Here is a 144179-nt window from a genome sequence, read left to right on the forward strand (position 1 = left end):
GGATTTGTTTATAGAAGATTTAGATGAGGTTGAGGATGGTGTTGTAGAAGCCGAAGGTGAGGGTCAGGATGGAGATGAAGAAACCCTGGCAGGAACAAGACAAGGCGATGGCGGCGATGGCGGCATATCAAGTGCGATTTTCTACAGGTCCATCGCCATCAAAGATCCACAACAAAGAGAGGGTAAGTAAAGTTAAATTAAATTCATTCCCAAAAAATTCAATGAATTACATTTAATGATTTACAGGGGTAGTTTCACGAAATGCATTTAACTAAATTATATTAATTTATTAAATTATTTCTTTTCAGCAATCACAAATTTCGGGAAACTAATAGAAGAGAACATCCAAAGAACAATGAAATGTGATGAGCAGAAATGTGGACTTATAGTGGGAGGTGTTTGCCTCAACCACCAAGTGGAGTTGGCGTTGAAGCAGGCTGCCAAAGTTGTAAGTAAATTAATTAAATGATTAATAGAACCAACTAAATAACTTATACAGTAACTTAAAAAGTTAAATAATAAATTATACAAAAACGTGAAAATTAACAAATATTATATTTTTTTAGAAAGGGAAGGGGTACAACAGAACCATAATTAACCTGGCAAAGCTGGTCAGTAAAATTATGAATAACAAGAAGCTGCGTCGCATTTTGGTAGAGAGTGGACAACGTATGCTTACCAGATACGTGGAGACGAGATGGAGCTCCAGAATGAACATGATAAAGCGGTTCTTAGAGTTGTTTGACAACAAACCACTACTTCAGAAGGTGAAAAAATCCGTGCAGGATCAGAAAGGTAAACCCAAAAAAGTTAATTATAATTTTAACAACAATTTAAAACTAACAAAATTACCAATTTAAATTTCTCTCTGTCCCTTAATTAAACAAAAGAGAAAGGTAACAAATAGAAGTTTATTAAAATTTAAACTAAATAAATTATTTCTTCTCTCGTTCCCTTAATTAAAAATTAGAACTGTATATATCAATAGAATTAATTTTTAATTTTTAATTTTTATTTTAGTCAACAAGAAGTTTGACAATCTGTGGCCAACACCTGACCAGGTTCTTGCCCTCAGAGAAGTCCTGGAAGTGTTGGAGTGTGTGGATACCATGCTGACAATTCCTGCACAAGCCCATGAGGCCACAATCGTCCAGATGTTCACCATGCTGGATACGGTGTTCTTTACCCTACGGACAAGTATGCCTGGCAACTTATTCGCTAGACGTGTATTCAAGTTCCTTCACCTGAGAGTTAACAAGATTGTCCGTACTAATGCAGGATGGCAAGTCTGTCTCTACCTACACCCCCTGTCACGCAGTCATTTGGAAATGATTGCGAGTGGCACACAAAGCTATACGGTGACACAGGATGAAGCAAAAACAATTTTACAACAAGCACCCAAAAATTGTAGGTTGTTGGGTGAACGGCTACACCGAATCTCACTGAGAGCCAACCTAAGTCCTGAAGAAAAGGCAGATGAAGAGGCCGACCTGCGTAGAGCTAATGCGGATGCCGACAATGAGGATTCCGAAGCTGACGAGTACGAATCTCCAGAAACTGCACCTCCCACAGGTAAAGATATACAATATTAATTAAAATAGATAATAATAATAACATTAGTTAAATAATTCAATTATCATTTTTATTAATTATATTTATGTATTACAGGCATGATGACACCCATCCAAAAGATGTTTTGGAACAAACAACAAGAGTTCAAAGAAATTCAGGCTCAAGCAGCAGCCAAGAAGAAAAAGAAAGAACAACGTGACAAACAGAAGGATCCCCTGGACGTCATGAAGAAACACCTGAAAGCTGGGCTGAAGGATTGGAGTAACATAGAAGAATCCAAGTTGCATGCCTTGACATACGGTTACCAACGTGAAGTCGCTAAGATAAAGGAGGAAATTGCGAAAGTCAAAAAATCTAAGTCCAAGGATTTCGATGTTGAAGAACGCCAGAAACTGTACAAACAAGGAGCAATGACCGCAACCCACAGGATGCTTACTGCCAGGTATGAACATGTTGCAGAGAAGATATGTTATCCACCTGGACTTGTCAGTTTGATGACCAACTTCAACAACTTACCTGTTTCTAATGCGAGGTGTGAGAGAATTTTCTCACACCTCAAATTAGTTTACTCATCGAGGCGGTATAACCTAGAGAAAGAAACCATCCACGCCATCATGTTCTTGAAGATGAACAAGCTAGTCCCCAAGAAGTCCCAAGCATTTTGGGATAGGCAGGTAAAAGTTACCAAGAAGACAGCAACCAAGGAACTGGAAAAGTGAAATAATTCTTGTAAATATGTTTATCATATTAATTATGTTGGAAAGAAATAAAGTAGAAGTAAAGTAAAACAAATAATTTAATGAAATAATTTTGTGTTTTTTAAATATCTGTATCATTACCATTATAAAATAAATGTTGTAATAAAACCCAAAAAACTGTTTATTGATATATTTTTTTTTTGGCAGTATTGTTATTTAATTTAACAAGGATGAATAATCAATAAGTAGCGAAGCCAAAAACATTACTCAAATCATACTTGTCTTGTGTCTTTATGCGTGGATGGTCTCTTGCTCGAGGTTCTAGAGTAAATAAGTTGGACATCAAATGAAAGTAAATACTAAATATCCAAAAATAAATTTGAATTTCAATTAAAGGGTGATGGAAAAAAATAAAAAATGCGTACTTGCCGCTTCGCTTATATTATTGTACATTCAAACATCAGTAAACCAAAAATCAGACCAATCGGATAATTAGGTCACATAAAAATTTGTTGTTAAAATGTAAAAAAAATACGGACATTAATGTCAGAACTGAATTATCAGAATGCGAATATATAAGAGTCTAAGCAAAATTGTAAGTAAATTTGTTTAAAAACAGCTTGATAATCAGGTTTAATATGAGCGTACATTTAAAACCGAGTTTCAACGCAAAAAAAACGCGGAGCCGAATCTAGAAATACGGCTGCGGATGTGTGTATATTTGGTAACATATGGTTTTTAAGTTTAATTTAAGGAAATAGACCGTTAAATCATATTATTACTGTAAAAACTCACTTTAACCTAATGTGGAGCCGAGCCGTTCTGAACGACGTAAAAAAATGCACGGAAATTCTTTTCGAACACAGGGATTCAATATTTTTAGGTAAGACTTATCGATAAAACACACCCGATACTTTGTAATTTTGGAACGATATAAAAAAATAAAAAATAAACATAATTAAAAACAAAGTATGGAGCTTGCCGAATTATTCACAGTATAAAATCTGTGCGTTTAAAATTGAAATTACCAAAAGGCAAAATAAGAATAATTAAGTTATAACGAACAGACTTATCACTTTATATTTACAAATTATTACAAAATCCTTACCTTAATATACAGTAAATGATTATGTGTACTGCCTTCCGAAATAGAAAACATAGCCTATTATTTTGACGTGTATGTACTCTTATGACATTCACTCAAAACAATAGACTACAATAATTTTTTTCGGACGACAGTACAGAATTAGATCTTCTTGTGTTGACACTTGACTAAGACTTTGTTTCTTTCTTCTTTTTTTTTATAACTATGCAAATAATATTTATCACTTTATTTTATTGTATTAATATAATTCCATTTGAAGTTTTCACATTGAATATTAATTTTTTATTATTTTTCACTTTTCTTTGTATCTAACTAACGCGTAGTATGACGTGTCAATACACTCTGAAATTCAAATAAGGACTGAAGAACTGTGTGTGTGTGCACGAGGTGCACGAGGTAGAAATGTACATGGGTAATTAGAAACTTCAATATAATTTATTTCGTTATATTTACATTTTTTAAAATAAGATTTTTTAATATGTTTTGACCACGGTAAATAATAAAAATTTGTTGGAGGAATTTTTGTGTATATATTTATCCCTGATATAACAGCATACACCGGAAACGGATGATATCAAATAACAGGGAATCTATAAATATATTGTTACAAATACAATTACAAACTATTATAAGTTAACTTTAATATATTTCATTATCGTTATATACTTTTTTTACGTAATGCAAAATTATCCTTTTTTAATATTAGGAAGAATTTTTATTTTACCCTGTAAAAAAAGCAATGAAAAAAGTAAGACGTCTAAAATGTCGTATTCTTAACAGGTAGACTTTTTGGAGTAAGGAAATTATGTCATCACATTAATTTCATAGAAAGAACCTAAAAGTCTAATATATCTAGTAAATTTTATTTCGGAATTGTTTAACGAACATACTTAATTTAAGATTGCGTGATTTATTTCGAAATAGAAATATAAAACGTAAAAATTTATTATTTTTCAAAATCTTCTATTTATTTACCAAGTACTTCGTATATAAATATTAAGAAATTTGAATATTTAGAAAAATAGAAATAGGGATGTATTTTTGAACGAAGTGAGAGGGGAATTAATATCCTATTTTTGAAATAGAATTCTTGCACACGTATATAAATATTCCCCAATTTCAATATTTTCATATGTCTAAATTCCCTTCCAAATTTACTCGAAATACGATACGTTTAGGGTTTAGAATAGTTAATATTTAAAATATCTAGTAGACACATCATTGACTATACTTATAATAATTATTTTTATTTTAGTATTCGTGGAAAATTATCTGTAATACAGGATTTTTAAGTATAGTTGAGAACCGGTTATAATCAGTTTAGAAGCTATACCGGAAAAAAAAAGTTATTGAACAATTAAACAAAAAATATAATTGATAGTAAAAATATTTGAAACATTAAAACAATGAATAATTTAAATGCAAAGTCATAAAGAATTTATTAACTTATTTACTTAAACTAACGTGGTTGTAATTTATTTGCATTTTTAACTTTTTTTATGAATGGCAGTAAGAAAAAGCTGTCTTAAGCAATCTTCGTTTACCTTTTCAATTTATATTTCTTGTTATTTCTACGCTACTTGTTGACACTCTAGTCCTTGTTTTACTTTAAGGTGCAAGATTAATTTTTAGGCTTCATCAAATAAATAATCTCCACACATTTGTCAAGATTCAATAGCTTCTCAAATTCTTTGTCTACTGTTTCGCTTAGGACTTCTATCTCACAAAAATCATCTGAAAATATTATTATTAGGGGGCTACACCCTTAGATTCTAGGGGATTGCGGCGGATGTCAGGAAAATAGTCTAAAACTACCCAAAAGCATTTTTAATTTATTTCTAATATATTTAGGTTCAGACTAAAAAATCCATGCTTCTTTATAATATAACTAGCGGCTTCGCCCGTAGCCTCTAGGGGTTTTGCCCGAAGAGCTTTAATCAAACCAATTTTTCGTATCTTAGATTTAAAAGAAAAAATTTTTTAAAAAAATTTTTGAGGGGGGCATTTTTTTTTTTTGGGGGGGGGGGGTAGTCGTCCCCACTATTTTAATTTTAGTTTTAAAAAGAAAAAAAATTTTTGGGAAGGGATATTTTTCATTTTTTGGGGGGGTTGGGGGTGTCCCACCCCCCAAGAAAATAGCTTAAAACCATCACAGGACCAGTAGGTATAATCCCTGAAAAGTAGAGCCCAATCGGTTCAGCGGTTACTGAGATCTTAAGCTTCAGACGGACAGACAGACGGACAGACAGACAGACAGACATCGTTCTACTTTGTATTATAGATTGTTGCTGCACCCCTAGCCTCTCGGGGGAAGAAGGGGGATGTTAGAAAATATTCTAAAACCACTCCCAAGACATTTTTTTTCACTGAAAAGTATAACCCATTCAATCCTGCAGTTTTCGAGATATTTAGCTTCAAACAAAAATCTTATCACTTTGTATTATAGGATAGAAATATTTATTAACGTTTAAAAGGTGTATTGTTGTCAAAATAAAATCATTTTCTCTGCAAGAAGAACAGTAAACTAATGTCTAGTAAGAATAAGAAAATATTTAGGATGTCATTATAGCAATTAGGTAAATAAGTTATATTAATATGTAGAGGTTGATGGGCAGACCAACAAATATAAGTTAATTATAGAGTAGCAGGAGATTTTCTAAATGTGTACATTTGTTACCAAACATATTCTTGATAAGATCCTTATGTAGAGCCCGTGGAGGTCCTTGGAATACTGCAAGGTCATACTCAAACCCATGGAGCAGATACCTAGATAGATAGATTTATAAATACATATATCTTATATTATAAAGTAACAAGATGTCTGTCAATATGTTTCTATATAAGTCTGCTAATATCTCCTATAAAGCTGGGCCGATCTTTCATACAATTTTCAGGGAAGTTTTCATTGGTCCAGAAAAGGTTTTATTTGAAGGGGAAGGAGATAAAACATAAAACCACTTGGCTCCAAAAAAGACCTTTATTTTTTTTAAATAATAAACATCTGTGAAGGGTTTGAGCCTTGAGGTACCAAAAAATCCTCCCCTCCCAACAACTTTCTTTTTATAAAAACTATCATAATATATGTTAGAGTTTCTATATAACTATCCCTTATGGCGAAGACCCTTGAAGCTAGGGGCTACCCCTGGAAAAAAAAATCTTACCTGAAATCCTTTCCCTGTACAGCTGACTTCATTATAGAAACATATTTGTCCCTGTCTTCGACATTTATAGCTTCCAGAGCACCTCTAGATAGAAAGATACATAGTTAGATATATAGATTTCATTATAGAGACATATTTATCCATGTATTCTATATTAATAGCTTCCAGAGCTCCTCTAGATAGATAGATACATAGTTAGGTATATAGATTTCATTATAGAGACATATTTATCCATGTATTCTATATTAATATCTCCCAGAGCACCTCTAGATAGATAGATACATAGTCAGGTATATAGATTTCATTATAGAGACATATTTATCCCTGTATTCTATATTAATAGCTTCCAGAGCACCTCTAGATAGATAGATACATAGTTAGATATATAGATTTCATTATAGAGACATATTTATCCATGTATTCTATATTAATAGCTCCCAGAGCACCTCTTGATAGATAGATACATAGTTAGATATATAGATTTCATTATAGAGACATATTTATCCCTGTATTCTATATTAATAGCTTCCAGAGCACCTCTAGATAGATAGATACATAGTTAGGTATATAGATTTCATTATAGAGACATATTTATCCATGTATTCTATATTAATAGCTCCCAGAGCACCTCTTGATAGATAGATACATAGTTAGGTATATAGATTTCATTATAGAGACATATTTATCCCTGTATTCTATATTAATAGCTTCCAGAGCTCCTCTAGATAGATAGATACATAGTTAGGTATATAGATTTCATTATAGAGACATATTTATCCCTGTATTCTATATTAATAGCTCCCAGAGCACCTCTAGATAGAAAGATACATAGTTAGGTATATAGATTTCATTATAGAGACATATTTATCCATGTATTCTATATTAATAGCTCCCAGAGCACCTCTAGATAGATAGATACATATAGTTAGATATATAGATTTCATTATAGAGACATATTTATCCCTTTATTCTATATTAATAGATAGATATTATTTATCCCTGGTAGATGATGGATTTGTAGACAATACCTGTCATAAACAGCATCAATGCTTCCCAGAAGATCACTAGTTATCTTGAAGAAGTCGCAAGCAAAGACGACTAAACGGCCATCTTGGCTAGAGAATTTGAATCCATCAATTTCTTTCACTTCATCCTTTGTTTGAATAACTTGTTTTCAAGGCGAAACCAAAGTCATCTATTATTTGTTCGCTTTAAAAAGTTTAGGTCTCCAGGTTGTTTCATGAATGGTCAATGTGAATTAATAGTGTCCAAACTTTTCATCCAATAATTATAATCTATATCAGGGGTACGGTAGAGGGGTGTAGGGTAGGGGGGTGCAAAAGCTCCCTTTGACATTTAAATTGGGAAGGACTACCTTTCCCTTGTTTCATCCCCTAATGTAATCACACAACCTGTGGTTAAATAAATTTATATACAGTATACATCCAAATAATGATAAACAAAATTACCCCTACTGTAGATAAGTTATTAATTGAAGAGAAAACACTACAGGTTTAGAACCACTCAATAAAAATTTAACAAAAGTTCCCAAAGTTGTTAACCAACGGATAAGAAAACAAGGTTATAAAACTTTGGGTACCACTATAATCTACAGTCGAAATCCCCTCCATCCAACCCTCCCGAAACAGTTGGTATTAATTCTTAAAACAAGATATCAGTTCCTTTTGAAATTGAAGATTATTTTCATTGAAGAATTCTTCGACCACATAAGCGACACCTTCCACTCCAACTATGCTATACCCCTGTACAACAAGTCTTTTTGGATTCTAGATTGAGACAATAAATGTATAGGTATAGGTTTATAACCCAGACAACTACCTGTCCCAAGTAGTGGCAACCTTTTTTGTCTGCTCTTTCGGTAGAGTTACATATAGCTCGTGCTATTCTTTTACTTTAATTTTGTAGAAGAGGAATCGAAAGGGACATAAAAGACATTTTTGTGCTATACATAGTTTGAAAAAGTTAAAGCTGGAGAACTGGAGGATTAGTACCGACAGGAGCATACCTGGCACCTGAAATTGACTCCGCTAGATTTTATCAATATTTATTTTAAAAAGACTTGTTTCCTGGTTATAGAGCCACATAATATCACCAGCCTTTCCACAGAGGGGCAGCAGAATTCTGGCATCTTTCTTTCCAGCGGTCAGCTTATCAAGGTTCTGAACAAGTATGATTTAGCAGGAAACTAAAGGGATAAGACAGTGGACGATAAATCAATGTACATCCCCAATGATGATACACAAAATTACCCCTTCCGTAGATTAAAATTAATGATTAAAACCATGAGAGAGGGGCTTATACTAGTCCCCAAAGTTTTATAAAAACGTTTTCTTATTCGTTGGCTTAACAACTTTGAGGACTTTAGTGAATTTAGTTATTTAAGTTTACAGTTCAAAGTTTGAACTATTAATTTTGAGCTATATAAGGGGTAATTTTATGTATCATCATTTGGGATGTACATACATCAATTTATCGGCCATTCCCTTATCCCTTTAGATCCCTGCATTGAAACGTTTGAACACGCAACTTAATGAATCAACCAATCAAAATTCATTAAAGTCTCCAAAGTTGTTAAGTCAACGAATAAGAAAACGTTTTTATAAAACTTTGGGGACTAGTATAAGCCCCTCTCTCATGGTTTCAATCATTAATTTTAATCTACGGAAGGGGTAATTTTTTTGTATCATCATTGGGGAGGCACAATGTACATTAATTTAGCGTTTACCAGTTAAAAATTAAATTACCTCTACAAGATGTTTTTGTGGTTCATCATTGTGCCACATTGTTTTCTTTTTGTTCCACGCATTCTTCCACCTGTCAATTCTACCTAGACATAGACAATGATAGGGGTAATTTTGTGGTTCATCATTGTGCCACATTGTTTTCTTATTGTCCCAGGCATTCTTCCACCTGTCTATTCTACCTGAACATAGACAATAATAGGGGTAATTTTGTGGTTCATCATTGTGCCACATTGTTTTCTTATTGTACCAGGCATTCTTCCACCGGTCAATTCTACCTAAACATAAGGGATGTAACGGAATAAGACAGTGGCTGATAAATTGATGTACATCCCATTCCCCAATGATGATACATAAAATTACCCCTTCTGTAGCTTAAAATTAGTGGTTGAAACTTTGAACACTCAACTTAATGAAGCAACCAATCAAAATTTACTGTAGTCCCCAAAGTTCTTAAGCCAACGAATAAGAAAATGTTATTATAAAACTTTGGGGACTAGTGTAATAAAAAGCCAATTGTCCCCTCTCTTTCTACCTGAATATACACAATTATAGCAAGGAAGGAGTGGACATGGGGCTGTTTACTAAACTAGTCCCAAATGTTTCATAATAACTCTTTCTTATTCGTTGGATTATCAACTTTAGGAACTTTTATAAAATTATGATTGGTTGGTTCATTAAATTGAGTGTCCAAATGTTTCAACCACTAATTGTAAAGTGTTGAGCTGGTATATAAGTGCTCCTACAATTATAGACAGTTCTAGATTGTATTTCACAAAATTTAATAAAAGTTCCCAACGTTTTTAAGTCAACCAATGAAAGATTAATTTAATAAGATTTTGGGGACCAGTATAATTTAAACTCTCTTCCGGGTATGTGTTACATAAAATGTAATTTTTGTTACCTTCAGACATCTTTAAAATTTCTGAAAAATTTAAGAATTCATTTTAAAATTTTTACTATAAATTTAGTTATTCAATGAAGTATCACTAGTAATGAAAAATTACTGAAATCACATACATATTAAACAAAAAAAAATAACAAATAGAACTAAAAATCATATGTTTATGTTACTATGTGAAATATAAATATTTATTTATTTTGTAGATTTATAAATTTTAGATTGACAGATTTTTTTCCAAAAAGAATAAATATGATTTTTTTATTATTTAAAAAGGAACAATTATGACCATGAAAAGAGCAGTGATAAAAAAACATCTAATAATAAAATGAAATAAAATGTCTAATTAGAACATCAAAATTAATATTGAACCATAACTATTAAAAAGTTTTGATAATGCAATATTTAATTAAAGTTTATGGCAAAACTAATTCAAAACAATTTAGATGTGTAAAATAGGCTAATAAACATAAAAAACATCAATTCACTTAAGTAACTATTTCAGACCAACAGACTTTAACTTTAAAGTAGCCGCGCTACTAACAACGACTTTAAAACACTTTAGTATTGCTTTAATCGTAGTTAAAGCCAAACTAAAATTTTGTACTCTAAAGTTAAACAATTTCTACATAATAAATCAGAAAGTTTGGGGTCAAAATGTACATTTGTGCTTTACTACTGCCTTGTATGTATGTTAAATTTGTAGGGGAAGTTTTTCAAAATTGATTTGAGAGATTTCCATCTGAAGTAGTGTATTTATGTAGAATTATACTAAAGTTTCAAAATTTTTATTCATTTTCATACGGTAGAAGGATAGGATAGAGGGTTTACCTTCCCCCACCCCTTGTTTTTTTTATGTGGAAAAACAACAATATATTCTTGTAGTTTTAGATAAATTCCCCGGCTATCCCCAAAAAATAGCATAAAACCACCGCAGGACCAATGCCTATATTCCCTGAAGAGTAGATTCCATTCGGTTCAGCGGTTACCGAGATCTTAAGCTTTATATGGACAGACATCGTTCTACTTTGTATTATAGAATAACGGTTGCGCACCTAATATAACTAGGGTTTTTATATTGGAAGGCTTAGGAAAGGGTATAAAAATAACCTAATCACACAACATATATAAAATGGTCTAAAACCATCCCAGTATCTATGTGAAGCTTTTCAAAAATGGAGAACTCAATCAGTTTTTCAGTTATCGAAAATTTAAGCTGCAGCCAAATACCTTTCTTCTTTAAATAATAGGATATACATACATACATCTAGCTATACTTTGGTTATCAGAATAATTCTGATCCCTCGATCAATAAGCATGAACATTAGCGGATTTATAAAACTAGCACGGTGAATTCTAGAAATAAAAGAAAGGGATTCCTTTGAAGATTATACATGGATTTATAACAGAACAGTGGAAAGCATTTTTTATTGAATTTCTACTGTTATTTAATTCCCAGTCAAACATGCGTCATCTCTCCAAAAAAATCAAATGACAATTTCAAATTCATAGAAATGATAGGAATCTTTTTTTCATTGAAAATGAAAAATAAATGACCAGCATTTTTTTTTCATTTTTGTAATTTTCCCCCAAATACCAGAAAGATGAAAAGAATGTTTTTTTCATTAAAAATGAAAAGTGAATGACCAGCATTTATTTTTCATTTTTGTAATTTTCCGAAAAATGACCCGGCAATAAATTTTCATGTTTGACTTTTTCCAAATTATGCCAAGAATCTTCATATCATTAAGAGATGAAAAATAAATGCTGGTCATTTACTTTTCATTTTTTTCATGAAAAAAACATTCCTGTCATCTTTTTTTCATCTAAATGACTTTCATTTAATTTTCATGTCATTCTTTTTTTCTATATTACATGGTTAAAAAAAATCCCGCTAGAGGTCTCAAATTTTGATTTTAAAAGTGGGAAAATTTAAGTAAAAATAAATTTAATTAAAATTGAGTAATTATTATGTTATTAGAAAATATAACGGAAATATTTTTGAACATGAAAGGAATTTTTAACATTCATTTAAAAAAAAGAAATCTTATTTGAATTACAATTTCAATTAGTCATATAAACGACATGATTCGGTGTCAACTACAACACATTATTTAGTTTAGTAATATCATTGGCCATCATACTTAGGTACATGTGGCAAGTCCTTGGATGCTGCTTTACATTATATATTATTACCGTAAAAAGATGACCTGGCATGTAAATTTCATTTCTCTACAAACATGACTGTCATTTAAAAGTCAGGTCTCCACAAAAATGATTGTCATTTAAAATTCATTTCTATAATCATCAAAATCGGTGCCATTTTAGAAGGGAGTTGATTCTGAAATATCCCTGATTTTCATTTTTCTGGCATGATGATTTTAAATGAATAGATGTAAGCGAAAAAGATGAAAATTAAATGAATTTTAATGAAAATGTTAGCTGGGTTACAATTTACAAGTTTAGAAAGGGATGATATATTTAAGATCACCGTGAAATATTGGTATTTTCAGCGTTAGCAGATTTTTACATTTTTTGAGCTAGCAGATTTTTTCATTTTTTCAGCTAACAGATTTTTTTACGGGATAAGACAATAGACAATAAATTCATGTACATCTTCAATGATGAGGAAAAATTTTAATTAACCCCTTCTGTAGATTAAGATTATTTGTTGAAAAGTTTGAACTTTGCTAGATTAAACCAACCAATCAAAATCAAATATCACAAAGTTTTAATCAGAAAACGTTCTGATAGGTAAAGTCCAATGGCACTTTCCTCCCATTATAAACCTTTGTAAGCACTATCTCTCATTCGATGGCTTAAAAATTTTGATTACTTTAATTAAATCTTGATTTTGTTGTTTTTTGTTATTGACCTTAAAGCCAATAAATTTAACTACAATTTAGGTAATCCTGTGATAAAAAGTTGTAAGGGTTTTGATTTAAAGCTTAAGATCTCAATAACTTCTGAACCGATTAGATTCTCTATTTTAGGCAAGCTTCATATAGGTCCTGTGATGGTTTTAAGTAAGTTTATTTTTAGATTAAAGTCTTGGGATGGTTTTAAGCATTTTCAGCCCCTCTCTGTCCTTCAGAGTTCCTAGATTCTAGGGGCGTAACCGCTAGTATTATCTATAGTAGTGTATATATAAATGCATCGTCCGATATCTTATCCCAAGATCACTGCGTAAATGTTGGAACACCGTAAATAATTTTTTTCTACAAAATGTTGGTCAAAGAAAAAATTAGCAATACATGTCAATATAATGTCAAAGTGTCTGTCTATCATAATTAATTATTTGTCACCCTCAGGGATACAGGGATTGGACAATGAACAAAAACTTTAATTTAATAAAATATTCAGATGTGTATGATTATCTTTGGAAAATTAGCAGGGAGGGAGAGGACATTGGACTGAAATTCATACCTCTCCCTAAAGATTTATATTTACGTTCTCTGATAGTTTGTTTAAAAACTTTAGGTGTCAAATCTTGATTGGGTAGTACAAACTAGCGGTGTCCAATCTTTTCCAACAGTCATATTAAGTTAAGACTAGCTAAATTGTCCTGTTTGTTGTTTCGTATAAATATCATCTTTATATTGACAGTGATCTTAAGGGATAAGACAATGGACGTCAACTGATGCACGTACCCAATGTTGATAACAAGATTAATCCTCCTTATTAGATTATTATTATTGGTTGAAAAGTTAGGATTCTTTTAGTTTGAAACAAACCAATCAATAAAATTGACCAAAGTTTTAAGCTAACGAATAAGAAATTATTTTTATAAAACTTAGGGTACCAGTCTAATTTACAGTCCAATGTCCCCTCCCTCCCTCCCTGCGCTATTGACCATTGTTATTTGTATGTAATAATATAGCATATCAGTAACCCATTCATCAAATAATCAGGGACAGAGTGACAGTCCGACCGTAACGGATAGCCATAATCGTAAAGTAGCCATGTGGAAATCTTCCTTCCTTTTCTATAACAATTTAGACATTGGACACTTTAGTAGTCCCCAAAGTTTTCTTATTTGCTGGCTGAAAACTTTGGGGACTTTTATTGAATTTTGATTAGTTAGTTAATTAAGTTTATTAAGTGTCCAAACGTTTCAACCACTTATTGTTATCTACAAACCGGTAATTTTGTGTATCATCATTTGAGATGTACATAAATCTATCGACCATCATCTTATCCCTTTATTTGCTGAGATAAAGGGGACTTAAACATTTCAGTCTGCTAAAGAAATGATTGTACACAAAAATGGGAGAAGAAACATTTATCGTCCATGGTCATATCCCTGTATAAAACTATGGGCCATTGATCAAGTAATGTTATAGATAAATGTACATTATTTAATGGATATATTATTACCTAGTTGTTATACCAGATTTTCATGTTCTCTAATAAAGTTAAACACACAGAGGGCTAAAATAATGATTACCCCCTTTACCCAATCCCCTGTTTCCTACTGTATGAACAAACTGACCAATAAATGAGTTCGATTTTAGCAAGCTAAAATGACTCCAATAATTCCCCTGGCACAATATCCACGTATATTCTACATCCATTATTTACATACATCTATAAAAGGTAATAACAATACAGATACATTTAAATTCCCTCGTAACAAGTAAAAGGACGTTACATGGGATGGGCAGAGTTTTTTTTGTTGTTGTTTAAATTGAGATGCCTGGGAACCCTAAAACATATAAATTACCCCCTTTTACTCAAAACAAGATTTTCTATAGCTTCGCGCAAAAATTTCACAATATTTTCCTTTAAGATGAAACTACAATACATACATAGCACTGTAACTTTTACTGGCACCCGAATTTTTTTAACACTTTTTTTCCACAATTTAATCTACCAGAAGGGGTAATTTTATCAATTATCATTGCAGATATACATTAAATTATCGTCCATTTAGGTGTACATAAGTATATCTTAAGTAGGTATACCTATATAATACATAGAATAACTTTTACTTGTAGATGTAGATATGTAAACCTAATCTTTATCAAATTTTATCAATCTAAAAGTCTTAAAGTCCTTATCCATAATTTTTATAATTTTTATCTAGATCTGCAATTTATTTTTTTTTATCATGGAGGAACAACTTTCTTAAAAGCATTGCAGATAGACCGACAGACACAAGATGTTGAGCATCTTCGCAACTAAAATGTAAATATTCCCAGCTAAATGGATTTAGAACATAAGTGGATATCAAGACAAAGAAAAATTGTCTTCAATTTAGCTTGCTATCATGGAACTCATTTGTTGGTCAGTTCATTCATCCAGTAGGAGGAGAGTTGAAACGGTAAAGGTGGTTGAAAGGGAAAATCGTTATTTTAGCCCACTGCGTGTTTCACTTTATTAAAGGACCTGAAAATCTAGTGTAAGATAATAAATACATTATTGTAAAGAATAACCATCCCGAAGGCATTACAGACAGACTAACAGACACAAAATGTTGAGCATCCTCGCTAGTAAAATGTAAATATTCCCAGCCATTAATATCACATTAGCATTTGGATCAATCATATCATGTCAATTATATATTTAACAACAAGAGTAAAGTAAAAGAATAGAGGGGACATGAGCTATGTGTAACTTTGCCCAAAGGGCAAGGCCATGTCCCAATGTTGTATAGGGTCTTTGAAACCAGTCAATAGTGTCAGAAATATGTTCACAGCCAAAAGAATAGAGCCCAATTTGTTATTAGACGAAAATGGTCACCATCACTTGGGACAGGTAGTAGGAATCATCCCAAAGTTTGAAATCGATAGGACAAGTCTAACATCTCTAAATTAACGAAATGAGCTAACCATTACGGACGGACCAACCTGAATTATAGAAAACTTCGTTTTTAACTTGGGCAATCATGTCTATTGTCTGTACAAGTAGCGCAGCAATAACAAACTCACAATGTCAAGTATGATAGAGTTGTCATTAGTACTTGTCTTAAGACATTTCATTTTACCGATAATTATCAAAACAAGGATGACAACATTCATAAAAGCATCCAAAAATTCAGCACTCTATCTTTGAGAACATTCAAATAAGAATTGGCCGATTGGATATCCATTATCCATACATAAAAGAAACAGTATGTCTGAATTTCTGTGTGTCTGTCTGTAGCGAATAATCTAGCTATCCATTAACCGAACGGATTCTCAATAACATTGAAGCTTCTTATAGGTCCAGAAAAAGTGTATACAATTTTGGGGTTGGGTGCTTAACCTAAATCCAAAGAGAAACCACCCTCCTCCCCACTAAAAATAGTGTTGAATAATAAATTATATCCGCCATCTATAAAGACTTTTATATCTTTGGTTATAAATTAGGAGACTAAAGAGATATAGATCAATTTAATAACCGTTGTTCTGTCCCTCCCGTTAGTACCAACAAACACGGATCTAAAGGAATAAGACAATGGCCGATAAATAGATGTGCCCCTCTAAAGAAGATACACAGATTTACCCCTTTTGTAAATTACAATTAGTGGTTGAAACATTTAAATAATCATCAAATAAATCAAACAATCAATATTCTATACAAGTCCCCAAAGTTGCTGGCCAATGAATAAGAAAACGGTATTATAAAACTTGAGGACTAATGTAATTAACAGCCCAATATCCCCTTCCTCCCTGATCAACAAACATATAAACCTAATTATTAATTATTTGTATTATGGTATTTTCCAGGGAGGGAGGTGGCAATGCCCTAAAAATTTTAAAAACCAAACAACTAACTGGCCAAAGTTGTGGGGATCTTTTTCGTCTGCTAGCAAATTGCTTTCTGCTCTTTTGTAGCGACTTGGCTGTGTTAATATTCCCGACTATATTTGGTGATATTCAAAGATCCAATTGAAAGTCTGCACGGGGTCCTACCTAGTGGGTAGAACTACATATAGCTCGTGCCACCTTTATTCTTTCATTTTCATAACATAATCATATTTTATCTAATATTTAGAAATTACCAAAGACAGACTTATACAAATAACTATTGAATCCAATTATATATTTATCTTTTTCATTTTTATCAACCCGATATCTATAACAGCTATTATAGCAAGATTTTACAATATAAATGTCAAAGGAATAATTAATTTATCAATCCATTGTCCTATCCCTTCATCTCTGGGTATTGACCAAATTAGCTCAACATGTTTCAATAATTTTCAGGAATATTCACAAGTTTTGGGAAAATCAAATGAAATGGAATATTATTTTTCGTCCTTTAATCCTGATTTATTCTTAACATATTTCTTTATCCCTGATTAATGATTTATCTATTACTTATCACTGATTACACAATATTGCTTCAATTTTATGTACAATTTGTTTAGACTTACAAATTAATGTTCTGCTTATTAAGTTCTGACACTCTACAGTTGTTATTTTTTCGTTTGACCTTTGTTCTAATTTTAGAGCTTCGCTTTAATGAATGTTATTTCACTTTTCCGTACTTCTTCTTGATAATTGTACACATTCCTACTTTTCTTAATCTTAATTTATTTTGTTTCTTAAGAGGAAAACATATTTTTTTTATATTATATTCAGGAATATATAGATACCACAATGAAAGGTTTCTATTCTCTGTTTTTTCAGGTGTAACATTTAGACCTTTAGTCTATTTACCCTAACCTTTACCTACAAACCGTCAGAGGCGTGTGCATTTGGAATAATAGAGTAGCTAACCTCAAGGATATTACTTTTTTTTAGGAGGGGGGGGGGGGGGCCCGGGGGGTTGCAAAAAGCCCATTTGCGCATTAAAAATATTTTACTTATAAATTTTACATGGGTGAAAACAATCTTACTTGTTTACTTTTAAAAAAACTTTCAGGGTTTAGAAAGAAAAAAAATCTGGGGGGCCAGGGAGGGGTAATCAAACATTTACCTACCCCCACAACCCACTACGCTGCAAATAACAAGAGGTGTAAGATGTAATTATAATCCTAACTCATAATAAATAATAATTATTGATTATTGATTAATTATAACTATACAAATATAGTGCAGTAAAGTTCATGAAAAAGGGGATAAGGAAATATGAGTGGAATTATTTTTTATAAGTTCTAAGAGAACCTTAAATATTATTAAAGATTAGTAAAGTCTAACAATCGGATGAACAGAGTAATTTATAGTATAGATGCTCTTTAATCATGGTTTTCTTCCCTGATAACATGAAATAAGCTATAGAGTATCTTTACAAAAAATCCATACATCTATATATAATTGCAATAAAATACACTTTTCCATCAGACAAAATAGACATTATCAGAAGTTTCACTACAAACAAGGATGACGATATCCATGAAGCGAAGCTCTTGAATCGAAAGGGAGGACAAAACAAAGATGTACATAATTTTTGTTGCAAAAATTGTGAAAATACGGAAATTGTATAAGGACATAATATCCTTTTTGGATTTGATTTAATAGATGCTTCGCTTATTATACTATACCTTGTCTTAGGAAACATTATTATAAAAATCCGATGAATAGGATAATTATATTGTACAAAAGGTTTTTGTCAAAAAAGTTGAAAATCAGAATGTTTTAAATGGACAAACTGACATAGAGTTTTTGCGATTCCTAACTGTTATAAGAAAATATTTCATGTTAAAAACAAGGTAAATATTTAACATTGTATATTCCCCTTATCCATTGAACATGTAATCATAATCAAATAATAAATGTTGTGTTATTATTAACATAAATAAATAGTATGCTTTGCTTTCAAATAATAATGTATAGTGAAGCAGGTGGATGTATGACTATGCATTTATGTGAGGTTGTGTTTTTTTTCGAGTAAGATCTCGGAAACAACTAAATTCTTTTATTTTTTCTTCTATTCAATGATTTAAGGTTTAAGGCTGTTTTGCAGGAAGCTTTGAGGGTAAAATATCTACCCCTCCCCCAATAAAAAAAAACCATAACACATTTGAAGCCTATATATAGAAGCAAAAGGGTAAGCCAATTAAATACATACAGAACTAAGAAATAAGAAAGAGATATAAAATAGACAAAATAAAAAAAAAGATGAATTAGATAGAATATATTGTGAAATTAAGGGGGGGGGGGGGAAGTGGAAAAGGAAAGAATATCGGAAAATGTTTGTTTTTATAACCTTATTCCAAAAATAAATCATCCAGCAACGACGACATTTAAGTCTTATCATAATATTCCATCAAAATAAAGGTTAAAAATCACGCAACCTCGCCAAATACGAAGACTATTACTAAGAGCTTTTGCCCTTCAAAGGCGACACAAATTTTTGAAATAAATATTTAAGATACATTTTTTTGTAGATTATGTTCTTAAGAGAAAGAAGAATTTGAAAGAATTAAAATTTGAATAGAAAATATTTTATAAAAATGTTTAGTCTTGGCTGCAAAGGGTTTTTCCAAACAGCTGATCAGCAACAAAAATAAATACGCAATATACATCTGTCTTTGTTTTCCTTAAAATATTTTATTTTCCTGTTATTTTTTACATTTCCTACATACAAATACTATTGTTACATCTTAGAAATATGAAAATACTAATATTTTTTAATTATATTGTAGGTAACTGTTCTTAAAAGCAATGAATAGAATGTTTTAAAAGGGGAAAACGTATTTTGACAGTTAAAACTTTTTTAGGCGTAGTATTTTTTGTGATTTTAAAAACGTACTTTTCCATATGAAGTAACAGTGTTTTTGTCTGTTAACAATAACATTAGAACCGATAGATTTATCCATTTTTATGTAAATCTTTACTTTTGGTCCATGGCGGGGGGATGGCCGGTTTTCTGCTATTTTTTTGTTAGTAAATCAAAGCTAGCGGAGGATTAATATATATGAATATTATTAGAGTGTTTTAGTAATTATTTTAAACCATTCTGTTCCCCTTGAAAGAATTTTTTTTATACTATATAGGTAAATAATCCTACCCAACTTACTTATTTCAGATAGGCGTGAAAAATGTCCCTTTCAAGATCACGGACGCCCATGAGGGGTGGAGCTCCCCCTTCACCCGCCCCATCAAGAAGGGCAAGGGAGTCTCCTGCCCCTGAGGGCAAAGGAGAAGGGGGCGAGTCGTTTTGGGAGAAGGTTGGCACCTTAGGCAGAAAAAAGAAGGTAACTTTTTTACGACATCTTTTTAAATATAGGTAATCAGCTCTTACATTTGATTACTTAACATCAACGAGACAATAATACACTTATATTCTATGTTGAAATGAAAAATTATCCCTGGTTTCATTAAAATGGGCCTTTCTGCTAAAATGATAAACTTATACACACTATACATCTTTTAACCTTAGGAAGAGAACCTTCAAAGTAAAAACTATTGGAGTTTTGTTTAATTTAGGTTCAAGAAGCTAAAGAGGTTGAATTGGAGGGAAAGTACGCTATTGATTCTCCAGGTATTAAATTATGATTTTCCTTATTTATTCCTACATAATTGCACAAACGCAAGTATTTCTTAAAATAATTAGGTAGGTATATAATACTTTTTTTGGGAACCTATTTTAAGAACATTGGAGGGTTGTAAGTGAAATTTTTTTTTTCGATGTTGATTTAGACGCGCTAGAATTGTCCTATGGATTTCTAAATTTCTATGATGATTCCTCTAACAGTTAGGTACGATTTTGGAAGCGCAAGACTCTAAAATCTTTACCATTAAGTCCGTACGTCAAAAAACAAGTGTTCATGTTTGTTTGATCTACCGTTTGAATTTAGAGCATCGCTTTTATTAATGTTGTTATCCTTGTTTTCATAAAAAATTATTTTGTTTATTACATTAACTTAGGTATGCCTAAATCATCTGAAGTGCCCCCTGAGGAGTACCACCTCGAAGAAAATGAGGAAAGATCTATGATTGAACCCAAGGTTTGTTGCTAATTTTGTTTTTCTTAAAAATATACCTACTGGCTACTTTAATTGGGTCTTCAATTTCTGATCTACGTAACTTTGCTTTCTGTATATTAAAATTATTGTTGGAATAGTGTGTATCTTGTATACTGCTAATTTTTACCACCCAAGCCAAAGTCTTAAACTGGGTACCAGAGCATCATTAAATTTCCAATAACCTTTCCCTATCTGGAATTACCTAATTTGAATAATCTATTTTTATCTATCTATATCTTTAAGGTATTAAATGTATATTTCAGTCGTATGAGAATCCCAAGCTGAAGGATTTGATAAAAATCATCATGGAATGGATCAATGATGAATTGGTCGATGATAGAATCATTATTCAGGAAATCATTTTATATTATTAAAAAATGTACCTGTTTTTATTTCTGAAAATATTAAATCAGTTTTATTTTCCTACGAAATTTTGTTTCAATGTATTTTTCTAAGGTACATATTACAATGTGATGTCTAAAACTGGTGATTTAAAAACATGTGCAACATAAAAAAAACTCCTTTAAAAGACGAACATTTAAAAGTTTTCAATAATCTGGCCTAAAAAATTATAATTCAAGAAAACCGGACATAGAATAAACTCTACCCTAGCGTTTTAAAAGAAGGATCTATAAAAGTCTTCATTGATCTTGCCAAAAAATTACAATCTAAGAAAACCGGACATAAATTAAACTCTACCCTAGCGTTTTTGTTATAACAAACCTTTTGGGGATTCCAGGTCTTGATAGGAACTTTGAATGAAAACACCATTGTTTTCTTAAAGATATCGATAATGAAAGAAAGCATAAAGTAATATATTAATATTATGATTACTCTAAAACAGGATATTGAAGAAGATCTTTACGACGGACAAGTCCTGCAGAAACTTATTGAGAAACTTTCTGGAGAAAAACTTAGCGTTCCAGGGATATATACTCATTTATTAATAGTTGAATCGATACTCAATTATTTTCAAGTTTAACCTTAGGATGCTGGTTTAATATGTGCATTAAAGAGTTACAATTTAAAGATATGGCTATTGTTCTCTACTTAACAGATTATTTTACAATAATCAGAAAGAAAACCTTCTAATATTGCTCAAAAAATCTTTGATGGTCAATCATTCAATCATTCCCACCTATTATAAATACGTCTAACTTAAAAATGAATTTCTGACAGACAAAGAATTTTGTTTGTGTTTAGTGATATGTAATATTATTTTCCCAAAGCAAGCTTTAAGTATCTTAAGAAATTCAACTATTTATGACTGCCATAATATATATGTACCTAGATAAAATGAATAAATAACTAGGAACATAAATTATAATTCTAGCCATTAATGTGTAAGGATTATTCCTACCTGAATTGTTTTACTTTTGGTCCTAGAATTTTACATATGTACGCTGTTTTACTTTTAATCCAATCAAGAGAATGATCATGTAGACTTTATATATCTATTGACATAACTGAGTTGAGTATCTATCTATCTATCTGTGAACAGAGGTTACTCAGTCCGAAGAAGGGCAGCGTAACAAGCTGAGAACTGTGTTGGGTGTGGCCAACAGGATTCTAGGACTTCATCGTGGACAGGCCAGGTAGCAAAATGCAGGGAAGGAGGGGACATTGGGCGTTTTATTACAATAGTTCCTTAAGTTTCATAATAACGGTTTCTTATTCGTTGGCTTATCAACATTGAGGACTTGAATTGTATTTTAATTGGTCATTTCATGAAGTTGAGTGTTCAAACGTTTAAACCACTTTATTGCAATCTTCTGAAGGGTTATTTTTGTTTACCAAAATTGGGGATGTACTTCAATTTATTGGCCATTGTCTTATCCCTTTAGATCCAGGTAGCAAAATATTATTTGAGTAGCGCAGCTACTCTATTACTACGAATTGCCTTCCTTAGCACCTAATTACATTTATGTCAAATTTTTTACAGAGGAAAACAATTTTTTGAGATCTGTAATATGAATTAAAGATCGGAGTTTTATTTATAATATTTCTGTACCTAACAAAGTAGCTAAGTAGCATCCAGACTTCTTAAACTACATTTTATGTGGTATATATATCCTATTTTGTTGATATTTCATTGGAATGTTGATTCCTAGGCTAATTAGGCAAAGGTTATAATCGAAGCATCTACTTTGAGATGATAGATTTTATTAAGTGGAATTTTATTTAACTTTTAAATAATGTTGAATATTGTATGCGTTTAACTATTATCTTTCTGTTGAGCTTTGCTTTTATGGTTATTGCCCTACTTGTTAGTATTAAAATTTGTTTTGTTTTCTAGATGGAGTGTTGAATCTGTTCACACTAAGAATATTGTTTCTATTCTGCATCTACTTGTGGCTTTGGCGAGACATTTTAGGCAAGTATCTATCTATCTTACTATCCATGATATCTATCTATCTATCTATTTTAAGAAGTTTCTATCCTACATCTTCTTGTAAGGTTATTTATACATCGTTTTGAAAGGGTATCAGTTTTCAATTTTCATAAAAACTAATCTTGTTAATAACATTTCAGTGGTGTATATATTGTGCACAAGATTTAATTCTTTTTCCTTTTTTCCCCTCCTACATATTTTATATATCCCCCCCACCCTTTAGCCGGGGACCCCATGTTAGTAGAATATACACCCCTGTAACCTTATTTTCATTAGGGCTCCTATCCGTCTACCTGAGAATGTAGTTGTTGATGTTGTAATAGTCACCAAGAAGGATGGTGTTCTCACCCATAGAGTCATTGCGGAGGAACTTACTAGCACTTACAAGGTATCTATCTATGTTTCTATCTATTTATATATCAGTCTATTTATTTTGATATCTGTCAGAGATTCTGTTTATCTATGTTTTTATTTATCCATCTATCTATCAAACTAAGTCAAATTTCTAACTAGAAGTACTGGGTACTTATAAGTCATTTATTTCCATAGCTATTTTTTTCTATTTAGCTGTCCATCTAACATTCTATTTTAAATTCAAAGTGGTAACTTTAAACTTGAATATAGTGAACTGCACATTTTTTGGAATAATTTCAATTTACCTTTATGGCTGGCTTATTTTCACAAAATCCGCAAGATGACTGATTTAGTCTAATTGTTTGCTATTTATTTTAATACAAAGTTATACATGTTTGATAGTATATTTGTAACTTATGCTTGAAATCAGTTTTCTGTAATGCACTTAATGCAACTATCCGGTACCCTTGCACTTACGAGAAATTATCTATCTAGGTATATGTTTAAATATCAATTTGTTGTCCATCTATTAGGTAGTCTGTCTAATTATTTCCTAATTTTTACATTTTGAATTTTTAAGGACATTGGTATGAGATGTGAACGTGACGCTTTCGACACCCTGTTTGATCATGCGCCCGACAAGCTGCAGGTTGTCAAGAAGAGTCTCATCACCTTTGTCAACAAGCACCTCAACAAGTTGAACTTGGAGGTATATGGTTATTGTCTTGACTATAGTGTTCTCCTTTAATATATGGAGTTGCAGCTAAGGGCTATGTATTCGATGGGGGAAAAATCATCTCAGTTCTTATTTAAAAACTGGTTTTAATCTTAAAATTGTACATTTTAAATCCGCGGAAAGCTGTTTATAATACGATGCGAGAAATAACTATTATCTTTATTTCAGGTAAATGATCTGGAAAGCCAGTTTTCAGACGGGGTGTACCTGTGCCTGCTGGCAGGTCTGCTGGAGGGATACTTCGTCCCCTTGTATGACTTCCATCTCACACCTCAGGTTTTTAGTGAAAAAAATATTATTTCAAATTTCTAATGGGTAGGTAGGTAGGTACCTAGATTATGAGACTTTTAATTATTTTTAAAAAAATGCTAATATTTTCCCATGTTTATTTTCTGCTTGAGTACCTAATAAAAAGGGTTATACAGAACATCGTTCTAGCAGGACGAAATGTTAGAAAGGGTAGGAATTGTGGGATTTAAAGGGATAAGACAATGGCCGAAAACTAGATGTGACATTGTACATCACCCATGGTGGTACACAAAGTTACCCCTTCTGTAGATTACAATTAGTGGCTGCAACGTTTTCATTAAACAACCAATCAAAATACATTAAAAATTCCCAAAGTTGTGAAGCAAATAAATAAGAAAACGTTATTATAAAACTTAAGAAACTATAATATTGTAATAAACAGCCCATTGTCCCCTCTTTCTCTAGTAGTTCATATTTAATCTTTTTTATGAAAAAAACAGAAAGAAATTTTTTTTTTACTAAACCAATTTCTGCAGTCATTTGATGAGAAGGTATCCAATGTACACCTGGCTTTTGAGCTTATGATGGATGCTGGCCTCCCTCAACCAAAGGAAAACATGATTTTTTATTTTATAGATGATTGATACAAATATTTCTATTGACCAAAATATTGCTCTGCAAATTTTTTATGCCTGTCCCTCTTGTGGTTTTTGAGATGTTACACTTTTCTCGTTTACCTTTTTTTAGTAGGTATCAAAGCTACATAGAAAATATCATTTTCTTAGAGCTTGATCTTTAAATCGTTTATAGGTGATTTAAACCGGGGCGATTCATTCAGCGCACCATCAAATTATTAAATACCAATCTTTAAATCGAATTTGCATGGGCGATTTGGATCGGGCAGTGGCGCGGTACCAGCACACCAATGCCACTCACCGAGTGGCATTGCCGGTTCAAATCGGGGTGAATCATATGTAATAAATGGATAGGTATTTTTTTAATTACTTTAATATTTTATTGCAAAACTATCGAGAAAACATTTTTATAGTTATTTTTAAAATAAATTATATATTAATGTTTTATATAAAATACCATACTGACACGGCATTTTATATAAAATACCTTACTGACACGCCTTAAGTAATAAAGTTGTACTGGCGCGGATCAATATTTTAGTGAGTGCGCAAGCGATCTAAAAACACCGCGCCGAAAATCTTTTAAAAATCAATGTTTTATAGGTGCGCTGTGGCTCACCACCAGCGCACCTACGGTTCACCTCTGAATCGCCCCGATTCAGCGCACCATAAAAACGATTTAAAGATCCAGCTCTGGTAATTAAGATAAACAGCGTATTTTTTGTGCGTAGATACTGCTGATCTTAGAGTATATGCTAGGTATATAATTCGCTCAGTCAGTCAGTCTGTCTGTAATGACCAAGAAAACATTAAATAGGGGAAATTTGTTTCCATCTCCTTGAATTTTATTCTTTCTTTTGTTTTTCTGACCTTCGCTACTAATAGATGTTCTTATCATAATTTATTTTAATATTTTAAAAAAATGCTAGGTTCTCATGTTTTCCTTTCTCTTTTTAACGTTTGTTTTTAGCACAACCAAGCCTTTGGTTGCACGGCCTTTGTCAAAAAGTCTAACTATATAGGTATGCAAAAAAGCCAAAAAATTATGCACTTATATGGGCCATGCCATTCTTTTTATGAATTTACCTACTATAACTGTCATGAATGATACATTTAAGGGGGGGGGGGGAAGTTTTGACACATTTGCGTAAACAGTGAGTATAGGCTTAATCTTTGGACTGAGAGGATAGGTTATTAGGGATAAAATCATTCTTATATGATGAATTTTCCAAAGTTTTAAGATTTTTTGGATAGGCCTCCAAGTTCAGGAGCTGTAGGCTTCCAGGTCCTCTCTGTACAGGTAAAAATTTAAAAAAAATTTTTTTTTTGAAGAGTTAGAAGTCAACCTATGAAACAAAATATGCATATTTTTGAATGTTATTCATATTTGAAGAAAAAAATGCATATTTTGTTTCATAAGTTGACTTCTAACTCTTCAAAAAAAAAATTTTTTTTTAATTTTTACCTGTACAGAGAGGACCTGGAGGCCTGCACCTCCTGAACTTGGAGGCCTATTCAAAAAATTTCTAAACTTGGAAAAAATTCATCATATAAGAAAGATTTTATCACTAATAACCTATCCTCTCAGTCCAAAGATAAAGCCTATACTCACTGTTTACGCAAATGTGTCAAAACTTCCCCCCCCCCCCCTTATTGTCTATACTATGACGTGGTTATGTGGAGATTCGAACCAATCACTTACCCAACAACTGTTAAAATCTTAAATTTTAAAAAATCATTTCTAAAGGCGAGACCCGAGGACATTGTGAATTTGGATTTGAAGTCGACCCTAAGAGTCCTCTACAATTTGTTCACCAAATATAAACATCTTAGCTAAACTAACATATTATGAGATACATGGATATTTTTGTTCTAGTTTGTGATGTTTAAGCACAAAACTATGATTAAAGACATTAAAATGTCCTAATATCTAGAATCTAAAGAGATATGGCAACTAATTTTTATCATTTTTATTGATTTACAAATAATAGATTTGTAACTTTGAAAAAAATCACTTTAGGTGTCATAGCTCTCTTCTCTGAATCAATATATCTATGATCTATACCAGTTTTATTGAAAAAACATAACACTTACTATTGCTTTAACAATCCTCTCTATTTAAATTTATTTTATTCGTATAAATTGAAATTAAATTACAACCGTCCACTTAAAATTTAATGCCTTAACTACATTTTAGAGTATTAAAATTGAAATTTACATGTTATTAAATTATTAATTCTAATACTAGTCATAGTTTTTAAAATTTTAAAATACAGTGCCTTCTTTTAATTGTTAAATTTTTATTTTTAATGTTTTGTAACATAATTTTAAGACAAAAGCAACTTTTTAAACAGTGATCTATTCGAATATAAGAAGGAAAACGGATTTTTTTTTATGCTGCTAACGGCCTTTAAAATTACAGAAATAATTGTTCTATTAGGTACATTCAGCAATGTACATAACTAGTTTTTTTAACCTTTAAGAATATTGAAAAATCCTCTCTTCTTATATCCGACTTTAAACCTGACTAACTCTTATGTGCCAAATTGTTTTGAATCTACAAAAAAAAACATAACTGCCTTATGACATAAATTTTATGATCATCATAACTTTTAAAGATCTAACATTTTTAAATATTGTTGTTTATTAATTATTTAACATATTTTAGTTTGTTATTAAAATCTATTTTTACTATTATTAAGTAATATTACTAACCCCACAAAAAATAACAGATTTCAGATTTATAATGGTTTTTTGATAGTTGGATTATATTAATATTAGGTAGTTATCTCAATATTAATACTTTTTAAATCACCTTTATCTCTCCCCCCTTCCCCTCATGCTTATGTTAGGTTCTAGCAGTGTCCCCTGCGGGGCTAAAACTTTCTTTAGGGGCTTTAAAAGTATGAGTCTTAAGGCTAAAAAGTTAAGTTAAAATATTGAGATACTAAAACCGGTTTAGAAAGTAAACAAAAGAAAAATCCAAGATGGCGGATTCTCCGCAAATCAACAGGTCCAGAACAAGCCTTACTGATTCTCCTTCTACAGGTAACCTTGTCACAAAATTAATCATAAACATTTTGATTTACCTAACTTAACCTACAATAACCTATCAAAAGCTACTGTGAAAATACGACGAAACCCGCTATTTCGTTTTCTTTCTATGATCCAAACTTAGGTATATTTTTTGGTATAAGAGTGTGTTCAAAGACACTTATAATTGTTTTATGAATTATGAACCGTAAAGTGTTATTATTAATTTGTCATCATTTTTAGGGCGAACAAGGTCTGGACCGACAGTTGTGAGGCCAACCCAAGTTACGGAGCCTAGTCTTATGGAATCCGTTGCAGGTTGGATCTATAGATACATTTGTGAACTGAATTATTAATTGTCGGAAGATAGAAAATTTTCAAAAAGCGTATCCAACCAGGGTTTTAGGGGATATGCCAATGGAAAATAAATTGATATACATACCCAATGTTGATACACAAAATTACCCCTTCTGTAGTCCAACATTGGAAACAACCAATCAAAATTCAAGAAAATTGAATTTCTTTCCCTTTGGAATATGTCAAATTAAATATACGCTACTTATTAGATGGTTAGTTATAGCAGGAAATGATATAGAGAAAAGAAACTGAAAAATAACATGCTTCCTTTTTAGGTTTCATAAACGAGGTCCAATCCTACAACCAGCCGCACAATGATCCTAAAGCCCAGATTTTGTGGGCCAAATTTGAGGAAACTGACATCAATGACATCTCTATGTTTCCACAATTAGAGGTTAGTAAAATCATGATTCTAAAGGGATAAGACAATCCCCGATCAATAATGTTCACCCCAAATAATAAAACACAAATTTACTCCTTCTAATGATTAGTATAAGTGACGTTTGGACATTGAAATTATTAAACCTACCAATTGTTATAATTTTTTTCTAGGACATGAACGGAAACAGCCTACCCCTGCTTCTGGTGCTCGGCTATTCTCATGGAATTCAGGAAATTTAATTCAAACATTCACTTTCTAATAAAACTAGTGGCTACGCCCTTAGCATTTAGGGGTGTTGTATTCAAAGTGGCAGATAGGGGCCAGACAAATAGCTTAAAACCATTCTAAGACTGAGATTTAAAAATAGAATAGCCTAAAACTCTCACAGGACCAATGTGAAGCTTACCTCAAATAAGTATCCAATCGGTTTAGTAGTTATTTTAACTAAAAACCTTAATCTATAATACAAAGTAGAACGATGTCTGTCCGTCCGTCCCTTAAGATCTCGGTAACCACTGAACCGATCGGATTCTACTCTTCAGGGTATCTACCTATTGGTCCTGTGGTGGTTTTAAGCTATTTTCACCCCCAACCCCCCCAAAAAAACAAAAAAATCCCCCCCCCCTTTTTTTTGTAAGAAATATCCTTGGTCCTTTGTAGAAGATTCCTTTGTGGAATATTTCCTTTGTGGAAGATTTCCTTGGTCCTTCTTATTATTTTTATATTCTTATTAGAGGCTGGGGGCGAAGCCGCTAGTACTAAATAAAATAGGATATTTAAAGTAAAAATATGTAGGTAGGTATACATATCTTCCACAAAAGTATACATATTAAGGTTCCATGACAAACGCAGGAGTCCCAAACGTCGAAGTGGACAAACGCAGGAGTGTTAAAATATTAATTTAATTAAGTATTTCCATGCAGATTAGGTTAGGTTAAGTTATGAATGTACAAATAAGCCCTCCGCAGGGGTTAGGAATTTAAAAACCCATAAGAAGATGGTCTAAAATAGTTTAGGTTAGGTTAAGTGTCCACTCCTGCGTTTGTCCACTCCGACGTTTGGGACTCCAGCGTTTGTCATAGGACCCATATTAATTACAATACTATTTACTTATAAAAGCAACCATTTTCCTATTAACATTAAGAATAAAGCTTTATATTTCAATTTAAATGTAATTCTTTTTACTTACTTTCAGGAACCGTCAAGCTTTAGATTTTGAGTGGGGTAAAATAAGAGGTTTTAAAGTTTGAGAGGAGTAAAACTAAACACCCCTTTGTCCCCACCCGTGGACGTCTATACTTTATTATTTTTCAATTAAAACTAATTATTGTTTATCTCAAGAATGTTTTAATTATTTTTTGGGGGGTCTGTAGGTTTGGTGTATACAAGGATCTAGCGAGGCACAGCTGGTTCTCTCATGGTTTCATGGTCAGGTAAAGATTTATACAATATATGCATGTTACTCAAACGCCAGGTCCAACAACCCAGGATTACAAAGGGGAGCCAAATGTCTCCTTTTCTGTCCAAACACCCAGAGTAAAGTCGTATTAACAACCCTTTGATTGCACACCCTTTGTTAGAGAATTCCTGCATGGTAATGTTTCACGCCTCTTTTGGGCCAAGGCATTCCCTCTACTCTAACTATTAATGTTGAGCACCTGGCATAATAGCAATAGGAACTATTTTTAACGTCTTTAGTTATGACGCGGTGATAGGCCGAGATTCGAACCTATCACCTCACCGACAGTGGCGAGTTAGATATCATGTATAGTTAATAACAGTCTACTGTCCTTCTTAAAATGTTCTAAAGTAGCAACCCTAAGGGATAAGACAAGAGACCCCACATTGATATAAATTTCAAATGACCACTTTTTCTGTAAATAATAGTTCTTGAATGAAAGTTTGAATATCGCTAATTTGTACCAACCAATTAAGTTTTTGACCAAAAAAAGAGAAATTGTGTGGATAAAACATAAAACAAATGTAAAAGAAAACTAAAAATATCAAACATTTGTCTTCTAGGTAAAATGTATGAAGATTCTGCCAAGTCCTGATATTGCCAACACATTTTCTGATCCCTTCAACCCTTCACGTCCGATCATGGCAATCTGCGATAATTCAGGTAAATAAATCTTAGTCAAACTTTTAGATCCCTAAAAGATCCAAGTTCTTGATATTTATGTATTGTATACCTATTAATGGTATTTATTCGTGAACTTTACATATCAAATTGCTCTTGAGATGATTTTGTAAACAAGCTTATTTAAGACCAAAGATAATTGTACAAAAAACAAACGGTCTAGGGGGAACAAATGTACTTAGGGTAGAAACGTACTATTTTACTAAGAGACTAACGTAAACGGGTACAAATGTACTAGAGTGTATCCCTTAAGTAAAAAAAAACAGACTTATATTCTGATAATTTATATGCTGAATATAAATTGGTATTGATACGGGAAGGATCAATAAATCCCTTGTTGTCTATAAAAGTATACTAACTTATAGGTACCTAGTGTTTCCTAAATATTTCAGTATTTTGTACATTATTCCTTCTTTGTATTATAAAATAACTAGCGGCTTCGCCCCTAGCCTCTAGGGGCTTTGCCCCAAGAGATGGTAAAAAAAGTGTAAGGTGAAATTTGTAAAAAAAAATATTCCACAAAGGAAATCTTCCACAAAGGAAATCTTCCACAAAGGAAATCTACAAAGGACCAAGGATATTTCTTACAAAAAAAAAAAAAAAAATTGGGGGGATTTTTTTTGTTTTTGGGGGGGTTGGGGGTGTCCCACCCCCCAAGAAAATAGCTTAAAACTACCACAGGACCAATAGGTACATACCCTGAAGAGTAGAATCCAATCGGTTCAGTAGTTACCGAGATCTTAAGGGACGGACGGACAGACAGACAGACGGACAGACATCAAGCTACTTTGTATTATAGATAGGAGAACTTTTTTTTTTTAAGTATTAGGGTCTAAAATACTTTAATCACTTTAGGTGCTGGAACTGCGTTTATGTCAGTGGCATTTATCTCTCTTGCAACCGGAGAACAGGTTAGATACATTATTAATATTAGTATGGCAGATTTGATGATTTAACCTTAAATGGGCGATCGTGATACTGTATTGCCAGGTATAATAACCAAGGATAACTAAGGGAAGGGTTTTATTTATGTCCTTACACTCAGATAATAATGTCAAGTAACTTCCAACATTAAACCAACCCTTTATCGCACGACCATTTTGCTGTGTTTATGGGCCAAGGCATTGCCTCTACCCTTACAATTTATTGCATGTGTCTGATGATGCAGTACTAGGTCTTATTTCTAATATTTCCATACCTGAACTAGCAATGCAACGGCAAGTCGACATGTTGCCAATTTTGCTAATGATGTTTATTATGATTTTATCTTATTTTGAGTAATAGGTCACGAAGAGTATTTGATTTATTAGAAAAATACCTAGTGATTATATTGATGCTAATGATTTTTGAAAAAAGATAAAGATCTTGATCAATATAAGTACTGTTGTTTACTACATCTCTGGTGTATTTTCTTTTTCTGTAAGTCTCAGTTGAATCTTTTTCATGTAAAGTTGTCAGACAGACTTACACATATTATTGTAAATTAGCTTTGCATATCAAAACTATTTTGTTAATTCTAACCAGTTAAATTATAGCAAAAAAGGGGTTTTAAAATTAATTATGTTGTATGCGTAATATTTATATGTATTAATTGATATCCAGCTAAGTTAAGGAAAGCATTCATTATATAACATTTATTGAATAATAAAGATAAATTATACTTATGTGTATACTAGTAGTGTGAAAATAGATTTTTGCAAATTATAATATTAATAGGTATTTTTATATTCAAATTTTAATATCTCATTAAGAAAAATATTTAGTTCTTGTGGAGCAGAAAATATCAAGTATAGAATCAAATATACTTAGGGCGCTAAGTCCCAACCAGAGTCCCAAGGCAGAACCCAGATCAACCACCAGACTAAATTCATCATATGAATACACATCTGTCTGCTTGTTTATCTTCTCCTTCATCTTCAACTGCACATAAGATTCCTTCTGTCTGTTGTTGACATGCAGCATTTCTTTCAGCCTGATCCCCATTGTTATGCATGGCGGAAGGCATGCCTTGTATATCCCTAAGTCAAATTCCTTGACCAGCTTATAGCTTTCTCCTGTAAGTTCACTTAGTTTTATCTCGTCAGGCGGTATGATGCTCCTATCAGTTTCACAGGTCAAGCCAGGGTAGTGTGGGAACCAAGCTGGTAGACAATCGTACCAGTTCAGCATGTGTTCTTTCATTACATCCTCCATACATTGGCCATAGCTGGAGTTCTTCTTCTCATGATTGGCACAGGTTGAGCCTTCATTGATACTGGAGTCTGTTATCCTGAAATACAATTTTTATTATCAAGAATAATTTTCTTATGAGTATTTTACATATGAATGAAAATTGCTATTTCCAACTAATTTAAATTAATCATTAGGAAATTAAATTGTCAATATATATTTTAACTTGTAGTCAGTTAGTTATAAGTAGAATCAAAACTATTTAACATTCATACTTTTGCAACATTTAACTGAGAATTAAATATTAATTCAATAAGGTTACTTATTTTTCTCACACCTAAATAGTTACATGACAAATTCAGCATTACTCATCAATGCACATTTTTTATTAATTATAACTAATGTAATATTAAACCCATGTTCCCAACATCTTTATGAATTAGAACACAAACAAATGATCACCTGGTCTCTACTTCAAATGTGTATTCCTCAAAATTGCTTTCATCTACTGGACCAAATTCTATTTTTCCATTTTCCATCGCTGACAATCTTAGTTTATTATCAAGGGATGGATCAACTATGATCAGGGTACTCTTCATTGTAGTCTGAATCTTAAACTTTTTAGCATCCTGTCTCACTTTCTTGCAGAATCCATACGGGATTATGTAAACATCTTCTGTGTATGCTGTAATCCAATTTGTATCTTCTTCCCCCATAAAATCAGCACTGTATATTATGTCTTATCCATTATTCAATTGTGTTTAGACATATAATTGTCTGCAACTAAACTAGACTTACTTGAATTAAAGTTAAAGAATAATGGCCATTTTCCTAAATTGAGTGTAATTAACATCAAAAAGGTATTGTTGGAGATCTTCTGCAGTTTTATTTCCAAACATTCCCTTCCATGTGAATTGTGTCTGATACAATACTTAAATGTTGCAATTGAAGTTTGGAAAAAATCTTGTTGGAATAAAAACTATGCACAAACAAGAGCAAGTGATTTAAATCATATTTAACTGAAACCTAGAATGTATATGAAACAAAACACAACGCTGGATGGTTCTTTAAATCACTTGCTCCATGACCCCTTTAGATAGTTAGATATACTAAGTGAGTTGGTTATAGTCTATAGAGCTTATTTTCTAAAATTAAAGAAGTTTTGCATACAGGCAGTAGACTATTAAATTTTTGGGATCAACTGCAGTTCATGGTAAAATATTCCTGGTAATGAATATTTCCAAAAATCTATGAATTTTAAGGGCTCCTAGCTGCCAAATGGCTGAATGTACAGATCATGCCCGCACACTGTTTTAAGCGGCATAAGAAGGCCTTCAAAAAATCTGTAATAGCCAAAAATCATTAATGCATAATTATCTTGCAGTGCAGAGAAATGCGCAAATAAAGACCTTTTTTACGTGCTTTTTCTTCATTGAAGCTTTCCCTGTGCATCATTGGATCTTGGCTATTCCAGATTATTTTAAGGCCTTCTTATGCCACTTAAAATGGTGTTCGGGTATGATCTATACGTTCAGCAGTTTGGCAGCTCGCAGCCTTTAAAATTCATAGAATTTTAGAAATATTCGTTGCCAGGAATATTTTACTGTGAACTGCAGTTGATCCAATTTCTGACTACATTTACATTCTTGCAACAATGAAGCTGTTCCTTATTTATCTGTACATGGCCCATGGTATATCTGGTGTACGACTTGTACCCAAACTGCTCTGCCACTTTATAGTTGAACTGAGTGTCTTGGCAAATGTAAAAGATAGGTAGTTTGATATCTAAAGTAGGATCATGTCAATAACCCTAGTATTTCTTCTAGAACAATCATTAAATTTTGATATTGCTACAGCTACAGCTTGAAGGGAAAAGAATAACATTCTTACACAGAAGAGAAAAATCTAGGGAGATATTTTATTTCCGATGAAGATATAGTTATGAAAAGTTTGTATCTATTGGAGAGAGATTTAATATTTTGAAAAATCTTAGAACAAAAAGTAACTCTTTGAAAAATTGCTTAGAATTCATGAATATTTTTTCACAAATGGGTTTTCTAATATTTCATAAGATGGAATGGGGGGGGGGGGGGTGTAATAAAATTTTCAAAAAGGAAAAAAAATTCTTAATTGGATAATGCCGGAAAAAGTGCTGTTAATCAACATGATCCCTTGTAAAGATGTTGTAGATGATTGTTGAACAACTGGCTTCTGATTATATTTCTTTATTGAATTTTGAATTTGAAATGTAAACACACCCAGTGCAAACAGTTGAAATATAATTCTCAAAAGTTTTTTGCTTTTGCTGGTCATAAACGGCATTTTATGAATGTTACTGGTTGAATAGCGACTTTTGACTAATGGAATTTTTTTTATGTCTATTGAAGAAAGAAATGAATCATAAACAATTTTACCTACAAAACAAAAAAACTGTTGCGTAACAAGGATGACAACAACCATATGTAGTTTATAAGTTACATATTACACAGCCTGTTGGGCTAAGTGAAATGTAGAGATACAGAAAAATCATGATGATACACAAAACTACCCCTTCTGTACATTACGATTAGTAGTTGAAACAATTGGACAATCATTTCAATGAATTAACCAATCAAAATCCAATAAAAGACCCCAAAGTTGTGTTGCCAACGAATAAAAAGTAGTAATAATTAAAGTTTTTGGATTATTGTAATAAAAGCCATGTGTCCCTGCAACAAATTCCTTTTTCCTTATAAAGATATGTGGGAATCTTCACCAAAAAGTTCTGAAAACTAATAATTATATCTGAGGGACAGGTGTTATATATATAGCTTCGCTACAAGAAAATGAAAATATGTCAAAGCGTCCACTTATCCATGTTAGGTAATTTGTTAATTAAGTTGTTATTATTCAGAAAATTATATGTTAACAATAACAAATACGTATCTAGCCCAGGAAAGACGAGGACAATGAGCTGTTTATTACATTAGTCCCCAAAGTTTTAGAAATCGTTTTCATATTTGTTGGTTTAACCTTTGGGGACTTATATTGAAGTTTTATGGTTGGTTCATCAGGTTTAGTGTCTAAACGTTTTATCCACTAATTATAATCTACAGAAGTGGTATTTTAATGTAATTATAGGGGATGTGAATAAATTTATCGGCCATTGTCTTAACTCTTTAGATCCCTGTATCCTGCCTCAACATTTTAATTGCAAAGTCAATTTGGGTGGAAAATATTATTTCATTAATTCATCAGTAGCGCAGCTACTCCACAAGAAGGGTTTGTTCGTCCGTTTGTCTAGCATGGACGTTTAGCATAAATAGGTTTATGTATGAGCTGTTGTTAAAGATGAATATATGTATTTTGTCTGTAGATTTTCCTTACCATAGCCTGCATGTTTAAATGCATTAAATATACTTTTAAATTTACTTTTATATTATCTAAAATGACTACTTGTATTTAATTCATCTATAAAATGATTTCAAAGAAGCTTTATCAAATAACAAAAATAAAATAAAATAAAATGCAAATGTTTTTAGGTAACTACCCTTTTTTTTAATGTTTTTACTTTTTACTCTAAAAGCAAAATCGATATCTGACTATCTATTTTTCTATAGGTAATTTGTTTTTAGTTTATAAAATACAAAATTTTCTATCGTTTTCTATCTATCTAGGTATCCAGTATAAAGTTCAATAATGAAGTAGTGGACATCTTAGCTAACAAAAGAGTTATCTGTGTTGCATTCAAGTAAGTCCTTTTCAAGTGTGGTTTCGAAACCAATTAATATCCGCTGGATTAGAACCGGTTCCAAGTCTCACTGAAAAAAAATGTATTGAATCGTATTATACCTATCCAGTTTTTAACAATTTGTTGATGTGAAAACTTTTTAATTATCAAATCACAAGTAATGAAATCACGAATTTTTCCCTAAGTTTTTTAGTAACGTTTTCTTTTTCATTGGCTTACCAACCTAGGTGACTCTTATTGAATTTAGATTTGTTGGCTCATCTAGTTGAGCGTCCAAACGTTTCAACCACTAATTGCAATCTCCAAAAGGGGTAATTTTGTGTATCATAATTGGGAATTTACATCAATTTATCGGCGGCCACTATCTTATCCCTTTATATCCCTGTTATGATTTACATATATTTAGGGAAAAGGTGGCTGTGTTTTCAGCTTTAAATCTGCGTGAAAGATTCACCCTGACCTCTTGTTATCCTTGTCCTGGTGTCCACAGTAATCCTCTAGCCCTCCACTCCAGGTAAAGTTTCTAGATGTCTAGTTATACATCTATCTTATCTATGAAAGATCACCCTGACATCCTTCTATCCATGTCCTGGTGTACACAGTAATCCTCTGGCCCTGAAAAATGACTTCTATGGGGTCCTAACGATTGACCCGATTAAGAGAGAAAATGAAACATTTTATCATTATTAACGCAATACTTTAGATACGCATATAGATTAGTTTTTTACTGATTTATTGAGCTTGAACAATTAAAACTATGTTCCCGGCACTAAACGAATGCTCATTATCACAGATATATTGACAATCTAAGGTTGTTCTAAATTTTACTACGAAAATCTCTGAAAAAAGATAAACTTATTAAATAAAATATTCTCGTAAAATTATGACAACCATTTAAAATACATTAAAATTAATATTAACGTAAATCACACAAACAATTATATTAACCTCTCACAACCAAAAAACGTGCTAAACTGAATGTTTGCCGACACAGAATAGCATGATGAAATATTTAAACAACAACAAACGCGGCATATCCAAGAAACTGCGCTTCAAATGTCGTCGTTGTTCCAAGAATAAAACAACGAACGCGGCATCACCAATAAACTGCGCTTCAAATGTCGTCGTTGTTCTAAGAATAAATATTGTCTTTAGTTTGAAGCGAAATTATTATAAGTTTTACAACATTCCCGCCAAGGGAAGAGCTTCAAACCAGCTTCTGCAACAATTAGAAGATAGAAACTTCATACATCACTCAAATTGAAACATGAATCTCAACATCTTGAGGTATTAAACCAGGACTTAAGGAGTCCTCAAAATATAAACTGATCAACAAACACATAGAATTAAGGTATGTAACCAGAACTAATGGAGTTCTCATTAGGTGTGCGTTAAAGAAACAAATACAACCCACCTTTAATAATGTCTTCTGGAGGAACTCTTGTGAGATCTTCTTCTTAGAACTTCCTCATTGCTATTCAGCTGATCTCTCAGATCCCTTGGGAACTTATTAGGATTCCTCTGGGATAACACATGTCTAGCATCATTGTGCTGCAATCTCTTTAGACCTCTAGTATAGTCTCTTACAATTCTATTACTAGAGGTAGAACTGGAAGGTGTAGGCTCTGTCTCATTATCCTTCTGTCTCTCCCCAACAGTAACAGACACATCTCTCAAAACTCTTAGCTGCTTCATTTTCCTGAACTCTCTATTATTTAGAGCATCAGGATTATACCTCTTAAAAGTATTCATCCTAGCCTTTCTCTCCAATGCCCATTGCCTATTTCTCTCAGTATTCTTACCAGGCATAGCTTCATACACAGATTGGGCTAAACCCACTCTGTCCTCAGACTCATAAAAAACCTTATCATTCAAGAAATTCATTCTTCTCTTGGGTAGAATCCCCGATACAGAATCCTCAATCCTCTTTAACTGTGCTCTGGTATTATCTTCTCTCTTTGTTAAGACCAGATCCAAAATTCTAACACATGTCTTCTTTTCTCTCAATCTGAGTAGGCAGCCTCTCATGTAATCATATGCTCTGATGTGCTGAACCCAAAATTCACCAGCTTCCTTAGTATCCAGAGTAGACAGTTTAGACAGAAGAGAGTAGATATTAGCCGGATCAAGTCTTCCCCATTCACACAATGCTGGAATGATTTCACGACCATTTTGAGGTCTAGGAGACTTAATCTCATTCTTCAAAGCAATATCCACACTGAACTCATAAACAGAAGTGGAAAACTGGGGGCTTGGCTGAAGATCAATCTGTAGACATGGCTCACCAGAATCATCAATTACATATTCCCTCTTGAACAACAGATCATATCTATTGGCTAGCAAGTCTGGCCTTGGAGTTGGCTGTTCACACATATAGTCAGGCAGGTGGACTCTCTCTAACACAGCAAACTGATTGAAAAATACATGTCTGGCATGATGCAGATATCTTTCACCACCACATTGGGGTACAGGAATATTAGAATACAAATCAGCTAGATTCTCAAGAAGAGGGTTAAATCCAACTTTGATTGATCTCAGCAAATCTGCTCTAGTCTTAGCATTACATATTGCATCAGTGTCATCAATGCAAGTATTAATCAGAGCTTTAGCTACAAAGTAAGAGAACCAACAGTTGAATGAATCCTGAGTCATTCTCAAGGAGTATAAAGTCAAATCAGGATCAGGAAAGAGATTTCTAATCAGGGTGCCCATCAGAACCTGGTAAATTTCAACCATACTTCTAAGCCTTGCTTCTAAGTAATACCAGATAAATAAAGGTTGCTCAGAACCAGCCCATGCCCATCTTTGATCCATGAATTCAATACCAACTGGAAAGGGACTTCCATTGCAGACTACAGACAGCGAGAAAATATCAAAGCTGTCCATTCTGCATCCTGCAGCAACAGCTAGACTTCCCAGGTCAAAGGCCTTGAAATTGATACTAACTCCATAGAAATCTTCAAGAAAAGAGGTTAGTAATTTGACTTGATGATCTGCATTATCCATGTACACAACAGGCCTAGCTTTCAGGAACTCAAGAACTTCATTAGGCATATCACTGAATGTAAAGGTAAATGATTGGCACTTCGGGACATACTGATCATGGGTATCCTCTGGTACCCTGTCCCAGGGAAATTTTATGGTAAGGGTGGTTGTGTAACCATCAGAAAAGGTTATTCCAACAGGTACTTCAACTAATGTTTTGTCATCAGCATTGACTTCAACAGTATAACACTCCTTCCCATCTTTCTTGGCTGACAGAAGATCAAAATAGGCTTGTCTTGGTATTTTCACTGTTTGAATAAAGCATGGAGCATTGAGTGTATGGAAAAATGATCTTGACTGAGCATTGAGTGCATTATTCAGCCTGGACAGTGCAGAGGACAACTCCCTCTTACTGTAATCACCCATCAGGATCAGCATATGAGTCATTTTGTCTGGTACTAGTTGTTTGTTCATAACAGGCTGATTCCATGATCTAGTGTAATATTGATCAGTGTAGAGTGAGGTATTTAGTGGTGAACCTCTAGGTAGGATATCAGAGATGTTCCAGTTATCTTTGATTTTCAGATGTTGCTCATAGATTCTTAAACAGGAGTATGCACTGGACTCCTCATTTTCATCCTTAAAGATGTCAGACTCATCATAGAGTACATTTTCATATTTTTCTGATTTTTCAGAAAACAATTTTCTTTGGTAGGATTCAGTCAGAAAAAGCTCTTCTCCACCTAAATCCTTTGGGTCTCTGCTTTTCAGTCTTTCATCCAAATACTTTCGCTTTGAAATTGGATCTGGTGCAGACATTATAAATCTATTAAACAATCACATAATTATATTTAAAATAGAAATATTTGGTGTGCCGGGAATTAAACATAAAATTAACTATCTATCTTAATGATAAAAACAATAAAATTAATTTTATTTACATAGTATAAAATATTTTTATAAAATTACACATTCAATAAGTGATTAAAAGATAGTAGAGATGAATAAACACAAAAAAAAACATCCAGATTTACTTAACAGTATTGATACTTTGAAAGAATTCTTTAGAATTGAGGTTAAGATCTGTCACAGATGAAATAACACACACATCTCTTGGTGATCTCTCAACAAACCGGATAACACACTTCTTTCCAGAAGTGTTTGGATAGGAAATAAGGACTCCTCTTCCATTTTTGATGATATCTACAACCTTGCCTAACTTCCACTTCTCTAACTTATTATTGATGTTATCAAGAAATCGAAAAACAACAATATCCTCCATCTTCACTTCATCAGTATGGCTCATTTTGATAGGTTTAGGAATGAGATGGTGCATACGATCTAGAAGAAGTTGGTACCAATATGACTGAATAGATTCCAGGCGTTTTAAGAGATGAGTGGGGCATGATGATTCTGTCAGATGCATCGGTCCTTCAATAACTCTATTGTGTGATCTGCCAAGTTTAAATCGGTTTGGTGTGAGTATATCCCACCCAAAGTCAGCTGAATTAGATTGGTCAGCTCTTGCCAGGGGTATATCATCTATCTCTGATGCCATCTTGCTGAAGATTGTTTCCCATTGTATGGGGGTAAGAGCAATATCTGTGTTGATAGCTGATTTATTAAGCATGTCCCTGAGGGTTCTAATTTTTCTTTCAACTCTTCCTCTTTCCATATGGCTTTTAGAAGTGGATGGATAAACTTCTATGCCAAGGGACTCCCGTAATTGATGATTAGCATCACGCAAAGTGAATTCTACTTTATCCAAGCTTGTCAACTGTGTGCCCTGGTCGACAAATAGGCATGAGGGTACTCCATGTCTGCCAGAATGCCTTTCAAGAGCCATTACAACATCTTGGGTTTCTAATCCTTCTAGTACTAGGATACTAGTTGCAGATGACAAGAGACATACTATGACTAAAGCATAAATTTTCACTTCAGGTTGAGACCTTGTAGACCGAGAGTTTCTGAAAGGCTTTGATTTAAAGCCATATACTATGTCACACATAGAGTGGTAGAAAGCAGGTACTATTTGATATCTAGATTGAGGATGGTTACCCATTTCTAATTCAAGCGTTTTCTTCAACAGCATACGGCAGCGAGGGCAATTCCTGCGAACTTCTTGAATAATCCTCCTTGGATTATTGATGGGAAATACATACTTCATTAGCTCATTTAACGTGGCTTCATTTCCAGCATGCTTCCTGGTCTTGTGGTGAATTTCTATCAATAATGAAAAGAACAAGTCAGAATCAGCTGATACAATAGGTAACACACCTTTTATCATATTTCCATCAAAAAATACTTTGAAGTTTAGGTCTTTCTGGATTACCTCGGCATCTGCTGGGATTCTTCCATGAGCGTAGAATATACCATCTTTCTCTTCGTAATCCTGCAATTTAACCTTATTTAGTTTTGACAGCAAGATACAAGTTTCAATACGGAGAAAATGATTAAAAGATTCAATGCTGAGAATCTTAAAGTACTCAGGAGGAACACCATTAGAAGCTGCTATAGCAGAGCACTTTTTACAATCCTGGGACTGATGGAGTCCCCTGCTCTGATGGGCTTTGTGTTTGACTGACCAGATGAAGTCAAGTACTTTAGTCATAATTCTTATTGATTTAGAGAATCCATTCTTAATTACATCAATAGGTGATGTAGAAACCCTGCCGGCTTTAGCAACGAAAGAATGGAAATTGGTATTACATGAACATTCTAGACAATGTTGAACTACATTTGAGATGCCAAAGCATTGCTCTATTAGAATCTGGCCATTATGTTGAGGGCAACCACTACAATGCATTGAGGTAGGAAAAAATTGTAGTGAAGCAGAGGAAACTTGTGCCGAAGGAAGTGGAACTTCAGGAAAGCATTCCTCATTAAGAAGTTGGCTCTGTGTAGCAGAGAGTTGTATGTCCAGGAATGTAGTTTTAGGCATTGATTTCTTTGGCAACTTCATCCATGGATAACCTGATACCCACAAGGAACCACTTGAGAGGTCTGATGGCTTTAAAGAAGATGGTTTTGTAATCATGTCTGCTGGATTCAAAGAACCATCAATATGATATAAAGGTATAGATTCCTTTGTTCCTACAACTGCTTCAATTAACCTTCTGATTTCCATGACTCGATTCAGACAAAAGAGTCTAAGCCTCTTGTTTGTATTGTGGCACCAGGCCATAGCTATAGAACTATCTGTGAAGTAAAGAACTTCAGTGACTAAATCTCCAAGTGATAGCTTGATATCATAGGCAAGAGCTGCAGTGATTCTGATAGCCTCCAGCTCATTGCGAGGCACAGAGTTCTTCATCAATCTGCTCTTAGATGCCATTAGTTGACAGCTGTAATTACCATTTTCTAATTCTACTCCAGCATAAACAGCGCCACCGCCAGCAAATTCAGCTGCATCACTTATACATAGGAGTCTTATAGACTTAGGAGCAGTGTTTGCTGGAAAGAGATATCGGGGAATACTAAGACTGGGAATTTCTAGAAACTCTGCAAACCTATCTCTCCAATACTTTTGTAAATCTTGGGATAGCGGTTTGTCCCAATCCAGGCCTGAGAGAGCCTGACAGTCAAGCTTTAATTGAAGCTTGTATGGCTCCCACCATCCACTGGTGTCCCAAAACTCACAAACTCTTGAAATAACCATTCTTCTAGTAATTTCAGTTGATTCAAGAAGTAGAGATACATCAGCTGGATTTTGGACTGGAAATGGGTTTGGAGATTTAATTCCCCTCTTCTTAATGTTGAAATTTAGCTCTGTGAAACCAGGAGAGAATGTGTCCTGAGACACGTTCCATTTGTAACCTAGGACTTTTAAGGAGTCCTCAAGCTCTGGGTGACCAGATAGAATCACAAATTTTGCAGAAAAGCCACCTGCTTCTAAGACTTTAAGGACTTGATCAATTTGTTCCAGGCATTTTTCTTTTGTATGGTCTCCACCAATCATGTCATCCACATATGTGTCAAGGATGATGACAATGTAAGCCAAAGGATACTGGTCTTTGAGGAGTGTTGCAAGTTTTTCTAAAGCATATGTAGCCTGATTGGCACTACTTGATACTCCATACCATGCTACTAGCATGACATACACATCAGGTGGTTTACTGGGGTCCAAGTCCCCAAATAAGAAAAGTTGATATCTATAAGAGCTTGGTTTTAAGTGGAGCCTATTGTAAAGCTTTGATATATCACTTGTCCAAATAAATTTCTTTGTCCTTGCCCGGTTAAGGATGTCCTGGATTTTCTTCATCTTGTTCTCACCCTTGGCTAGACATTCATTTAATCCTGACATTGAAGGATCAACCACCAGTCGCACTGGTGTGCTGGCTGAATCCTTCAGGACATATCTCCATGGCATATAATGCCTAAATGCACCATTATTTATCAACTCCTGATGTTGTTGGGGGAGATCCTCCAGTTTCTTAAGAAAACCTTTACTAACTAGGTCTTTATGAGCTTCCTTGACCCTTGCTTTGATATCATCAGATGCTTTGCATTGGGACTTGTATACCTTTTCAGCTTGTTTATAATTATCATTACCCCCATGCTTATCAGATAGGAATTGATCTGCAGGCTTGACAAACGGCAGGTCAACATAAACTCTTTTTCATCAAGATTAACAGAGACACTCTCCTCAATCATTTGTTGCTCAATTCTTTCATTCAGCGACATCATTTTAGTACGGTTAGAGACCGAGCATTTACAAAGCTTACACTTTTCACACCGGAAGTTGACTGTGTCGTCTTTATCTTGCTCATCCAAGAATGATCTGAGTTTTCTTAATGGGACCTTGGCCTTAAATGCCGTAACACTGAAACACTGGCAATGAAGGCTAGAGCACAATTCATAATCAGGTAAACATTCATCAAAGACTTCTTGACCCAATTCATTGAAACTCTTACTGTCAACTGGGGTAGGAAAAATGGTTTCCCCTGATAGAGTCGTGTAGCTGTACGACAGTGATGGAGTTTTGAACTCTGATAATGCACACTCAGAATCAACTATATCTGGCTTAAGGGCATACATTAATGATGGATATAAAGAATTACGATACTGGTTAACCACTTCAGAGAAGTAGATATTGAAGTGGTTTACATTGCCATGAAATTTATGATTTGCCTCAGAGAAGGAGGAGTGGGGGCCACCATAGCAGTAATATGAACCAAAAATGTCTTTAAATGGGGCTTTGTACAGACCTATCCCTGACGGAAGACTGAGGACACATTCTGGTTCAAGCTCGGGTGATTTTAACCCAATTAACAATCCAATTCTATCCTTACCAATGTACTGTGGTAGTGGAGTGTTGAGAGGGAGATTAGAATGTTGACGAGCTTCTTCATTAACTGCTGTTAGATCATACCCAGGAATCTTACTAGTTATGGTTTGCATTCCCTGAGCTTCTAGTTCATGATATTTACCAGATGGAGTGGGGCCAAGTATCATTTGATAGGTTCCATACTCTGTCCATATTTTTCCACCAGAAACAACGCCTATAGCACTTGGTTCTGTTCCTGTGACTTTCATCCCTATTTCTTCTGCTAGCTTTCCCTCGACTAGATGCTGGTTAGCACCTCGGTCGTAAAGGCACAAAATAGATTTGCCATTAATATTTAGGAACTGCATGACTCCAATAGAATCATGCTTTACTTCATTAATGATATCCTCAGGACTAGGTTTTTCCTCTTTACCTGTTGAAGTATTAAATACAGGTGTAGGGTCTAGCAGGTTAGGTTTCTTGGAGCGAGATAGATCTTTGCTTTTAGGTTTCAGCCCAGTAAGAACTTGAAAGTGAGATGCCATATTTATTGGGGCTTTCAGATTGTCAACATCAAACCCAGGAATGTATTTCTCAATAGCTTTAAGGATCTCAACATTGGAGGGCTTAGTATGTTGGGGGTTGAAACAAAATAGCACAGAATATGGTGATCTTCTTGGATTTGATTTAGAGGCCTTTTTACACTCTTTACAAATCAATTCAAAGGGAACTTGATCCATATTACTACACCCTTTAGAACTGCAGTTGTCAGATGACTGCAAGCATACTAGGCAATGACGATATGGAAATTTCCTGCGATCTTCAATCCTCTCCTTTGGGCTTCTGAAGAAAAACTCTCTGCATTCATTTAGCTGGTGCTTGTGACCATCAAGTATACAAGGAAACTTTAATTGGGAAACTGGTTTACTGCTAGAAGCTTTATTTTGAAAATTAACAGAACCTGCAAGGGGTTCTCTATCATTATCTGCATCAGAATCAGTAATATTTCTTTCAGATGAAACAGCATGAGCCCTTACTGTCTTTGACCTCTCAACTCGTACTTTATTTAGCTCACTGTTTGGTGGAGCCTCTGTACGTGCTGCAGTATCATGGGACTGGTATGATTGATAAACAGCATTTATCAATAGTTTAAATGCAGTTTTACCGCGAATTCTTACAGTATCTTCATCCATCATCTGCATTTTATCGACAAATTTTGATTTGGCATCATAAGGAACATATGATAGTAATAAATGGAGGAAATCAATTGAGAAAATATATTCCTTTGCCTCATCTGAAGGGATGTCTTCAGAAACAAGAAGTTTGTTGATTCTTTGAAAGGCTGAATTAAGAGTCCTGTAATATTCAAAGCTTGTATTAGGATCATGGTGTGAATTAGGTTTACTTAGTTTGCTGACAGGAAGCAAGATATCTGTAGTCAATGTTTTTAAATCACCATACCTGTGTATAAGGACTCTTTTTATGGATTCATAATCATTTTTGAATTCTGAAACCTCATCCTGAATGCTAGATGATAGGAATTTGTTGTACAGCAGTTCTGCCTTTTCCTCTGAAATGTCAAAATCTTCAGTATAAGCAGCAAAGCGCCTAAAGAATTCAAATACAGTTATTTCTGAATGTTTGGAGAATTTTGGCAGGCTGTCATACAGTTTGCTGGCTTGGGAACGCTGGTGAATACCAAGACTGTGATAAAGGTTTCTTACTTGAGCTGACCAGTCAATTGCCCTTTCAATGGTGACAGTTACCTCCTCGCAAAGCATAATATCATGATTAGAGTTTTTCATATAATAATGAAGTGATCTTTGAATTTCCCTACTCTGTGAGTCAACAGCTGGCAACTGATTCCTGTAAATGTCAGAGAGTGTACATTTTGACATTTTTGCAGGGTCGGGAGATATTAACCTCTTTAATCCAGCAATATTGGATTTTATAAGTTTTCCCTGTAGGTTTAGAGCATTGCTGACATTATCACTATTGTTACTTTGGATTGAGGCATTATCATCATTGCTCATTGGATTAGGTATATCACACATTGCCTTCTTGTTTATAGTAGGTTGAAGACCAGTATTGACTTCAGGAATAAGTTGAGCATTATGATGTGCTGCTAATTGTTGATATGGGTTAGACTTACGCTGAGATTCACTCCAGGATGTAACATGCTGTGAATTAGGATCAATTGGTACTGATGGAGTACCCTTAAGATTAGGGGCATGGCTCACTTCATTAGGAGCTGTTAATTGTTGAAGTGGGTGAGACTTACGCTGGGATTCAACCCAAGATGTAACACGCTGTGAATTATGATTGGATAGTACTGGGGGAGTACCCTTAAGATTGGAGGCATAACTTACTTCATTCGCAATGTATGCAGTCTGCTCTTGGGTTGTTGGAAATGGAATGTTTTTACTATTGCTTTGACGTATATATTCCAATTCAACAGCAGTGTTAGTCTTGAACGTATTAAGCTCCCTGAGCAAAGCCCTTTGAGAGGTATTCAACCTTTCATTTACCTCAGTAATATTTTTTATAGCCAGATCAGTATTTGCACATTTTTGAACCAGTTCATTGGAACTGGTAAGTAGTGAATTAAGTGCATCACTCGATGGAAGTTGCTTCAAAGTATTTTCCAAGGAGATTAGTCTTGCATTCATATCTAGCGTTTCATTGGCTTCAAGTACTGCTACTCTTTCAGCTAGACGAGGTTGGTGAGCTTTCAGTGAATTTAATGCTGGTATGACTGCCTCAAGAGCAGTGAGACGATTAAGAATTTCCATGATTGTAGATGATGATTCTCCAATTTGTTTTATACCACGGGGAGCTATTTGGTCAGAAGAATTTTCAACCAGAGAAGGGAATCCATGGAAGCTGCTTAGGTTGGATTCAGATGTACACTTCAAGCTCCACTTTAGCTTATGCTCATCAAGAAGAGTTGCTAGCTCCGAACATCTTTCTAATACATGATCAAGTTCACGCTCAAGTGCAATCATTCTTACTTTACTCAAGCTGGATGATAACGATATATATTTTGAGTGAAATTTGGATTTCCAATTCTGATCAACGCATGTATTTGTACCATAATGATTTATATGGACTGTGACTGAATCCAGAAATGTGTTTATGTCTGATAAAGAGCAGTCATTATTGATTGGAGGAAGTGAGTCCGGGTTTGAAATCAGTGCAGTACCTGCACTAGCAGCAAAGGGAGTAGAGATGAATGTGGAGGTATCATCATTATTGACCTTTGGGGTGTTATTATCTTCTCCACTAGAATGATTTGGACTGCATAATGGAGTACTGGTACTAATCCCAATGGTAGGTGACAATGCTCGCTTCTTGTCTATAATGGCTGACCGCTGGGATTTCCTGATAGTCAGCAAGGGATTATCTTTCTCACTGCATTCTGTTAATCCAGACTTAGCTGATTGTGAGCGTGTTTGAGCTCCTGTAACAGTTATTGATCTTCCTCTTGATACAGGCACACCCCTCTTAAGAGAACTTGACCTTCCTCGACAGGGGGATGACACATCTTTGGGGGTGATTTGATCTCTAATCCTATCAGTGGAGCTTTCTCTCGAGCCTGGTGGTAAATTCATTTCTATAATTATTTAGCTAGCTCTAGAGGAGAGCCCTGCTTAGAAAATATACTCTAAGATTATATCCTTATTCTTGATAGTATTTATATAAAAAGGAATATGAGGAATTTTATATTATAACTGGCAGCAAAGTCATTTAAAAAAAAAATAATATAACATGACATTGCATGTCTTTGATACCATGTAATTAATTGGCTAGCTCTAGAGGAGAGCCCTGCTCAGAATTATCCAGTAAACTGTATCTTTTTAACAGTATATATGAAAAAGACAAATGTTATGGGTTAAAATACCCATAAACTATGAATTACAGGTTCAGTATCACTATTAAGTTTAAAGGAGATAATAGACATTCTGTGGAGTATTACTCAAGTTTACATGAATTATCACTTTTATTTCTGCAGGATTTTGCATCTAATTAATTCACAGAGTAATTGTCAATAATAATTAGATCTGACAAAAGTGCTTATATCAGCACACACAACAAAGAAAGGTTAAGTGCTGAGACAGAGGTTACTAGGGTGTTATTAATAACTTAAATAGTGACTTTATTTAACTTTCCGCGGGATTTAAATATAATTATATTACAGAAAGTTGACAACAGATTATTCTGCAGAAAGATCACTTTTATTAACAATAATTTCTGTATTATTTCAATTGAATAAACTGCCGAGAATCGCGGCAAATTCGATTAAAATGCGCGGAAAAATTAGACGAAAATTATTGTATTATTTTACTAAAAATCCGCCGGAATCTTAGATTTAACACACAGTAGGATGGTGTATAATTGTACTATAATAATAACTTGGTATTTCCGCGGGAATGTCAACAATAGATTCAATATATTATCACTATATTCACCCTTTAGTCTCGCGCGATTTAGTTTGAGAAAATTGTTGTGTTCTATTACTTAAAATCCGCGGGAAATTTCGTATTAACACAGTAGAATAGTGTGTTATTGTTTTGTGCTAATAACTCAGTATTTCCGCGGAAGATTCACCGACAGATGCAATATCATCACTTAATTTCGCGGGATTTATTTGTTATTAAAAAAAACTAATAAAAAATCGCGGCAGATTGGATTGAAATCCGCGGGAAAATTAGACGAAAATTACAGAGTATTATACTTAAAATCCGCGGGAATTTCATTTGAGAACACAGAATAATAATGTGCAGTTGTTTTGTAACATTAAATTAGTATTTCCGCGGGAAAATCAATGTTAGAAGCGATATATTATCACTATATTCGCCCTTTGGTTTCGCGCGATTTTATTTGATACAAAATTGTTCTACAACACACTTTTTGATATAAAAAAAAGTATAAAATGCTTTTATAAAACTCATTAAAATTTAGAACTGAAAAATGACTTCTATGGGGTCCTAACGATTGACCCGATTAAGAGAGAAAATGAAACATTTTATCATTATTAACGCAATACTTTAGATACGCATATAGATTAGTTTTTTACTGATTTATTGAGCTTGAACAATTAAAACTATGTTCCCGGCACTAAACGAATGCTCATTATCACAGATATATTGACAATCTAAGGTTGTTCTAAATTTTACTACGAAAATCTCTGAAAAAAGATAAACTTATTAAATAAAATATTCTCGTAAAATTATGACAACCATTTAAAATACATTAAAATTAATATTAACGTAAATCACACAAACAATTATATTAACCTCTCACAACCAAAAAACGTGCTAAACTGAATGTTTGCCGACACAGAATAGCATGATGAAATATTTAAACAACAACAAACGCGGCATATCCAAGAAACTGCGCTTCAAATGTCGTCGTTGTTCCAAGAATAAAACAACGAACGCGGCATCACCAATAAACTGCGCTTCAAATGTCGTCGTTGTTCTAAGAATAAATATTGTCTTTAGTTTGAAGCGAAATTATTATAAGTTTTACAACAGGCCCTCCACTCCAGGTAAAGATTCACCCTGACATCCTTGTCCAGGTGTCCACAGTAATCCTTTGGCCCTTCATTCCAGGTACAGTTTCTGGATGCTCAGTTATCTATCTATGTTTCTGCCTGTATTGTTATCTAATTTTCTATCTCGATCTATTTATCTGTATTAAACCTAGGAATATATTTAGGTTTTTTATTTTTAAAATCTGTCCTTTGGTAAAACTAGCAAGATCATGGAAACAAATTGACTGATAAGACGCCAATTTTTTAAGAAGATTGAACCTTTCATCAGCAAGTTTTAGGCTGTTTTTTAGTGTAATTGACACGGGCCTACAGCCCCTCGGGGCCTATAAAACTGGGATTTATTCTTGTGTTTTTTTCTGTGGAAAATTGTCTATAATTACGGTACTCTGCATGATTTTTTAGTATTGCTCAGAAATAGTTCTAATCAAGCGAAAATAAATCGGATTCGAAATCATGCTGTAAAAAAATGTTTTGCGTTTTTTTCATATAAATTCTGTGTAATTATTCACTATCTTTCCATATAATTACAATACGCAAAATAACAAAAACTGTTACTAATGTATATTATCCATGAGAAGCGCAGCAATAGCAAGCTAAAATTAACTTTATCATACTCACTTTTTGTCAATAAATCACTGAATATAATATTTCCTTCTAATAACTAATTCTATATAAATATGTTAAAAATCTGTCAATTAACAAAAAAGTTACAGGCATTTAATGTAACTTGGTCGAATAAACATAGTGAAGGACCAACAGACCTTAGTTCTAGAGTAGCTGCGCTACTAATGAATGACAACCAGAAAAGTTGCCAGTAACCAGTGCTAAGTAGAACTAAGTAGATTTTTTGCCATTATTTGTGTTGTCAGAAATATTTGAATTTTCATAATAATAACTTGATATACCTAGTTAGTATGCAATTATATTCAAGTAAATAATCAAATTTTTCCTTTATTTGTCAGTATTATCTTGTAAATGGCTTAAACGATTATGTCCATTATTATTTTAAGCAAAGCTATATTCCGTACAGGTTTTAGGCTATTTTCAGTGGGTATGTCATAGTTATAGCAGCGTAGCAACACTATAACTATTTTTATTTTAGATGGTTGGCCTATGCAGACAAAACTTTGTGTCCTAACCGCAGGTAAGGTTTTTATTTCAATAACAAAATAAATCCTACATCATTATATGGTAAATTTAAATGTTCTTTAAAATCTCGTAAACAGCTTGACCGAATGTTCCACAATTTTATGGGGTAGTTTTTCATTTGTCTAGGGAAGGTTTTAGGCTATTTATATTTTTTTTAAGTAATGCAATGAAAAGGACTAAATCATAAACTATTTAAGTAGGATCTTATTTTATTAGATAAAACAAAGGCCGATAAATTGATGTGCATTCCAAATGATAATACACAAAATTATTTTTTCTGTAAATTACAATTGGTTGTTGAAACGTTTGGACACTCAACTAAACGAACAAACCAATTAAGATTCTATAAAAGTTCCCAAAGTGGTTAAACCAACGAATAAGAAACGTCAATTTAAAACTTTGTGGACTATTGTTATTAAACAGCCTAAAGTCCCCTCCCCCCATGGATTAAGGTATACAAAAAATTATCTAATTGGTCTAATTTATATATTTATCTAGATCCTGTGGTGGCCTGGAGGGTGATGGTAGCCAACAAAGTATGGCAGCCTGGGGCATTAATGTTGGCAGTAGGCTCGCCAGTGGCGTCGCAAAAGTTTATTCAAACATTTTCTCATCCTCACCAAAATCGCAGATACAAGGTAAGAAGTGTTTAAAGTAAAATAAGGACTTTGTTAATTGTCAAATTTTTGACGTTTTGTGATTTTGATTGACACATAATAAGTTCCAGCACAGGTTTTCCATTCCATGAGTAGAGTTACATATAGCTCGTGTCCTTTCAATTTTACTTTAATTGACAAACCAAGATTTTTTCTCAATTTTCGTAAGACTGAAAGCTTCCACTTAAATCTACGAATAGAGTCTATACCTATGCATTCTATTTTCCCTTTCCACTAACTTCTGTAGACTACAATATCTATATGTTATCAGACTAAGATGTTTTATGTTTAGTGTTTACTCTATAACAGTTTGCTGTTCTTGTTTAGCAAACTAGTGGCTGCGCCCCTACTATCTTGGGGCTCTGTATTCAAAGGAGTAAATAGAAAGGAGAAAATTAGCCTAAAACCACCCCAAAGCGCTGCGCCCCTAGTATCTTAGGGCTCTGTATTCAAAGGAGTAAATAGAAAGCAGAAAATTAGCCTAAAACCATCCCAAAGCTTAAATCCAAAAATGAAATAGCCCAAAAACATCCAGGGACCTATGTGAAGCTTACGAAAAAATAAGACATCAATCATTTATGTAGTTATTGATCATTCAGACTAAAAACCTTACTACTTTATATAATAGTCAGCTTATTATTGCTGCGCTACTTATGAATATATTTTGTTATATTTAAGGTCAACAAGTGGAGGCTGAACGTGGCATAGTGACAATCGTAGATACTGTAACACTCCAGGAAAGTCAAACAAATCATGTCCGCAAGTTGGTAATGGGTTCGAATCTCTGCCCAAATTGTGTTGTATCTAAAGAAATTCAAGATATTAACTATACAAGTAACAAATGAATTGTTTAATGCTGTAGCAGGTTAAAGATTGTCATGTCTTGCTTTACAAACTTAGGACTTGCAGACAAATGCTGTACAACCAAATGGTTGGTAGATATATACCTATTAATATTCAATTTCCAAAGGTGTGCACTGTAACTACAGTATAAATTATAAAGGTTATGACAATGGACGAACAGAATAATCCTATCCGAATTTTGATGTTTGAAATCCTGTCTTTGATAGCTTTTGGGAAGTAGAATGATTTAAGCGTCATTGTTTTATCTTTTTCCGTATTTCATTTTTTGCCCAAGGCTTAAAAAAATGCATTTTCAAATTGAAAAAATTTGGCTTTTTGTTTGAACTTTGACTTTGTAGACAATTTCTGAGGATGACAATGGTGGTACGACAGTTACTTCTGGAGACCTTGCCAGGAAAACATACTTGAAATATTATATTTATGAGCAGCTGCGCTCCTAGCATCTAGGGGCTCTGTATTCAAAGGGGCGAGAAGTAGGTAGAAAAAATGTTGAGCTCCTTAAAATGAGAACTTGATCAGTTCAGTAGTTATTAAATATTGAACTTCAGACAAAAAAAACTTACTTCTTTATATAACAAGATATCATATAATAAGATGATAACTAATAGCTATACCTTAGGTTTTTTTTCGTTAATCTAGACATGTTAGAATTGTCCTATCAATTCTAATCTTTGCATGGTGATTCCCATGATAGTTACTTACGGTTTAGAAAACTTAGCAACTCTATAATCGTTACCAGAATGTCCGTCTTTCGTATCCCTTGGGACATCTAAAACGAAGGTCTTCAAAAAAATTGTCTGTCCATCCGCAATCATTTTTCCAGTGTTGTTGTTATTGGTCTATTAAATTTCATAAGTGAATAAACAGAAACTTTATAACTAAATCTTGCTTAAAATAAAATTAAGTATGGTTGCCACCAGCACCCGAATGGACAGTGTCGTCGCCCATTTCGTGGCCCACAACAAGGCAATTGTAGCCCTGAAGTTTGATCCATCTGGCAGCCTTCTCCTCACAGCAGATAAACCTGGCAACACATTCAATATTTTCAGGTAGGAAACAGGGGTTTTAAAGAATGAGAGAAATGGAAAATAATTTAATGTAAACCCGTAATTAGAATTACGGGAAACAAAATTACCCCTAATACATTAAATATTAGTTAAAATTATTGGAATTAAACTTTGCATGTAAGTTCAGTTTGAAAAAAATAATGAAGATTTAACAACCTGACACAATGATTTTGTACCAACGAAGAATGTGAGAAAATACGATATTTTAAATTTTCAGCTGTTAACCTTCGATACTATTTTAGTAGCCTAGCTACTATATGATTAGGTGTTTCCGTTAGCTCGCTCTTCACTTTAAAATGTTTAATGAATTGATGATTTTTTTTGATTTGTAATTTTACAGAGGTGATTTAACATAAGGTAACTAAACATTATAATTCTTCATCTGAATTCATGCTAACAAATTGTTACTAATAAAGAAGCGTAATTTATTTTGTATTATTTTTCAGAATTGTTGCACATTCCCTTGGATCAAGTTATGCTGCTGTCCACCATCTGTACAGTTTGTACAGGGGAGACACACCCGGGTCCGTGCAGGATATCAGCTTTGCTTCGGATTCAAGGTAAAGAAAAAAGATACCTAAGCTGGATCCTTTAATCATTTTAGTGGTGAACCAGATCGGGGTGAGCCGAATTTCAGCAAATCACAGCGAGGCATTTCATAAAACGCTGTGCTCTCATTGGTGAAAAGTTAACTCACCCCGTTCTGGAACACCACTAAAATGATTTAAAGATCCAGCTCTAGATAATAGCTAATTTTGGCATATAATAAGGCAAAACTCACTCACTTGACTTCTGAAACAGGAAAACTTCATAATGTACACTTCCATGATACATATTCTTATTCTTTTTAATAGACTTGCAATTGACATCAACAACATTCTTGATAATAGTATAATCTTTGACTTTTATGATTAGTGGTTCTATCCTTATCTTGATTACTCTATGGCTTGACTTTGTACAGGACTTTACTTGATTGTTTGATTTGTATATGATGGCTTTGTTGAATCACATCATTACACCTAAATAAAGACATTACTGGTATTACTGATCAGCGTAGTTCATTGGCAAATATATGGATTCTCATTACTTGTCTCAAATATTCATGAAAAAATCAATAGGTACCTAACGAAACATGATCCTAAAAATGTCACTAAGCAAGAAGCATAGGTTTATTATAACGTTATTGAGATTAAACATATATCTATTTAAATTAGTTTCTATTGATACCTATATTCCTATTTCAGATGGGTGACAGTATCAACCCTGCGTGGCACAACCCACATATTCCCAATTTGCCCTTATGGTGGAGCTGTTAGGTGTTTATACAATGCATACAAAAATGGGTTTTCAATGTTTATCAAAATTTCATTTACTAAATAAGTTTTAACTCTTAAGATATTCTATATTTTTAATTTAATAGGTACTAACAGTATATTCTAACAGTTTTTTTATCGCTTTGTAATATTGACAGCTTTCCGCGGATATTAAAATAAAAAAGTTTTGTTAGCCCCGAGAGGCGGAAGGCTACGGCTAACGAAACTGGTATTAAATTTATGATTTTTAGTTTAATATTCATGGAAAATTGTGGTTATGTTGTACGATGCTATACATGATTTTTTAGTATGGCTGTGAACCAGTTCCAATCCATCGGATATTGGTCGGTTTCGAACCTATACTGGAAATTCATTTATTAGACTTAATAGACAAAATTTTGCTTTTTTATTTATAACTCACTTTGACTGTCGGTCTGTCCATCTGTCAGTATTGTATAAAATGATTTTGTAACCAGTGTTCGCACCCACACATCACACCGAGTTGTCAACAAGCTGTCCAGATATCATAGGTCTGCTGGTTTCCAGGTAATATGTTCTTGTGTTATATACCTACTAGTTGCTTAGCCCCCTGCCTATATGGGAAAATAGCCTAAAACCACAGTAAGTCTTGAGACAGTAATGAAGATTATTATGATATAAGTTGGGACGAGATACCTAGTCCTACAGTTGTAGTAGAATATTAAAGCTGTTCAGGATTCCTCTTTTGGATAAAATAGTTAATCTTCTCTGGGCCAATAATAAGCTTCACTGTAATAGAGAACCATATCGGTTCTGCTGTTAGTGAGGTCTCTCAAAACAGACACAAACACACACACTGACAGACATCTTAATATCTTCAATGCAATATAATCGAAAAAGTACAGCGGTAAAGTAAAGAGTAAATTCAAATCCTCACTTTAGCCAAATACTGGCAGATCTGTTTTAAAAAATTTCCCACTGAAATCAAATTGCATCAATAAGACAAAAACTCAACTCACCCGGTCATTATAAAAAGCTTGTTCTGAAAGAAGCAACATATTTGAGATCACCATAATACATCAGTTTATACATCCAATAGTCAAATAAGTGAAATAAGGGCCATTCTGATATATAGGTTTTGTGTGCTTCTATTTGCAGATAAGCTTTGTGAGTCTTTGCAAAGGTTTCGTGACTTATTATATTATCCTTTTATTGTTTGTTTGACTTTCACGAGGCCTTTGATAGTCACTTGATGGTTCTTCTTGGTTATCTAAATCAAGAGAGCATTACTGATTAGCGTTGCTTTGATTTAAATGATATCAATAATTAAGGAAAACCATCCAACACCTTCAAGTGGACGTAGCTCCCCAAATCCGAACCTGGGCACATCTCCAGCAAATAAGAGCTTTGATTTTCCTCCAGGTATAGTTATATCCAAGGAGGGAGTTGACATGGGCTGTTATTTACACTAGTCCCCAATTTTTCTTATTCGTTAGCTTACCAACCTTGGGACTTTTGTTGATTTTTTAATTGATGGTTCACCTAGTTGAGTGTCCAGACGTTTCAAATTGTAATCGACAGAAGGAGTAATTTTGTTTATGATCATTGGAAATGTACATTAATTTATCGGCCATTGTCTTATCACTTTAGATCCTTTAGTTTTATCATTTAATAATAGATTTATCTGACAATTAATATACCTAGAGTTTTTAGACATCCAATTCCTTAATTGACCAATAGGAACACAGCGCAGGAACAATCGGAACATATTATTGGTTAGAAACTGAAAGTGTACACTGTTCATATTTGGGTATGAAATGCAGTTATTTTCTCAATTCATTAAACTCTCTTATTAGTTGGCTAAAAATTTTGAGGACTTTGAGTTGATCAAATTATAAGTGTCTAAACTTTGAAACCAATAATTTCAATGTACTGAAGAGGTAGGTATTTTATTTTAAATGTTTGGTTATGACCTATACGTCAATTTTTATTTGTCTTAACTCTTTAAATCACTTTTTTAATATAATTTTAGGAACAGGAGGCCCATTCAACCTAGCGTATCCTTGCCCCCACCTCCCACCCTATCCCCAGCCAACTCTTATTCAGCCAGTAGCGCAGCTAAGACAGCCTTATCTAGTCACTATTACAAATAGTGTTGCTCTTCCTAGTAACAGGTTAGTGAACATCTATCTATCTATGTCTATCCATCTGTCTATCCGCCTGAAGTTTAAGTTAAAGTTATCTGTAACCGCTGAACTGATTAGGCTCTTCTCTTAATAGAATATGCCTATATGTTATAATCCAAAGTACACTATGTCTGTCGTGGTGTTATAGGCTTTTTTCTTTGATCGTGGGACACAGAGTAAATTTGTAATTTAAGTTTTTGGTAGGTAATACCTCTTATGAAGCCCCTAGAGGCTAGGGGAGAAGCCGCTAATTAATAATAAACTAAAATTATCTATCTGCAACATATCTAATTGTCGTTATTTGATGTCTCAAGAAGGTAGGATTTTATACTGACGAGTAATAATTTTTATCTCTATCTAAATAATAATAATTCTTTTTTTTTAGAAAATCTTCAGCTGCAAAGAAGAATTCACTTCCTGACGAGAATCCAATCAGAGTCGTGGCTGCCTTTGCACCCAGCAGGGCTAGGATGCACCCAACTAGTCTACATAGCACCCAGGGATACAGGTATATATCTAGATATGCTTATTATCTATCTATCTTGCTCCCAACAGGGCTAGGATGCACCCAACTGGTCTACATAGCACCCAGGTATACAGGTTTATATCTAAATTATCTATCTATCTTGCTCCCAGCAGGGCTAGGATGCAACCAACTAGTCTACATAGCACTCTGGGATACAGGTATATATGTCTAGATATACATCTTTATTGTAACTAGCAGGAGAAAGGTACGCCCAAAGTTCTGGGTTCTCTTTAAATGGAAAACTAAATAATTAAGTATAAAGACCCTGAAATTTTATTTGTGCTTTTAACATTATGCTTTTTGTTCAGAACCAGCAAAAGGGCCTTGGATTCTCTATTTGTGATGGCAAATCATGGTCAACTTCTGGAGTATAGTCTGGACCCAACACATGATCAAACTATTCCCAGGTACTTTGATGTATATTGTTGTCATATTTTGGAAAAAGACATCTAGTTTTCACTTCTTCCACTAATTCATAATTTTCTCGATAAAAGTTCAACCTACAAGTTTTTTTTTTTTATAAAAGTACAGGGGATGGGGATAAATAACTTTATTTCCCTATCCCTAGGACCTTCTGCCGACTCCCAATTGGGTCCTTGAAAATCAACCAATAGTGTTGAGAAAATTAAGTAGCAGAAAACAGTTTGCTAGCAGACGAAAAAGGTCCTTGGAAAAGATGGGCAGGTAGTTATTCGTGTATAGATCTGTAAGTTAGATCTTAAGGTTTTTCCAGATTGACAAAAGGACAGACATCCTTATACTTTGTATTATTTACAGATTGAATATTTTATAATTTAGGGAGAAGGTTTGTGAGGGTAGTGCAATCGATTTGAAAGTTTCTGCCTTTGGACAGTGGAATCTTTCCAAGTCTGCTGGAAAAGACAGGTATGGTTATTTATTGCATTGTAGTATATCGCTTTCCGCAGATATTAAAATTTAAAAATACAATATTTAAACCAGTTTTGTTAGTCCCGAGAGGCCGATGGCCAAGGCTCACAACACTATTAATATTTTTAACTTATTTTATTATTCTTAGAAAACTGTACTGTCTAGGTACATGATTCTTGTGTATCAATCACTCGCTGGCAGTTGCATAATAAAATTATATTTGGTGAAAACTTTTAAACACTAGTTAGAGATTTGTAAATCTAAAAAAAAAATAAAGGTCTCCAAAATTTTTGAGATTACAATATAGAGATCCTGTTTATATACCTTTGTATACCAGATTACTGTACAGTCCACAGTCCCTTGCCTTCCTGAATATTATATAAAAGTTTAAACGGGTCGGATAAACGGTTATTGCATGAATTTCAAAAATAAAAAGTTGGTGTTTTCAAAAAACAACCGTCCATCTATAGACTTACTTGGCAAGGAATAAAATAGGAAAACCTACTAAAAAATGGGACAGGTCACCTTTTCACGCGTTTTCTCTTGTCGTGCATTAAATGAGGATTCTCCCTCAACCCACTTCCTTCTTTTCCCCCTTCTTACCCACCCCAGTCCATTTAGTTAAAGCACAATACAATTTTTATGCCAACATTACGCCATAAAAATATGGAAATAATTTGCTCAATCACTACCCCTGAGCCTATGTTATGTTTTCATTAAGTGATATGCCAATGTCAGATATATTAATGTTATCAATCCTTTTCCAAATGATTACAAGTTACCCATGCAGGGTTTTAGAGTATTTGGGCGAAGAAGGATTTAAATTTTACATCCAAATGTCCTATTCTATGAATTCCTGATATTTTTCTTTATCTGTATCCTGGGATTTAAGAATGATAAATTTGTGTCTAGTGGACGTTTTATCACAGTGTTCTAGCATTTCTGCTAAAACACTTATATTATTAATGGTATTATCCTCTTAGAAATATTTTTTTCAATTTTGAAAATTTTTGGGGACTAATGTGATGAACAGCCCATTGCCCCCTTTTTGATAATAACCTATTTTTAATATTAGGAAGGATGAAATTGCTCCACCGTTGCCCTCCAACAACCCCCTGCTGCTCACAAGGGTTCTCGGCAAGGCATCAGAGGTACCTATTACATTATATTTTATCGTATTGTATTAAGACAGCTTTCCGCGGATAGTAAAATGAAAAATTACAGAGATAATAAAAGTGGTAATAATAAGATTTTGATTTTACTATTTGGGGGAAAAAAGTCTTTATTACGATACAATACATGATTTTTCAGAATTGCTTCAGCGGATATTAATCAGTATTTATGAAAGCTAATATTTTTTTATTAACTGTAGGTAAAAATAGTGAATTTCATAGGTACATAGTTTAAAATAATCCTTCTTTATGTCCCTAAGGATAATTTAACAGGGAAAAATAGTTTATTAGCAGCTGAGCTTTAAAATTAAAAGTTTATTATTATTTTATTCTTTATTTGTCTTTAAAATTAAATGATTTATTTTATCAGGATGACTATTGGAGTGGGACTGATGAAGAGGACGAGAGATGGCTGAGCCAGGTAAGGATTTATACTGTGAGAAATTTTCTGGAAGCATGGGAAATTTATTAGGAGCGTGGGAAAATTCTTTGGATCGTGGGAATATTTCAGTTACACTGGGAAGTTAAGCTAATTTTCAGAATTTTATTCTGGCGTAGGAAATATTCAATAAGACTTCCTAGATTATGCTTTGTAGCTACTAGAATCTTCATTTCAGGCATAAATATAATAGGTTAATTCTAACTTGACAAAATTCACTATTTTAAATAATTTTAACAGACTGAAAAACGCCTAAAACACAGTGGGATCTTTTGCCAAAAAACGGGACATTAAGGGTAGACAAAAGTAAACATCAATAAAAAAGCTTGTATTTGACGAAATGATGTAATTTCTTTTGCTTTAACTCAAAAATAACATAAATTTTGCTGCTGTTAACTTCTAATGTGCATTTGGTAAGTACGTCTGGCGGTTTTGGAGGAGCGAAGTTAGGATAGGAATATTTTAACAAAATAAACGTCTATGTAAATATTTCTTCAATGCAAACAATGTTTGTAAACATGAATATAGCGTCAGGCGCACCCAGTTTGAGTCCCGGCATTTTTAGGTAGGTCCAGTATAAGTAAAATAGGACACTAATAAGGTTTTCTAATGTTTTTTTTTACAGATATAAACAACAATAACATAATTTTCAAAACACTTTTGATTTTGTGTTAATACCTTTATTCTAAGTCTAGCTATCTTCATTTAAAGTTTGTATAAGAATATAAACATAATTGCTTATATTATATTCTCTCTCAAACGTATATTTCTCTCTCTCTCTCTCAGACGCATATATAATGTTTTTGCAATATTATAATTAATCCCCGAATTTGAATTTTTGCTGAACCAAAACCAGTTAGAAATACAATTTTTTTCAGAACACATGAAATTTAGCAAATTTAATTGCTAAAATAAAAGTATTTAAAAGTCATCTTTTTTAAGGACTCCTTGTTCCCTTAAATGTCCATTAAAACCGCGAGAACGGCAAAAATCGTTAAAAATCACACCTACGGCGGCAAATAACGGTGAAACGGTTGGCCGGAGGCAAATAATGCATAAGTAAAGAAAGTTCCGCCTCAAAAAACATTGCAGAGATGACTTTGGGCTCTAAAATGACTCCTTCCCCCTCTAACGAGGGAAAATTTCAAATTAACAAGAACGAAATTGTTCAAACCATGCAATGTAAAATGCTCAATTACTCAAAAACGGCCGGGAGGCCCCAGGTTATGAAAACTGTTTTAAACACAATACATGTTGCATATTAATATTATTATTGCAAAACCCGGGGCATCTTGGCCGTTTTTGGGTAAAATGGAGAAAACTGATTTTTTTGGGGTTAAAATCTTAATATTTTTGGTGAAATTTTCTCACAAAATGTCAATTTACATCACCAAAAAAATATTTTTTTTAAAATTTTTCTTTAATTAGACATTGGTACAGGTATCTGAAAAGTACCTCAATCAAAAATTATTTTCATAAGATGAACATAAATGTATTTTTTGTTGCTTTGAAAAAATTGTGTAAAAAAATCTGGAAAATCATCAAAACTGAAAAGAAATTTTTCACTCCCTTTTTTAAAAATGGCACAAATCCGCCAAGAATGAATACTTTTTAAAAATTTCTTTTCTAGCTGTCTACTTACAGCCATTATTAATTCCTAGGATAGATAAAAGTCAATTTTAAATTTTTTGGATGTCCCACTGGATCCCACTGTGATAAAAACTCGTATATAGGATGAAGTGGATTTAGAAAGTATTTGTTTGTGGACAATTGTCTACCTGACCTTTTATTTACAAATCTCTAAGTAAGCAGGGATATTATAGGGATAGGACAATACATGATAAACTATTCTTTAATCCAATTAATAAATATTTTGCCTTTTATAAGTATTAATTGGGGAAAGGTTAGGTTTTATATTATTTTACCCGCCATTGCCCTTTCCCTCCCTTGGAACTAACATAAGCCTCCAGAAGTTTTCTAGCTCAACTTTTGACAAACTCAGCCAAACTTGAAGTGAATTTGAAAAAAAGTTTATGATGGTCTTTCCAAAAATTAAGCAAAATAAAAAGCATTAAGATTGACTTTATTTCCACGGGGCCGTATCTTCTGAAAAATAGCTTGGAACCTGCATGGGACCATCATAATACTCTATTGGAAGTTGTAGACACATTGGTTTCAAAAATCGTTTTGTATAATAAATATGCAAGTGCACTTCACATGATTATACATAGCAGTTTTTCAGTGTGGCTTCTCAGTCATGTATAGCATCGAATTACAGGCAATTTTCTTCGAATATTAAAATAAAAAATCTTATTAATAATACCAGTTCTTTAGCCCGGGCCTTCCGCCCTTCGGGGCTTACAAAACTAGTTTTAATTTTATAAGTTTTCTTTTTAATATCAGCGTAAAGCTGACTATAAGACGATGCGATAAAAAACTTTACTTGTATAGTCTTAGATAATTTTTGGCTGTTTTCTCACAACTCCTAAGTTTATATCTGTACATAAAAGTTGAGAAGTTGAAATACAAAGGATCTCTGACTCCAGTTTGTTTCTATGGTTATTTTATTCCTTGTTGTTACATTACAATTTAAACCCTGTCTTGCCTTGTACTCTACTGTGAAAACACTGATTTTTTAAACTCTGGAAAGTTGCATTAGAAATCCTATTTTAAGATACCACGCTGTGCTTCTTGACAAAGAAAATTAATGACGTCGCCTCACTTTAAATTAAAAGTTCTTTTTTTTTATTTTTATAGGAAAATTATGATTAGTCTATGCAAAGATTCATTACCTTTACTTAGCCTAAAATAATTTGATTAATTTTCATTTTCAATATTGACGAATTGTTTTTTCAGTACTTTGGTAATGTGAAAAATCCTTATAATATTGATATAGTATTTTTACTTTTGTCTACCTGCTTTATTAATTCCTTGAAAAATGAATATAGAATATACGTGGAAATTATGAAAGGAGAAATATATATAGTCAATTAGGTTGATAACATGAACATCATTTATTGGTCAGTTCGTCCATTGATAGCTTTAACTTTCTGTGTCTACGAGACCATAGTGACTTTTGTAGGCTAAACTTACAAAAGCAAAGATCTATCTTGGAAAATCTTTATTCTATCCGCTAGACTAACCACGCACTTTAAGTAAATATAAACTAAAGGGATGTGTATCCTTTTTACTAGAGTACCTTCTCATCAAGGTAGGGGATATACGGCTCTTTATTACACTAGTCCCCAAAGGTTTATAATAACGTTTTCTTTGGGGACTTTTTATTGAATTTTGATTAGTTGGTGCATTACGTCGAGAGTCCAAATTTTTCAACACTAATTTAATATACAGAAGGGGTAATTTTGTGCATCATCATTGGGAAAATACATCAATTTATTGGCTATCGTCTTATCCGTTCATTTATCTGGTTTCGTCTACATTCCCACGAAAAACTTTGTGTTGGTCCTGGGAAGGATTTAGGCTATTTAAGGGTGGGCATATCAACCTCTAATGTTTTAGAATTTTTCTATGTATTTACATTTTTTGGATTTAGATTTAATAATTAACAAATTATTATCTATATGTATTTAATATGTATGAATATGTAATGTATGTATCTATTTCTATGTTATTTACCTACCTACATTTATATTTTAAATGTAAATTATTTTTAAATATTTATTAATCTATCTTTTACTAGGTTGAGATCCTGACTCATATTGGACCAGCTAGAAGACTTTGGATGGGTCCCCAGTTTTCATTTAGACCATTTCAGGTACGAATAGTTCTTGTTTAGATTTTTGTTGCTGCTGCTCTACTTATGGACACAATTGTCCTTGTAATAAATATATACATACTGTGTAGCTAACAGGCGAAATTGATAAAAAAATAACAATTTTGGGTCAGATAAAAAGGTCATCATTACTACAAAATATTGCCCCCAAGTATTGCTCAAAATCACGAAGCATTTAAAAATATTTTTTATCTATCTATGTAAAAACATGGAGAGGAAGATTAGTTGAGAGACCTGGACGTAACTGTTGTCTGCAGACTGTTTATCTATCTATCTCTCCATCTTTTCATTTATCTATCTATCTATCTTTCTATTTAGAAACCTGGAGAGGAGGATGAATTGAGAGACCTGAACGTAACTGTTGTATAAAGACTGTTTATCTATATATCTCTCTATCTCTTCATTTCTTTATCTCTCTATCTTTCTGTTTAGAAACCTGGAGAGGAGGATGAATTGAGAGACCTGGACGTGACTGTTGCCTGCAGACCCAGATCTGATCCTGTTCAAATGCCGGTAAGTTTACCTGTGTTTTACTTAGGGATATTATAATGGATTTTAAAGGGGGGGGGGGGGGTAATGCAACCATCTCGTAATCAATGATTAAATGACACTTAGAATCTGAATTTCGTTACGAAACTTGGCATGAGTAATCCTTGGTAGGTCTATTTTTCCTAAATTGAACAAAAAGTTGTAACGGCTAACAGCTCAGCCGTTTAGCTGTGTTTTTTGGCTATTTTTATGGCAATTCTGTCATAAATTAAGTAGGAATCAACTTTTTGTAACATATATTGCTTTAAATCATGTGAGAAGATACGAAAAACTATTTTTAAATTTCTAGTACCAGCAACTACCGTCTAGAACCGTTTGAAAACGTTTTGGAGCGGCAAATAGTACTATGTGTTGTAGATAGGTTTCGTGACGGATTTGCCCTGAAAATAGCCAAAAAAATAGGTAAACGGCTAAGCCGCCAACCGCTAGCCGTTACTTTTTTTTCAATATAGGGAAAATAGACCTATCAAGGATTACTCATGCCAAATTCGTAACAAAATTCGGATTCTAAGTGCCATTTAATCATAGATTACGAGATGGTTGCATTAACCCCCCCCCCCTTAATCATTTGTTAATATTCTAAAATATTCCCCCATGTTGCTGTTGGAATGGATATAGCATACGTGGATATATTGACAGGGGAAAATTTGTCGTCAATTTATATTGCTAATATAGACTTCATTTTTTGGTCAGTTCGTTCATCCAGTACTTGGGGAGGGGATGGGTTAAAAGGGCGTAGATGGGTGATTATCACTTGATTATCCGGTGCAACATCCAAGTAATTATATATCGATTGCTCAAAAGTTCGTACGTACATATCTCATTTTTAAGTAGCTGCGCTTAACAATAGAAAATGCCTAAAATGGTTAATGCAATGATTATTTTAGTTTCCCCCCATTCTTTAATTCTCCATAAGATAGTGTTCATGTAATATTCATAAAAAATTGAATAAAATAACATTACATTACATTTCAGTGACCTATAGTTATTGAAACCTAATTCGACAGCCCTTTGATAGCACGATCTTTATCTGTAACTTCTTACATTTTTTTAATAATTAGTTAAGCCTGTTTTATTGGCCAAGGTATTCTTACTATCATTGTAAATGCCAAGCATAGTTAGGTGATGTACTGAACATCTTTTATTATTATACGGTTTACCCAGGGAAAAGGGAATGTGATTCTGACAAACAGCTCTAAAGAAAAATTTCCCCACAACCTCCTTTTATTTTTCTCCCCTTCTTTTCCACTTCTTCTAAATTTTGCGGAATTTTGGAATTAATTTCCAGAATAGCAGCCCCTGGGTTTACTAGAACCTTGGAGTGAGGGAATATTGGTCTGCAATGAAATTATACCTTATCTTAACAGTTGGCTTCGAAATTTTAGGTATATTGTTTGAATATTGATGGTTTCAAAGTTATTATTGCTGGGGTGGGGATGCATCCGGATGTAATATTAATTTATGATCCATAGTCTTATCCCTTAATATCTCTGACTAAAGCTCAACACCTATATTACAAACAATTATGCTATTTTTGCAAACAATATACTTTTACCTTATTGGTGCAACACTCTGTTACTTTAGTAAGATGAATTAAGCTTTTTCTTAATTGCGCCATAAATTATGTGCTCTCCTACTTCTGGCAGGTTGGGTGCAATGACGTTTAAATTGATCTACAACCCTTCCTTACCCCAAAAACTAACCAGCTATCAAAGGCAAACTTTACTAAACCAAGAGTTTGGGGGAAGATTAATTAATTCCCCATTGTCCTATCCCTGTATCCTTTGCTCTCTTTATTTTCTCAGAATAATGGAAAATATTTAATGGTATAGAGATGGACGGATTCATTAAACATCTCTTGTACTTGATAATGAACGTTGAATTAATATTCTTCTCGACCCTGGTTAAAAATGTATGCCTTTTAGTTTATAAGTATTGAAGGTTAGAGGGTTGTTGATTACTCCATCCATTTTATATTCTCAAAGAAACAACCAATGTTCTTTGTCACCTTGTTGCAATGATATTTTTCACATTGTAAAAATTGTATTACTATAGAAATAGTTTTCATTAAGGAAGGGGACTTAGGGCAGTTTATTACACAAGTCTCCAAAGTTTTTGATAATGTTTCCTCAACAACTTTGGGTACTTTTATTGAATTTTTAAAGGTTGTTTTATTAAGTTCATTGATTGTCCAAACGTTTCACAATCTGTATTGATTAAATAAGGGACTACTAAGTAGTCTCAATTGACATTGATATATAAACCCTGTGCAAAATAGTTTATAAATATTAGGGATGGCAACAGGGGCGTCCAAGCTTTTTATTTTGGGGGGGGTAAAATTTTTTTAAGGGGAGGGTAATTCGGTTTTGGGGGGGGTAAAATGGCGCACGAAGCGCGCCGCAAATTTTTTTTACCCCCCCCAAAATTTTTACCCCAGGGGTAAAATTTGCTTGGGGGGGTAATTACCCACCCTGAAATCTGTTGGCAGGGGTAAAATTTGTTTACCCCCCACAAAATTTACCCCCAGGGTAAAATTTTTGGGGGGGGTAATTTAAATTTTATCAAAATTTTTTTTTGTTAGAGATTTTCTATTTTGGGGGGGGTAAAATGAAAAAAATGTTGGGGGTGCCTACGGCACCCCCAAATTCGTTTGGGGGGGTGGGGTAATCGCCCCATTACCCCCCCCCCCTTGAACGCCTATGGATGGCAATCCATCTATTTTTTGGACCGGATTCGGATTCGGATTCTTACAAGAATCAGTCTAAAAATAAAACAGAATTTCCGCGGATTCTGGATTCTTATTTTTGACGGATTCAGGATCATGATTCCGAATTCTAGCAATATTTTAAAGACTTAAAAAAATAAGTTAAGGGGTTCAATTTTACCGGGTACTGGGCAGATTCTAAAGCTGCGTTTTCTCATATTTACACAGTAGCTTTTCTTCTATTTCTATACCCTACAGCGGCCAAAATGACTGTTAAAAATTAAAATATATATTCGGACCAAAAAAACCTCAAGATTCTAATTTTAGCCTAACAATTAAGAATTCGAATCCGCTAGGTATTTAAAAACGGATTCCGGATTCGAATTCGGATTCCAAAATTGGCCAAAAATTGGGCGGATTCCGGATCTCGGATTCGGATTTGTATTGCCAACCCTAATAAAAATGAAGTTATATACCAAGTTTTCATTAATTTGAAATAAATGCAAATAAAAATTACATCTAAATCAAATAAAAATATGTTAAATAATTGACGTTTTGTGAATGTTCTTTCTTGGCGGGAAAAATTCTTGGTTGGATGGGGAATTAATGAGAATATATATATGATTATATATGTACATAAGATTTTACTTTAATGATAATCTTACGGTTTGGGTATTAAATTAAATAAGAAAAATAATATGAACACACAATACCAAAGAGGGAAGGGACATGTGACTGTATAATTATACTGGTACCCAAATTTTTACAGACATATTATTCTCTCATTTGTGGGCTGAAATCTTATTTTAAATCTTGATGGATTAAACTAGTTGTGTCTAAATTAATAATTTTAGCTACAGAACAAGTTCTTTTGTTTATCATCACTGGAGATGTACATCAATGTATCTCTTATGGTCTTATCTCTTAAGATTCTTGGGGCAAATAAAAAATGTGGGATAGAATAGCGAGTGACTGAGTGACTTACGAACTCACTTTAGACCCTAATTGTAAAGTAGTTGCGCTTCTATATGTCTGCGCCATATATCAGAAGTGTTTTCATGGGGACAGTCCCCATGAAAACAATTCTGATATATTCTCTTTAAGACTACCTGTTCAGGGATACATCAATTACTAAAATCAGTCAATAAATAAGGAAATTATGCCCCAAAACATGAATATCTCGTAATAAGGTTTCCCCTCTGGCATACTGGATTTACTTGATTTACCTCACTCAACTTTCTGGCGTGTTGTACAGTGAAAAAACTACCCCCCCCCCCCCCCCTTATTTTTGATTTTCTTCAAAATTAAGGGGGGGGGGGTGAAGTCTTTGCCTTGCCGTGCTTTTTTCCTCCTTGCCGTTTTCCAGACATTAAAAAACTACCCCCCCCTTATTTTTGATTTTTGTCAAAACTAAGCGGGGGAGGGGGGGGTTTCGGTGCTCCAGTCTACCACATGTAAGCAAGAACCTAAAAATTTAATAATAGTATTATAGGCAATAAGAGGTTTCATCAAATACAGCCGTGGCTAGTGATATGAATATGACAGGGAGGGAGGGGACATTGGACTGTAAATTAAATTACACTGGTTCCCCAAAGTTGTCCTATTAATGGATTAAAAACTGTTCGTACTTTTATTTAATTTTGATTGGTTTGTATGAACCAACCAATCAACATTTGCTAAAATATTTTCAGTTTAATTTCCCCTCTCTCCCTGTATCATAGGTACAAAAGATTGGATTATTTTTGCTAAAGAAAAAGGCCGCAGGAATTTTCAATCTTAATGATGAAAGGGATGTCTGTGAAGTCTTATTAATTATCCACATTCGGAAAAAAAAACATTCTTACCATGGCTCGGCAGCCGCAACAGAGTTTAGCTGACATTTAGCCAATCGCAGCTTCAAATTTTTGGCAAGGATCTTAAGGGATGAGATAATAGATGATACATTGATATACAATACATCCTTAATATTTCTAATCAAGATTACATGTTATAATAGATGAAATAAATGGTTGAAAAGTTTGAACACTTTAGTTTAAAACTAACCAATCAAAATTCAGTGAAAGTATCAAATTTTTTTGACCCAACAAATAAGATAATGTGGTCATAAAATTTAGGCACCAATTTAACTTACAGTCCAATTATCCACTCCTATCTTTAATTTTTGGTCATTCGTTATTATTGTTTGTTATAATTGGGGTAGGGACCCTCTATAAGATCCTGACTTGTGTAGCATAATTATTATGAAACGTGTTGTTGATTATTTGATTCTGTAGGGAGGTGGAATAATGCGACAGAAACCGGTTTATATTGAGTGCGGGTCAGCCAACAGCTTTGAACTGTCTCCAAGATTCGATGCTGCCGCCGTCAGGTAATTAGTTTTACAGTATGGCTTTGAAACCGGTTAATAGCCGCTGGATTAGAACCGGTTTTAAGCCATACTGAAAAATCATGTATAGCATCGTATTACAGACAATTTTCCATGAATATTAAAATAAAAATCATAAATTTAATACCAGTCTTGTAAGCCCTTGCCTCTGGTCCCTCAGGACTAACAAAACTCTTGGAAATATGCTTATAATTTTCACTTTTACTATCCGCGGAGAGCTGTCTATAATACGGTGCGATGAAAAACTATTCCATTTTAATCACCGAAACTGCTCTTCAATTCCTATTCTCCGATAAACGTTTTGTCAACAAAAAAAACAAGATATTATTTGGTTTGTTAGTTTAATTAAGAAAGTGCAAATTTTTTTGCGTGAAAATTCCATTCACTTGCCCGATAATTGTGATAGGTGTCTGAAATGACTTTAGAAAATTCCTTTGTGTAATTAAGATATTTAGTTTTTAACTTACTTTGTTCATCGCTCTGTCATTCTATCTTTTCATTTTAGTAAACCTTTCTATCTAAGTGTCGAATCATTTTATCCGTGTATTTTTCTATCCACCTTTTTATCTATTGGGACATAATAACTACAATAACTAACTATCTAATCTATCTAACTAGTTAAAATTACTATCTATCTAACTACCTACAATGACTATTTATCTAACTAACTACAATTATTATCTATCTATCTAGGGGCTCAAGAGAGCAAGTCCATCTGGACGTAGAACAGGAGCTGAAGGAGGCCATGAGCGATACTGTGGCATCCAACCTGTCCGGTCAACACGGTGCCACTGGGCAAGGTAGGCTCTTTCCAGTATGTCTTTGAATGAAACCGATTAATATCCGGTGGATAAGAACTGGTTCTCAGCCATACTGAAAAATTATGTTTAGCATCGAATTATATCCAGTTTTCTATGAATATTAAAATGTACATTGGTATATTTTAGCCCGTGTTATCGGAATCTTGGGGGATAAAAAAACTGGTTTTAATCTTATGATTATATATTTTTATATGCACGGAAAGCTGTTTATAATTCGATGCGATTTTATGAGAGCGGTCAGAGAAGACTAAACATTTAGGGATACTAAAATAGAACAATGGACATTAAATTATTCCCCCAAAGATTTGTAAAACGTGATATGTTAGCTGGTAAATATTGGAGGAAAGAAAAGTTTGTAAATTGATTTAGCGCCAGAATGGATTAATAACCTGGAAAGGGATGGTTCAATGAAGGATAATTAACGAGCTAAGATTTGTCTTTAAACAATTATTGCAACGTAGTTTTTAAAGAATTCAAAAGTCGGTTTAGTACCTGGGTTAATAATTGCCATTAGCCAAAAAAGGATTTTCAGGTCGTTAAATTTTTAAAACTGCATAGTAATAAAATACAAATGACTCGCCTCCTTTGGACAAAAAAACAATAACTCTTCATGGAATTATCCCTTTTTACAAAATTAAGAAATATAATAGAATGACAAGGCAAACAAAAAGTTTCTGAATTCTTAGTCTTCCCTGCAAAGCTTGATTTGAATATGCTTGGTGATGGGATATTTTTTCACGAAGAGAGCGATTGGACAATTTATGATAAATTAATCTTTACCATTTTTTTGTGTATAGTCTTTATTGTGCTTGGGTTGTGGGGTTAAGAGATAAATTTTATCTCTAGTGACTTCTCCCTATCTGGGTAGGTATTTTTAATAAGTTACTTTAATGCAAATACCGAAAATCCAAAAAAATATTTTTGTGGGTTTTACAGAGATAGGTAAATGGACAATAAGTTATACTTCCATTCCAAGTTCACATGTATAAATTTGGTAGCTAATTTTGGAGGAAGAAATTAAAGAACTCCCTGGATTTTTGACTGTGGGGTAGTTTAATTCAGAACCCAATTTACCCCCCACGGTTGGACCCTCAGATGTCAAAACTTTATTTTAGTGTTTGGCCAAAATGACTTTGCAATTGTATCTGTAAGTACGTCTAATAACACCCTTTGCTATTTTTAAAATCCTAGAAAATTGCATAAATTCGCAACCTTTTTTAGAACCACTACATAACTAGAGTTTTAAAACTTTTTATATAAAATCCTTTTTACAAAAAATATCAATAATTACTTAAAATTAAACCTGAAAGAAAAAAAATCTCATTACACGTGTTAATTTGCATGTTTTAGGTCTTTTTTTGAGGAAAGTATAACTTCCACATTTTTGACAATAATTATATTTTTTTAACATTTCAAAGTAAAATATAATAAAACTTAAACGATTTTTCTTGAATTATCAGTTGAAAATTTCATCAAACATACAATTTAAGTGATGAAAATTTAATAAAATCATTTTTTGAATGTTTAGAATTACCAATTTTCTACATTTAAAACAAAATGTTAACAAAATTTAAAAACATTTTAACATATAACTTCAAAAATCAATAACATTTTATAAAAAAGATGTTTCAAAAAATAAATCATTAAAAGGTATTAAAATGCATTTCAAATTACTTAAAATTAAAACGAGAACATCTTTTTACAATGTATTCTGTGTAATAGAGTTTAAATGACATGATTAGTGAATGAAATATTTCCTAAACTCATTGAGCCTTTTTGTGACTATATTAAAAATAATTTATTTTGTTTTATAGTGTTTTTTTATTCAAATATTTGACAAAATTTTCCCTACGTCAATAAAATAAAGTCAGTTTTTTACTGTTTCCAGGTTTTTCTTTATAATTATAACAATTAAATATAATATAAATCTTCATTATCTTTTATTTGAATTATCATACACATTAAAATGTAAAGTATAAGCTAGAATAGCACTTTTTTTAACGAATATTTTAATGACATTATATCAAAATAATTCCTCTTAAATATCACACAACATATGATTGGGAAGTATAGCCATTTCTTGGAGGTATAATATTTACAAAAATACCATTAATTCTGTTTTTATCAGAAGTTAAAAAAATTGAACAATTCTAAAACAATGGTTGGCTGTCTAGATATTGAGTACACTAAGACTACGGCTCTGTTCTATTGAAATAACGTTGCAAAAAGAGGGGTTCTGAAAGTAATCTACCTAATTATTTTTAAATAACCAACAAGTACTGTCAGTATCTTTTTCTTGTAATCTAGCAGACAATCAAATCATAACACAATTTTCATGATAAAATATTCAGGTTTCTACTTCACATTTTAAAAAATATACTGATCAATAAAATGTTCAAAATTTTACTTTGTACTAATTGAAAAAAATATGTTGTAATTCTTATTTTAAAGTTACATTTTTATCCCTGACAAAATCATAGACGACTTTTAAAGGCATCTTATCTAAACTTTTTGAAGAAAAACTTAAAAACGTTAATTAAGTATTAAAACTATTTTCTTCGATTTTTCTGAAGTTATTATCGCATTCTATGGGTTTTTTATTATCATTTACTTATATCGAAAGTGCCAAACATTGTACCCTAACTTATTCATTTAATAAAAAAACCAAGCGTGCCCCGAAATTCCTGCAACTAAAAAAATGATCATATATAAGAATTTGGGAGAATAATATTTATCGTCTATTGTCCAATCACTGAATTGAAGTGTGTTTATATGTTTGAGTGTTCTAAAACTAACACGGTGAAGGGGTTATTTACTTCTAGTATCAGATTGTCCGTGGATACGAAAATAAAAGTTGCAGGATTAAATCCATTTTTATTGGACCTAAAGGGATTAATTTTATGATTATTATATTCGTGTTTATGGACAATATAAGGCTTTACTAGATGTATGTTTTCATCACGGTTCAAAACCAGTTTGTATCCGGCTGATATTTATCTGGTTAGGAGCAGTGATGCAAATATTTAACTTTGTGTACGGCATTTATTACAGAATATTTCAGTTGTAGCTTTTCTTTTTAGAGGATTTTTATATTCTAAAGTAGCGAATATTTCTTCTAAAGAACTATTTTGCCTCTATAGTGTAATTTTTAAAGTGTAGGTATCATGTTTTATTTATGTAATTTTAAAAACAAACAGCCTGTTTGTACTTTATTGTGATGTTTGCATACAGGCCCTTTCACTAAGAATGTAGAAGAGTTGAACTAATAAAAACTGGTCACATGCTATAATTAGGCTCCCTCAAAAATCAAGGCGACGAATTCTTCTGTATATCCACCGAGGACGTAAGTAAGGGGGAGGATTCAGCTGCCGCCAAGCAGAAAGTTGGCGGTATACAGCCGCTGGATCAGCAGGGCAGGAGCAGAAGCGGCAGCAATGTGTCTGGTGGTTCTAGAAGCCGACATTCTTCATCGGCTATTCACAGGTACATTTTTGTCACTATTGATAGGTTCGAATCTCCTCCAAAACCGCGACATAAAATAAGACTGTTTTTTGTTCTTTTTTTAGGGATAATGCCTTGTCCTTTATCTTTGAAATTCAGTTGCGACAAAATTATTTTTCTCCTATATAGATAGGGTATTCTTTAATAAACTTCAACATTCTCTGATGAAAATGACAATATTTTTATTTATTTCCTTTTTCCTAAATATTTAATTTACAAATTTCTCTGTTAGAATTGTTAATTAAAATTCTCCTAGGGGAGTTGAAATGATGACAGCTGAAGGAAAAATATTTTCTGTTGCCGTATCTCAAGCTGCCAAAACTAAGGAAGAACCAAACTTTGTTTATAAGGTAATCCTATTATATAAAGTAGTAATGTTTTTTTTCTTACTGCTTCATTTTAGTGAAACTTTACATAGGTCCTAAGATGGTTTTAGGCTATTTTATTTTTAGATATAAGTCATAGAATTAAGACTGTAATGGCCTGATAAGGTTTGTAACTATTTTTGGAGAGGCTACCACCAACCACCCCAAGAGAAACCATCCATAGAAAATTAATACCCAAAAAGTGCTATTAAATGCTGTATAAAAGTCAAAAGCACATAAATTAAAACATAAATTAAATTTTTCATCACAGTTCTCAATTAGCTTTATTTATAAAATCTGGTTATAAACAAAATAATACCTATGAAGTAAAAATTTGTAGAATTTAAGCTATATCAATAATCTGTATTGATTTAAGGATATGGAAAATCAGCCAACTGACCGTCCTGTGATATTATGCAGTAGCAGCGGCAGCAAACAGAGTCTGAACAAGTAAGTCAGTACTTTTGTAGAGTAGTTTTGATTCTCTTCTCTGATATAGTGCTCAATAACTGTTATGCCAACAATTTTTGCATCAATTATCCTCATAATATATGATTTAAAAATACAAGTTTTTAACCCCAATCATTATTAATTGTGAAATTCTGTCATTGGTAGTATGTAAACATTAAGGGCCAGAAAGGGAACAAATTTTAATTTAACAGTCACTATCATCTCTTTCTAATAATTAGCCATTATTTTAACAGCGCGGCGCTGCTAATATATAATTAGGGTACATACGAACTGTCAGTCTGTCTCAACGTAAATTACTTTAGTTTACATGGTTTCATTATTTTTCAGTTTTTTTTAATTGCATTTTCTCGTATTCATTCGAATCCGGTGGATAGGAACCGGTTCTCATCCATACGAAAAAAACTATGTCTAGCATCGTATTAAATCCAGCTTTCTACGAATATAAAAATGTACAATCATAAGATTAAAACCAGTTTTTTATCCCGTGCCTTCGGCACCTCGGGACTAAAAAACTTGTTTTAATCTTATAATTGTACGTTCTATATCCGCGGAAAGCCGTTTTTAATACGATGAACGAAATAACTATTATATCATTTTTCTATGTTTTCTTTCTATTTTAATTTTCTGTTTTATACAGACCAACGGATAAAGTTGGTTGTATCCTACTGGATGTTAGGGGAACGGACGAACAAACAAAGTTATCCAATATCTCCGCTATTATAAAAAAAAATCTTGATTACAGAAACCTTCTGGATGATTCTGACTCTGAATTCCTGCCTGTCCACAGAGATCCCACTGCTGTTATTGATTACGAGGATAACAAGGAGAAAAACAAGGCTGATACAGGTAAAGAATATCAGGATTATTCGGGGAGGGATGGGTCACTGGACTGTAAATTGCATTGGTATAATGTAATAAATTTGGACCGTTGGAGTGGATTTATTATTACTTGGATCTTACATCAGATTATTATGTACTCTAATTAAGTGAAAATTGTACCGACCCCTCCCCCCTTCCTTCCCCTCCTACTGGATAAACGAACTGACCATGGAGAAATAGCAACCTAAATTGACGAGAATTAAATTTTCCCCTGTCATAATTTACTTATCATTGAAGGAGTATTAAATTTATTGTTTATTGTCTTAACCTTAAGATCCTAGGTTTATTGAAAGATTTGTGATATTTATGTATATCTATGGACATTACAATGATGTGCCTTTTTAAGTTTTATTGAAAATGTACAAAAATTGTTAGATCGGTTACTTAAAGTCTTTTGAGATGGGCGTGTTTTGAGATAGGCGTTTTTTTAGATGACCCCTTCATATTTAATAAGGTTTAGTTTATCTATTTTTTTTCTTCAGTTGACATTGAAAAGAGTGAGAAATCAGAAAAAGTGAATGATGAAATTGAAGATGAAATGATCAAGTCTGAAATTCAAGAGGCCATAAGCCAGGTACAATCAAGTTTTATAAACATATTCATTGGCTCAAAAACTTTGAGGACATTTATTTGATCTAATTGAGTTGTACAAACCAAAAGTGCCAAAAGTTTTCCACCATATATTTTTCTATTAGAGATATTTCTTGGGAAGGTGATGCTTCCCTCCCTCAAAATAGTTAGAAACCTTCCCAGTACTTGTGAGAAGCTACATTGTAAAGGAGAACCATATTGGTTCAGCGAGTAGCGAGATCATTCGGTAGTTACAAAAAGACAGACAGACATCCTGTTACTTTTATTTAAGGATTTTATTATTAAGGAGGAGGACAGAAAAAGTACTGAATCCTATGAGACAAAGAAAAAGAACAAAAAGAAGAAAGGAACAGGTAGCTTAAAATTTCTATGTTTCCATTAATTTGATAGGATAATTTTGATATGTTGAAACAAACCTTTTCGCCGATAATTTTAATATTACAATGGAGTAATTCTGTTTCTTGTTTGTTATCGATGCCGATTAATATACGCTCGATTAACCATACTGAAAAATCATGTATAGCATCGTATTACAGACAATTTTCCACAAATATTCCAATAAAAGTAAAAAAAATTAAACTAGCCCGGGTCTACGGCCCCTCTGGGCTAACAAAACCGGTTTTATTCTAATATTTTATCATTTTGATATCCGCTGAAAGCTGGCTTCTAAAATACGATGCGATAAATAACTATTAACGTCATTGGGGGTGTACATTAATTTTACGGGCATTGCCCTATCCCTTAAGATTCTTGAGTATATTTTTGTTATTAAGGTCGCACAGGCGAACCAGTTGTGAATTACAGCTCAGCTGATGAAACTAAAGAGGTCGAAACAAAAGCAAGAAAAAAGAAGGGGAAAAATAAGGTAGACATAAATTAATATTATAATTATTTGTGGCGTGACGAGTGCTGATTTACCATATTAGTTCAAAAACCAGGAATCTAGGGGCTCTGAAGGGAAGTGGGGTCGACCCATAACTATAAGTATACATTTTATTTTTTTTTAAGTTGAAAAAAGTAGGGTTTTAAAAAACAGCTATTAAACTTTCCAGGGCCTGTGAGAAGCTTCCCAAATTCAGACAGACAGACTCGCAAACATTATAATATTTTTAGATGATTGTTAGAATACTTTTTTTCTCGTATAGCTTTGAATCCGATTAATATCTGGTGGATTAGAACTGGTTATCAGCCACATTGAAAAATTATGTCCAGAATCGTATTATATCCAGTTTTCTGCGAAAATAAAAATGTACATTCATAATCTTAAAAACAGTTTTTTTATCCCATGCCTTCGGCATCTCGGTGCTAAGAAACTGGTTTCAATCTTATAATTGTAATTTTATATCCGCGAAAAGCTGTTTAAAATACGATACGAGGAATAACCATTATAGGATAAAGAGGAAGACAAGAAAGTGGCTGAGCCCACAAAGGATCTTTTTGATGATGATTTCCCAGATCTTGGCGCAGCTGATGATAAAAAATCCACCAATGATAACAGAGAAAAATCTCCCAAAATTGAAAAGAAGGAAACATCTAGCTCAGCTGATAAGAGTAGCAAGGCTAACAAGAATAATGAGACTCAAAGGCAGGGTTGATAAACATTTAAAACGGCATAGTAGTATAAAAAAGATTTAGTCCATAATTATATTTTTTATAAAAATATATTTGTACTTTTTTATTGTATGTATAATAGTGTTTTTTCAGCATCAAACTGTTAAAACTACACATATTTATTATCAAGGAGGGAAGGAACATTAGACTGATTATTATGGTGGTACCCAAAATTTTATAAGCAAACACACCATAGGTTTCATTGGCTTAAAATGTGTATTAAATCTTGATTGGCAGTGTCCAAACTTTATAATCAATAATTTTAATCTTCAGAAGGGGTAGTCTAGTTTATAATCATTGAGGACAGACATCAATTTATTGTCCATTGTCTTGTCCTCTAAGAAGCCAGGCTTCTTATGGACATAACTATTTTAGTTTGTTAAAAATTATCAACCCCTAAATTTGAAGGCCTAGGCGGACGAAAAAGAATTCAGAGTCTGATTTACTTCAGGTTTTCATACAAATAAAGATAAAATCAAAAGTTGCTTATTTAAGATTTGAGAGTTTGTAAGAGGATCATTTTTTTGCGTAATTCCGTAAAATTTGGTGCGTGTTGGGTTGTAGTCAAATGCTCTTATTAAGTCAAACTTTTCTTAATTATGGACCATTTCATAAATGTATTCATTTGGTTATAATTAAGAACATGTTGACTTAATAAGAGCATTTGACTACAACCTAACATCAAACTTTACGGAAATAACACGAAAAAATGTCCCTCTTTCTCTTTTTAAAAGTAAATGTTTGCCTATATGTTGCAGTAAAAGGTAAAGAAAGAGACTAGAAAAGGATATTTAGTGATTTAGTAAATAAAAGTTCGTTCACTCTTACATTACAGAGGGACAGAAGGACTGACAGATACTAACACTGTTAGAGTAGGTTAGCTATTAAAAATACTCTTTATTATAAAACTAGCGGCTACACCCTTAGAGGCCTCTAGAAGCGCTTGATTTCGAATTTGTCTAGGAGCAATTTCTCATGGGAGGGTGGTGGTACTTTCCTCCATAATAATTATAACCTCTCTATGGACCTATGAGAAGCTACATTGTAGAGGAGAATCATATCGGTTCGTTACAGACACACACTTACAGATCCTGTTACTTTGATATAATGTTTGAATATTTATTTGTATGAATAATTGATTTAGTTTTCGTCTGCTGCAGAGGTTGAAGATGATGACAACGAAGGAACACAAATGTTTAAATTACATAGTCAGATGTTATTTTCCCTCCCTTAGATATTTTTTCTGTATGGCTTCGAAACCGATTTATATCCGGTGGATTAGAACCTGTTCGCAGCCATGCTGTAAATTATGTATAGCATCGTATTTTATCCAGTTTTCTAATAATACAAAAACTGGTTCTAATCTTACATGTAATTGTACACTTTATATCCGCGGAAAGCTGTTTCTAATACAATGCGGTAAATAACTATTATTCCACTGAAATCTTACGGATGGTTGTACAGACAAAGCAGGTTATGGAGAAGTTGTTCTTTGTTTATGGGAATATTACAATTAATTGTGTATTTTGTCTGTCCTTATGTATTTTTGGGTCCATTGTCCTATCCCTGGATCTCTAGTTTTAATTGTATGTGTTGGAAGGGAGAGTGGATAAGTTAAATCTACTAGAGGCTACACCCCTCTAGGGGCACTTGAGGAAAGGGGAGTTGAATTAGATTTTTTTGAGAAGGGTTAATTTTTTTGTAGGGTTGATTTATCTTGGGAGGGTGGTGGTACATTCTTTCAAAAAAAATTATAAACCTTTCCAGGAACCTATGAGAAGCTACCCTATAAAGGAGAACCATATCGGTTCAGTGGTTAGCTAGATTCCTCTTTACAGATAGGCATCCTGTTACTTTATTATAAGGATAAACATTCGTTCTTGGAGATTAACCTGTTGTCCATTGTCATTTTGTGAATTATATTTTTATGTATTTATTGTGATAAATCATTTAAACATTGGTGTACTTTAGATGACCGCAAACCTGAGTTTTTCATTCGTGAGAGGTCGTCTTCCGTTGATTCAGAGCTCATTGATTCGGCCACAAGAGTAAACCCATATGCGGCTAAACCTCAAGAGGTAAGTGTCCTCTATATTTTTTTTATAAAAACTGTTTTTTTAGGTTATATTAAGTAAGGTTTAGATAAATATTATGTGGGATGAGATTAAGATTATATTCCGTTAGGAAGGGGGAGGGTTACCATACAGTTACACTTTTGATTTTAGCTTAAAGAAAAATATTTTGTTGGCGTAATTTTATATTAGAATCTTATCGGTTCAGCGGTTAGCTATACAATATACATAGAGACAGCCACATAAACATCTCTTACTTTTAGAATAAGGCATTATAAATAAGAATATAAAACCTCATTCTTAAACAGCAGTATTTAAGATGTTTATCAGTTTTAATAATTTTGTTTGTGTTTTTATTTAGTCTGTCTGGCTACAGAACATGTTGAAGCGAGGCACGTCAGTGATTGAGACACAAATATCCGGCGCTGTCTGGAAATATGAGGAGGAGGAGGAGGAGAAAGCCTCGGGCGACGAGGAGATGAAGGTACAATTATTCATTGCAAGCAGCTACGCCCCTAGAGGCTTCAAGCGCAGGGAGGAGGGGATATTGGGCTGTTTATTTCATTAGTCCCTAAAATTTATAATATCGTTTTCTTAACATTAAGTTGGGTGTCCAAATATTTAGACCAATAATTGTAATCTACAGAAGGGTTAATCTTGTGCATCTCCATTGGGGATGTACATGAATCAGTCATTGTCTTATCCCTTTAGATACCTGCTTCTAATGGCACTTTAAAGAGTGATGGGTGGGTGTATTCGTATTATAATTTCACTTTAAAGAGTACATAAAAAAATCTGGTGCAACAACCAAGTAATGATATTTCGATTATTCGCACATAACTTTCTAAATATTTAGGAATGTGAAAGTGGAGATACAGAAAACAGTAATGGTACTAAGGATCATAGCCCACAACTTTTACAGGTTTCATATTTTACATCTATCGTCCTTTCTATCTCTCATTATATAATTTGTTGGCTTATCATTTTTAACACCCGTGTTATCTATCTAATGATTATTTTGTCAGCTACTTTATAAATAGAGTATGCCAGTTCTTTTTGTCTTCCGTCCTATTAATTCATAAAAAGTTTTTTTTTTAATTTACTTCTCTATTGTACGTACCTATTGAATTTTCTTTCCTTACTAACTAGGTGCATAATAAATCTATGATTCTATATTCCCGTAAATTTATCTATCTATCTCTGAAAGAGAATTCAGTAAAGAAAAAGCGTTCGAAAAATAGCTGATCCATCCATTTTTCTTTAGTATTGATCTGTTTTGGAAGGTGTTTATTATCTATCTATCTAGGTAGTCTGTAGACAACGTGCCTGTCTATTTATCTTTCTATCTATCTATCTAGGAGGATGAAGTACAGCCTGTAGATGATGCTCTTGGTACAGTAGCTGACAAACTATCTATCTATAAATAACCACCTATCTATCTAATAGGATTAAGTACAGCTTGTAGATGACGCTCTTGACACAGTAGCTGACAAACTATATTTCTATCTATAAGTATCTATCTATCTATCTAATAGGATTAAGTACGTGTACAGCCTGTAGATGACGCGCTTGACACAGTAGCTGACAAACTATCTTTCTATCTATAAGTATCTTATCAAGTATCTATCTATCTATCTAGAAGGATGAAGTACCGCCTGTAGATGACGCTCTTGACACAATAGCTGACAAACTATCTTTCTATCTATAAGTATCTATCTATCTATCTAGGAGGATGAAGTACCGCCTGTAGATGACGCTCTTGACACAGTAGCTGACAAACTATCTTTCTATCTATAAATATCTTATCTATCTATCTAGGAGGATGAAGTACCACCTGTAGATGACGCTCTTGACACAGTAGCTGACAAACTATCTTTCTATCTATAAATATCTTATCTATCTATCTAGGAGGATGAAGTACCACCTGTAGATGACGCTCTTGACACAGTAGCTGACAAACTATCCGAACTGGAAACTAAAGATGCTGAAAAACCATCAACTAAGGAATTCAAATTATTACAATTAATTCTGGAAACGGGATAGAATGGAATATGGATGCTGCTATTTCAACAACTAGCAGAAATATTTTTTTCGTGTTTTTGACAATTAGTTGGTGTGTTTTTGTTAATTCCAATATTAGTCTTAAAATTACGAATACTTTAATCTTTCAAACTGGCAAAATTCAGGGATCCAAAGAGATGAGACAATGGCCGATAAATAATATTGATGTACATCCCCAATGATGATACACAAAAGTACACCTTCTGTAGAACCGTTTCAACCACCAATTGTAATCTACAGAAGAGGAAATTTTCTGTAAAATCATTGGGGATGCAATGTAACAAAACATATTCGCCTGAATTATGTCAATCCACTCTGTCATACTATAGATAGTACCTATAACATTTTATTAATGACGGTTTTTTTTGCAGTCAGATTAATATAATGCAGGAAGGAAAGAGTCTTTGGGCTGTTTATTACACTAGTCCCCAAAGTATTATAATAACGTTTTCTTATTCCTTTGAATAACAACTTTTTGGACTTTCATTGAATTTTTATTGTTTGGTTCATTAATTTGAGTGTCCATTTTTGTTTGTCATCAATTAATCGCACAGTGTATTATCCCTTTAGATCCCAGAATCTGATGTGTAATAATTTGAAAACTCGGAATAGGCTACAACGAGTAAAACTGACGAAGATGATGGTTTTATGCCTATTTCGTCTAGTGGAAAGAAGAATAAGAAAAATAAGTAAGTCATATTAATGAATTTTTTAAACAAAAGGCATGCATACCTCAAGGACGTTCAAGTTTTTATTATTTTTAGGGGTTGAAAAGAAGGGTTTTGAAAGGTTAGCAGGAGCGGAGAAATCTAATTTTTGTTTTAAATAGGGGGCTGCATATGGTCCTCCAAAAATTGACCTTAGACGCACTTGCCTATAGTTTTTACTTCTTTCACCGATAATTTTTTTTTAGCATTTTTTAAAAACCCTAAAACATAATTCTTTGATCTTTCTATCTAGCAATCATCTTTCTTAGCTAGATAAGATCCTTACTATATACTTATCCATTTAATTGTTTCTATATCTAACTTGCTCTATTATTTCCTACCTACTATCTATTAACATCCATTTATCTATCTAAGTTATATCTTTCTATTAAGCTATCACATTTATCTATAAACAGCTCTTATAAGAGACTATTTTACAATATCTATTTATCTATAATATCTCTCTCTCTATCTATCTATCTCTATATATCTATCATACTGTCTATCTTTCTATCTGTCTTTCTGTCTGTCTGTCTGTCTGTCTATTTATCTATCATATCTATCACACTATCTAGAAATAAGAGTGCCCCCGCCTCCCAGGAGTGTAGCACAGTTAATACAATATCTAACTATCATATCTATCTATGTAGAAACAGGAGTGCCCCAGCCTCACAGGAGTGTAGCACAGATGATGAAACAGTTTATCTTATTTATCTATCTATCTATCTATCATATCTACCTATCTATTTATCTATCATATCTATATATTTATCTATCTATCTATCTATCTATCTATCTATGTAGAAACAGGAGTGCCCCCGCCTCCCAGGAGTGTAGCACAATTAATACAATATCTATCTATCTACCTATCTATTTATCTATTATTTCTATCTATCTATCTAGCATATCTATCTATCTATCTATGTAGAAACAGGAGTGCCCCCGCCTCCCAGGAGTGTAGCACAGATGAGGAAACAACAACTACAACAAGCACCACAACATCTACCAGAGCAACCCCACCTAAAGAGGAGGGGGAGGGGTCTAAGGTATGTCTTGTCTCTTTGCATTAAATATTTACACTTAAATATGATATACTTTAGTAATTAGAAAAACATATTAAATGACTTCTAGGATTAGAATAAAACAATAGAGGGGGAAGGTGTTAAAAAAAATATATGTTCAAACCCCCGAGGACCTTGTGTTGACTTTCAATTGGGTCTTTGATAATAAACCAACAGCCAAGTCGCTACAAAATAGCAGAAAGCAGTTTGCTAGCAGTTGAAAAAGGTCCTCAACAGGGCCGAGGGAACCATTAATATTTATAGATTTATTCTCCTAGGTGTAATTTATTTTAAATTTAAGAACATTAGACTTTCGCAAAGCATTTAATATGATTGTCTGCATTATTTTTAAAAAAATTGTATTTTGAGTATCTACTTCATAACCTGATATGTCCATCTGTCTGTTAGGTTTTTCTTGCTGACACTTACAAATATTGCTAGGTTAGTCCGGTTAGGGAGGGGGGGGGGAGTTTTTCGGGTTTTTTATTACTTTTGGTCAGGTTAAGTAATATTTGGTACTGGGTAGCCCCACAGGGTTAGGGAACCGCAGGTGCTGACCCATCAGAGAAATTGAAAATCTGACCATAAACACCAAAGATATGGGAAAAAATGTGGTAAATATAAAAATTGCCAAAAACCTGCTAAAAAGCGGTCCGACCGTCTTAAATGTTTTACAATTAATTGTGCTCCTTAATGATGGGAATGTTGTCAAAAAATTTCAGCTTTCTATCTTTTATAGAAGCTGAGTAAATCACATTTCCCCAATAGCGTTACGGACTGACGGACTGACTGACTGACGGACAAGTGAATTATAAAGTAGCTTCGCTACTAAAAAGGGGGAGGGTCAGTGCTAGATTAAGAGAATTTTAAGGGAAAGCACTAATTGTCCTTGTTTTCAGGATGGATGTAGTTTAGGTTAGGTTATATTGGTTACTGGGTAGCCCTGCAGGGTGGGTTGAATTGCTAGGTAAAAATAAGGGGGGGGGGGGGGGGGGTTCAATGCTTGATAAGACTGTTTTAAGGGAAAGCACTAATTGTCTTTGTTTTCAGGACGGATGGAGTTTCGAGATAGATGAAGAGGATGTTAACAAATTATTGTTCCAAGATTCAAACTCAGGTTAGTGAACATCTTCTCCAGTATGGCTTCGAACCGATTAATATCCTCTGGATTAGAACCGGTTCTAATCAATACTGAAAAATCGTGTATCGTATCGTATTATATCCAGTTTTCTACGAATATTAAAATGTAGAATTATAAGATTAAAACCAGTAAAGTTAGCCCGTGTCTTAGGCATCTCGTGGCTAGCAAAACTAGTTTTAATCTTGAAATTGTTCCTTTTTATATCCGCGGAAAGCTGTTTATAATACATTAAAAACTATTTTACATTTTAGTTCAGTCTGTTGGACTGTAATACCATTAAGGTGATAGATATTTGTTAATCAGAGATGGGTTTTTTAAAGATGAATGCCGCGTTTTTTTCGAAGACGAAGACGATAGGATTTCAACAGAGTATACAACTTAAGAATTAAAAATCTTAAGTATATTATTTTAGCCATTTGTATCATGTCTAATACAGCTCTAAAATTATGCATTAATTAATATGCAGCAAGAATGGATTGAAGATAATTTGGTTTTCTTCTGTGAATGCCGTACCAACAAAAGCGAAATAATTAAATCAATAGTTGTATACCTACTCTGTTTTAATTTAGCGAATTGAAAAAACGCGGCATTCATCTTTCAAAAACCCATCTCAGGGATTTTTACTTGATAAGACAAAGGATAATAAGTTGGAATACATACTTTATAATGATGATAAATAATTTTCTTTTTCTGCAGAAACAAATTATTGTTAAAAAAAGCTTTAACATTTTAGTTCTAATACCCTTGAGGTTATAGTTATTAGTTCCTCTAGGATTTTGAGGGATAAGACAATGGATGATAAATTGAAATACATCCCCACTGACGATAAACAAAATTATTTCATGTGTGGATCAAAATGTATGGTCTAACCAATAAAATTTTTAAAAGTGCCTAAATATTTTTAACCAATGAATAGGATAAAGTGGTTATATAACTTTAACCATTTAGAATTACAGTCCAATGTCCACCCCCCCCCCCACTCTTTAAATAGATAATAAAATAAATAAGAATTGAAAAGTGTGATAGATATTTTTTGTGTCATTTCTATTTAGACATAATTGGAGGGAAATGTTCTCTCTTAATATATAAAATATTGTAAAAGTTTGATAAAATAAAAGAATGTTTTATCTTATTTTCTCAGTTTTCAATTGTAAGGGGGTCATTTTGCAGTCTATTAGTGTTATTATAGAGTTGATTTGGAATGTTCTAAAAAAATAATTTTGTTTGTCAATTGTTCAGAATGTAATTATTAATAATAAAAATAAAAAATTAGGACCATTTTTTTTAACTAACGATTTAAAATGAAGGATTTCTTATCTATACACTCTCTTTTTTTCTCCTAAATTTTTATTGTATTACATTCTAAAATCATGTTTTTCCCTGAGAGGGGGGGGGACATTGAACTGTAAATCACATAGGTACCCAAACTTTTATTGAATTTTTATTTTTCATTTTCAAACTTATTGTTTAAGCTTTTCAACCAATATTTATATAATACAGAGGTGGTAAATAAGTTTATCATCATTTATATACACCAATTTGTTTTTTTTATCCCTTTAGATCCATGATACTCAGAGCATTAAAATTTTATGTAATTTTAAATATCATTCTACTAGGAATGTGTCAATAATAAAGTTGCAATTTGCAGATATAAAAGTTGTCAATTTTTCTTAACAGATAGTGGAGAAACCAATTACTCCCTCAGAATTATATCTTGAGGTTATTTTGGGCGCCTCAGCGATAGAAACGCTATCTGTTAAAGCTGGCTTTATTTGATTAATGTCTTTGTGTATTCTCGAGTTACATTAGGTTTAGGTTTATCTTCAAGATGGGAAAGACTTGAAGATTAAATTATACTAAAATATTTTTTAACACACTTTGTCATTCGTTGTCTTAAAAACTATGGTCAATTTCTTGATCGGGCAATTTGAACTAGGAGTGGTGAAACACATTTATCAATATATTTTCATAGGTAAAAAATACGTCATATAATTACTTGACCAAATATAAGATAAATCGGGGGGGGGGGGGGGGGGAGTTGAAGTTTCTATCTTAAGTAAAATAGATTCAACCTAAAATTAAATGCGAGTATTATGTAACATGCTATGCTATACCTTTACCTCACAGATCAAAAAGTTCAATCAATAAAATGAATGTATTGCCCCCACCCCCCCCCCCCAAAAAAAAAAGAAGCAATTCATAAAGCTCATTGTTAGGACTTTCAGACAAATTTTGGTGATTGGCTGACATTCCAATTGATATATTATTACTCGGATGTTACACCAGATTTTCATTTTCTCTAGTAAAGTGAAACACACAGCGCGCTAAATTAACGATTCCCCCCCTTCCAACCACTTTGAAACATCCCCTACCCTGTCACAATTTCCACGTATATTCTATATCCATTTGGCGTACGTAACTACAATTTATGATGAATCTCAATTTCCAAATTGTGATGTAAACTTGAATATATTTAAGGATTGGGCCTTTAGTGCAAGGTATTATGAAAAGTTTTTATAAACTTTATTTTAGCAGAAAGATATCTACTTTGAAAATACTCCACGAAGATAGGACAATGCAAGATTATTCAATCTTTCCTTCAATTTTCCAGTGATAAATTATGATTTCTCGTATTTATTCGAATCCGGTGGATAGGAACCGGTTCTCATCCATACGAAAAAATTATGTCTAGCATCGTATTATATCCAGCTTTCTACGAATATAAAAATGTACAATCTATATCCGCGGAAAGCTGTTTATAATACGATGAAAGAAATAACTATTACTAGCTAACTTATGTTTATATGTCATGAATGAATAATGTTTTATAGAAGATGAATATATCTTGATTGCACCACCTTTGTCTCAGAGCCATTAAAAAATAGATGGGAGGGAGGGGGGGGGTCACTGCAAGGTAAATTAAGGGGGGGGGGACATGTAAACTATTGTCCCCAAGTAACAGCTGAAAGTAAACTTAAACCTTTCCCCTGGGTAATTGTCGTACGGAGAACAAATGTTTAAGTTTAGATGTACAGGGTGCGCCACATAAAACCGGACTTTTTCTAATTTTTGAACAAATGAACATAAAATCGTCAATTTTAAAGATTTTATTGAATTTTAAAAACTGGGAAGCTAACTAGGTATATGACTATAAGATCATTCAATAAAATCGCCGCCAGGATCAATCACCGCCTCCACCCGCGTCCTCAACCGTCGGCAGGCCCAGGTCAAAATGTATCTGTCCAAATTGGCGAAGTTCTCCTTGATAGTGACAATAAGGGAGGTCTTTGTGTTATGGGCACGTCTATTGGTGCATACTTCAAAGTAGTTTCAGGCCCAAAAGTCCAGTGAATTAAGATCGGGCTGCTGGGAGGCCCCATTTCCTTAGGAAAGTGAGTAACCGCAGGATCCAAATTCACCCAACTTTCAAGCTGCCCTTCAACACGGCGGCTCTCATTTGGGCCACAGTTGAGCTAGAACGACGTTCTATACCTTTTTTGAAATGGCATGAAGATTCAGCTAGGGTTGTCAGCGCAATTCATAGTCTAAAATGAGTTTTTAAGTTCCATATGGGTCTCTAACGTCGAGAATCGAGAAATTTTCACGATTTTACACGGTTTTTGACATCTCTAATTCCGCCACGTTTCACTTTGCCGGAGTACTACAGCCAAGCTAATTTAGATAGAGAGCTCTAGTCTTTTATAGCGTCTTACTTATGTATCTAACAGTATCCCCAGCTAGTTACATAACTCTACCTCATCTAAAAATTGGCTGAGGTCCGATTTAGTGGGCCCTAGTCGAGAATCAATATTATACCACCAGCGCATTTCGAATCTGCCTTGTTGAACATAAGCGCGACCAGCTTGGAGTACGAGCCTATCTTCGTCCAAAGATTTTTATGTGCTGAAAGGTCATTACCTAAGCTTTTTATAGTGGGGTCAAACGTCCTGATTGGTCAAGTAGTTTTGGCGCTATGGCCGTTTAAAAAAAGTCCGGTTTTATGTGGCGCACCCTGTATATTCTAGACAACTACTTAGTCTTAGAGACCATTTTCGTCTGCTAGCAAATCGCTTTCTGTTCTTTTGTATGAGCTCGACTCTGTTTATAATTTCGTCGCTATTAGCTTATTTCCAAGACCCAATACAAAATCTAGACAGGGTCCCTGCCCTGTGGGCTGAGTTACATATAGCTTATGCCCCATAAATTCTTTAACTTTAATATATACGGAGGGACTTTTAAATCCTAGTGTAGCTTTGCTATTGAAGAAAAAACATAAAACATATTTGTAAAGATGTAGAAAGGGAAATATAAAAATTACGATATCTTGTTATGGAATCAATAATTTCAATATCCTCGCCATTTCCCAATTTTTGTAGGATTAGGGTGGACTGAAAAGTATACTGGTACCCAAAGTTTTATAACCCGCGACAGTGGCTAAACACGTAGCGCATCCGCTCGTCGTCGGAAAGGTGATAGGTTCGAATCTCGGTCCGACACCGCGTCATAACTAAAGACGCTTAAAATTGTTCCTACTGCTGCTATGTCAGGTGCGCGACATAGTTAGAGTAGGGGGAATGCTTTAGCCCAAATTGTCAGCGGCCTATGCTCCCCCTGTGGAATGAAAAGGGCTTGTTACTTTTACCCATAGTTTTATTAACACGTTCCCTCATTCATTAGCTAAAAATCGTTGAGGACTTTTTTTCTAAATCTTGATTGGTTGGATCAAACTAGCAGTATATAAACATTTTAACCAATGTTTTTTTTCTGCTAATGGGGTAATTTTGCTTATTGTAATTGGATGTGTATGTACATAAATTTAAAAGATAAGATTGTATATTTTTATTTCAGTAACTGGTTATTTTTTGGCCCAGAGGGACATTGGGCTGTTTATTACACTATTCTACAAAGTTTTTTAATCATGATTTCTTATACGTTTGCCTAACAACTTTGGGAACAATTTTGATTGGTTGGTTTATTAAGTTGAGTGTACAAATGTTTTAACCACTATAATAATCTACAGAAGGGGTAAAATTGTGTATCATTATTTATCAATGGATCGGCGATTGTCTTATCCCTTTAGATCCCTGTGTGTTTAGATAAAATTGAAAAACTGTACCACCCTACGTGCCCATCACCCATTCTTTTCAGATATATGAAAATAAGATATTTTGTTTATATTAGATATTGATGTTAAACAGGTTTTTATATTTATATAGGAACAGCAGGGGCACAGGGATGGGACAATGGTAGATAAATTTATGTTTTCCAAAAAAATAAATAACATCTAATGTACAACAATATCTGTGCAAATGAGTATTTTTGTGCATCTATTGTGACGGATTAAAAAGAAATGTAAAAATTAAACAGCTCGAAATTATGCGAGCTTTCTTCGAAATTTATTGACAATTCTTGCTATATATAGATCTTACTGTTATATTTTATCAAAAATATTTGTAGCATTTCATTAGACTGTTCTGGTTTGTTAATACTATAACTTAAACTAGCGGCTATACCCATAGCACCTAGGCGGCGCTCTGTATTATAACGGGCTGAGAGCTTAAACCCATCCTAAGACTTAAATCTAATAATAAAATAGCCTAAAAGGTATCTATTCGAAGTATACCCTCAATAGAGAACCCAGTTGGCTTAGTTGTTCTAATCTGCAGACCAAAAAAACTTAATACTTTACATAATAAAATTTAAAGGTTTTTGTCTGTTGCTCCTGATTTCTACTGAACCTATTGAGTTCTTCTTTTTAAGGGAGCTTCACATGGATCCCATGATATATTAAGGCTATTATATTAGTTAAAATAAAAAATGGAATTAGCTTATAGTGTCTATAAAAATAATGACGTCATACAATACAAATGACCGATGATATGCTAGTATACATTTCAATTGACCAATTGTAAAATGTATACTGACACGTTGGTCATTTGTATTGTATGACGTCATTTTTTGTAGGCACTATAAGCTGCTTCAAAAAATGTATTTAAAAAAAGCCTGCACTAGCTAAATGTTCAGTTTCCCATTTTTACTATTTTACAAATCTCTGCACCATGTGCAATTGGAAGGAAAAAAGAAGATTGTTTTTTTTTCTCTATCTGTCCTTTTATTGGTGATACATTAATTTCGTATAAAGACATTTAATTAAATCGCAAATTCAGAATAAAACATTAATCTATCAAAAATTATTTATATTGCCAAACCCCTTAAAGGAAATAATCATGGAATTAGGGGACATAGGGCTGTTTAATACACTAGTCCCCAAAGTTTTATCCTACCTATTATAATAATAATATTTTATTATTCGTTGGCTTCACAACTTTGGGGACTTTTAATGAATTTTGATTGCCTTGTTCATTAATTTGAGTGTCCAATCGTGTCAACCACTAAGTCTACTGAAGGGTTAATTTTGTTAAGCATCATTGGGGATGTACATCAATATAGCGGCCATTGTCTTATCCTTTTGATCCCTAGGAAATGATTCTATAAACGGGAAATGCTTAACTTTTAAGTATTATTCATTATAATATTGATCTATTGAGTAGGGAGAGAAAGGACTTTGGACTAAATATCATACTCGTATCCAAAATATACAACCACTTCATCTTGTTCGTTGGCTGGAAATCTTTCGATTGGTTGGTTCAAACTAGAAAGTCCAAGCTATTGTTGATAAAAATGTTTTCAAAGCAACATTTTGACGATATAATGTTGTAATTTTTTGTGTTAATATTTGAGGGGAAGATAAGGCACACTACTTTTATTGGGATATTCATTTAGACATTTAATGTATTTATTCTTAAAGCAGAAAAAAAAATTCTAAAATTAATATTTATTTTCTCGGAATAACGTTTAAATAACGCTTTGCTGGTATAAACCCCCTCTCCCCCCGTGGTAAACCCTGCGGGGTTCTTTTAGCTTTTAAATATTTTCGATTGTGTTCAAGATTCAATGGGTGGGAAATAGCCGGGTTTTTTTTGTATCTTTATTTCTTACGATTGTTCTACGTCTTATCATGCTGTTTGTATTTATTACACTAGTCCCCAAAGTTTTATAATAACGTTTTCTTTTTCGTTGGCTTTAGAATTTTGGGAAACTTTTATTGAATTTCGATTGGTTGGTTGTTTAAGTTGAGTTTCAACCAATGTTTCAACCACTAATTGTAATCTTCAGATTTTTTATGTATCATCATTGGGGATGTACTTCGGCCTTTGTCTTATCCCTTAACATTCCTGGGTAGTATTATTTTTAAAGTATGCAAAAATTTGTCAATCTTTAAAGTTAAACATTATCTCATTTGTTGACTGTTAATAAATCTTATTTGGGTGTAAACTTATTACCTAGCCCACAGAAGGAGTAGATTATTTTGATTATCAAAATTGGAGATAAACGCCAATTTATTGTTCATTGTCTCATCCCCCCCTGATATACCTGGCCTGGATATAATTAACCTGTTAAATGTAAATATGTTTAGGAGAGACAACTGCGATGGATAAGAGTGAGGAGAGAACTGCACTGGAAGATGTGTTTAGGTAAGTAATAGTTATTTCTCGTATCGTATTATAGACAGCTTTCCGCGGATATAAAAATATACAATTATAAGATAAAAACTAGTTATTTAAGCACCGTGATGCCGAAAGCATGGGCTAGGAAAGCTGGTTTTAATTTTATGACTGTACATGTTTATATTCGTAGAAAACTGGATATATTTTAAATTAAGTTTTAAATCTTTCTCAACTTTAATTATTAAGAAAAGTATACTGTTAAAATGGATATATTATTACTTGGATCTTACACCAGATTATTAATTACTTTAATAAGTGAAATTTGTAGCTGGCTAAAATAACGATCCCTCCTATCCTCCTTCTTTACCCCATCTCTCTCTCTTACTGTATGAACGAACTGATCAATAGGTAAGTGTTGTTCATTTTAGTAATCTATATTGACGACAAATTTTTCCCTTCAATAATATTCACGTAATTTTTTTCACAATTTAAACATAGATAACATACATTACCCAATATCCACGTCTATTCTATCCATTACTGTAAACTTAGACAAGCGGCTTCGCCCCTAGCCTCTAGGGGCTTTAAACCGTGAGGTAATTTTTAAAAAAATAATTTAAAAATTGGGTGTCCCCCCCCCCCTCCCCCAAGAAAATAGCTTAAATAAAACCACCACAGGACTAGTAGGTATAATATTCCCTGAAGAGTAGAATCCAATCGGTTCAGTGATTACCGAGATCTTAAGGGATGGACGGACAGACATTATTCTACTTTGTATTATAGGTAGGTAGATAAAAAAGGATTTACATTAACTTTTTCTTTCTTTTTAGGTTTGATAGTGAAATGTCAATTGATGAATCAGAGAATCCAACAACCTCTAAAGTTATTAAAGGTGAATACTTTATATAGCGCAGCTTTTATATAGCAAGGTTTTAATGTTTGTTCATATAAGTATCTTTTGAAACATTTGCAATATAGCTGTAGTATTGTCAGGGGTGTATATTTTCAAATTTGACCCTGCTGAGGGGGGGGGGGGGGAATAAAAAATATGTGGTTGGGGGAAAAAATGTAAAAATTAAGAGAACTGAAAGCATTTTTTTCCATTTTTCTCACCTTTTGGTGAAAAAAAACTAAAAGAATATGTGGGAGGGGGGATAATATGAACAAAATAAAGAGTTTTGAAAATATTTTTCCATTTTATCTCCTTCCTTGCTGAAAAAAACTAGGAGGGAAAAAAATAAAAAAATTTACAGCAGGGGAAAAAATTATTCTTGTGCAGAATATACACCCCTGAGTATTGTACCATTATGAATGGTTGCTGTTGCTGCGCTTTTTGAGCACATAATTGTCATTATCTAAATAAAATAGGGTTTCTTTGGTCTTTATAAGTTTACATAGTTTTAAGTCAAAAACATAATACTTAAGCTTTCCTGTTCTAAAATAAATTCGTATTTTTCAACTTTTTTGACAAAGACATATGCATCGAATTTATCATAAATGACTTACGAAATTAAATTCACTTTTTTAATAACTGGAGTTAAGATTTATTGCAATGGCATTCATATCATTTTGCACTATACTGAAAGATGATTTGATTTTAATTTAAAATGACATATTTGTTACCACTGTTTAATCTGTTTAAATTTTAGGTGCTAGAGTTAGCGTTGAAGACTTGTCTGATGCTTTGAAGGATGAAACTGATAGTGAGGCTGAAACAGGTACATACAGTTTTCTTAGTAAATGAGTCAGTTAGTAAGCAAGGGAATAAGTGGGTGAGTCGGTCAGTCAGTCATTCAGTAAGTAGAATAAAGTATAGATGAATATCACACAATTACATGGCCCCAGTGTTGAAAACGCTATTAGCTAATTTTGAAGACCCTATACAGAGTAGCCACATAGTCTCCGTCCCATGGGTTGAGTTATGGCTCGTGCACCCTATATTCTTTTACTTTAATGTCAGTCGCCAGACAGTAAGTTAATGAGTTAGTCCCTTAACTTAGTAATTTCATTTTAATATAGCAAAATATTGGAGTATACTTACAAATTGCTGTCTAATATTTAGGCGCGCGAAAATATGAGACAACAGATGAGGATATGAGCTGTGGAGAATCAGAGAAGCCTGTTCTTAGTTCCAGCTATCCTGGAACAGGTATAGTCACATACTTTATAAATACTAGCGCCTATGGGATCTAGGAATTATGTGTTCAAAAGAGTAAGAAGGGGACAGAAGAGTATCTTAAAACTATCTCAAGGCTTAAATCTAAAAATATATAGCCTAAAACTTTGCTGTAAACCTATGTGAATCTTCCCTAATATGGAGAAATCAATCAGTTAAGTTGTCATTGAAATCTTAAGCTAGATAATCGTATTACTTTATATAATAGGATTTCTTAAACATATAACTAGAACCTTATTGATAGTATTGGCTGAATTTTGGATTAGTTACGGTGGGAGCTTTCGTACAAAGTGCCTGTACAACACTTAAATTCCCTCTTATTTTTTATGATTTTAAAATAAGGGATATTGTTATACATTCGATTCCCTAACCCCGTGTGGCTACCCAGCCCCCAATATAACCAATCCTAACCTGTTCTAAAGAAATAAAACAAAAAAGTAACCTTCTGTTTTTTTAATTGTACTTATTTAGGAACCAGTTCTTGTAGTGAGGGCAGTGCCACCAACTCTCCCTGGGTTCCTAAAAATAAAGGAAAATGTCAATACTTAATATTTATGCTTTTCAACTAAATTCGAACCAATTCCAAACAACAGCTTTTTAGCGTAGTAAAAAAGCATTGAGTTATTAATGTTGTCTTTTCATCCGCTGTTGAAATCAAATAAAAGAATATATTTTACTGTGATTTTCATGAATGGGCCAGCTTATAGCAACAACTAAATTAATTCGGGGGAAAAATCACGATACCTATACGTGGATTTTCAGCTGTCGTGCGAGAGGGAGGGGGGACACTTATCAAAATTTACGACATTTTTATCTGACCCCCAAATATTACTTTAGACTTATTACGAGACAAATATTACGGGGGGGGGGGGGTTGGAATATTAGGCGGGTTGCTTGTTACACTTGTCCCTAAAGTTTTATAAAAACTCTTTTTTAACAACTATAGTGATTTTTATTGAACTTGGATTGGTTGGTTAAAGTTGCGTGTCCAAACGTTTCAACCACTGCTTGTAATCTATAGAAGGGTTGTATTATCATTTGTCATGTAAAAAATTGTATTGATATTTCTACAGGAAAGAAAAACAAGAAGAAGAAACGATAAATCAGAGAAGAAAAAAATACTTGTAATTCATGCTTAATAAAAAAGGACGTTGGCTTTATCACGGAAAAAATTCTCAAAAAAATATTGAAAAATCCGTTAAAATAATGTCATGACGCTCTATCCCTCGTTTTCGTGCTTTTATAAAATAAAATTACAGGGATTTAAGGATTGATATTGGTTTCGCGAACCGACTTATATCCGCTGAAATAGAATCGGTTCTCAGCCATGCTGAAAAATCATGTATAGCGTCGTATTCCTGACAATTTCCTACAAATATTAAAATAAGAATCATAGAATTAATAACAGTTTTGTTAACCCGGGCCTTCGGCCCCTCGTGGCTACCAAAACTGGTTTTAATCTTATAATATTTCATTTAAATATTACGATGCGATAAATAACTTAACCAACTTAAATCCTTGTTAGTAAAAATTTAATTCATTCTGTAAAAAATGCCAAAAATAATGTATTTGTAGTTTTTGTTTTTTGTTCATACTGTATTTTTATGTATTATTGTATGTTTTTTGTTTAATTGTGTACATATTGACAGCTTAGTATTCAAAATAGCTATGTTTTTATTTATTTCAGGATAGGTATACCAAAAAAATTGGATACCTAGACAATGAGATATAGAATATACATGAATTTTATGACAGGGGAAAAATTGTCGTCAACTTAGCTTCCTAACATGGAACTCCCTCATAGGTCAATTCGTTCATCCAGTATGAGGGGAGAGGATGGGATAAGGACAATCGTTATTTTAGCCCCCTGCAAGTTTCAATTAATAATATATCCATAATTTTATAATAGTTAGTAATGTCTTTTGTAGAAAATTCTCGAAAGTCTTTGGTCTTATTTCTTAATGCTTAGCCTAGCTTTTTTTGTTACCTACTTTTTACAACTACATTTTCTTTATATTAAGCTGTCTTATTTGTACATATTTAAATTATGAAAATCATGTTTATTTATGTGAAATAACAAAAAACATAAATGATACCGGTTTGTCTAAAGATTCCTAAAATATTATAAATTAAATAAACATGATTTTCTCAGTTTTTTTTAACGGTGCATGGGGATTTTTATTTCTTTGAATTTTATTTAGGTGATAAAATGCATAGCTCTATTATAATCTATAACTCAATTATCAAGTTACTCTTAATGACATTTTATTTATATTATTGGCCTAACTTAGGCATATACGTTAAATGAAGAGGGGGGGGGGGGGTAAATGAGTGTTTAGTTTACTTCCCTAAATCTTTAAAATCCTTCGCTCTACCCCCCTCCCCCCCTCTCAAAATTTTGAAAATTACTTTAGATTACCCTACACTGAAGGGCAATATCCGTTCTATCCTAGCTTTTTAAGGGAAAAATTGCGGAATTTGAGGGAGGGGTATCCAGACGTTATAATACTGTATAAATCAATTTATCAGCCATTGTCCTCTCCCTTCTAAAGCACATCTCCGATCTTGTGTGTATTAAATCTACGTCTGTCCAGGTCCTACACTTATTATTTTGCTTAAAACTGCCTTAATTATTATTTATCGCATCGTAATATAGACAGCTTTCCGCGGAAATCAAAATGAAAAGTTAAAACATCAAAACCAGTTTTGTTAACTCTAATGGGCTAAAGGCCCATGCTGACTAAAACAGGTACTTATTATTTTTTTATTTTAATACTAGTGGAAAATTGTCTAAATTACGATGCTAAATGGTATGATTTTTCAGTATGGCTAAGAACCGGATCCAATCTACGGATATTGATCGGTTTTGAAGCTATACTGGAAATATGATTTTTTTACTGCCTTTAACTATAAAAATATTTAACTTTTCTTGCTTATAAAAAGTTTTAGAAATTCCCATGCACTGAGAAAAAATTCAATTAAATTACGTATATTTGTGTATGGTATTATTAGTAGAAAAAACACAAAAATAAAAAGTCTTTCAAAAATCGAAACTATTCGACTTATATGTATTACTATTAAATACTTAATTACTGTTCTTTTGAACTTAGCAAAGCATTTGATAGACAAGACATATACTAGAAAAGAATAGTTTCATATAAAAATCAAATAAAAATACTAAAATGAAAAATTCCAAAATTTTCACTTAGAGTATTTGTAATAATTGTCATTTAAGCACATATTTATATTGTTTACTCTTAGTTTAAATGCCGTAAGTCAGCTAAAAATAATAAAAATAACTTCGAATAGAACTTTATATCGACAAAAATTAATATTATTTTGGTATTAAAGACGTTAAAATAAAGACTGACTTATTTAATAAAAACGCATATTAAAAATAAAATACATCCATTAATATTATTATATTGTAAATTATTAAACATTCTGTAATTATGTTTTATGTAAATTAAATAAATTTTCATTACAATCAAATTCCTTTTTCGTACAGTTTTTTGGGGTAGGATTATTTTCAGATATTAGGTTTTGTTTCGGAACGCAATGCCTAGCCGTTCTCGAAATCTTATCTCGAAGCCTCCCGAATGACCAACATAGTGAAGTTTACGAATGTGTATTTATTACCATGAAAACAGTAAGTCTAAAACAAAAATATAAGAATTAATTACATAAAATTAATTTTTATTATTTTTTTAGCATCGAGGTTGCGTGATTTTAATTTTATAAAAAATACGAATTTTCTAAAAAACTTAAAATTGGCACGAATCATATTAAATCGTATCAGAAATTGATAATTTTAGAATAAAATAATCAACAATATAAAAGTAAATATTCGTATATCAAAACTTAGCAGTTAAATGGTCTATTTGCTGAAAAATTAATGATTTAAATTTCTTCATAAATTTGTACCATTCTATGCTTATTTTCAAGAATTAAAAGATAAATTCTTACCACATATGATGTCAAACTAAGCAGGAAGGCTTATTTGAGATCTTCCACACATCAGAGCGCATGTATATTCAAGCAATACATTATTTTCATTCACGTAGCTCCTTACGTGGGAATTATCAAAGGAAAAGTGCGCGTCTCTTTTGTTTGTTTAGAATCCTTCTTCAGCTTTGTCCAGCTTCTTTCATCCGTCCACTTGACTGTTCCTTAATCCTGTCCTAAATTAGAAGAAGGGGGTGTCCTTTTTCCGGCTGGGGATAAGCCCTATACCTAGGGAATAGGATTCTAACATAAATCAGGAATACAAGAGTAAATATAACAAATTTATCTCTTGTGTCATAAAACAAAAATATCAGCATAACTGATTTATGTTAGAATCCATCATATTACCATTATAAAATTCCAGAGGGAGGGTGGGCGGGCCGTTCTTTGATTTTTTAAATCTGTAAAAAGAAGAATTAAATAACTTAAATTATATAACAAAAGCAATAATAAATAAGCACAATCCTAATAGAATAACAACATAATATAAAGTAAACCAATGAAGAATTGAAGACAAAACTGATAAAAGAATTCTCAACGATTAAACCACGTTTTAATCGGAAAATAAGAATCCTTCTTCAGCTTTGTCCAGCTTCTTTCATCCGTCCACTTGACTGTTCCTTAATCCTGTCCTAAATTAGAAGAAGGGGGTGTCCTTTTTCCGGCTGGGGATAAGCCCTATACCTAGGGAATAGGATTCTAACATAAATCAGGAATACAAGAGTAAATATAACAAATTTATCTCTTGTGTCATAAAACAAAAATATCAGCATAACTGATTTATGTTAGAATCCATCATATTACCATTAAAAAATTCCAGCCAAAAAGGGAAAATAAAAAATACCCAAAAAGGGAAAAGGACACGGACACCTGAAAGTCTGCAAGGAGTTTAGAACCAAGGAACCAATCTTTAGAAGGATTCTCCATCCAATGTTGTAGAGATAGAGGCCATCCATATTGAAGAGATTGATATTTCTTTGCAATATTCAAACCTTTGTCATCCGTGCGTGACAGCAAATCAGCTACAAGCGCAGGGGTAGTAGAAAGACGAGGACAGTGTCGCACAAAAACTCGACAACCAAGAGAAGTTGCCACATGGTTGATAGCAGTGACAATAACACTTGTATATTGATCTTTCTTTGAACGACCCTTCTGATAGGCCCAAACCACAGGTAGATTATCAATAAACAATATGACACAATTTCCAGGCAAATGAGCAGCATTGTGAAACAGTGGTAGAATTAACCCAATGGCTTCCAACAATGTAGTCTTTCTACCAAACAACTTTTGGTGTATATCAACATTTAAAATAAACTGGTATGGCCAGACAGCTTGACCACAATATCGGATTTTATCATCACAATAGAGAAAGCCTGTAGCACCGACACCAACAGCATAATCTGGAGGATTGTCGGGATTAGGAACTCCAGCAGCATCACTAACAAATGCCAAGGCATTAACAGGCGGCGAAGATAAAAAGTGAGGGATAGGAAAACCACATTTAAAATCTTCAAAAATATGAAGCCATGTGTGTAGAAGTTCCACAGTCTCAATACGAAGCAAAATTGGTTCAGGATCCACTTTTTCTGCTTCAAGGGTTTGTTCAGCCAATGGTCCTCTAAGAAATTTTAAAGGAGGACATAAAAGAGCTAGAGTATTAACAACACCTCCAACTTTCTGTAACTGTTTCAAAGACACATTGACCATCCTAATAGTATCTTGAATAATCTTCATGTGAGTCAATCTTTTAGATTCATTATATGCCCATGTCATTTTCTTGGTGTTGAAATAAATACCAAGGACAGTACCAGAAGTGCGAAACAGAAAGGCCTTATCTTCGCCCGTCATATCCGCCAGCGGAAGGTTGATCTCCTTGGCAAATGCCAAATAACCATCAACAAATCTCTTGTTATCTTCTAAGCAGGGAGATATAACCTCTTGATCATCTAAGCAACGGTACAAAAAACTGGGATCTGTACCAGTTCTGGTTTTGACTAGATCACTAAATGACTGATGTAAATCATCATAATTAGGAACAGAGGAGATGCTTCCAAAAATTAGTCTGACCTCTATAAAAAGTTTACCCAGCCATCTAAAGCCTTGAAGATAAAACTGGCTTGGTTTCACAGGCATCAGTTTGTAGGCTGAAACGTGGTCCATCTTAGAGATAATAGCACCCGTGCCCATATCAGATATAGCTTTGGCAACATGACGGGAGGTAGACATAGAAACCTTTCTTAGTTTATGAGGAATGATAGCCTCATTAAAAGAATTACCTTCCGGTTTAGACAGGTTCAATATAGGCCTGTATTTGTCAGATTGATTAACAGCAAACAAACTATTAATTCTTAAATTCGGAATAGGACTTTCATCAAATGGTCCAGCCACAAAACCTTTCTTGATCATAGTGGCAAGTTGGTCTGTATAATGACGAGCCACTTCTGGTAATAGAACACTTTTACTGTTATCATCATCAAGGGGATGTAATTTAGATTCGTCCACAAGAGCATCAGCCCCTTCTCGCAAATTCAATAATGTTCGTTCAATATTAAATCTTTGATTGTCATCCAAATTATTGTATAAATCTAAATATTCCTTTTCAAATTTGTCAACATCAATGGGCGTATTAGCTTCACCCGTAAGGGGTAATTTATGGAAAGGAAACGCCGACCAGAAATCCGAATCTGGATTAGTAGAATAATCCTTAAAACACATATTTATATTACATACAACAGAAAATATAAATACAAAAAAAAAAATCATTAAGTTCCTATATATCATTTATAATCAGTTTAACGAAAATCATTAAGGTTTTTAACAAAAACACATAAGGGAAAGAAAAAACAAACAAACAATATTGATGCTTGTAAAACATAATAGAAAAAGAACGAAAAACACTTAAATTAATGGAGAATGAAGCAAAACAAATGGTTCTCATGATAATTATGTATAATGCCGCAAAATTCAATTTAAACAAAATATCGTCTTTAGTATGTAATATCCCTTTAAAACCGGAATTTCTGGATTTTTTATAGATTTAGGTTTGGGTTTTGGAAGTTCAATGTCCCTGGTATATCGACCAGCATTAGTCCAAGCATTCAATTTACCAGCATAGATACCCAAAGATTCATGTGTAATCGAGCCTAAAAAGAATAACAAAAATAACACCATTGAATAAAATTTAATCTATCAGAATAATTGAAAATAATATATTTGTAAGAAGTATGTATTAAAAAGTAAAACGAAAACCGATGGAAAAAAAATGTATATCAAAAGTTACTAGTTTTTTGAAAACACAAAAGTAACCCTATCAAATATCCAAAAATATAAAGAATTACATAAACACGCAACCTCAACAAACACTGCAAAAAAAAAATCGATCAAATATCCAAAAATATAAAGAATTATATAATCACGCAACCTCAACAAACACTGCAAAAAAAATCGATTAAACACTAGCACGGAAAAAAAACCAATAATAGCGAATACACTTGCAGAACATAAAATCCGAGCAAACAAAATAATTTTTTATTTAAAACCAAACAAAACTTAATAAAAACCTAATGAGCACAAAACGAGAACTAACAATTCCATTACATACATTGTAAAACATCTGAAAAAACAAGAAAAAAATTAAAAACATGAAACAATGAGATAAAAATCATTTATTCACAAATTAAGCAGAATAAAATACAAGTGATAAAACAAAATCATGATCATAAAATTACCGAGAGAAACATCATCAATAAAACTGAAATTTATTAAAATTTCAGAAATTAGGGAAAAAACAAGACTATAGCTATTGAATTGAAATGTCAATACTATTGAAATGTTAATACACATAACATCATTAATTATTTTTTATCAAAACAACAACCAAAAATTAATTTGGTTAAAAATAATAAACTTAATCAATTAGCTAAATCAGTCTTATTCTTCCCTATAAATTCTACATATAGAAGCTGTATTTGAAAATAAAAAACACAGCTCTGGAAAAAACCAAATAAAATAAAAATCAAATCATCAAAAAATGAATTGAAAAACAGAATAATTGACAATAAAACCCCAATATATAGATATATCCAAGATATATAAATAATTTAGAAAGACATTAGTTATTATTTTTTTGGTAACAAATATAATCTACAAAAAATAAAATTTTACTGAGGTAGATATGACCAGAAATGCGTGATAAAAAATACACATCAAAAAGAGGTAGCTATAAAATAAATTCTCATAAATCTCATGAATTTATCATTACCCAATCAAAGATATTAAACACAAATCTTATTAACCGAATTGAAACATAATCAATGTAATCTCAAAAAGAGAAAATTAATTTAGTTTTTAACAGAAGCAAAATGATTGATTTTTTTGTGTGGTTGACCACAAGGTTTCTCATTTACAACCCATGTACAACCATGAAAACGTTTAAAATTTCTATCGTCAACACAATGAACATCATCAATCATACGACGTGTACAACCATTAGCATTATTAAAGTTAAAACACATCTCCAAACCATTAAAACGTAGAGGAGAAGTTTTCTTGCCAGATTTTGGTTTTGATCTTTGTTGAGAGGGTGAAGCGGTAGAGGCAGTGGGTGAAAAAAGTTCTTGTATGGAAGTTCGACTATTATCCAAGGTATGATTCTTGAAATGGTAGTCATCAAGACAAAAAGCTTCAAAAATCACCGCGATTTCATCAGTGGCTAAGTGCGCTTCACGTTGTTGGAATCGTTTATTGTTTATCCGCAAACAATAATCAGTAAAAAGACTACAAAAACGGCCTGGATCCATAGGTCCTCTGCCTAATCCTTTATAATTGCACTTTTCAACAAAAAACTGATTCTCAATCAAAAATAACCATAAAGATTCCATACTACAATCTAATGGGAAAACACGACGTCTAAGTGTTTGAGCCCAAAAGAAGCTATAGAAAAACTCTATGAGAGATTTTACATCCTCATAAATTGGCTCTGACCTACACTCAGGATCTTCCCCAAAATTTTGTGATAGACGAACTTTGGCTACACCTTCGCTCTCCTTCTTAAAAGTACCAGTAGTAAAGAGTTTGAGGGAAATCTAAACAAACAAAATTCAATCAAAAGAAACTCAATAAAAAACAATCAATTAACTATTATACTTAGAACTCAAAATAGAAAAAGAACAAAATATAGAGAGAAAATAAATATATATATCATGGAAAATAAACCATCAAATAAAATTTCAATCAATGGAAAATCTATAAAACCTAAATCCATGAAAATGTAACAATGCTCAAAATTAACGCCATCAAAACAATAAGCTGTAGAAAAAACAAATAAACAACCAACTTATCAACTTTATCATTTAAACCATAAATCGATTGCTAAATAAATAAACAAACAAAATACCTTCTGACTCACTAAATTATGTGATTCCAGGAAGGCACTGGTAGAGATTCTGTGGGAATGCCGGAGATGATCAAAAGAGTATGCGTTGATAGGCGTTATACTTGACCCAATAATGTCCCTTGACATTTGAAAAAGCCGTTGAGAACTTGTCACAGGCATTCTTGAAAACCTCACTGAATGCAGTTTTGTTTGTAGATCATCCATTTCTTCTTTAAATAAAGTCTCTTGAAGAACAGTCGTCCTGTTTTTATCCAGTTTGTCCTCCATAGATTTTGGCTGAGTAAACATGCGCTCCGTAGCCTCCAGCTCCTTCTGTGCCAATACAGCTAAAGGGATATAACAGAGAGCCTCCCACGCAATGTCATCTAGGCGACCCTGGCGATTCAAATTTTGATACCTAGTTCTCAAATCTTCTCGTGACAATTTAGCTTCACCCACAGTTAGATTTTGAGAAAAACTAACAAATTTATGAGGATCCTCTGTAGTATTGGCAACCAATGGTGAATGATTATAGGAAGAACTAGGCACAGCACAATTAGATTGAGAATTGACACTTTGAAAATTAGGATTTGTAACAGAAGGCAAAGTTGTAGGAGGCACACTTTCATTCCTTTTTTTACGTAAATGTTCAGCAACTGAAAGACCCTGATTCACCTTTTGGACTTTGTGAGAATTTTCATCTTGAATCTCACGTGTAGCAGCAAGAAGAGCCTCTGCCTCCTCATCATCATCAAGATTCATGTCTAAACAAATATCAACATCAAAACAAAACAAATAATCAACCACAATAAGCCACCACAATTAGCAACCATAATTAGCAACTATTATTAGCAACCATATTTAGCAATCATAATCAGCAACCATAATTAGCAACCATAATTAACAACCACAATAACCACAATCGAAATAATCATAAAAAAAAATCAATTTCAAATCCAAAGTAAAAAATTAATTCATCTATTATTAAATAAATCAAATAAGTACAAAAGAAAAAACAATAATCTTGTTCAAGAATTATGAGAATTTAATAGCTACCTAAAATAATAACAGTAGAAACTGTAGTCAACAAAATAAAATAAACTTATTTCTGCAATAATTTATGTACTCTACCCATAATATTCCTTTGTTTAAATCCACGAAGCCTAGTATAACGTTTGCAAGAATTACTTTTCCATCTGCAAGAAGTCATAATATCTTCCTCACTAAACAAGTGAGGATTGGCAGACATTAAGCTAGGTAAACCACTACGAAAAGAGTGACAACTGAATTTGACATTAGGATCAGAAAAATAAGGTCTTAAACATTTTTCCAACAAAATATTCATAAATCTCATATTTAACAATGTACCATCAGCTAAAACAAATAATAAATCATTGGCTCTGGCTTTGTTAAGAGCCTCACATTGATTAAAAAGAATATTAATATAATTGATTGGACAATATCTAGAATCAGAATATGATAATATATCAACAATAAAACCCTCTTTCTCCTCAGAGGTCTTGGGTATGGGAACAAATAAAGTATAATTTTGTTCAGATGAAAAATTTAACTTATCCCAAGTAACAGCACGAATTAAATCTAAACTGTTCTCATTTGTAGAAATCAATTCCCCAAAACGAGTTGAGGACCAAAAACATATCAAACAGGCAGTCCAAATAACATTTATATCAAATTTACAATATTCAGATTTAGACAAAGATTGTCCTAACAATTTAAGGACACTAAAAGTCATAACATTTCTATTCAAAGTTGGAAGATTTAAAGTTGCTTCCCAATTATCTAAACCTTTAAGGAACAAATATAAATGGTAATCTTCAAATTGACCAAATTCACATTTATTTAATTTATGTAAAGTTTTAACTGCAGACAAATAAGATTTAGCAGTGACTACTTTGACTTTTCTCCACAAAATCAAATAATTCACATATTTCACAATAACATCAAAAGTTAAAGGTAAGACTAAGGGAGAACCAATGTGTTTTAAAAAACTAAACAAAGAATCCCAGGCTGTACGGTAGCTCTTCCATGTACTATCGGTCCATGACAAACATATATACTTTTTAGCAGAGTGTTGTATACTAGGAGCATAATACCACACATTGAAGTTTGGACCATACTTAGAAAACATGTGTGTACCTGTACTTTTGCTAAATGTAGAATCATCAGGCAAGTTTGATGAATGTTTGTGAGAAGGATCAAAACGGTGCTTGTTCCCAGTAGGAAATTTTGGATCACGTATGTAATCTCTGCACTGGTTCAAAGTCAAATTAGCCAATACTCTGCAAAAAATCATCAGGTTCGGAAAATCAGTTAGGACAGTCTTTCTATAATCTGCGTGTGATAGAGGCTCCTCACTAAAGACTACAGGACCACAAGGAAAAAAATCTTTGATGTCCATACAATGGTCAGGCATCTTTGTTGTAGAAACCACAAATGTTTCTATAGTCATACCGCCAACATCGTGTCCTGTAAATCTTGAGTTCTCATTAAGAACTACCGCTTTAGCAGGTAAACATCTAACACATAACATTAAACCAGATGCCTTGTTCGGGGGAACAATCACTTCAAATCTATAAATAACATGACATAAATAATCAAAAAAAAATTTAATCAAAAATAAACTTAAAACTTCATCAAAATAGACTTTTTTTTTAACAAAAAAAAATAAGAAAAAAACATAAAATCAATTAATCAATTAAGAACATCTTATAACAAATCAAATAGATAAATCCCTTTTTAAAAAATGTCAATAATACAAAACATTAAAACGAATTCATGCTCTCAGACTTTAAATTAGTTATGTCAATTTCCTAAATGAAAGTTGTAACTCTGGTTTATTTAGCAACAATTTAGCCTCCTCCCTAGCCTCTACCGCACTCTTATTACTGGTTTCAACAACAACCAAATTTCCATTAAGGCGATCTTGAAAAGAAAACCACTGACTGTGCCAAGAATTCTCCTGTTAAAAGTAGTTTTATGCGACTTATATTTAAATGAAAATATTCACCCAAAAATAGAAGAATGATATTAAAAAAATAGAAGAATTTGATTTAAGACAACCATAATCATCAAATTAATCCATTAAAATAAAAGATTGCATTATATTTAGTAACAAAAATCCGAAAAAAAATTTTTTTAAAAACATCAAATAATTTTATCAAAACAATAAACAAAATATCAATATTATAAAATAGCATAAAACATTCCTGCATAACAAGCTCCGCAGGTTGAAAAATCATTTCAAATGTGGACTGAGGAAGCGGGTTAACACCCATCAATTCAACAAGATTCAGCGGGAATCGAACCGGTTCAGTCGCCCCCAAGGATACCCGGAAAAAACCAGGGCGATCCACATTTAAACAAACAACAGCTTTCAAATTATCCGTGGAATGGAAATTGGCTTGATACGTATAGTATCTATTACCAGGTTGACGATAACCATCAAATCTAAATTAATAAAAACTTATTAGGGAGGGATGGGATGGGTGAAAAATAAAATAATCAAGAAAAAAATATGAAAAAAACCAATCTTAAAACCCCTAACTTTTTTAAAATACTTAAATAAAATCAATTAATTAATGTACTAGAAACTATAAATCAAAACACATTTATAACTTAAACCCTTAACAAAACCCAATTAAATTTATTAACAACATGATTAAATACAAATTTTAACTATCGATAAAAGTTCAATTATAATTATCACTTTTAACTTTGAAACATATTCAAATTATTCTTTGATTATATCTTTTAAATATGATTTTATTCCCTAGTTAAATCCTATAAATAAATTCTTACCGCGCAATATCAGGAGGCCCCGTTGTTCCCGCCGAAGTACCTGCCGACATTGTAGTTAATTAACTACCACAACCGTTCTTTGATTTTTTAAATCTGTAAAAAGAAGAATTAAATAACTTAAATTATATAACAAAAGCAATAATAAATAAGCACAATCCTAATAGAATAACAACATAATATAAAGTAAACCAATGAAGAATTGAAGACAAAACTGATAAAAGAATTCTCAACGATTAAACCACGTTTTAATCGGAAAATAACAAGCCACGCGCGGAGATAGTTAGGAATGCCACATAACACACTCATTCTCTGGGGAATTCTGGTGTAAGGAAAAAGGGATTAATGGGTTCGAACTTGCCGGGGAATACAAGAAATACATACCGACACAGGTTTAGATTTGAAACTTATGCGCAATGCCGAGCACTGATTATTATTTTTAATCAATACATTAAGAGAGTTGTTACTTTCGTATAATTCCGTAAACTTGTGTTTTTTAAGACTTCAAAGCATGAGTAGAACGATGATATTCACTTAAAAACAATTGAAAACAAATATTGACAAGAAAAATTTTATTAATGAAAGGTATCTAAAAATCATTAAAAACCCGTAAAATTCATTTTTAGCATATTATAGTCAAATTACTGTAAACAATAAATAATGTTTCAATTTTTTAAAATTTTTTATCTGATATCCAGATTAATATTTATAGCAAATTTTCTTGTCTATATTTGTTTTCAATAATGAAGGAAGCTACAAAGTGAATGTTATCGTTCTCCTCCTGTATTAAAGTCTTAAAATTTACACCTTTATGGAATTATGCGAAGAAATCACTTCTTCACTCAACTTAATTCGCGTATAGTCCCTTTCGTAGCAACGCCCCTTAAGGGGCGATTCGTCGTATTTTTAAAATGGCTTTTAATGGTTTATGTTAGGTTAGGTGATTGCCCTGCAGGGTTAGGCAATCGGTCCCGAAGGGGCTAGAAATGGGAGAAAAGCTACTGTGAAAATACCCACCTTAATGGGCGTTGCCACGAAAGGAACTATACTCCCTAATTTTTGTTTTTACTGCGGAACTAATCATCTACAATTGTTGTTAGTACATTTTGGATAGCTAAGTCTTCAGGAAGAGAATGGATATTCAACTAAAAATGAAATTAGTACCCAAAGTTTTAAAACTGATCATCTTCCAGTCAAATGTATAGTTTCTCATCTTTGTAGTGTAGAATTGTTTCAGGGAAAGGTTTGTCCATCTTTTCTCCCAATAGTTTTAATCTAACAAAGGTAGATTATTAGTGTTGGTAAGGGGCAAGATTATTTTTATTCCGTTGTCCAATACTCAAATATTTCTTCCAGGCGGAGAATTGAACTTCTTGTCTGACTTGGAGGAGAGAGAAAGCGAGATTGATACTAGTTCTATATATCCAGGTATTGTCAATCAGCTTATACAGACATTGAAAAAATCACAAAACCTGTATGTGATTTTCAGCTGTCGTTGATTTTTTAACAATGAATCTTGGGACAACAAGGTAAGCAAAGCATCTCTATAATCAAGTCCTATAATTGAAAGTATATCCGTTTACAGTATCCTGTATTTACGCAATTTTGCATGTTCGTTTGTCCTTTTTTCTGATTTTAGAGCTTCTGTATTTTATGGATGGTATCATCCTTGTTTCTAGTTACATGTTAGACCCTTTTTTATGAAACTTTTCGTTTACGTCCTTATAATCTTCTATAATATAAAGTAGAACGATGTCTGTCTGTCTGTCCGTCCGTACGTTTGTCCCTTAAGATCTCGGTAACCATTGAACAGATCGGATTCTACTCTTCAGGGAATATACCTACTGGTCCTGTGGTGGTTTTAGGCTATTTTCTTGGAAGGTGGGACACCTCCAACCCCCCCAAAAATAAAAAAATCCCCCCCAATTTTTTTCTTGCGTAGGTACCTATTTTTCCCCAATTATTTTTTCTTATTGGGAAGTTAGTTCACATAAAACTACTGGCGGCAGCACCATTAGTACTTAAGTAGTAATTACTTGTAAATTACATATATTATTACTTACACCAGATTATCATGCACTATAATAAAAACTAACGATTACACCCCCCCCCCCCCCTCCTTTACTATACTCCTCTATTCCTACTGTATGAACCAATAAATGACAGGGGAAATAGCAAACTAAATTAACCCTGTCATAGTATCCACATTAATTCTTGTATATTTTTAGGTGGCACTGCTTTTCAAATGGATCTAAATTGAACAATAAATATTTTCATCAGATGAAAGATACACAGCTTTGCATATTCTAGTCCTTGATTTTTTATACATGTATATATTTTTAAACACGGACAATTATGTCCATAAGTAGCGTGACAATAACAAGCTTCTCTATTGTAAAGAAAAAAGAACAGTCAACTGTGATAGTAGATATAAAAATAATTTTGTGTATGTTTGGTTTTGGTTGCTGCCACTTCTACGACTAGCAAATGTATAATCACTGTGTTCTTGACAAAAAGTGGATATCTTTATGTGCTGTATTTTTGGTAACATTTTTGTACCCGCTGTCAAAATTACACCTTTACCCATGTCATAGACACAGTTTTATTGTCATTTCCACAGTCACACCCATGAAATTCAATGAACCTTGCAAATTCACAGTTTTTATGACGAAATACACTTATTTTTTTATTAAGATGAAATATTTGAACCAAACGTTTATGAGAATGTATAATGTATATGCTTGAAAGGGAAATTTAATGCGGGTCAAAGCGGAACATAATTTTACGAAGTGACGTACGGACATACCCTAGTAATAGAGTAGCTGCGCTACTAATGATGGTTATGGTTTTATTGAGAAAAATGAAATATTCATGGATAAATGTCAGGGCTCGGCAGCCGCGACTAAGCCTCAAATTTAAACCCGTTTTAGTGCTTTGTTTTTTTTTTAATGCGATTGTCTTATTTGGATCAGATTTAGGCTACCAGCAGATTTTTAAAATTGAAATTGGTAAGAATATTTTCTTGATGCTGACCGGCGGCTGCCGAGCCCTGAAAAATGTAGATCTACAAATTTGTGTTTCTCTATAGTATAAATAAAGACATTTTTTATAAGAATTTTCTTATTTTTATTGACATCTATAAGGACTAGGTGTAAACTTTTATTCCCTTGGCTAAACTATGAAAAGAAAAAAAAACAGGGATGCCAACATCCATCCTTACATAACAGTAACAGGATCCCTGTCTGTAGAGAAGGATCTCGCTAACCGCTGAACCGATATGAATATCTAAAATTAGTAAATAAACTTATTTCTTTTGTTAGCAGTTGTTGCTTCGCTACTTATGGACATAATTTTCTGATATTTTTCTGTAATTCTTTGATATAGAATATAATACGTGGATATATTCAAAGGGTAAAATTTCTCGTCATTTTAGATTGCTGACATGGACCTCATTTATTGGTCTGATCTTTCATCCAGTAGGTGAAAAGGGGAGTATGGAAAGTATCGTTATTTTAGCCAGCTGCGAGCATCACTTTTTCAGAGTATATAAAATTCTGGTGCAACATCCAATTAATAATATATATCGATTCTATGATGATTATTGCAGCTGTGGAAAAGTGAAAACTATTGAAGAGAATTTATTGGACAAATGTAATGTTTTTATATCGGAATGCTTCTCTTATAGGGACACAGTTAAGTATTATGTAATAATAAGTGTAAAAGTATAGATGTATAACCCAGACAACTATCTGGCCCCAGTTTTGCGGACTTTTGTCGACTGATGGCAAATTGCTATCTGCTAATTTGTAGCAACTTGGCTGTGTTACTTTTACTTGAATCATGAAATTTACTGATTTAAAAAATGTTTTACAAATTAGCTGCTATACCACTAGGGGCACTTGAAGGGGGTTGTGTTAAGACAAAAACTACATTTTCAAGTTTAGTTGTAAAAAGAAAAGTTTAAAAAGTTTGGGGGTAATTTTTTAAGGGTCGATTTATCTTGGGAGGGTGGTAGTACTCTACTCCTAAATATTTATATACATACCATTCCAGGACCCATGAGAAGTTACTCTGTAAGGGAGAACCATATCGGTTCTGTGGTTAGCGAGATTCTTCGGTACAGATAGACGGAGATCCTGGTACTCCTATCAAATTCAATATAGTCGACAATTAGAACAACATGTAAATAATATGTCAACCATATGACCACTTTTGTATAATTCGACAAAACCGACAGATTATGCTGATAATAAATGATGACGAATAATGCCATAAAGTTGCAAGTCTAAACTGTGCATTGTTATGAGATGCAACTGTTTATAGGCCAAAACCATCCCTACATTCTTACAATTTTTTTCATACATTTTACGCACCCAGAAGTAGACATTTTTTTGTCCATTTGTGGTTGTTATTTTTTTCATAGCTTGTCCCTTTTTCTGGTACAGCGGAGTACCAAGCAATAAAAAGTACACACATTAGTGTTTAAGGTCCAGCCAATCTTTCATTCATTGCTTCTGTAAATGTAAAAGTCCAGAAATAGTAGTAATATAACCCATGGATCTAAAGGGAATAGAGAATGGCCGATAAATTGATGTACAACCCAATGATGACACACAAAATTTCTCTTTCTTTAGATTAAAATTTGTTGTTCAAACGTTTAAATACTAAACTTTATAAACAAACAAATCAAAATTGAATAAAACTCCTCAAAGTTGTTATTGAATAAGAACACGATATTTTTAAACTTTGGAGACTAGTGTAATAAACAGCCCATTGTCCCCTCACTCTCTGAATATAACTAAAAGGTCTATGGCAGATATGATTATTCTTAGTTCTTTCTACAAGCCGCTGTTAGCCACTTAACACAGGAAAAACCGCTGAAAAATCCTTTCAGACACAGCCGACAAAAACTGATTCTTAAAAGTTTGTGTTAATCTTTAGTTTCAGCAGAGTCACTTGTGATAAATCCGCAGCTAAGCCTCTGTTTACAGCCTAGTTGTCGGCTGCCGAGTCCTGTTTTACGGTAATAACTGGGAGGGATTGGACATTTGACTGTGAATTATTATTATACCCAAAGTTTTATAATCAAGAATTCTCATTCGCTTGGTAAAACTTTTGGTACATTCATTAAATCTTGAACTAGCAGTGTCCAAACTTTTCCAAAAATAAAAATCTTTAGAAGGAGTGATTGTGTTCATTTCATTTGGTCTTTGTTTTTGTTGAAATGATGTATTCGTTTTACAGAAAAAAAACATACATAATATAATAAGTAAAATGTCTTATCTCTGGGGATCACTAGGTAATAACCCTTAACGGTGGGGGGGGGGGGAGGCGTTCAACGCCCCCTTCCCTCCGGTTTTTTCTATCTCATTTTCTGTGTGTGAAAGATAAAGAGCTTAAACTGCGTAACTTTTTTAGTATGGGTATGATACATAACTGAGAGTTGGAATTTTTGGAATATCTCCATCCTGGCGGGCACAGGAAGCCAGCAAACCTGGCAGGGTCATCAAGGTAAAGAGCAAAAATATTTTTTACTTTAAAAAAGCATTTTATCTTACAATATAAAATATCCTCTATAGTAGTGAATCGTCATATGAAATACAGGTGTTCAAGTCAATTTCAGGTTCCAGGTATGATCCAGAAATCTTTAAAAGGCTCATGTGGCCGCAATTTTTGACTTAGAGACTTCACGTTTTCCCGCCGACTGCAGCGGCTGCCAGCTAAACTTATGTTTTAATATTTCTAATGTAAAATTTACTTAAAGATAAACATTTTCTGTAAAAAAAAATGTTCTTCTAGCTTCAAAGATAAGAAAATTACAGCCGTTTGCAATTTTTGAGTAAAAAGAACCTAAAAACAAAGGTTGTTAAATAAAAGGGTGAAGGAAGCGAAAATTGACTTTGACTCAGTTGAGGTCGGAAATTTATTACCAAATAGGGGACTCGCACAAAATATTTTAGCCTTCTAGCTCTAATTGGAACTGAGATAATAGGGGGGGGGGGCGTTGATCGCCCTCCCTCCCGACCGATTAAGGTGCGGCAAGGGGCCCGACTGTTAAGGGTTAAAGAACTTTGAATTGCTATTCAAATGTAGCAAAGATACTCTATAATCATGACTACACACACAATATTATTTATTTATATTGGATGTAAATAATTGCATTTTCATATTATTAAATTACTACAACAATTAAAACACTGTGCTACTTGTAATAGAAAAATTTTGATTGTTAGCTGCCATTCTATAGTATAATATAAAATATTAATGCAAAATGGTCCAAATTGGAAGATTGTTTCCGATAACTATTTCTTTCTACAAGTGTCCATATAATACGTATACTTAAATATATAAATTACTAAAATAGGTGAATTTGTATCCTATGGATGTCCAAGGGTGGGAAGAGGGCTAATATTTTACTAACCCTCCGGTTCTTCAAAATATTTTACCTGCCTATCCACCATGTAACTTTTACCCCTACCTTTTAAAAAATATTTAAAAAGCTTAAACATTTTTAAGAGGGCCATGGGCTTTATAAGCTATATAAAAATTATATTTTATTCAAAATACTAAAAAGCTAAATTAAGCTAATAGTTTATGATAAAAGGCAGAAATGTGAAAACATCATTTCTTTCAATATGGCCAATTTAACGTTTTTTATTATACCCACTTAGGAATAGGACAATGGATAATAAAATAAGCTTCCACTAGATTCAAATATGTAACAGCCGAGTAAATATAATTTTGCAAATAATTTTACAGATAAAGTGAGTAATAGAGTTGTTTTTATACTAACTAGCGGCTACATCTCTTTTTGACCTTAATTTAAATATTTTTATCCCCTTCCAAAAAAAGATCATGGGGAAATTGAGTAAAAGATTTTATTCAATTCTCATTTTTAGTTTTAGCTACTCAAGGTCAGGAATAGAGAGGACATTGGGCTATTAAATAAACTAGTCTCCAAAGTTTTATTATAAAGTTTTATTATTCGTTTGGTTAACAATGTTGGGGGCTTTTATTGAATTTTGAATGGCTGGTTCTGTAAGTTAAATTTTCAAACTTTTAAACCACTAATTGTAATTTACATAAAGGATTTGTGGATCATCATTGGGGGATGTACATCAATTTATTGGCCATTGTCTAATCCCTTTGGATCCATGGCTCAAGGCATACTTACATAATAATTGGATAATGTATCAAATTGGTCCCATTTTTATATCAATTCATACTCTGCATAAATGATTTTTAAAAGCGAAGCTTTTCTATAATTAGGGTCCGTTCGTCCGAGAAGGATAGCTTTTTTCGTTAATTTAGGCTTTTTAGAATTGTCTTTTCGATTTCAAACTTTGCATGGAGATTCCTGTAGTAGGTACGATTTAGAAAGCGTAGCAACTCTATAATTATTACCAGATTGTTTGTACGTCCATTTTAAACATGTCGATTTTTTTACTTTTTTAACAACAAATTTTTATGTTATCTAATTTTCCGATTGATCTGATTTTTGGTATATTGATTGATTGATTCCTGGGACAACAAAGTATAATATAAGTTCTAAAACTATAAGTATGTCCATAAACATTATCCTATATCTAGCAGTTATTCAACAAATTTACTTACAATTTTGCCTCGATTCTTACACATTTACATATATTCTGATTATTGAGTTCTGACACTATACAAGTGTTAATGTCCGTTTTTCCTACCGTTTCAGTGCTTCGTTTTTATGGATATTTATGGATATTGTCATCCTTGTTACAGAAGTCACTTTGTCTGTCCGTCCGTCTATCCTTTAGTCGGTCTGCAGCAATTTGTCAGAGAAACATTGGGATGATGAAATATAAAGACTAACTCTTCATGTTTAAATTGGACATTCGAACTTTTTGGTAATAAATAAATGGTTGGTACGCTTTCTTAATTGTTACAAGAATCGCCATGCCAAGTTTTAAATCGATCGGATAATTCTAACATAGATGAATCAATGCTAAGATATATCCTAACTATAAAAAAGCTTCGCTTTTAAAAAATTCAAGGGAAGGGAGGTTTCAGTGGTCAAGAAATATGTCGGAGTGAAAGCACCAATATAACTTTTACTATCTTATCAAGAAATTTGGGGAATAGTCCCTTTCGTGGCAACGCCCCTTAAGGGGCGATTCGTCGTATCTTTCAAATGGCTTTTCATAGGTTATTTTAGGTTAGGTTATATTGGGTTAGGAGATTAAACATAGTGTTAAGCAATTGGCCCTGCAGGGTTAGAGCCTCCCGCAGGGGCTAGAAATAGGAGCAAAGCTACTATACTGCGTAGCCACGAAAGGGACTATACCCGAAATTTAAAGTGTATATAATAATCTATGTAAATAAAATGTTAAATGCAGTGATTTTAAGGCAATACCTACCAATATTTCTAGAAAAATATTCCTTTTTATAGTTGATAGTGGTACAGCTACCTTAAAATTACTTACATAAATATTAAAAGAGAAAAAGGTACGGGCTATTATTCTCTCTTTTAAGTGTGAAAATTTTCTATAATTAATTTGTGTCCGTCAGTAACGGTTAGCTCTTTTCGATAACCTAGACTTGTTAAAATTATCCTATCGATTTCAAACTTTGAATGATGATTCCTATAACGATTTAGGAAGCGTAGAACTCTATGCTCATTACCAGAAAGTCTGTACGTTCATTTAAAACAAAAATTTTGTATGATATAATTATCCTATTATCTGATTTTTGTAATAATGATTCCTAGAACAGCAAGGTACTATAAAAAGCGAGGCATCTCTATAATTAAACCCTAAAGATGAAAGTATTCCCTTTACTGTATCCTGTTATTACGTAATTTTGCAACAAATTAATGGATGTTGTCATCCTTGTTTCTACTTAGCAGTTTATTGTTTTTTTAATGCTGCGCTACTTATAATGAACATGATTGTTCTTGTTTCTGTTTCAGAGTGAGGGGGGAAAATGGGCTGTTTATTACGCTAGTCCTCAAGGTTTCATATTAACATTTTCTTATTCGTTGACTTTACAACTTTGGGGATTTTTACTGAATTTTGATTGGTTGGTTTATTAAGTTGAGTGTTAAAACCACTAATGTTAACTACATAAGAGGTAATTTTGTGTATGATCATTGGGGATCTGCATCAATTAATCGGCCATTGTCTTATCCCTTTAGACCCCTGATTCTGTTTGCTCTCAGCCGGTCATCTTATTATAATCTCCTCCCTCTTTTAAAACTATTTATATATTTTTTCCCAAGATATCTTCAACAGTGTTCAAACAAACCAACCAATAAAATCCTAAAGAGCTAGTCTTGATTCAGCTGCTCACCAGCTGCCTGTAAGCCCCAGGTAATTTATTCTTTTACAATTTAAACAAAAAAACAATGGATTCTGAGTTTACCGTCAAGAAAGGTATTGGGTTCGAACCCTAGCTCAAAAACGAATAAGATTTATATTGGTACTAATATCAACTATTATTCAAATTTAAGACGTTTAATTTTCATTAAAAGAAACATATTTTTCCATAAGATGAATAAATTATTTGAACACAAATATAAGACGTTTTGCTAACCACTTAGCTGATTGTGTCATAGCATCTCATAGTTCTCGGGACGGGTTTAGTCAATTTCGTTTTGAATTTAAAAAATCTAATCTTTTAGTTATTTTTCTGCTCCCTGCCCCCAATTCGAATTTAAACATAGTTAGCTATTTATTTTTTATTGATATTTGATGAAAACACTCTTAATCCTCCAAGTTTTTTTATGCCAAGCTCCTCCCACTTTTATTTCTTTCCCGTTCCTGTAATTTTAGATTTTCTACGACAATTCAGAAAGGGAGGGGACATTGAACTGGTGCCCAAAGTTTTATAAATACGGTGTCTAATAAGTTGGCTCAGAAACTTTGTGGACTTTTCTCTCTAATTTTGACTGGTTGGTTCATTACGTTAGGAGTCCAAACGTTTCAAGAACTAGTTGTAATCTACAAAAGGGGTAATTTTGTGTATCAGGATTGGGGATGTACATAAATTTATCGGCCATTGTATTGTCCCTTTAGATCTCTGCATTAGACTGGTGCCCAAAGTTTTATAAACACGTTGTCCAATAAGTTATTTCAGAAACTTTGGGGACTTTGATTGAATTTTCATAAGTTTTTAAAAAATATCAGTGTTCTTTATTTTCAACCAATAATTCTAATCTACAGAAAATGTAATTATCTTTTATATCAAATATCATCCATAATCTATCCCCTTAAGATCCTTGACAAGAATTATATTTGCTTGATATTAGAATTTGAAGGTAGGCGGGAGGAAATAATCAGCAAAATTGAAAATTAAAGCCTTTTTTTGACAGATTATTCATGCTTTTCACATGTTTTAAAATTCCCATAGTTATTTTTTTTTATTTAGATTCTTCTGTATCTGAAACTTTCCTCGTTATATTAAATTGGTGATATAATAACAATCACACAACCTTGTCATTTTAGATAACATCACACTAACTTCACACATACACTAAATATAGAGTAGCTGTATTGCCCAGAATATAGAAAATAATAATCTTTTATTTATATTGCCAGAATATCTATCTGTCTGTAAAACCACACTCAAAACGACACTAGAAAAAACTATTCACCCAACAATTTTTTTTATTTCTAAAACTAAGGAAGGGATGCAATTCTTTTGAATAGCCATGCGACGCCAAAACATAGTTTAAACTAACCAACTCACTGGTTATACGTACTGAGGCACAGTGAGCCCAGGAATCCAATTTTGTGGAAAAAATTAATAACTTTCTTATTTTTTAACCAAATTGAACAATTTTTTTTTTGATTGGAAGGTTTTTATAGTATCTTTTACAGAATTAACAAAATTACCCCCTCTCCCCCTCCCAAGATGGTTGGGGGGCCATGATATCCCCCCCAAAATGTATAATGTTTATAATTCTTATTCTAACTTTCTCATTTTTCCATCAAATTCAATTTTTTTTAATTGAAAGGTATTTAGAGTACTCTGTATTAAAAAACAAAATTTACCCTAAACCACCACTTGGGCTACTTGGAAGGGGTTAAAACTCACCCCCAAAAAGATATTTTTCTTCTAATTCGCTTATTTTAAAATCTATTTCAACAAAATGTACTTTGATATATATAAGAAAAATTTTCCTACAACCCAAAAGTCCCCCCCCCCCTCATCCCCAGGGGCGACGAGGGGGGGGGGGCAAAACATCTTTCCCCTCCCCCTCAAAAAAATGTTAATTTTTGATACTTTGACAAATTTTTTCCTAATTTAAAATTTAATTTATTTACTAGCTTAACCCTTAACGGTCGGGGGGGGGGCGTTGAACGCCCCCCCCTCTGGTTTTTTCTATCTCATTTTCTGTGTGTGAAAGATAAAGAGCCCAAACTGCTTGACTTTTTAAGTTTGGGTATGACACATAACTGAGAGTTGGAATTTTTTGAATATCTCCATCCTGGCGGGCACAGGATGCCAGCAAACCTGGCAGGGTCATCCAGGTAAAGATCAAAAATATTTTTTTGACTTAAACAAAGCATTTTATCTTACCAAAATACTAAAATATCCTCTAATAGTACATCCTCATATTAAATACAGGTGTTCAAGTCAATTTTAGGTTCCAGGTATGATCCTGCAGGTCCTGATCCTCCAGATCTCCAGAAATCTTTAAAAGGCTCCTGTGGCCGCAATTTTTGACTTAGAGACTTCTAATTTTAAACTTAAGCTTTTCTTACATGTCTACATAATGTATCAAAATTTCATAAAGATCCGCCGCCGTTTTCCCGCCAACCGCCGACTGCGGCGACTGGCAGCTGCCAAGTACAGCTGCGGCCGCTGAAATTTATGTTTTGATATTTCAAACATAAAATTTAAAAAAAAATTTTCTTCTAGCTTCAAAAATAAAAAAATTACAGCCGTTTGAAATTTTTAAGTAAAAAAGGACCTAAAAACAAAGGTTGTTAAATAAAAGGGTGAAGGAAGCGAAAATTGACCTTGACTTACTTAAGGTCGAAAATTCATCATAACACAGGGGACTTGCACAAAAAAATTTAGCCCTCTAGCTTTAATAGGAACTGAGATAATAGGGGGGGCGTTGAACGCCCCCCCCCCCCCGACTGATTAAGGTGCGGCAAGGGGCCCGACTGTAAAGGGTTAAAATATATGAACTACTTTATTTATTTTTTCATGAAAATTTAGGCTGGTCTGGGCTGCCCTCCCTCCCCCACAAATTATCCGCCTCCCCCCCCCCCCCATAATTTGTCTCCGGCCCGGCTGGCTGTCTCATTTTCCACAAGAAAAAATAAGATCTTGTTATACCATCTAGCCAGCCTAGCCTGCCATTCCTTTTTCCTGCACCATTTGGTTATACCCCAGGGGCAAGTTCTTGCAAGATTCAGCTCTTGTTATCCTATTGGTCAATTTTAAACCCCCTTGAAAATTTGCCAGCAATCGAATTGATCAACTTTAAATTTAGCTGTGTTTTTGTTTTTTTAGTTTACCTTTTCAATGCTTTGGAAGCACGAATTATTTTCAAAATGAAAAAAAAACTTATTTTTTGTTGGGGGGGGGGGGGGGGGGGTTGAGTCAACAAACATCCAGTCTTAATTTTAGTTATAAAAAAAAAAATTGAAGAATTTTTTTTTTGGGGGGTGGGGGGGCAATTTTTTTTCTTGGGGCGATTTCTCTTTAGAGGGTAGTAGTACCCTCCTCCAAAATAGTTATTAACCTTTCCAGGACTTATGTGAACCTATTTAAAGGAGAACCATATCGGTTCAGTGATGAGCAAGATCCTTTGGTACACACACATATTCTGTTTCTTTTATATAAGAATTATACACTAAATTTAGCTTAAAAAGGTTGCGTATGACCTTTACAAAAATGTCGGATCATGGAAAGAAAACGAAGTTTCTGGTTTCATCGTATTTTCACAGTAGCTTTTGAAGGGTTATTTTAGGTTAGGTTAGGTTAAGTAAATGTTAATGATTGCCCCGCAGGGTTAGAAAATATGCCCCGCAGGGCTAGAGCCCCCCGCAGGGGCTAGAAGTATGAGAAAGTCTACTGTGAAAAAACGACGAAACCGGAAACTTTGTTTTCTTTCCATGATCCAAAATGTCTACAGAGGTTAAGCAACTAAGTGAAAGTTAATAAGACCAACGGGATCCTCTTATATATTGCCTAAATAATGCTAGAACTTGATCCTTAAAGTTTTCACCTCGTTGCTAAAAAGATCAAGATATTTGAATTAGAACTTTAAAAAATATTCAACTTGCCTTTTTTTGCATTTTCACCAACTTTCTTTAATATGGATTTAAGAGTTTTTTTATACAAAACTATTTAGTTTCTTGTTATCCAGCATTAGATAATTGCACGACGTTTCTAAAATGGTATTACATTACATCCTAAGTTAATATTTGATTAAATGGCAAGTAAAACAAAAAAAAAATTTAAAATCATTTTTTTTGGAGATTTTTGTATCTAAATTTCATGAATTCCAGGGTAACAACTTCAGAAGGCTATAAAAACTTAAATTTTTTATATTTTTCATTAATTTAAAACGGCAAACCTCCTCTAATATGATGAATATTAACATGGACTTATGAAATAATTGATTTTCTAAAGTTCGATTTTTGGGCCTAAATAATTTTTTCCACAAAGTTTGATTCCTGGGCTCACTGTGTGAGGTGAATTCTTTTTAAAAATTGTGCTCACTGCCTCACTAAAATCAGTGAGGATCACAGTGAGGCAAAATTATCCCCACCTGATTTTTAGCCTCACTGATTTTAGTGAGGCAGTGAGCCAAAAAGTTTTAAAGAATCAACCTTTGTACTTCAGAGCGTTATGAATGGACCGACGGATCGGACAAATTTTGAATTGAGGAGACGATATTTCATTTATAGAAATTTAAGAAGTCTATCTCTTTTTCTCGCAGCGTTACGGACAATGAGTTAAAGAGTAGATTTGCTATTAAAGATAAATAGATATTGATTTTACTGAAAAAGATTTGTTTAAATCCTGTGAGTTTATTCCCTTGATACCTAATGATAAATGTCGACCAATCAAATCAATTTGTCGGATTAAATCAAAAACCTTTTCATACTTTTGGTTAGAGTCTTTATCTTAATCAATATTTTGTATTTTAAAAAAATAAAAACATAATATGTTTGTTAAAAAGAAGGATTTCTACATTTATGGTATGTCCATCTATCTGTATAAAATTTTCTTCATTTATAAGCTCTTTATAGTGCCTATAAAAATGACGTCATATGACGTGATTCGAGATTTTTCGGCCACAATTTTTAAATTTAAAATAAGCAGAAGAGCTGAAAACCTGCACAATCCTGAGAAATTGTTAAAACAACCGTGCTACCGTTATCTGTATTTTTCGAGTCCTGGCAATAGTTAGCCAGTAGAGATAGAGATAAAAATTGTACATGTATTTCTAGGTCCCTAAAGTAACTTTTTAGGTTAACAGAAGAATGAAATTCGGTAAAGTGCATTATGAGTTCAGAGTATGAACTCTACTATACAGGATTTTTCAGTATAGCTTCGAACCGGTTCTAATCCAGCTGACATTAAACGGTTTCGAAGTAATACTGGAAAGAGAATTATCCTAGTTTTACAAAATGTTGGTCAGTAATTTAAAATCTCAAAAGAATTAATTAATTGAAGAAATAAAGGAGGAGTATTAAATGAGCACATATTCCTATTAAAAGAGTTGTTACAAAGCTACGCAGGTTTTAATTTGAAAAATAATAGAATAATAAATTTTAACAGTGAAACAGCAAAAATATTTTCAATCTTAATATTCGTAGAAAATTGTCTGTAAAACGATGCCATACATGATTTTCAGTATGGCTGAGAACTGGTTCTAATCCTGCAGATATTAATCGGTTTCAAAGCCATACTGGAAAAGATTTTGGGATTGTTTAGATCAACTGACCATCCGACTGCTAAACACTGTTAGTTATAGAGAAAATCATTTTCCTGTATATGAAACTGATTAATATCCACTGGATTAGAACCGGTTCTCAGCCATACTGAAAATTTTTGTACAACATCGTATTACAGACGAATATTTGAAGTTATAGCACGGACCTTTGGCCCATCGGAGCTAAACAAACTGGTTTTAATCTTTTAATTTTCCATTTTAATATCCGTGGAAAGCTGTCTATAATACGATGCTACAAATAACTATTCTAATTTAGTATGTTTTCTTTTAGACTATATAAATGTGATTTCGTTGATTTATTATCGAAATACTGTTATAAATCTCGTAACTTAATTTTTTTACCGTTTTGAAAGACAACCTAATTAATGGTTAAGCCTTTTATTTTAATTACAGATAACGGGCTGCGCGCTTTAATATAACAAGGACGATTTTGTGATTGTAATAAGAGCGAAGCAATTAAAGAATTTAGATCTGTCATACACATGTAAATTTATGGTTTTAATTTTAATCTGCTTATAACTATATATCTAATCAAAACCATGTTTTCTGCATAAAAAAGACTTTAGAATAGAATAAAATTGTTATAATAACTTTATTTATGTTGATATAAATGTATAACTATATATGTATACTCCAGACAACTACCTGGCCTAAGTGTTGAAGACCCTTTTCGAATGCTAGGAAATTGCTTTCTATTCTTATGTAGGGACTCAGCTGTGTTTATATTTCCGACGCTATAGGTTATCATCCTAACAACGTAAATAGTATAAAAATTGCATAGGGAGATGTCGTTAAAATGTCAACTTTACATATTCTTATACCATATTGCCACAGTATGTACTTGTAGAGTAGTTTTGCTGTTACAAATATGAAAATTGGTATTTTATCGTCTTTAGGTATTTAGTGAAGATTATTATTTTATTCTACAGGCTTTGGGAAGTGGGTGGAGATAAAAAGGATTAAAGGAGGGGGGGGGGGGGGAGGGTGAGATTAATTAAAATAAAGCAGAATTTTCTTGTGGTATTGTTCATTTTTTTTGTTTTGTTTTACAAATCTATATATTAGATATACGGGCATATAGAAGATTATATAGTAATGAATAAGAATTTGATAGAACATATCATAGTAGTTTCCAAGTAATAATGTATTGAACCACCTGATAAAAGAGTAGTAGCACTACATATAAGGATGTACGGACATACCCCTAGTTATAGAGTAGCTGCGCTACTAAAAAGAATGATGATATAGTAATGAATAAGAATTTGATAGAACATATCATAGTAGTTTCCAAGTAATAATATATTAAATCACCTAATAATAGAGTAGCAGCACTACATAGGGACGTACAGCCATACCCCTAGTTATAGAGTAGCTGCGATACTAAAAAGAATGATGATATAGTAATGAATAAAAATTTGATAGAACATATTATAGTAGTTTCCAAGTAATAATGTATTAAAACATTTAATATAGAAGCAGCACTACATATAAGGATTTACGGACATACCCCTAGTTATAGAGTAGCTGCGATACTAAAAAGAATGATGATATAGTAATGAATAAGAATTTGCCAGAGCGTATCATGGTAGTTTCCAAATAATAATGTATTTAATTACCTAATAATAGAGTAGTAGCACTACTTATACGGATGTACGGACATACCCCTAGTTATAGAGTAGCTGCGCTACTAAAAAGAATGATGATATAGTAATGAATAAGAATTTGATAGAACGTATCATAATAGTTGCCAAGAAATAGTTTATTAAATCACCTAATAATAGAGTAGGTGCACTACATATGTATAAGGATGTACGGACATATCCTAGTTATAGAGTAGCTGCGCTACTAAAAAGAATGATGATATAGTAATGAATAAGAATTTGATAGAACATATCATAGTAGTTTCCAAGTAATAATATATTAAAAAATCTAACTAAACAATAGAAGCACTACATATAGAGATATACTGACATAAACCTAGTTATAGAGTAGCTGCGCTACTAAAGAGAATGATGATATAGTAATCAGTGGCGTGCGAAGCACTTTGTCTAGGGGGGGGCATTTTGAAGATTTTGTAAAATTTTGCCCCCCCCCTAAATCAAAGTGCCCCGGGGGGGCACTTTGCTTTAGGGGGGGGCATTTTGATTATATATACTAATTTTAAATAAGGGCGTTTTAAGGGGTGGGATTATTTGATTATGGGCCTCCTAGTCCTTATCCCTTCTTCCCCATCCCTTCCCCCATCCCTATTTCCCATTTATATCCCCCACCTCTCCCCCCCCCCATCTCTTCTCCCCATCCCTTCTCCCCACCCTGCAATGACCGAAGGGAAGGGAGCTAGAAAGCATCTTCGAAAAAATAGTACAGAAGATAAATTAACCTCCCCCCCCCCCTCCACCACAAAACATTTTTAACGGGTGGAAGGGGATGTTATAAAATCTCAGCAGGAAGGATGAATAACCCCATAAAGAAAAATTGGGGGGGGGGGGGAGATAAAAAACACTCATTTTGGAAATAATTTACAAAAAATTAACCTAATATGAAAAAATGATATTAAATATTTCTTTATTGTATGAGTAGCTCTCATGAGATAGCGGGTCAAGTCATAATGTGCTTGAACGTGGAGCTTGATAGTCCTAGTGGCTATACAAAAGTGTCTCAGCCTACTCCATGACTACTTAGGTCCAAACCCTAAGAGACTATGGCTAATCAATCAATCAATTTATTGTATGACAACAAGGACGACAACATCTTTAAGTAGCAAAGCACAAAAAATCATTAATAAGAATACAGACAAGTAGATTTAAAGAGCATCTGTTGAAATAAATATATATTTTAGGTAGAAAAAGTCACAAATCCTTTTCCCTGTATGTTGTGTGATGACAGTCAAAGTAAATTACATACTGGATGATCGAAACAGCGTGAAATTTTTTTTTTAGTATTATAATCCACAAAAAAATTTATCATACCATAAAAACCAAAGATATAATGAACTATGTAAAAAATACAAAAAGATTACTTGTCCTTTCATTGTGATAAAAAGCAGAAACCATTTGGAAGGGCGCGAAGCGCAAATTTTTTTCTTCAAATATGCAGGGAGGGAGGGGTTTTGGGCTATTTATTACACTAGTCCCCAATATTTTATAGCAGAAACCATTTGGAAGGGCGCGAAGCGCAAATTTTTTTCTTCAAATATGTAGGGAGGGAGGGGTTTTTGGGCTATTTATTACACTAGTCCCCAATATTTCATAGCAGAAACCATTTGGAAGGGCGCGAAGCACAAATTTTTTTCTTCAAATATGCAGGGAGGGATGGGTTTTTGGGCTATTTATTACACCAGTCCCCAATATTTCATATAAAATTTTCTTATTCATTGGCTCAACAACTTTGGGGACTTTAATGGAATTTTGATTGGTTGGTTAATTAAGTCGAGTTTCATCCACTAATTGTAATCTATATAAGGGGTAATTTTGTGTATCATCATTGGGAATGTACAAAATTTCTTTGGTAAAAAGTTTATATTATACAAAATAAAATACTTCCTATAACCTGGTTTGTTATGTTCCGTGAAAAAAGATTATAACCTAATTTCTACACTAATTTAAAAATTTGGTAAGGTTAAATGAATAGCAACTGTCTGTTTGGCGCGAAGCGCCAAAATTTTTTTTTGTGGAGTATTTCTTGATCTTTTTTTTGAAACTGGGATAGTTTTGCTTTTTGTAGGGTAGGGGGCAAAAAGGGGCATTTTTGTTGACCAGGTGGGGGCAAAATGGGGCATTTTTAACATTTAGGGGGGGGGGCAGGGGGGGGCGGTAGCTAGGGGGGGGCAGGGGGGGGCGTTTTGGTCGCTAGGGGGGGGGCGATTGCCCCAAATGCCCCCTTCGGTTCGCACGCCACTGATAGTAATGAATAAGAATTTGCCAGAGCGTATTATGGCTGTTTCCGAGTAAAAGCTTTAAGAGAAATAGATTGCATTATTATCGTTCGACCAGATTTTTGTACTGTTTTTGTAAAATATGCAAGAAGGGGGGACATTAGTATCATAAGTAACTATGTTATCTAATTCGTTGCTATAAAATTTCGAGCTCTTTTATTGAATTAAATTGGTCCCATATCCTATTTTTTCTTATTTGTCCGATTATTCTTTTTATTTTACTAGTGGCTACGCCCCCTAGAGGCCTCTAGGGGCACTTGTAGAGGGGGGAGTTTGAATTCGGTGGTAACTAATTTTTTTTTAATTTAAGATGTAAAAAAGGAAAAGAAAAAAATTGAGAGGGGGGGGGGGGTTGGATTCCCCCATTTTCAATTTTCGCTTTTAAAAAATCAAATTATTTTTCGGAGTGGGTTATCTTTTTTCTAGTGACGATTTCTCTAGGGAGGTTGGTGGTACCCTCCACAAAAATAGTTATAATCTTTCCAGGACTTATGAGAAGCTACCCTGTTAAGGAGAACCATATCGCTTCAGCGGTTAGCGAGATCTTTCAGTACCAGCAGACAGATAGACAAACGGACAAACAGACATCCTGTTACTTTATTATAAGGATTGCTCTTTTTTTATGAACTATACATTTTGCCATACAATAAAGTTGATATTCTACTCTACCACATAAGAAAATAGCTTATTGTTTTATTCTTATTATTTACTAAGTATATTTGCGATAACTTTTATTTAATGAAATCTTCCAATTTTTACCATGTACAAAACGGCCTGCTTAATTGCTTCAAGATCCATGTCAGATCTATATAGGAAATAAATGTCTATAAACGAGCTCAAGTTTTCCAAGGAATATTTGTTTAAAACTCATAGTGCTCCAATAATCCATAATAAACTCTCATTGCCCAGAACGATAAGACCCATTATTTTACTTTATTAAAAATAAATTCCTTTTTTTAATTTCATGTTGCTATTTACCTTATATCAATGTATTTAATTTCTAATCATAAAAAAGAAAATATAAATTTATAAAATAATAAAATAATAAATGTAAGAAAACTCTGTTTTAACCCTTAACGGTCGGGGGGGGGGGGCGTTGAACGCCCCCCCCTCCGGTTTTTTCTATCTCATTTTCTGTGTGTGAAAGATGAAGAGCCCAAACTGCTTGACTTTTTAAGTATGGGTATGACACATAACTGAGAGTTGGAATTTTTTGAATATCTCCATCCTGGCGGGCACAGGATGCCAGCAAACCTGGCAGGGTCATCCAGGTAAAGAGCAAAAATATTTTTTTGACTAAAACAAAGCATTTTACCATACCAAAATACTAAAAAATCCTCTAGTAGTACATCCTTATATAAAATACAGGTGTTCATGTCACTTTCAGGTTCCAGGTATGATCCTGCAGGTCCTGATCCTCCAGGTCTCCAGAAATCTTTAAATGGCTCCTTTGGCCGCAATTTTTGACTTAGAGACTTCAAATTTTAAACTTAAGCTTTTCTTACATGTCTACATAACGTATTAAAATTTCATGAAGATCCGCCGCCGTTTTCCCGCCGACCGCCGACTGCGGCGGCTGGCAGCTGCCAAGTACAGCTGCGGCCGCTGAAATTTATATTTTGATATTTCTAATGTAAAATTTACATAAAGATAAACATTTTTTGGGAAAAAATTTTTCTTCTAGCTTCAAAAATAAGAAAATTACAGCCGTTTGAAATTTTTAAGTAAAAAAGGACCTAAAAACAAAGGTTGTTAAATAAAAGGGTGAAGGAAGCGAAAATTGACTTAGACTTATAAAAGGTCGGAAATTCATTATCAAACAGGGGACTTGCACAAAAAAATTTAGCCCTCTAGCTCTAATAGGAACTGAGATAATTAGGGGGGGCGTTGAACGCCCCCCCCCCGACCGATTAAGGTGCGGCAAGGGGCCCGACTGTAAAGGGTTAAAAGAATTCGATTGTGGCAACACTTTGTGTGTTCAAATATTAAACTAAAATTGTAATCATCATCATTAACCCTTTGGTGATGGTAATGTAAAGAAAAAATATAATTTAAAAAATCTTTTTAAAATCATTTAGATTATTAAATATTTACTTTCTTTTAGATAGTAATGCCGGGTGAGGAAAATAGATTTATTGAGAAATAGATATTAGGGTGGGTTCATATCGGAATTAGACAAAGCGGGGATATGCAACAGATAAAATTAACCTTAAAAACATTTCTGACCGAAAAAGAATTCTAAAAAATTGAGTTTTAGAACACGACCACTTAAAAATATAATTCATTACTTATTAGTATGCAAAGACGACATTCAAAAATTTTTTTGAATCAGAACTATAACTTCATGGTGCTCCCTGGAAAGGCCTTGAGGAGCTGAATCAGGAACTTTTGTCCGTTTCAAAATATCTCGTTCCTAGCCTTAGAAATCATTAAAAAAACAAAATTTTTAAAGGTTTATTGAGAATTGTCCAATTTGTAGAGGTTTTTTAGATTTTCTCAGGCTAGGAACTAGATTTTTTGAAACGGACAAAAGTTCCTGACTCAGCTCTTCAAGGCATTTCCAGGGAGCACCATGAAGCCATAGTTCTGATTCAATAAATTTTTGACTCCCATTTACAAATAGCTATACAATGGAATGTCTGGTCGTCAGCGGTTTTAAGACTTAGGATAAATTTTAAATCATCCAGAGGTGTATTATATCTATATAAATTAAGTGCAGATCCCCGCTTTGGCATCAGAAAAAAAATGTCCAAAATCGACCCACCCTAATAGATATGCATATAGAAAACTAGCCAATAGGGAGATAATTATATCGAGCCAACTCTAGTACATTATACCATTATCATTAGAATGACTATTCTTAAATTTGCCTACAACTGTTCCGCAGGTCTAAAGAAGAGTTTTTAAATTGGAACTTTTGTTAATAAATGTATAATATACGTAGATATTAAAAGTCGTCAATTTAGGTTGCCATTTCCCCATTTATTTGTCAGTTCGTTTATCCAGTAGGAGGGGATGAGTTAGAGGGGGGATGGGTAGATCGTTATTTTAGCCCGCTACATGGTTCATTTCATTTTAGAACATAAAAATCTGCTGTAAGATCTAATTAATAGTAAATACCTTTTTAAATGAAAATTTTTATATGACTACAGTTTTATGTTGATGGCAGCCCATTAGTCCCTAATATCACAAAATTCAATAAAATTAAAGGAAAATGATTTTTGTTCTTCAGTTAACCTCTCCATGTATCCCCCTCTCATTATATCAAAGTCAATTTTTGTAAAGCCTAAATAGAAAGGAAGGGTATTAAGTTGTGGGCTGTTTATCAAAACTAACCAAAAAACGTTCATGACCAATCCCATTTCATGTTTACAGTTTTTCTATGATTTGACATTTAAATTAAGATTATATAACAAGAATATAAATAAAAAATCTGTACAGGAAAAATGTAAAACTTTACTATAAAGAAACTTAAATTTTTGGCGTCATTATAAAAACATAATTTAAGTCAATTTCCATAATACACAAATCTCTAAAAATTAGTAGGGGGGAGGGGGGGGGGGGGTTATTAAATAACAAACTTATGAGTGATGAACATTTGACGTTTCTACGTTGCTGCTCAAATTATTTCCTAAAGTCCTAGTTATTATGTCGACATAAGTATGTAGTCAATAAAGTTTATCAAGTTACGACTAACAAATCAACAATCCGATTTATAAAATGACTGTGCACAAGCTTTCCCTCAAATGGCCTGTCGCGCACTGAATTTCCAACCCTGCCGCTCTTTATTTTAAAAATAAATTTAAGATAAGGGGAGGGGACAGTCTTCTTTTATGCTTAACACTTCGGGTGGGATGATTTTGTAAGGGAACTATGTACACAATATAACCTAACCTGAAAAAAATACACTTCCCCTTTTTTAAAAAGAAGGTGTATCAACTTTTTTTTTTATAGCTAGCCGGTTCTTTTAGTAAGTAGTAGATGTAAAATTTTTCATAGAATTCAGATATGCAATCGGTTTTTTTGTAGACCTCTTATTTTTAAAGTAATTTAAGTTTAAAAAAAAAAATTAAGTCGATTTTAAGGTACTAAAATGCAACAAAAAAAAGAAAGAAAATGGCCATTATGAACAAAAATAGTAAGATCTTTAATTTGACACCTTACTTTTACAATTCTGTCAGGTAATTATTGAAAAAATTGATTTTTTTAAACCCACGAGAATAAAAACTTTGAACTTAATTTTATTATTTCACAGGTAAAAAAATATGGGTTCATATATACCTTTAGAATCAGAAAAATATTACAAATTCATTGTAAGCAAAATTGAAAAAAAAAGTTTACAATATAGTATATAAACTACAATAAAAGGAATTATATGAAAATATCATATTATATTGTAAAGGCAACGTCTTAATTCTTGAATTGAGTATAAAAATGGGAAGGGGGTAAAGAGGGGGTAAAAAAGGGAAGACGATAGTGTTGCCTGAACAAAAAATACAATTGGCCATTTGTTTAATTTTTAATTTTTTTACTTTTTTTCAATTTTGCTTACAATGGATTCGTAATATTTTTCTGATTCTAAAGGTATATCTGAACCCATGTTTTTTATGTCTGTTTGAGAAAATATTTAGGTCTAAAGTTTTTATTAAACCGAGGTTAAAAAAATAGATTTTTTCAATAATTCCTCAACAGAATTTTAAAAGTAAGGTGTCAAATTAAAGATCTTACTATTTTTGTTCTTACTGGCCATTTTCTTCTTTTATTTTGTTGCGTTTTAGTACCTTAAAACCGACTTAATAATTTTTTTAAAAAACTTAAATTACTTAAAAAATAAGAGGTCTACAAAAAAACCGATTGCATATCTGAATTCTATGAAAAATTTTACATCTACTACTTACTAAAAGAACCGGCTAGCTATAAAAAAAAAGTTGATACACCTTCTTTACTTTAAAAACAATGGTGAATGATGTTCTGTTTAACACAATACTTTAAGGAAAACGCTGTATAAACGAATAAACACCATTATTTAATAGTCAAGTTACATTTAACAGTCAACCAATTACTGAATATTTCTAATTATCTTGGGGGTAGGATAAATAAAAATTAATAGGATTTCAGTTGTGTATCTATTATTATTATGCCCTGACAATTATTTTGATCACCTGTAAAACTTTCTCAGTAAGGACAGATAGATATTATGTACTATACTAGCGGTTACGCCCCTAGAGGCTTTTAGGTAACGGGGGTTAGTCATTCATAAAATTTTAATTTTATTTTTATAGAGAAAAAGTAAAATAATAGTTATTTCTTGCATCGTATTATAAACAGCTTTCCGCGGATATAGAATGTACAATTAGCCCCGAGGTGCCGAAGGCACGGGCTAAAAAACTGATTTTAATCTTATGATTGTACATTTTTATATTCGTAGAAAGATGGATATAATACGATGCAAGACATAGTTTTTTCGTATGGATAAGAACCGGTTCTTATCCACCAAATTCGAATGAATATGGAAGGGATCTTTTATTTCAGGTACCATTTTTATTTTTGGGAGGGTGAAGGTAACTTCCCGAAATAGTTAATAAACCTTGCCTATAAGAAGCTTCACTACATAAAAGATATTCATATTAACCAAGGAGATTATTAGCGAGATCTTAAGGTACATATATGCATTCTATTTTAAAAATATATGAAAAGATGGATTGATAGATAGATTAATGGACAAGCCAATAATTTAATGGATAGATAAATCAATGGATAAACAGATAGATAGATAAATCAATTGATGGATAGATAAATCAATTGATTGATGGATAGATGGATGCTTTGAAATATTATAATATTTAAAGATGAATGTATGTCCAAAAGGATGCATTTATAGATGGTTGGTTTGATAGGCAGATAGATTTATTTTCAGATAGATCAACATAATCTAAGCTTTTGATTGTACTATCCTAGTCTAAGAGTTCTAAGTTTGAGTTGAAAACAATTGCCCCTTACTTAGGCCAAAGCATTGACCTGACCCTCGACTAACTATAAATGTTATGACGCGATATGGGCCGAGATTACTCAAAAAACAACGAGTTTTACTATACTAAGATAAGCTTTCCCTTTTTATAAAAAATAAAACTATGAGTCGATGACTCTACCTTTATTTTAGAAAATCTGTTTTTTTCTCCGCCCATTATTCTTGTTATAGGTTGCTTCAAATTTTTAAAATTTATTGTATATTAAATGTATAAAAAATGTGAATGAAAGATTTAAAATTTGAAAATGCTTTTCTTGGCTTCTTTACATTAGCCAACATTTATAAATTAAAACAAATATGCTATTAGAAATGCAGAATAATAATGTATAAGTTTAAACAAAAATGCTTAAATACAGACATACTGTTTCATACATACATACATTTTTTGGACTGTATTAGAGAGTTGCTTTCCTTATAGCATTGTACCTTGTTATAATAGGAATCAGTATGTCAAAAAACAAGAATGACAACATCCATAAAAGCGAAGCACTGAAACAGTATGACAGTATTACATTTTTAGTACTTGATTATAGAGTTGCTTCGCTTAAAATATTGTACTTTGTTGTCCCAGGAATCAATATACCAAAAATCAGATCAATTGGATAATTGGATCTCATAAAAATTTCTTGTTAAAAAGTAGAAAAATCAACATATTTTAAATAGACGTAAGTACATTCTGGTAGATTTCAGAGTTGTTACGCTTTCTATATCATACTTAACCACAGCAGGAATCACCATGATAAGTCTGAAATCGATAGTTTATTTCTTTCAAGCATAAATTAACGACAAAAGCTTTCCATGACGGACGAGCGTAATGACCCTAATTATAAAAGAGCTTCTTCTAATACCATTGTTTTGCCGAGACTCGAGCTCGAGTTTCGTGGCACCCTAACTCTTATTCAATCCTAGCTGTCTTCCGTAACTTTAAACCTTCCTTTAACCCTTAACCCACCCCCCACCCCTTTCAAAAAAAACTTTTGAAGCAGGGATCTAAAGGGGTAAGACAATGACCAATAAATTGATGTACTTCCCCATTGATGATTCAAAAGATTACCCCTTCTGTAAATTACAATTAGTGGTTTAAACGTTTGGACACTGAACTAAATGAACTAAGCAATCAAAATTCAATAAAAGTCCTAAGGTTGTTAATCCAAAGAGTAAGACTTTGAGGACTAGTGTAATAAACAGCTCAATGTCCCCTCCCTCCCTGCTTTTAAAGCCACTTTTCCTACTTAATCCTTTAACATTACAGTATTCAATTTCTAATTTTGGATAACTTAACTTGCCATTTAATGAGGGGGGGGGGGGCTAAGATGTTTTTTCAAAGCTGCAAGAAAAATTAATAAACTTTTTAGCGTTTTAACACAAGGCAAAAGGCTTGTTGGACATTGTGGCAACAAAAGTATGTTAATTTTGCGTGCAGTTATGAAAGAAATTCTTAAACCTCTTTAAAAAGCTAAAGAAGCAATGTGCTTTGTTTACAAAAGTAGTTAAAGCCATTTTCCAAAAGGGTCACTAAAATAAATTAAAATACAGTTAAATTTTTCTTTGCTATATTTTGAAGATATTTATTTTGCAAAAACACTATTACATAAAAAGAACAAAATTAGTAGGGGTTGGGGGGTGTAGGGGGAGGGGTAAAATGACGTGAATAACAATCTATTAATGGGAATAATAATGTATTACTTGTCTAGGATACAGGGATAGAACAATGGGGGATAAATAAATCTTTCCCCAAATTTTAACCATTGAAATCTACCATTAGTAGGTAATAAATCCTTATAATAAAGTAACAGGATGTTTGTGTGTTTGTGTGTCTGTGTGTTTGTGTGTTTGTATGTTTGTACCGAAGGATCTCGCTAACCGCTGAACCGATCAGGTTCTCCTTAACAGGGTAGCTTCTCATAGGTCCTGGGAAGGTTTATAACTATTTTCTTGGGGGGTGGGAAACCCCCAACCCCCCCAAAAAAATAAAAAATCCCCCCCCCAAAAAAATTAAAATTTTTTTTTTTTAACTAAAATTAAAAATGAGGGGGAGGGGGGGAACCCCCCATAAATTTTTTTTTTAACTTTTTCTTTTAAAATATAAAATAAGAAATTGAATTATTAAATTAACTCTCTCCTCCGAAAGTGCCCCTAGAGGCCTCTAGGGGCGTAGCCGCTAGTATAAATATAAAGAGAGGTTTGTAGAGTAATGTAATAGCTATTACTATTATAGAGTAGCTACTAATAAACAGTAAGGGGGGGGGGAACTTACAAGTCAATATTAGCTATTTATAGCATCGTATTATAGACAGATTTCCGCGGATATTAAGATAAATGTTTAAAACCAGTTTTGTTAGACCATATCCTAACCTAAAGTAAAACACAAGCACATTCAAAACTCCCCCCCCCCACTTATTTTTAAATTATTTCAAAATAAACGGGGAGGGGGGGGGGAGGAAGTATCTGTGGCCTACTAGCATCGTTGAGAAAACCGCCCCACTGCACTGACTTATACCTATATCCCTGTATAATACAATACAATAATACCAGGGAGAGAGGGGACATTGGGCTGTTTATTGCACTAGTCTCCAAAGATTTTTATTAAAGTTTTCTTATTCTTAACAACTTTGGGGACTTTTTTATGATTGGTTGGTTTATTAAGTTGAGTATCCAAACGTCTCAATAACTAATTACAATCTTTAGAAGAGGCAATTTTGTGTGGAACATAAATTAATCGGTCATTGTCTCATCCCTTTATATCCCTGCAATAATGCTAATAATAGCCCCTTATTTAAATCTTTCAGTGTGAAATAACAACAGGCTTAATCTCTATTATACAAAGTTGACTTTTTAAAAAAGCGAAGCTTTTCTATAATTAGGTCAGGTCCGTCCGTATGTCCATGACGGATAAATCTGGTCTAGGATTATTTTATTTAAGAATAGTCCTATCGATTTCAAGCTTTGCATAATGAGTCCTGTAACAGTTGGGTACAATTTAGAATGCGTATCAACCTTATAATTACTATCTAATATAACTAGCGGCTTCAAAGATATTATACATTTTAACAGATTTTGTCAGATTTTTGCTATGTTGCGTTGAAGTCTCTAAGAATACAAAAAAAATCGATTTATTTGTTATTTCTCTTGGGAGGGTGGTGGTAACCTATGAGAAGCTACCCTGTAAAGGGAAACCGTATCGGTTCAGCGGTTAGCGAGATCCTTCGGTACAAACAAACAGACAGACAGACATCGTTCAACTTTGTATTATAGGTTATGATACATAGTTATTTGATGAATGGCCATTCAAGCCAATCGACACAATGCTCTAAGCATAACATCTCTATGATATATTCATTAAATATAAGTATGTCCATTTCAAGCCAGGAATTCAAAGGGATAAGACAATGGCCGTTAAATTGATGTACATCCACAATCATGATACACAAATCACCCCTGCTATAGATAACAATTAGTGATTGATACGTTTGAACACTCAACTTAATGAACTAACCAATTAAAATTTAATAAAAGTCCCCAAAGTTGTTGAGCCATCAAGTAAGAAAACGTTAAATTAAACTTTGGGGACTAGTGTATTAAGCAGCCCAATGTCCCCTTCATCCCAGATTTAAAGCACCGTGTATTTAAGTAATTTTTAAAAGATTTGAATTTGTTTATTTTTAATCGTCTGAATTTCTGCTTCGCTTTCATGGCTTTTGTCATCCTTGTTATCTTGCATATATGTATTAGAATTAAATGTTGTATAATTTTGTGCTGTAATAATAATTTGATTACAAACCAGTGTTTGTAATTGACATCCAGACTATCTAATTATAGAGTTGCTTTGCTTTTAAAAACATTGAAATTAAGACATTTAATTTTTGACAATGTATAATTATTGATATCCAATTATAGATATACTAGCGGCTACGCCCCTAGAGGCCTCTAGGGGCATTTGAGGAGGAGAGAGTCGAATTTAATAATTCGATTTCTTATTTTAGATTTTAAAAGAAAAAGTAAAAAAAAATTTTACGTCGACGTTTGTTTTTCGTTGAACTCTCTTTCTAAAATTGAGAAATTTAAAATTCTTTTTTTATTTCTCTAGGGAGGGTGGTGGTACCCTCCCCCAAAATAGTTATAAACCTTCCCGGGACATATGAGAATCTACCCTGTTAAGGAGAACCCGATCGGTTCAGCGGTTAGCGAGATCCTTCGCTACAAACAAACAGACAAACAGACAGACAAACAAACAGACAGACATCGTTCTACTTTGTATTATAGATTATTACTTGGATGTTGCACCAGATTTTCATCTAAAGTAATACTCGCAGCTGGCTAAAATAACGATATCAACCAATCCATCCCCTTTACTCCATTCCCTCCCCTTCTGGACGAACGAACTGACCGATTAATGAGGTCCAAATTAGTGAGCTACATGGACGAAAAATTTTCCCCTTTCATAATATCCATGTATATCTGTATATCAATTGTCATAGCGTCTAATTGTCGCGTCTGTAGTCAAGGAAGTATCGGGTTCTAGTCCGGAATAAAACTGCACGATAAATGGGATGTATAATATACGTGGATATCATGGCAGGGCAAAATTGTCTTCAATTTAGTTTGCTAACATGGAACTAATTTATTGATCAGTTCGATCATCCAGCAGAAGGGGAGGTTAATGGGGATATCGTTATTTTAGCCCGCTGCAAGCTTCCCTTTATTAGACATAAAAGTAGAAAGAGTACTATGGCGAATAAAAAATAAATGTACATTACTTTAATTACTATACAAGTTTGGGATTTTAATACAAACATTGCAAAATTCAAATTCAAGTTAATTGAAAAAAAGTTTATGTTAATTTCGAGGTGAATCATTTAAAAATTTGTAATTTTTTTTGGAGTAAACGTACTAATTGATTTTAAATCTTTTACATGTATATGAAGTCAATTGATAGTAGCGCAGCTACTCTATATATAACTAGGTTATGATCGTACATTCAGAGATCTTAATTAGCTTCTCAGTCATTGTTCATTAATGGATTTAAACACTAGATATAACAACACTAAATGCTTAAAGTTTAATGAGCAATTTAAAAATGTTATATATTTGTAATTTATTGGTACATAATGAATTTTGTTTCTAGAGCGTAGGGGTTAAAATTAGGGCAGGTTATCTGTTGGAGGGTTAAGGATATGCAAATAATCTTTTCAACTTGTTATGGACATAATTAACCTTGTTTTTATAGCGATGGGGTTAAAATTAGGGCATCTTATCTTTTCGGAGGATTAGCGCCATGAAAAAAAATTGTAAACTTGTTATTGCTGCGCTACCTATGGACATAATTAACCTTGTTTTTAGAGCGCATTGGGTTAAAATTAGGGCAGGTTATCTGTTGGGGGTTAAAGACATGTGTTTTTGCATAGGGGTGATAAATTATAATAATTGGAGAAGTAAACAAATACAGTAGCAAACTTTAGGGCCCTTAAGGAGCCATTTAGGAGTATAGACCAAAAAATCAATCATAATGAAGATTTCATGAAATTTAAACCCTTATTCGTTCAGTTGTTTACGAGATATTAACGAACAAACAAAAAATCATAATATTTTTAAAAATTACGAATAACATAATATTTTACTAATATGCAAAGAGGAAGGGGACATTGGACTAGAAAATTTAACTGGTTCCCAAAGTTGGCTCAAAAAAGATTGGGTACATTTAATAAAATTTATTAGTTGGTTCTAAACTAGAAGTGTCTAAACTTTTCAACCAATAATTTTGTTCATAGTCATCAATCAATCGTCTCTTTTTTATTCCTTAAGATTTCTTAAAATTTTCATGCTATGATCACTTTTATATGGTGACTTGTTCCCCCCCCCCCCCCCCTCCGCCCATACAAGCCCCTGAATCTCAGGGGACTATGGTGATTTTCTCGATATTTCTTAAGGTAAATTATGGGGACGGATGTATTGTCATATGTGAAATAAGAAACTTAATATTTCTTTCCGATATACTACACCAGTGCAAAGGAGCGGGGGAAATTACCCCCCCCCCCGATCCCGACCCCTGCTGTCATACATTTTGTCAGGGAGGGAGGGGATATTGGTTTGTTTATTACATTAGTCCCTAAAGTTTTTAAAAACATTTTCTTATTCGTTGGCTTAACAACTTTGGGAACTTCTACTGAATTTTGATTAGTTGGTTCATTAAGTTCAGAGTCCAAACGTTTCAACCACTAATTGTAATCTACATAAGAAGTAATTTGGTGTATCATCATTAGGAATGTACATCAATTAATGGGCCATAGTCTTATCCCTTTAGATCCCTGCATACATTTTGTTTACAAGATTGTATGAATTAACCTAAATTTTGTTAAATGATTTTTAAAAGCGAAGCTTTTCTGTTTTTACGTTGTGTATGTTCGTCCATAACGGATAGCTCAGAAAGTAAATTTAGGCATTACAATTGACTTATCGAATTCAAACTGTATGTAAAGATTCTTAGAATGATAGGGTAAAATATGTTGTTTTGACAACAAGTTTTTATTTTAAAAAAACTGTTAATTCTACCATAGGTGCTCTTTGAATCTTTGGTAAGAGTAGAAAATAGCCTAAAACCATCCCGTTTCCATTATAAAGCTTTCCAGAAATGAACAAACGGTTTAGTCGTTAGTGACATAGACAAAAAAATACTTATTGTTTAACGCTTCAGGATAATTTCAAAAAATTACAAAAAATAATTTTAAGAATATTAAAAATAATTGTTTGCCATTTTATCTAAAGAATCTTTTCAGAATTAAGAAGGAAATCATTAAAGAATTTAAAAGGATTTATTAAGAGGGGAAAAGCAAGGATGACAACATCCATAAATGGCCAAGCACAAAATAAATTGTTACTTATGTGTCAATATTAGTCCATGCATTTTGGTAAAGAAAATCTTCATATTTTTATATCGGTCGTGTATCTTTAATAGCAGCCAAAGATATACGCCCCCGATTGCTGTATGGAAAGACGGACAGACATATCAATGGAGTTTTAGAGCAGCTATGCTACTTATAATATTATAATCCTTTAATTTGTTAGGAATAAGGTGTATTAATATCTTGAAAACTAATTATAACCTCCCCCCCCCCCCACCCTCCCCCTCTCTCAGCATGACGTACAATTTTGGCCTTTGACGGATTTTAAAAAAAAGGTTCAAAGATTTTCTTTAAATAATGTACAGAGCATAATTTAAACAATTAAATTAAGTATTTCTAAAGAAATTGTCTTTGAATTAAATCAGAACAAAAATAATCAGATAAAAATAATGTTTAATGTTTGAAAGTCCTAACTTTGCTTAATATTGAGTTGTGCCTGTTCAGGGGTCAAGAAATTGGTTAACTTTTTTTCATTATCTCACCCCCTCAAAGTTTATAAACGCGTTTTCCAGTATGGCTTTGAAACAGATTGATATCCGTTGGATAAGAACAGGTTCTCAGCTACAATGAAAAAATTATATATTTTACATTTTAATATCTGCGGAAAGCTGTCTATAATACGATGTGATAAATAAATATTCTTATTCGTTGGCTTCTTGATAGGTCCATAAAATGTAACAGAGTCTAAAATTTTCAACAATAATTTAAATCTCCATGGCGGAAATTTTGTCTATTGTAATTGATGTATTATTACTTGGATCTTACACAAGATTTTTATGTTCTCGAATAAAATGAAACACGCAGCGGGCTAAAATTACGTTTTCACACTTTCACTCCCTTCACCCTTTCCACTCCCTTCCTGCTGAATGAGCGAACTGGCCAATATATAATAGGGGAAATGGCAACCTGAATTTACGAAAATTTTTCCCTATCATAATATCCACGTATATTCTACATCCATTATTGGAATTCCAAATCTTTTACATAAAGACTTGAGGGGAAGATTAATTTCTATTCCATTAGATATCCCTCTCAAAAGAAAGAAACAAGAAATTATGAGAAAATTTAGCATAAGGTGTAAATTCCTATTATGAACTGGTTTAAAGAGATAGGAAAATGGGCGATAATTAAATCCTCCACAAAAAAATTATTCTTTGGAGCTTAAAAATTATTGTAAGGGAAGAAAGAAGATGCATAAATTTATTTGAGCTATTGCTCTTTCCCTCCATTTCTTTCATAGAAAGAGAGAGAGAGAGAGAGAGAGAGAGAGAGAGAGAGAGAGAGAGAGAGAGAGAGAGAGAGAGAGAGAGAGAGAGAGAGAGAGAGAGAGAGAGAGAGAGAAGAGAGAGAGAGAGAGATAATTAAGAGAGAAAGAAAAAGTTAGGGAAATAAATTGCTGATAATAGATCTTTCTCATCTGTTAAGCTATTACACCAATTAGTTGTAGACTCTATTTAGAGAAAAACTATGATTTTAATGAATATATTTTTGGACATATTTTCATTTTTATGATTTGATCAAAGAGATGCCTCGATTATGATATTGTACCTTGTTGTTCTAAAAATCTGAATTACAAAAAAAACAGATGAATAGGATAATCATATCATACGAAAGTTTTTAATGTTTCAAATGGACGTACGAACTTTCTGGTAATGCTTGTAGAGTAATGATTCCTAAATTATACCTAACTGTTATAGGGATCAATATCATCAAGTTTAAAATCGATAGGACAGTTATAAAATGTATAACCGTTTCGGACGTACGAATGAAAGGACGGACAGATCCTAATTAAAGCTAGGCCTTTAAAAAGAAGTATGTGGTAGTATTTTTTAACAACATTTAGTCGAGTTATGGTAAAGTTTCTTGAACATTTAATAGCAAAAGGACTGTACACATAACAGCACATATGTTCTACTTATATAAAAGCTCAAGATTTATACTTATTTTATTATACATGATTTTTTTCAGTCTCTGGTTGAGAACCGGTTCTAATCCAGTGGATATGTATCAGTTTGCAATCCATACTAGAATAAGCTTTTTTATTCAATCTATTTTACAAATTACAATATTTTTTTAGTCTTTGGCTATTAATTTGCGCCTGTTTATGAGCCAAAATTGATGTCTTACTTTAAAAAAACAATCTTAATGTCTTTATTATACGGCAGTTTTTGATAAAATGATTCTAAATTACCTCTATTATTGATCTGTTGACTGTTGGTGTGTCATATTACTTCTTTTCCTAGCGTCAAAGTCTGCACAAGATTCAAAATTTATCAATTTAAGTTATACTATTCATAGGTGTTGCATTTTGGGACAATAAACACAAGATGGGAGAGGACATTGGACTATAAAATGGGACGTTGCCGTTCCTGCAACTGGCAGAAATACAGTGGATGTATTTTTGTCAAAATTGTTTGCCTGGATGTAAAGCCGACAGAAATTTGCTATATATCGTAGGTATGCTGACAAATATACATCTAACACAGGCATTTAAACATCCAAAATTGTCAATTATACATCTATTTCTTGCCAATTTCACATCTAAACTTTTTTATATGTTATAAATACATCCTGTACATTTCAGGACTATAATTTAAAATAAAAGATATTGGATCCCATAATATTTTAAAGAAAGAGAGGCAAATATCAATTAAGTATAAATAACAGATTCTTAAGATTTTCTATTTAAACATTAGCTTCCCTTCAACAAAAAATATTTAATAGAAAGCAAGGAAAGGAAAACAGATGGATGGAAAAAGTGAGGTATAGAATGCTTTACCATAAAGTGCATATTGAGCACTGAAAAAAACACTGATTAGATCTTTGAAAATCAAGAGGGGACAACTCTGATATAAGAAACTATAAGACAATTAAATATTAGGACAAACTGGAAAGCAAAGTTCCATGGAATAAAAAACAGGATAGTTAAAATCAAATTTACTAATTGCCTCCATTATTTACTGTGAAAAAGGTACATCATTTAAAAAAAGCATCCTTAAATTTTCTCAATTAAAGTAATATTTTATTGCAAAACCAAAATAGATAAACAAAAAATCTAATAGATTTTACAAGGGGGATGGGGGCTGGTTATAGTTTTATAATATTGAAAATTACAAGGAAATAAACATTTTTGTAAGGAAATGTTGAGCTATTTATCACATAACATCAATAATTTGTACAATATTTTACTCATATATTAAACTTTATCGGCGGTGAAATTGTAAATGTATATATGTATGGATTATGATAATTTTATTTAGTTTATTATAATGTCTGATATTAAGGTAAAAGTTTATTAGCATAGTAAAATATATGTGCAACAAATAGTATGTACATTCCTTGTATTATGGATACAATTATAGTTATCAAAAGTGTAAGAATTATAGATAATACTTAGTCTTACGTAAAATCTAATCAGTGAATTAAAGAAATATCTAACAACTTTTTAAATTC

General features: G+C 33.0%; 6 protein-coding genes across 12 annotated transcripts in view; 3 read left to right on the forward strand and 3 right to left on the reverse strand.

Moving 5' to 3' along the window:
• LOC145334571 (uncharacterized) overlaps positions 1–3223 on the forward strand; it is a 3772-nt gene extending 549 nt beyond the window's left edge. Inside the window, exons 2-6 of the mRNA XM_080180065.1 lie at positions 1–182; positions 309–448; positions 567–795; positions 1021–1572; positions 1669–3223. The exon at positions 1–182 is cut by the window's left edge and continues 137 nt beyond it. Of these exons, the coding sequence (XP_080036191.1) occupies positions 1–182; positions 309–448; positions 567–795; positions 1021–1572; positions 1669–2291 (1726 nt within the window). The 3' untranslated portion in view covers positions 2292–3223. The remainder of the gene's footprint in view (positions 183–308; positions 449–566; positions 796–1020; positions 1573–1668) is intronic.
• Positions 3224–4601: 1378 nt separating this feature from the next.
• Positions 4602–10227, reverse strand: LOC145334573 (putative thiopurine S-methyltransferase). Its single transcript, XM_080180067.1, has 8 exons — positions 10203–10227; positions 9302–9480; positions 8623–8716; positions 8217–8298; positions 7565–7687; positions 6537–6620; positions 6053–6141; positions 4602–5109 (listed from the first exon to the last, which is right to left on the reverse strand). The coding sequence occupies exons 1-8, from the start codon at positions 10210–10212 to the stop codon at positions 4997–4999; spliced, it is 774 nt and encodes a 257-aa protein (XP_080036193.1). The 5' UTR covers positions 10213–10227; the 3' UTR covers positions 4602–4996.
• A 9899-nt stretch (positions 10228–20126) lies between these two features.
• On the forward strand, positions 20127–28195 carry parvin (beta-parvin). Its single transcript, XM_080179382.1, has 12 exons — positions 20127–20325; positions 20558–20612; positions 20999–21078; positions 21360–21446; positions 21938–22019; positions 22595–22691; positions 23393–23470; positions 23765–23876; positions 24423–24551; positions 24747–24854; positions 25364–25434; positions 27206–28195. Exons 1-12 carry the CDS (start codon positions 20170–20172, stop codon positions 27297–27299), a joined length of 1149 nt encoding a protein of 382 aa, XP_080035508.1. The 5' UTR covers positions 20127–20169; the 3' UTR covers positions 27300–28195.
• LOC145334096 (BCAS3 microtubule associated cell migration factor-like) lies at positions 28139–99209 on the forward strand. Its single transcript, XM_080179380.1, has 52 exons — positions 28139–28243; positions 28425–28510; positions 28739–28813; positions 29128–29246; positions 29405–29462; positions 30606–30667; positions 31257–31356; positions 32230–32285; positions 37200–37273; positions 37680–37787; positions 52184–52225; positions 52729–52868; positions 53565–53621; positions 54087–54140; positions 54667–54799; positions 55264–55377; positions 56062–56133; positions 56607–56676; positions 57441–57531; positions 58142–58283; positions 58681–58803; positions 59130–59228; positions 59620–59706; positions 60785–60860; positions 61252–61302; positions 65021–65095; positions 65546–65626; positions 70640–70734; positions 71446–71552; positions 74867–75056; positions 75331–75424; positions 75816–75889; positions 76653–76756; positions 77272–77363; positions 77667–77733; positions 78154–78245; positions 78772–78965; positions 79400–79442; positions 80136–80173; positions 80961–81069; positions 81425–81547; positions 81920–81985; positions 82972–83065; positions 83735–83813; positions 84760–84877; positions 85943–86009; positions 93511–93568; positions 94372–94433; positions 95191–95259; positions 95604–95690; positions 96189–96246; positions 96789–99209. Exons 2-52 carry the CDS (start codon positions 28450–28452, stop codon positions 96817–96819), a joined length of 4431 nt encoding a protein of 1476 aa, XP_080035506.1. The 5' UTR covers positions 28139–28243; positions 28425–28449; the 3' UTR covers positions 96820–99209.
• Positions 32994–34407, reverse strand: LOC145334019 (uncharacterized). The gene is made up of 2 exons (XM_080179297.1): positions 34006–34407; positions 32994–33643 (listed from the first exon to the last, which is right to left on the reverse strand). The coding sequence occupies exons 1-2, from the start codon at positions 34257–34259 to the stop codon at positions 33121–33123; spliced, it is 777 nt and encodes a 258-aa protein (XP_080035423.1). The 5' UTR covers positions 34260–34407; the 3' UTR covers positions 32994–33120.
• Positions 99210–99826: 617 nt separating the features above from the next.
• Positions 99827–109179, reverse strand: LOC145334434 (uncharacterized). 7 transcript variants are annotated; one of them, XM_080179894.1, is made up of 5 exons: positions 108916–109179; positions 107928–108564; positions 107254–107687; positions 105118–105860; positions 103373–104806 (listed from the first exon to the last, which is right to left on the reverse strand). In XM_080179894.1, the coding sequence occupies exons 3-5, from the start codon at positions 107645–107647 to the stop codon at positions 104063–104065; spliced, it is 1881 nt and encodes a 626-aa protein (XP_080036020.1). In that variant the 5' UTR covers positions 107648–107687; positions 107928–108564; positions 108916–109179; the 3' UTR covers positions 103373–104062. The 7 variants fall into 7 exon arrangements, 6 of the variants coding, with proteins under 6 accessions (XP_080036019.1, XP_080036017.1, XP_080036015.1 ...); XM_080179893.1 differs by lacking the exons at positions 103373–104806; positions 105118–105860; positions 107928–108564; positions 108916–109179 and adding exons at positions 99827–99898; positions 100593–102865 and having other exon boundaries at positions 107254–107391; XM_080179891.1 differs by lacking the exons at positions 103373–104806; positions 105118–105860; positions 107928–108564; positions 108916–109179 and adding exons at positions 99828–100354; positions 100593–102865 and having other exon boundaries at positions 107254–107391.
• Between the last annotated feature and the right edge of the window lie 35000 nt (positions 109180–144179).

Source organism: Acartia tonsa, chromosome 12 (assembly GCF_053477335.1).
Source record: "Acartia tonsa isolate MP-2025a chromosome 12, ASM5347733v1, whole genome shotgun sequence".
NCBI lineage: Eukaryota > Metazoa > Arthropoda > Copepoda > Calanoida > Acartiidae > Acartia > Acartia tonsa.

Excerpts from the sequence above, each read along its gene's own strand:
- LOC145334573 (XM_080180067.1), bottom strand. Across the intron at positions 8,717-9,301 it reads CACAAAAACATCTTGTAGAG|AACCTTGATAAGCTGACCGC; the intron begins GTAATTTAATTT and ends ATACTTGTTCAG. Across the intron at positions 8,299-8,622 it reads TATGTGGCTCTATAACCAGG|GGTATAGCATAGTTGGAGTG; the intron begins AAACAAGTCTTT and ends TTGTTGTACAGG.
- parvin (XM_080179382.1), top strand. The coding sequence starts at position 20,170 with ATGTCCCTTTCAAGATCACGGACGCCCATGAGGGGTGGAGCTCCCCCT. Across the intron at positions 20,613-20,998 it reads GTACGCTATTGATTCTCCAG|GTATGCCTAAATCATCTGAA; the intron begins GTATTAAATTAT and ends ACATTAACTTAG. Across the intron at positions 21,447-21,937 it reads TCGATGATAGAATCATTATT|CAGGATATTGAAGAAGATCT; the intron begins CAGGAAATCATT and ends ATTACTCTAAAA.
- LOC145334096 (XM_080179380.1), top strand. The coding sequence starts at position 28,450 with ATGGCGGATTCTCCGCAAATCAACAGGTCCAGAACAAGCCTTACTGAT. Across the intron at positions 54,141-54,666 it reads AGTTACTTCTGGAGACCTTG|CCAGCACCCGAATGGACAGT; the intron begins CCAGGAAAACAT and ends GTATGGTTGCCA. Across the intron at positions 60,861-61,251 it reads TTCTCGGCAAGGCATCAGAG|GATGACTATTGGAGTGGGAC; the intron begins GTACCTATTACA and ends TTATTTTATCAG.
- LOC145334019 (XM_080179297.1), bottom strand. The coding sequence starts at position 34,259 with ATGGGGGAAGAAGATACAAATTGGATTACAGCATACACAGAAGATGTT. Across the intron at positions 33,644-34,005 it reads ACATTTGAAGTAGAGACCAG|GATAACAGACTCCAGTATCA; the intron begins GTGATCATTTGT and ends ATTGTATTTCAG.
- LOC145334434 (XM_080179889.1), bottom strand. The coding sequence starts at position 102,503 with ATGATATATAGGAACTTAATGATTTTTTTTTTTGTATTTATATTTTCT.